This window comes from Notamacropus eugenii, chromosome 3 (genome assembly GCF_028372415.1).
Source record: "Notamacropus eugenii isolate mMacEug1 chromosome 3, mMacEug1.pri_v2, whole genome shotgun sequence".
Classification (NCBI taxonomy): Eukaryota; Metazoa; Chordata; class Mammalia; order Diprotodontia; family Macropodidae; genus Notamacropus; species Notamacropus eugenii.
In genome coordinates, this window is record NC_092874.1 from 21,084,623 (window position 1) to 21,207,598 (window position 122,976).

Genomic DNA, 122,976 nt, shown 5'->3' on the forward strand with positions numbered 1-122,976 from the left:
CAGGACTGGGGTGTGTTCAGCTGTGCATCTCCCAAAGCACCCGGGAGAGTGACTAAGATAGAGAAGTTTTTAAAAAACAGCTGAATATTGAAGGAAATTGCATGCACATTCACAATGCCAGTTTTAACATGGAAATCAATGGAAAGGCTCAAAATCAGGGTGATTGATAGGTAGGGAACCTGAAGTCTTGATGACTTATTTCATAATGGTTTGTTTTTCTCCTTTAGTGTTTTACTGGTGAGCGTTATTTTCTCATCACAGTCGTTTCTGGAAACAACCTCCCTTCTCTTGCCAGCCTCCAGAGGGAGCCCTATCTTGTAGTAAAAAAAAAAAAAAAAAAAGCCATGGGATAGTGAACCCATCTAACAATGTAGATGGCATTCTGCCCCAGCAGTCCCCCACCTCTCTTCAGGAGGAGGGAGGTATGTTTCTTTGTCTTTTATTTGGGGCTATTCTGGTTTTTTGTTTATTTGCTTTTGTTTTTTGACAAATAGTGACTCAGGATAAAATAGGACCATGTATGAAGAAGAAAGCAGTCTTTGGGAGTAGGGGAGGAAGGATGGGTCTGGAAGGTTTCAAGAAGGAGAAAGGACCTAAACTGAACCTTGGAGCAAGATGGGGAAGTACAGAGTCAGAGATGCTAAGTGGGGGTTATGGAGGATTGTCACAGGAAGATTGGCCCTGGAATTCTATGTAAAAGTCACCAAAATCTAAGCAGATGCCAAGAAAAGCTGGCAGACACAGTCCCAGTATACAGTGTGCTTTTATTTCTTTCCTCCTCGTAAAAAATGAAGCATTAAAGTGGACTAACTAGGAAGCCCTCTGGGATCCCTTTCTTCATGGCCAGTTCTGTCTGGTCTGGTTCTTTCTGGACAAGCTTGCCATTCTTTGCCTGAGTTTCTGAACCTCTGAGACATCCCAAGAGCTGCTATTTCCAGCTGCCTCCATTTGCTTGAGCCAAATAGAAGGGTGAAGCCAAAGAGACTATGCATGTATTTATTTTCCAGGTCAGAAAGGATAAGGCTAAGAAAGGAAAAGATAGGAGAGGAAACATGAAGTCCTTTGGCTGTGTTATGGGGATACTTGTGCAGTCACAGAGAAAGTACATTTCTGAGCCAAGTTTTGATTGTTTTTTAGCTAGGTAAATCTATGATTGGTTGTTGTCCTGTGTTCTCCAAGAGGACCAAAATGACATCACTAAGTTGGAGTCAAGGTACGGTGAGTTTGCTGTGACTGATGAGACCAATGCTAGCCCAGAAGACTCTACCACAGCTTGGGAGCAAATAGTCTACATGAACATCTAGAGTGAAGATGTCTGTACATTTGTGCATCTCCTGGTTCTTTGAGCTACCACAATTCTGGAGTCTTCAAGAGGCTCAAGTCTTATTTTCTAGTGCTAGCTCTCTCTCTGATCTATAGCCAGCTCTCTTTTTAGCTTCTAGTCCTCTGGATGCTTAGAAGGTGCTTCTAGCCCAGAATGACCACCTTTCTGCATCCTTGGCTACCTACCCTGTGTGACTCTGCACCCTCAGCTGTATCTTGAACTTTCTCAAACTGACTTTCCAGCTGCTGGATAAGCTATCTCCCTCTGGGTGAATGGATCAGTGCCATGGCCAATGGCAGGAGGTGTGGGAGGGGAGAGGGAGAGGAAGGAAAGAGAAATTCCCCTCTTTATCCTCAGAGTGGTACCTTCACAGGGTCCAGACTGCTAGTTCCCATCCTCAAGTCCCTTCAGCTACTGAACTTCCTCAAACTAAGTGGACTATTTTTTAAGTGCATGCCTGTCTTCAGCCAGTGAATGGAGATCTACCCTTCTAACTTCACCAAGGCTTTCATACTTCACAACCTGTTACCTCATCAATACCTTATTATCTTACGATTTTATCTCGGGCTGCAATCCTAGGATTTGCCAAAAAATGAAACACCATAGACAGCTGTGGTCCATGGGGTCACAAAGATTAGATTAGGTATTAGAGAAAGGAGCCAAGTTATTCCAGACAAGGAACGAATTCTCCCATTCTCTGGTCAGACACATCTGAAGTTTTGTGTTTAGTTCCAGGTAAAACATTGTTTGGCAGAACATATGGACATCTAATCCTTTGTTGGGAACTGATAGAGGAAAAAGATATTGAACTGGAGTAATCCCACAGAATGTTATGTGATAGAAAGACTACGCCTTTGAAGAAGATCCATCGTGACAGCCAGCATGTCTACAGAACTTTGGGTCTTGCAGAGAACTTTACCTGTGTTCTCTCATTTGGGCCTCACAATTGCCCCATGAGGTGGGTGCTGTTATCATCCCCATTTTACAGGAGAGGAAACTGAGGTGGTTATAGTTGAAGTGACTTGCCTAGTGTCACTCAGCTAAGTGTCTAAGGCTGGATTTGAATTCAGGTCTTCCTCATGTCAAATCTAGCATACTCACCACTGCTCTGCATAGCTGCCTCTAGCACACACACTTTGGACACAGGATCATTAAAACCAAATATGTAGTAAAACATGATTTTTGGCCCTGGTCAATTGGATAGGTTCTTTTTTTTTTTTTTTGCCATTGAAGTATAATCAGATTGATTAAAATTCTATTACTTGGAGAAGGGAGACTGCAAGCAAAGGAGTTCTTGAATGGACAGTAACACTTTCAGGGTAGGTCGATGTCAGCTGTAAAACATACACCCCTCACCCCCACCACACATACACCCCATTCACCCATCCAATCCATCCACCCACCCATCTGTCCATCCATCTGTCCATGTCTATCCACCTATTGCTAAGAGCAACCATTTAAATGAAAGGATGAGCTTTTAGTAGCATCCTGATCTCTTCACTGTGTGTCTCAGAGCCCTGAATGGGGAGCATTTTCTCTGATAGCCTGCAGCAGAGAGTATAATTGAGTTTCCAAAGGAAGCTAGTACCTTACTGGGAGCCCAGAAATATTTTCCAGTAATAACATTTCAGTTGTCACTCTGGATATGCCCAAATGAGGAGCAGTAACCACAGGTTCAAGGATCCATTACAGTGTAAATGAATCAACTAGGCATCAAAATCAAATAAGGCTAAACTAATGAAGGCATTGTCTTCTGTTTGGGGCTTTCTTAAAGCTGAATTCAGTCGTTGTAGTCATGTCCGACTCTTTGTGGCCTGATTTGGGGTTTTCTCAGCAAAGATACTAGGGTGGTTTGCCATTTCCTTCTCCAGCTCCTTTGACAGATGAGGAAACTGAGGCAAAGAGGGTTAAATGACTTGCCCAGGGTCACACCGCTAGGAAGTATCTGAGGTTGGATTTAAACTCGGGAAGAGGAGTCTTCCTGACTTCAGGCCTGGTGCTGTGTGTACCCTGTGTAGTCTGTGCACCCCCAGCTGCCCCAATAAACCATTACTAATGGCCTATTTTGTGCCAGGCACTATGCTGGGTGCAGACAATACAAAGACAAAAATGCAGCAGGCCCTACCTTCAAGGAACTTAGATTCTACCAGGACATGGGTATACACACATTGGTATATACAAAGTAATGTTAGGGAAGTGTCTAGGGGGCTCTGGAGGGATGAGGGAAGGTTTCAGGTGGGAGAGGTTACTTGAACTGATCTTGGAGGGAGGAAAGAGGGCATGCCAGGCATGGGAGATAGCCTGTGCAAAGTCTCGGAAGTGGGAGATAGAATATTGTGTGAGGAACCCCAGGGTGGCTAGTCTTTTGCAAAAAGACAAACCTTTTTGATACAGGAAAAAACAAAGATTTTGAAACCCCTAATGCAACAGCCATGAGAGAGAAGGTTTCTAGGTTAGAGTGAAGGATGTGAGAAAGTCTGCCTCTCGCATCTAAATATGGTCTGATTCTGAGGGGTCATCAGACAAAGCTGTGCTCTAGGCGCCACAGATAAGATGGAGTAAAAATAGGCAAGGCACTGTAGCCTGTCACTACCCCATGATGTCACCCCATTTCTCTGGGATTCCAACATCCCCAGGGTCCTGAAGGAAAATAAATATCCCCCGGAGTCCTCCCAGGCTAAGGCTGGGAAAGGCCGAAATAGCCAAAGTAGGGAGGGCCCTTCTCCTGCATGGAGGCAGATCGAGTAGAAGAGTGCACTTTCTGATCCAGCCCCACTGTCTTCCGGGTTACCCAGAGCTATGCTGTCACAGGGGTTTGCCTGTTATCTGGAAGGTCCCCAAGGTAGGTGTTCATTGTAGAAAGCTGTTCCAGCCTCCTCCACCACAGGCCTGTAAACCCTTAAAGGCGGCTGCTAAGCCATTCTTGGGATGTAACCTCATCCCTAGTCTAGGGTGTGAAGGGACCTCAAAGTCTACCTTGTCAAGCTTCATTTTACAGATGAGGAAACTGAGGCCCAGAAAACTGACTTGTCCGCAGCCGCATCCTAAATCAGTCAGAGGCAGGATTCAAACCCAGTTCCCTTGACTCCAAATCTCTTTTCAAGGCTCCGTGTTGTCAAATGCTTTTCTTTATCTTATTTTTTCCTTTTTTGACCTTCCTGGGAGCAGTTAAATGATAATGGTTTGAGGAGCACTTCTCTGCGTAGATGCGAGATCTCCCACAGCAGAGTTGTTGTGTTCGGCCTTCATTGCCAAAGTAGACCACGCCATCAGAGAAATGGTGACATGACTTGCACTTGACTTTGTTTGGAGTGAGGGAGGGCTGTGCAGGTCACCAGCCTCACTTCTCCTCCAGAGCATCTGAATCCAGTGACCAGATATTCATCAGGATGACTGGAGATGACCCAGGATGAGGCAATTGGGATTAAGTGACTTGCCCAAGGTCACACAGCTAGTGAGTGTCAAGTGTCTGAGGTGAGATTGGAACTCAGGCCCTCCTGACTGCTACACTGGTACTTTATCCACTGCACCACCTAGCTGCCCCCACAGCAGAGTAGAGGCCCCTTGAAGGCAAGGCTGGATCTCTGAGGCCTGGGAGACAGTGCAGGGGACAGTGGGCTGTGTGACTCTGGCTCACGTCACCTTGGGTAATTTCTGACACTCAGCATTGCAGGAAAGATGGTGAAGCCCTTCAGAGGAGGGAGATGGAAACATCAAAAACTACAGTAAAAAATAAAACAAAACCCTAACAGCAACAACAACAAAAACCAAATAAGAACAAGTGAACAGAAACAAGCGAACAGAAAGGCTCAGCACCTTGACACCTCGCCCTGGGACAATAGATGTACAGCTCAAAGGGACCTTATGTGTCATTGAGTCCCACCCCTTCATTTTACAGATAGGGAAACTGAGAGCGAGGTGACTTGCCCAAGGCCAAGAGAGGAGGTAGGAGAGAAGCCCAGATCCCTTGACTCCCGGTCCGGTGATTATCTTATCGTAAGATTCTCAGGCCCAGTGGTAACCCTACTTCATGGGGCCAAGGCCTTCGTAACTCCATAACAAGGCCAAGGCCCTCCACCTCTGAGCTTTGCATTTTTCAATGAAGGCCCTTCAACTATCACTGCCCAGGGGACCCCGGATTATACACCAGCCATTACTTAGAGAGACTTAAAAAGAGAGATTGCGTAAAATCTCATTAAAAACCCAGAGGAAGCTGCCCTGTATCTTCCCCCCTCATCCAGGAGACCTCTCCATGCAGGGTGAATGTCTTTGTTCTCTGCTGTTTTTGCTCTGGATGGAGGGTGGGCCAAGAGTTGGGTTCGGGGCACAGCAAATGTACCCAGCATGCCTCAGAAACCAAGCTGATAATCACAGGCGCATTCCAGGGCAGTGATCAGACAGCACAGAATGAATGCTTTTACAGAGGCTCTTTCTCAACTTCTCGCTCCACTAATTATCCACAAGAGAATATGTGTGTCTAAACACTCCCTTGCAGGAGTTTCACCTTTAATGAATCTGTCACCTGCACATCCCTCTACACCAGGGCCTCCTTCTGCTCTCCCTTTGATCCAAAACAGCCCATGGAAAAACAATTCCTTGAAGCTTTTTCTGCAGAAATCAGTGCTGGGTAAGTATGGTCTGATTGGAATTAAATTTGCATAATGATTTGGGGCTTGAAGAGCTGTACATGGCAGTTAACTCCCACGCCAATGTTCTCCAGTAGTGAGGCTCGTTAAGCCCATGTGCCCCCACTAGATGTGTCTTTTGCAAGTCAACCAGGGGAGCTGTTAGTTCAAAGCAAATTATGACTAATTAAATATCAGCAAAATAAGTGAGGAGGACTGCATCCCCCCAGAACTATGAAGAAACATCTCTCAGTTTACCACACCATCGGTGACACAGGAAAGCACAGCAGGAGCATGCATGGTCAGGGCACACTCATGGCTGGTGAACATAGATGAAGGGTAGGCATGGATCAACGGACCCCATTTCTATCTGGGTTTGGCGTGGGGCAGAGGGGGAGCTCACACTCCTAAGGGAGTGTTCTTGCTGGACCCTTCCTCTACCTCTGATACTGCTGGTTGCTCACTTCCCCATCGAGCTGTCCACAAATGCTTGTAAGGGCTCTCTCTACCCATTAGATCATGTAGCTGGTTAGTCTAACTATTGTCTTTTACTCAAGAATAATCCTGGAGTCAGCAGGATCTGAATTCAAATCTGTCCTCAGACATTGTAACCTTGGGCAAATCACTTCACCTGTCTATACCTCAGTTTCCTCTTCTGTAAAGCAGAGAAAATAATGGACCCTATCTCACAGGATTGTTCTTTTTTTCTCTATTAAATGCATTTTCACCTTAGTCATGTTGCATAGAAGAATTAAAATGAATGGGAGAAACCATAAAACAAAAAAAAACATAACACAAGAGAAAATGGTCTGCTTCATTCTTCAGTCCAGTTCCATAGTTCTTTTTCTGGATGTGGAAGGTGTTTTGCCTCAAGAGTCCATTGGGAATGATTTAGGTCCTTGCATTGCTGTGAAGAACTACCAGAATAATTCCTTGCACACTGTGTGGTTGTTGCTGTGTACAAAGTTTTCCTGGTTCTGCTTCTTTCACTCAGCATCAGTTCATATAAGTCCTTCCAGGCCACTCTGAAGTCTTCCTGTTCATCATTTCCTACAGCACAATAGTATTCCATTACATTCACATACCACAACTTGTTCAGTCATTCCCCAGTGGATGGGCATTTCCTCAATTTCCAGTTCTTGGACACCACAAAGAGAGCTGCTATAAATATTTTTGTACATGTGGGATCCTTTCCCATTTTTATAATCTCTTTGGGATACAGTCCTAGAAGCGACATTTCTGGGTCAAAGGGTACACACATTTTTGTAGCTCTTTGGGCATAGTTCCAAATTGCTCTCCAGAATGGTTGGATCAGCTCACAGCTCCACCAACAGTGAATTAGTGTTCCAACTCTCCCACATCTTCTCCAACATTTATCATTATTCTATTTTGTCATGTTAGCCAATCTGGTAGGTATGATGTGGTACCTCAGAGCTGTTTTTATTTCCATCTCTCTAATCAATAATGATTTAGAGCATTTTTTCATATACCTATCAATAGCTTTAAGTTCTTCCTCTGAAAACTCCTTTGACCATTTATCAATTGGGGAACGACTTGTATTCCTATCAATTTGACTCAGTTCTCTGTATATTTTAGAAATGAGCCTTATCACAAACACTAGTTGCAAAAATTCTTTCCCAGTTTTCTGCTTCTCTCCTAATCTTGGTTGCATTGGGTTTGTTTGTGCAAAACCTTTCCAATTTAATGTAATCAGAAGTATCCATTTTATACTTCATAATGTTCTCTATCTCTTGTTTGGTCATAAATTTCTCCATTCTTCATAAATCTAACAAATGCACTATTCCTTGTTCCCCTGATTTGTTTATACTATTAGTCTTTATACCTAAATCATGAACCCATTTGGACTTTATTCTTGTGTACAGTGTCAGGCATTGGTCTACTCCCAGTTTCCACCACACTGTTATCCAGTTTTCCCTGCAATTTTTATCAGACTGCGAGTTCTTATCCCAGAAGCTGGGGTCCTTGGGTTTATCACCTCAAAGCCCAATATAATTATATTCATTATTGCTAGTTATAATTATTATATACAGCACTTCATAACCAAAAAGGACTGTATAAATGCTAGTTATTCTTGTTATTAAGTATTTCTATTATCGTTGTTGCTAACTTTGATTTTAGAAGTCTGCCCCAACCATGTGTTAAACAACACAGAACACAGTGGCTTTTGGGTCTCTTGACTTAGAATGGGTGCATTCAAGGCAAAACCTTTGGAGAGCTTTGGAGAGCAGATAGGAATGAAGTCATCACCGAAAAAGGGACGTGGAATTCCTCAGCTCCCCATGGAACTTGTCCACTAAAGGTAAATGGGCCTGCAGGCCCCCGTGAAAAGAGTTCTGACTGCCAGGAATGGGGCTATTAGCCCTCTGGGCTCTTGCCAGCTGAGTCCCCGGAGAAAACATGGAGACGTTAAGGAGTAAAAATAACACTTTGCTCTCTCTGAGAATATAATCTTCCACTCCATGAGCTCAAGCACGGACTCCCAAATGAAGTTTTAGCAGCCTATAGGTGCCTAATTGTTTCAGGCACCTGTAGCCTGATGGGAACAGGGGTAACTGGCTCTCTCTTTAGGGACTGGCTGGGAGTAGGGGAGGGGCAGGGAGGGCAACCCTCTAACTCTGAAATGTAACCCTTTCCCAGCTGTGTTACTGGTCTATATGAATCAGTGAGGGCCTATGTATTGTCATCTGCTTGGATAAATCTTCAGGAATCATCAAAGAAGTCAGCTATGCACAATGGCTCCTGTCGCTATACCATGCCACCATCTACGAGCCCTTTCTGAGTTACAACCTGGTGAGGTTGGTAGCACAAGCACCATTATCTCACTTTTAGCAATGGGGAGACTGAGTCCCATGGAGAGGAAGAGACTTGACCAGAGTCGCAGAGCGAAGAGGACTGGGAAGCAGAATTGGGACCCAATTCTTCCTGACACAGGCTCCAGGGCTTTTTCTGTGAGTTTCGCTCAAAAGGCAGACTTGATGCCTGGTATACCACACTGCCTCTCACAGAAGAAACACCAGCTGTAGGCCAACCCCACCAAGGATACCAGACTTGGGTTGTTTGGACAGACTTGTGGAGTGATTGTGATGGAGGGTGACCATACTCCCTGGCCAGAGCTACAAGGCAAATGAGAGAGCCTGGAGGAGACAAAGAAGCAAAGAGAGCATGTCCTGGTGCAGCTGACACTGTCCATGTTGGAGGTGATACTGTCGTCCAGCAGCCCAAGGATGTTAGCTTGGGGGACATATGGGTGCTGCCAGATTTCAGCTGTGGTGTTAGAGGGACAGAAAAGGGCATCAGCAGTTGGGAGAGGAGTCCTTGTCTGCAGCAGGGGAGATTTCCTAAGACTTTGGAGGAGTAATTGTGTGTTTCTGTTTACCCAGGCAACTGTGACCATGAACCACTGAAGTATCTACACTGCTCTCTAAACCATTAGCCAGTTGACTGTTTTTATTCCGATCCTGTTTCTAGTATAAGACATAGAGCTTCTAGTTAGCTTTCTTTCCCACTCCCATGCTGTGACTTCTAGACCAAAGAGGGGAAATGGACTCCAGCCCAAGAAGGTTTGCTGTTTTCTTCCTCTTTTGCCTTCTCTGTCTCCCTAGTACTTGGCCCAGTGCCTGGAATATGGTAAGTACATAATAAATGCTTGTTGACTGACCTGCTGGGAGGGGTGGATCTTCAGAGAACGTGAAATGTCCAGTTTATGGCACCTAAACCTATGATTTTATGAGCATAGGGAACTCCCAGGGAAGAAAACATCCTCCACCAAGGCAGATTGCAACTGTGCTGCAGCTTATTGTCTCAGAGAGCTCCCTAGGGCACTAAGGGGTTAGATGACTTGGCCAAGAGAACCCAGCCAGTATGGATAACACAGTCAGTAGGCAGCTCTTCCCAACTTGATGGTCAACTCTTTACCCACTCTTCCATGCTACTTCTCAAATATGAAATTATGCAAAATAAAGACAAAAGAATTTGGGGAAAGTGGGAGGGTATTAGCAACTGGAGGGGAAGGGTCCCATGGAAGCAAAGCTTGTGTGGCAGGTGGTCCCTAAGCCCTCCTTTGGAAGAATTTCAGAGTCCTAAATGAAGTGGATGCAGCCTCAGATTCATCGTGTTGATATGAACAAGAAAAAAGGAAAATAACAAATGTTGGAGAGGATGTGGGAAAGCAGGCCCATTAACAGAGTTGCTGGAGCTGTGAGTTGGTACAACCGTTTGGGAAAACAATGGGAATCCATTCCTTAAAAGTCCCTAAACTATGACGTAGTAATAACTCCACAAGCCTTGCAGAGCCCCAAAAGAGAACAAAAAAAGGGAAAAGGTCCAATAGGTACAAAAATATTTATAGTAACCCTTTTTATAATGGGATAGAAGCAGGAACTAAGAGGGTGCCTATAAATCAGAGATTGACTGAACAAGGCAAAAGAATACTGTTATACTGTAAGAAATGATAAAAAGAAAAGGTTCAAAGAAAACTGGGAAAATTGGAATGAATTAATGCAGAGTGAGTTGAACCAGGGGAATAATTTATATATCTTTCCATTTATACATTATTAATCTTTTAAAGACAAACAACTTTAAAAGACTTTAGAGTTCTAATCAACCATTATTCTGGAGGATTAATGAAGATAGCTACCTACTTTCTGAAAGGACAGAGATGAATGAATTCAAGATGCAATTTTTTTAAAACACAGCTCTTAATGGGAATTTATTTTGCATTTTTGTTACGAGTTTTTTTTTTGAATTTGGAAATGGGTTGGTGGGTGGGAGACAGAGAAAAAAAATAAATGCTTGTTAATTGAAGAATAAAATAGGGAGAGAGAAAGAGAGATGCTAGACTAAGAAATACGCCTGTGCGAAGGGATGCCAGTACATCTTCCTCTGAATTCACTCCAAGGGAGGGTTGGACATTTTTAATCAACACCCTGTAAACATTTCCTAAGTGTTTTCCAAACACTCCCTAATTACTGTCTTGTGTTCCATTCCAATGAATCACTGCGATGAAGGACAAGCCTCCGCCTCGCCTCTTTTGCATGGGGTCAATAATAGGTATGGGAACTATCTGCCATGACAGAGAATCAAAATTATGAGAGACCTCCCTCTCCCTCCCCTGCTCTGCTACTAAGTCAGCAATAGGCTGAGAAAGATCTTCCTTCTCTTTTTTCTTCCAGCTTTGAATTCAGGACGTACATAGTTCTGGGAGCTGACCCCAGCCAGAAAATATCTTTGCTTCCTTTGTGGAGTGGTCCTGTGGTCCTGGCGTTTCGAGTCGATCATTAAATAATTGTCCACTAGAGGTCTACACTTGGGTGACACTGGCCTCCTGGCTGTTCCCTGAACCAAATACTGCATTTTCACGAGCTGCCCATCCTCATATGCCTGGAATTCTTTCCTTGCTTATCCCCACCTCGTGGCTTCCTGGCTTCCTTCCAGTCTCAGGTAAAAGCCTGTCTACAAAAGCCTTTTTTGGTTTTCTTTAATGCTAGCACTTTGAATCTTGATCAGCTCCAATTTAGCCTATCTGCACCTTGTTCGCATATAGCTGTTTGCATGTTGTCCCCCAATAATAGACTGTGAGTTCTTTGAAGGCAGGGACTGTTTTCATTTTATTTTTTTCATATCCCCAGCATCTGGCACATAGTAGGCACTTAATAAACATTTATTGGTTTAACTACTAGGGTCACCTCATGCTTATAGAGCATTGAACCCCTCTTCAAACCTGACTTAGAAAGTACTATGGATTTTTCCTTTGAAAATAAAATCAAAAATCCATCTACAACAATGAATGAACAGGGTGAAAACGTAGAAACAACTTCTTTTCCATCACTGAACACCGCTGATGTCTGCTATTGCAGCTGACAAATGGGGTGAGTAGTGAGCCAACACTGAGCAGTAAATAAGGTAATAGGGAGAGGAGTGTTGGACTTGATCTAGGAAGATGGAGGCTCAAATGCCCTTTCTTTCATTAACGAGCTGCGGGGCCCTGGGTAAGTCATGCAATCTCTACGTGTCTCAAGCAGTCTCCGAGGACTTGAGAAGACTTGGCAGGAAGGTTAGGAAGAGCTGACCTTGAATCATTTAACTTCTATCAGCCTCTGTTTCTTTACCTGTAGAATGGGGATAATAATAGCACCAGCCTCACACGGTTGTTATGACAATTAAATCAAACGAGATGATTCATGTAAAGAATTTTGCAAACCCTAATGACTATTATCTGCATAGTCGTGAGTAGGTTGCTATCTGCACTGATGGAGAGAAGTTCCCATGCTTATAAAATCACATCCTTTGAGTATTTAAATTAGTAATCGCCATCCTCCTCCTCCCTCTCTTCATCAGTAAGAACATTATTATTATTTTCTGCACCACATAACAAATTACCTCAGTCACGCTGCTCACCTATTCTTTCACATCTTTGCCCTACCGGAGTCTGTCAGCACAATGAAATCGCAGGCTATGAACTGTGTGAGGCGGAGGGAGAGTCAGCATATCTGCCAGGAAAGCCAATCAGCTTTGCTTTTCTGAAACTGAAAAAGCTCTCTGGCGGTCTGGAAAATTAGCTTTCAAATTAGCTTTTTAAAAAGCTTTTAATCATATGTAACTGAATAAAATCAAAGGTGAAAGCGTCCCATATAATTAGCAAGTCAGTGACAAAAAGGGGACCAAGGGGACGAGGATTAGTGCTTGATGACAGGCTGTCGAGTCTTTTTTATCCCTTTCATTTTCTTGTATTCTATTTGAAGATTTTCGTTCATCATGAACGGCTTCTTCATCTATCACAATCAGCTCTAAGCTCATTAGGGGTGTGGAGAGCCATCAGCTGGGCAGTCAGAAGGGATCCTGGTTCTTGGATGTGGCTTCCAGAAAGTTACGGGATTCCATTTCCCTTTCCTCTCTTGTCCTCTCTCCCTCCCTCCCTCCTTCTCCTCCTCTTCCTTCTCTTTTTACTCAATTCTCTTCTTTCTCTTTTTTCCCCTTCCTCTTCTTTCTCTCTCCCACTTGCAAACCACCCCTCTCTCTTTGGGTTTGACATAGGAGAAAGTAAGGCAAGATGGAGCATTTGGCTTGACAAGAGCTTTAATTCCCTTGCTTGTCTTGGAAGCGCCCAACTGAACTGTTAGCTCCTTGAGGGCAGGGTATTGTGTCCCAGTCTTCCTTGTACCCTTCTCCTCTCCACAATGGCCAGCGTATTTCCTCATACATATTGTTGTTCAGTCCTTTCAGTTGTGTCTGACTCTGCGTGATTCCATTTTGGGGTTTTCTTGGCAAAGATATTGAAGTGATTTGCCATTGCCTTCTCCAGCTCATTTTACAGATAAGGAAACTGAGGCAGAGTAAAGTGACTTGCTTAGGGTCACACAGGCAGTGGCTGAGGCCATATTTAAATTCAGGAAGATGAATGTAAAACTTATGGAAGTGATTGTTGAAAACTAAAAACAAATAAATTAATTATGAAAAATAAATAAATTCAGGAAGATAAATGTTTCTGACTCCAGGCCTGGCAATCCATCCACTGTACCACCTAGCTGCCCTTTCCTACACATAGTTACATGCAGTAAATCTTTACTGGTCTGAGTTCCTCCTCCATCTCACTCTCTTCTAGCTATTTTTTTCATTCATTTCCCAACCCCTCCATCCCATCCCATCCTTTCTTTTCCTAATGTGTCTCAGTGTGCAATTCTTTGCCTCTTCCTCTCTCTTCCTTTGTCTCTGTCTCCGTATCCCCTAACAAGTGGTCATCAGGTGACTCTGACTTAAAAACTCCTAGTGAGGACAATTCATGCCCTCTCTCCCAAGGCACCCCTTCCTACTTCTGGACTGCTCCGGTCATTAGGGAGTTTGTCCTGACATCAAAGTTAAGTTTGTTTCTTTGCTGGTGCTACCCATTGCTCCTGGTTCTCTATTCAAGAGACCCAGCAGAACAGAGTTAATTCCTTTTCCATATGGAGGCTCTTCAGATATGTGAACATAGTCTACTCATCTCTTCTCCAAGATAAACATCCCTACTTTCTTCACTAGATCCTCCATTGGTGTGATATCAAAACTTTCCCCATGCTAGTCACCTGTCTCTGGACTTGTCAATGTCCTTTGTGAAATACAGTGCCCCAAACTGAACCCAATCCTCTCGATGAGGTCAGACCTTGGAAGAGGACAGCTCCCTTGCTTGGTACTAGATAGTCTTCTTTTCATGTGGTCCTAAGATTACTTGGGACAGCCAAAATGTGACAAGTCCTAGATCCACATCCGGTGTTTAACACGAACTAGTTCTGTGCCCCATGGCAAATCACTTGATCTCTCAGTTTCTTAATTTGTAGAAAAGAGGGTTTATAATCCTACCTCATAAGGTTGTTGAGAAGGTCAGATGATGATTATGTATGACAAGGGGCTTGGACACCTTAAAGTACCATACAAGTGAGAGACCTGGGAAATTTCCAAGGGTAGGGGAAAAGGGGGTGGGGAAGAGTGTCCATGGCATGCTATTGCTGCTAAAAATTCTTAAAGATATTACATGTTTTATCACATTGATTAAGTAATATTTGTATTATCTATTCTTGATTTTAAAAGTGGATGAGTCTTTCCATTCTCTTAAAAAAAACCCACCTCCCTCCCAGAAATCAACACACACACACACACACACACACACATACACACACACTCCCCACAGCCCATCTGGATTACACTTTTAGTCATGTGACCTTACAGCATTAGTTTTTTGTGGGTCTGTGACCCCCAATAAGAAAAAAAAAAGGTTTCTCCTTGCTTTTGAAGTGATTGAATTTTTCATTTCTCACTTGATGGGGGAAATGTGTTTCTCGGAATAGGTGCAGCTTGCTAAGCAAGTGGTTGCCATTCTGTCAGAACTATGAAGTTACCATGGAAACACTGCCAGAAAGAGCCTGACTGGCTGATCTTGAGTGGCCTGAAGTGCATCCTAATCCTCCCTGCCATCTCCACCTGATTTTGTTTTCATCTGGCACCTGCCTTTCCTCCTGTCCTCCCTCCCTCCCTTTCTTCCTTCCTTCCTTCCTTCCTTTCTTCCTTCCTTCCTTCCTTCCTTCCTTCCTTCCTTCCTTCCTTCCTTCCTTCCTCTAGTCCTCCAATAAGCATTTAGTAAGCACCTATTAAGTACCAGACCTTGTCCTTGTTTTTTCATGAGTCTTTCTCAACTACACAGAGCAAGGAAACCTGCCAGTATCTATCAGGCCAGAAGAGTGTTGGTCTACCTGATCCTCCTTGGTCAGTTTCTTAAGTCTCAGCCTTTCCTTCCTTCATCGAAGACTGTCATGTCCATAGCCTCTCATAACCCTATCCTTGCCAGAATCCCATCCTGCCATATGTGCTTAACAGGCAATCCTGGATGCAGATACTTAGACTGTGGAGGTAGATTTTAGAATACATTGAATCCAGCCTCTACCCCCACCCCATCCCCACACTGCCCATTTTACAGGTGAGGATACCAGACCCAGAGGGAGAAGGATCTTGACTGAGGTCCTAGAGCTCATCAGTTGCAGATCCTGGATTAGAACCCATGACTCCTGGTACTCTGGTTCTCTTTTCATAATTCTAGGTCTTTGTGAGAGGAAAAGTCATCTATTTACTTGGGAATTAACAATTGGAAAGGGGCCCTTGTGCCTGGGGACCTGCACTTCTTAGTTCCCCAGGGATTCTATCTGATGTGTGTGTGTGTGTGTGTGTGTGTGTGTGTGTGTGTGTGTTTGTCCTTCATTGCCGAAGAAGACTATGCCATCAGAGAAATGATGACATGACTTGCACTTGACTTCGTTTTGAATGAGAGAGGGCTGTGCAGGTTACCAGCCTCATTTCTCCTCCAGAGCCATCTGAATCCAGTGACCAGATATTCATCAGGATGACTGGAGATGACCCAGTATGAGGCAATTGGGGTTAAGTGACTTGCCCAAGGTCACACAGCTAGTGAGTTCCAAGTGTCTGAGGTGAGATTTGAACTCATGTCCTCCTGACTCCTGAGCTGGTGCTCTATCCACTGTACCACCTAGCTGCCCTACCTATCTGACCTAGAAGAGTGTTCAGCTACCAGGCTGATTTGGCCAGTGTTACAGGGCTGAGCCTCCCCACTCTTCCCCAGAGAACCTACCACAAGGTCCCAGCATAACTGTCTTGCCTAAGTGCTCAGCTTGAAAAGGTCAAGGTCTCCCACTGCATCCTGGGCTACCTCCAGTCTTCCTGATCTCTACCTGTCCACTGGACCTGGATGATTCTGAAGGAGAGAGTGAGGCTGGTGACTTTGAACAACCTTGCCTCACTTAAATCCAATTCACCTGCATGTCACAGCATTTCCTCCTTGGTGTCATGGTCCTCTGAGAACAAAGGACAAGTCCTAATAACAACCTGCCTATGTAATCATCCACATCCTCACACACCCCTGTATCAGTAGCTACTCTGGAGAGAGCATTAGACTTTGAGTCAAGAGCCATAGATTCAAATCCTGCTTCTAATGCTTGCTAGCTGTGCAACCATGTTTCCTTCTCTGAACCTCAGTTTCATTACCCTAAAATGGGGATAGTAATGCCTGCACCTACTTCACTAGTTCTGCAGGTTAAATTAGCCAATATATGAAGGGTGTTTTGCAAATCTTAGCCACATAAATGACAGTTATCATTCTGTGTGACCATAGACAGCATTGTTCCACTAGGAGTAATGGGTAACAGTTCCACAGACGCAAATCCAGACAGCATTTTATAATCTTTGAAGGACTGCAAGACTCAAATTGACTTCATTGAGCATGGTGTAGAAGGAATTCCAGCGTTGGTCTCTGGATTCCCTTCCAGTCCTGGGCTTCTGTGATTCTACAGCTCTGAGATTCCAGGAATTCAATGAAAGTGCTTGGAGAACCATCACTGAAGAGTTCTGCATCATCTCAAAGGGCTATAATTAATATTCTGCTTCAGCTGCCAAATGCAAATCCTTTCCTGTTACTTTTGCAAATTGGTATTTGAAATTCAGCTTTAATGATGCTGTGGGCACACTGACCATTAACTCTAGCTCAGTGGTGTGGAGATTGAAAGGTAACAGGAACTGAGGAGAATGCACTAGAGTAGAAAGTCCAAAGGCCTGGGTTCAAGTCTTGGTTCTGCTGTCTGACAATGATAAGTTATAGGACACTGAACAAAACATTCAATTTCTTGGGCCCTCAGTTTCCTCATTGGTCAAGTAGGAGCCACAATATATATATAAAATCTCCACATGACTGGGTTGTTGTGAGAATCCAGTGAGATAATGTCTATTAGAATACCCAGGGTTCCAGATCACCATGCCCTGCTTATGGACAAGAACCTAGAAGCAAATCTATGAAGCAGAGTTGAGAGGAGCAAGACTGGCCTGGGTGCAGCCAAAGTTACTCTAACACGCTTCCCCATTCTTATGAATTTGAGTGTATGCAAATATCAAAGCCCTAGAAGTCAGGAACCAATATAAACACCTTGTGAATACCTCCTCCCCACATTCGAACGACAGTGATGAGAAAGGAAACATGTCCCAGAGCAAATATCATTGGCACAGGCTTATAAAATGCTGTAAAAGTATTTGCCATCTCGTTACCAAGGCCAGGCTCCATCTATCAGCCATAATACAATTTCCCAGCATCTTTCCTATGATGTGGCAATTCCTAAATACTCAGGGGAAAACAGCTGCGAGGGAAATGATGGAAGGAGCTCTCGCATCCTGCCGTGACCAATACGGTATCCAGGCCTTCTCACATCAGCTCCCCAAAGTCTGAAGGATATTTTGGATTTTTGTTCAGTTGTTTCAGTCACGTCAGACTCTTCATGACCCCATCTGGGGTTTTCTTGGCAGAGATACTGGAGTGGCTTGCCATTTCCTTCTCCAACTTATTTTACAGTTGAGAAAACTGAGGCAAACAGGGTGAAGTGACTTGCCCAAGGTCACACAGCTAGTAAGTGTCTGAGGCCAGATTTTGAACTCAGGAAGATGACTCTTCTAGGCCTGACACTATCTACTGTGTCACCCAGCTACAGCCAGCTATTTTAGGTTAGCAGCCACTCAAAGCCATAGCCCATTTACCCCCACCATCAATGCATTTCTTTTAATAGACTAACTGGAAGATATATCATTTTAATTTAGTTCATTTATTCTCAGTCCTTATATAACACGGTGGCCCTGGCCCTACTCTCTCAAAACCAGACCTGTCAGATTTTACCTCTCCATGTTTTTCCATAGGGAGGGGGGATTGGGAATCTTTTCTCTGCCATTGGCTTGAGCGCCTGTCAATGAGGTTTCCCCCATTTTTAGGGGCCTAGTGATTAGTACACCATTTTCATTTAGCTACTTAAGACCAGGCAGCTAGGGCAGCTCGGTGGTACAGCGCCAAACCTGGAGTCAGGAAGACTCGTCTTCCTGAGTTCAAAATCTGGCCTCATTCACTTATTAGCTGTGTGACCCTGGGCAAGTCATTTCACTCTGTTTGCCTCAGTTTCCTCATCATGAATATTTATTGTTGCTTTGTTTGTTGGCACAACTGGAGGTCCTTTGGATTCACCTGATGTACAGTCAATTTTGTCCTAGCTTCTTGTTTTGATTCAATATGTGTTTTAGCTTTTTAGATGTGTTACTGGTAGACAACAGATTGTGGGGGTTCTTTTCTTATCAATGCCACCCCTCTCTTTGGTTTTATGAGGTTGTTAAGGATCCGTAACAAGAGGGGATCCCAGTCTGGGCCCCAACAAGCCTGTGCATCATCTTCTATGTCCATGACGGGGAGAGTAAAGGATGACAAAGGAGGAGCACCGTATGAATGCTTCAGGTATAAATCCAGAAGGAGTGTACCTTGTCAGGATTCCCTCTCTTATTGCACTGTGGACTTAGCTGTAAAGGTACCACAACTGTATCCTCATTCTTCTTCAGGGAAATTTTTGAGCATTGATGTGGCCCAGAGAAAGCATCTAGTCTGCCATCTTTTTGATCTCATCAATTCAATTGTTTTGAAGTCGTTGGCAGGTATCAGATACTATGTGAAGTACTAAGGATGCATTATTCCTGTTTAATCTTTAGTTAAAAGTCATTTAAAATATTTAAAACAACAATACAGCAAATAAGCAACCAAAAAAATCAATAAGCACTTTGTTGTTTGGTCATTTCAATCTTGTCCAACTCTTCATGGAGTTTTCTTGGCAAAGATACTGGAGTGGTTTGTCATTTCCATTTCCAGCTTATTTTTTACAAATGAGAAAATGGAGGCAAACAGGGCAAAGTCACTTGCCCAGGAACTCCCAGCTGAGATTGGATTCAAACTGACGGCAAGCCTGGTGCTCTATACATTGCCTCACAGACACAGCCTACAACAGGTTGCTATGCTACCTCTGGGGGACACATGCACAGAACATGCATGATTGGGGCACATGTGTGGGGAACATGTTAAGGTTACAGACATGACTGGGGCCACTGGCAGCCCTTCTGCTCTCTGGTGATGGGGATCTGGCAGATGTGCCCTGCACGGTGCTCTCACCCCAAAGAGCTGCTCTCGGCAGGTCTGGGCTGGGATGCTGCCCAGGTGGCTGCTCACCTGAGCTCTGCTGCCGCCTGCCAGATCTCAGGCGCCATGGCACTGTTCCCTCTCAGGGAGAGGGCTCACCTCTTGTCCACTCTTTCACGTCCTTTTCTCTGTGGCTGCTTAGAGTCTCTCAGTCCAGATTCACTTGAATTATGGTCTGGAATTCCTTTGAACTCTTCTCATGTGACTGGGTCACTAACCACTTCGTTACTGAAAACTGAAAAGGAGCTAGGTGGGAATGGGGTGGGGAGATCTTAACTCCCATAATGCCCCCTGGTTGGTTAATATGCAAATCAATTTGGGAGCAAGACTGAAAGGGACCAGGTGGGGCAGAGGACACTGCAAAGCTTTGCCCTGCTTCCTATCAGCAAACAGAATCGTTGCAGACCTCGCACATGCAAAGCGTTCTATAATGTTAAAGCATTACATGTGATTCACTTTTATCAGGAGAACTCTGGATCTAAGACATCTACTTTCTCTGGAAACATCAGTGAATATTTTTTTAAATCCCACAATATAAAGATAAACAGGGCTTCTTCGGGTATGAGAGGCAGTGTAATAAAGTGGATTTATTTTTTTCATTTTCTTTTCTTTTTTTTACTGAACAGAAATCTATTTTCTCTCCAATCTTATTTTCCCTACCCATTAAAAAGAAAAAAAGAGAAGCAAAACCCTTGTAACAAACATACAGAGTCAAATAAAACAAATTCTCCCATTGGCTGTAGAAAAAGTTTCAACCTGCAGCCTGAGTCCATCCCCTTTTTGTAAGGAGGTTGATGGGTAGCATGTTTGATCATTAGTCCCTTGGAATTGTGGTTGGTCACTGCACTGGTCAGCATTCTTAAGTCTTTCAAAGTTATTTGCTTCTACAATGTTATTGCTGTTGTCTAAATCATCCTCCTGGCTCTGTTTCCTTCTGTCTGCCATCTGTCCATATAACCTTCCCAGCCATCCCCATTCCTTATAGCACAATTGTATTCCATTATATTCATATAACAGAATTTGTTTAGCTCTTTCCCAGTTGACAGGTACCTCCTTGGTTTCCAAATCTTTGCCATCACAAAAAGCGCTGATATATATGTATATGCACATATATATGCATGCATATATACATGTCTATGTATATACACATACGTATATGTGTGATGTGTATATGCATGTATCCTAATACAGTTCAAATTCAGTTTCCTGGCATGGTGCTGATAGACTGTCCATGCTTCACAGGCATACAACAAGGTCAGCACAACAGCTCTGTAGACCTTCAGTTAGGTAGTCAGTCTAATACCTCTTCTTTCCCAAACATTTCTTCAGAGCCTCCCAAACACCTGAGCTAGCACTGGCAATGAATGCATCAACCTCATTGTCAATGTTTACCTCCCTGGAAAGTACACTACCAAGGTAACTGAACTTATCCACAGCATTCAAAACTTCTCCATTTGTTGTAATCGATGGTTCCACAAATGGATAGTGTGGTGGTACCTGATGGAGCACCTGTGTTTTCTTGGTGTTAATTATTAGGCCAAAATTAGCGAATTAGAAAATTGATCCATAAATTGTAGCATCCCAGCTTCAGAGGCTGTATTGACTGCACAATCATCTGCAAACAGAAAATCATGCACCAACACTCCCTCCACTTTGGTCTTAGCTTGTAGCTTTTACAAATTGAAGAACTTACCATCTGTATGGCAGTTGACCTTGAAGCCATGTTCATCCTCTTTCAAAGCATTTGACAACATGGCTGAAAATATCATGTTAAAAAGCATGGGAGCAAGCACACACCCTGTTTTACTCTACTGGTGACTGGGAAGGCATGAGAGCATTGTCCACTCTCCAAAACCTGGGCAAACATGCCATCATGAAATTGACATACAAGACTGATGAACTTCTCCAGGCAGCCAAAGATTCTGAGGATCACCTGGCAGGATAAGGTACCAGATACTGAAGTCCTTGGTCAAGCTGAACTGCCAAACATTCAAACTATGCTTCAGAGCGTGCAGTTTCAATGGGCTGGTCACATTTTTCAAATGCAAAATATATGCTTGCCAAAAAGACTATTTTATGGAGAACTCACATGGGGCAGGTAATCATATGGTGGTCAGAAGAAATGATCTAAGGACACTCTCAAAGTCTCTCTCAAGAACTTTGGATTTGACTGTGCAACATGGGAGACGCTAGCACAGGACCGCCCAGCATGGTGTGCCCACATCAGAAAGGGTGCTGTACTCAATGAGCAAAGCAGAATTGAGACAGCACAAAGTAAACATAGGATGCACAAATTTGGAGTATCTACCCCAAATATTCATACAGACTATCTGTGCCCAGCCTGTGGTAGAGCATTCCGAGCTCATATTGGTCTGATCAGCCACAGTTGGACACATTGAAACTTCACTTTATTATGGTGATATCACTTTGGTCCTCTTTGAAGATGAAGGACAACAACCAACCAACCATATGCATGTATATACGCATATGTACATGCATACATATACATAACACACATGCACACACATACTTATATAGATGTACACACATGTTTTATATATGCACAATTTAGAAAGGTTAGGGGCAGAGTTCCAAACTGCTTTCCAGAATGGCTGGACCAATTCACAACTCTACCTACAATCCCATTAAGGTGCTTATTCTCCTATAGCCCCTCCAACACCCATCATTTTCCTTTTTGGTCATTTTTTCCAAATTGATGGATGTGAGACAGAACTTCAGTGTTATTTTAACTAGCATTTTTCTAATTGGTAATGGTTGAGAGAAGTTTTTCATATGGCCATAGATAGCTTGGATTTCTTCCTTAGAAAACTGCCTGTTCTTATCCTTTCACTGCTTGCCAATTGTGGAATGGAAAGAGCATTGAATTTAGAATTAGAAGACCTGAGTTCAAATTCGCCCTCTGCTGTTCATTTTCCACACAACCTTGTTACATCACCTTTCTGGGCCTCAGTTATCTCATCTGTAAAATGGGAGGGGGTGGAATCAGGAGAAGATAACTTCTGAAGCACCTCCTAATTCTAAATGGCTAAGAGGATGACCCTAGGGGGTTACCTTTGCAAAATGTCCCATCTCTGGGGTCACCTCTCCTCCAATCTTCCTTTTCAGCCATGCACCCATCTGTGTGCCTCACTTTCTTGCAGAGTAATAAACCAAGCTATTGCTATACTAAACAGATACTGCCTTCCCAATCTGCAATAGTTCCCTCATCTCTCAAAGGGCAGGGGGAAGAATGCTGTATTCTTCCTCCCTCTGGAACTCTGATCATTTCCCCAATGACTTCCTAGAATGTCCTCCTTTCCTGCTGAATCATAAAATCCCTAGCTTCTTTCAAGGCTTAGGTGCCTACTCTTACAGGATGCCTTTCCTGATTCTTCATTTGTTAGGGTGTGCCCCACCCCCAAGTTATTGTATTTTTTAAAAATTTATTTGTGTCCATTCATCTGCCACCCCCAGTAAAATGTAAGCTCTGTGGGAGCAGAGATTATTTCCTGTCTGTCTTTGTATCCCTAGCACATAGTAGATGCTTAATAAATGCTTGCTGAGGGACTGAATGCCCTGGAAAAACAGTAGATATATAAGAAAACAAAAACCTACTAAGACTCTGCTTGCAACAAAGGAAGACATTGAAGCAATACCAGGTGAATTTTAAGACTCAGAAATCCAATCCCTAATCTAGACAGCTCCGAAGGCTTGGGAGAGGTAATACCCTATAGTTAAAGGTAAATCCTTATAGATTTCAGCTGTGACTCAGATCCAAGTACGGGCAAATCTCAGGATCACTGAATCATAGAATTTCAAACTCAGAAGGGACCTTGCAGTCATCTGGTCCAACCCCACATGGAAAAGAGATCCCCTTCACATTATTTCTGTTGGATGGTCATCTAGCCTTTGTAGAAAGACCTCAAAAGGAGAACCCACTTCTACAGAAGCCCTAATGCAATTGCTTATTGCCAAGATGTTCCTCCTGATTTTGAGCCTCATTCCACCTTTTCCCAGCTTCTCCTCCTTGATCTCTCCTCTGTGGCTCAACATCTTTCTTTCATAGGATGGCCATTCAACCACGATCATGTCTCCTTTGAATTTCTTCTTCCCAAGTCTCCTCAACCCTAACTCCTTCAACTCATCTTCCTGTGGTGTAAATTCCAGGCCTTCCACCATCTTAGTCACCCTCTCCAGCTTGTTCCTTTCCATCCTAAAATGTTTTGCCCAGAAAACATAAGGGTCTACAAAAGCAAACCTGTCAAACAGGCCAATTATCCTTAAATTTCTTAGCACACACAACTGGTTTTTCTACAAATGCCACATCTGCTCATTTTGGTTTTGTTTGCCTAGAGGTAACCTGTGAAATGTATCCCCTACTCTCCACAGAAAGGAATTATTCACAAACCACATTTTAATAAGAAAACTTGTTCAGGCTTGCCATTAACAAAGAGGAAGGTGTTTAAGACATGGGGAAAGTGCAAGGAACAATTGGGGTGAATAGAAGGAAAAGAAGTACAGAGATACACCTCCTAGTGATTTAGCCACATATAACTCGATACTTGGACAGGCTCAGGCTAATTCCCCAATGAGTGGAGGAAATAGTTTTTAGAACTCTTGTTGGGGAAATGATCAGAGTTCCAGAGGGAGGAAGAACACAGCACTCTTTCCCCTGCCCTTTGAAAGATGAGGGAGCTATTGCAGATTTAGAAGGCAGTATCTGTTTATAGCAATAACTTGGTTTTATTGCTCTGCAAGAAAGTGAGGCACATAAATGGGTACATGGCCAAAAAGGAAGATTGGAGGAAATGGTGTTAGGTGACCCCAGGTGCCACCGGGACATCTGACAAAATCTTGTCCGTTGGGGAAGACAGGGCAGCTGTGACCAGAGCATGGGACATGCCTATTTGTTAGTGAACTTTCTCTTGGTCAAGAATTCAGACATCTGCTAAAGTGCCATCCTAGGGTAAAGCTCCATTTTCCTCTCTCCCATTGCAATTTTGCCCTTAGAACTGAATTTTTAATGTTTTTACAGGGGAAGTGAGGGAAACTAGAGAAGGAGAGTGTTGCAGTGCAATCATGTTCCACATTGGTAAAATGGGGTAATAATATTTGCAGGACTGTCCAGGGAAGACACCTCATAGGCTTTACTATGCTCAAAGGTTTATGGGTTGTGGTAGGTGAGGCATGAGAAAGCAATATTATTTGTATTTGCAATGCCAGTTCTTGCAGAATTTTGAAGGTTTACAGGAAGTTTAATTACTAATATTCCAATTTTATCAGCTGCAAATTCAGTATATTGCCTAATAATAAAACCTGTGTCAGAGCTGTTATATTACCTCCATGCTAACTATGTGTTGTTTTTCATGTTGTTTTCCAGACAGGCAAAATATTTGGTAAACAATGTTTTTAGTCTCTGTATTTTTACAAATGCCGTCTCTCTTAGCCTTCATTAATAAATTCATTCACTTATTCATTCATTCATTCATTCATTCGATAAGCATTAACTATGTGCCAGGCACTATTCAAGGCATTGGAAATGCAGACAAAAAATGAACCAGTCCCTGCTCTCAAGGAGTTTACTACGTTAGGGGTGAGGGGGGTACCACATGGGTAGAAAATGAAATATAAAATAATTCCTAGGAGAGAGGTCATTTTTGTTCAGGATAATTGTGAGACTCAAGTGCAGTAACAAATCTAAAGTACTTGGCAAACCCTAGAGACCCATATAAATACTAGCTATCACTAGCTTCTCTGTTATTTCCAGCGAATTTTGTTTTTGTAACCCCAGAACCTGAAACACAGTAGATATTTGACAAATACTTGTTGAATTTAATTGAATTCAAGAATGTCTTCAAGATCTAGGTTCCATGATTTTAGCCAAAGACTCCTAAGACTCACTTTTAGCATACACAACCTGGGAGACATCAAGAGGGAAAAGAAGAGATGGAAAAGAGAGTCCCCATCCTACCAAGATGAGGACTCAGATGCTGGGTTGTCTTCCACTGGGCTAAATGGATGGAGGAGACACAAAAGGTTGTGTCCTTAGGAGGCTTGGACAAGAGCTACTCCTTCCTGTCTTCTAGATCAAAGATAAGACTCAGATTCATATTTTAAAAGTGTTCAATAAATACTTGTTAAGGATTTCAATGATCTTTTAGGCTGCTGTCTTCCTACCCCCCAAAAAATTTGACCAGATAAAAACATTCTCAAGGGAACATTTGCCATGACTAAAGGACCCAACTTATTATGGCATCTGGAAATGTTCACCTCAGCTCTGATTGATGACTTGGTTGTGCCAGAGACCAATGCAAAAGCAGACAGTCTAGGAAGCATCCTTCAAATCCCAGACACTGGAACACTGGAGATGCTTAAGTAGGATAAGAGCTGGGGTGATTAACCTGAGTGCTCAGACTTGTTCTTAAAAAATACAGATAACTATAATTTAATGAAACTGATTTCCTTTGTATTCCTCAGTATTTTATTTTGTGCATTTAAAAACGGTATTCTGAGAAGTGGTCCATGGGTTTTGCCAGACTTCCCAAGTTATCCAAAGCTGGGAATAAACGGTGGAGAATCCCTGAAATAGAGTGATTTGTCACAAGTAGTAGGTGTTGGAATGTGCACTGACCATTATCACAAGAAAGAAACCAATCCAATGAAAATGATGATTGAAAACTTGTCACAGGGTCACTGGAAAGAAGGATGACAAGGAAGTGACAGCTATGGTGATGGCTTGTGGTCTTAGGGAAAAGTCAGCTCTCCTTTTGGAGGGGAGCTTAGAATATAGGATGTTACCATTATGGGGGAGATCAATCACATGTTGTAGGAGATGGTCCAACCAGAGTCTAGTTTTAAAGAAAGTCTCTGGCTGTCTATTCATCTGGACTCTCATGTGTTTGGCACCAGATGATATTACAGAGATGCCCACAAAGGAGAATGGGAAACAAGTTAGAGTATTGACTCCCCAAATACTTCATGGAAAACAGAAAAACTCTGGGAAGACATTTTGTGGGGGAGATAGTATCAAGGGATTTTCACTACAGTCTGAACTTGACATTCTTTCCAGATAGAGCATAGGATCTAAAGGAGTCTATGTGATTTGCCCAAGGTCACACAGCTATTAAGTGTCTAAGGTGAAATTTGAACTCATCTCCCTGATTTTAGGGGTGGTGAGCTATCAATTACCGCACACTGTAACTAAGTAGTGAGTCATTAAAACAGGAAGCCAAAAGAAGACATTTCCTCCCCCCCCCCCTCACTCTAGTTACTCCCTAGCTCAGCACCACCCTGCTTCCAATCAAGCAAGCTGAAAGCATTTACTAAGCATCAGTCATATCTCAAGGACTATTCTAGGCACTAAGACTACACAGAGAAAAGCGAAATACCCTTGCTTCAGTAAGTTTCCTTAGGTGGCTGCCTCTACAGCAGCTGGTTCACCATAACCCTGGGTTCTCTCCCCCAACCTTCTGCCCTCTACTCAACTGAATTTATCGTTAAAGCCCGATTTTGAGATTACATCTTGTGTTGCTCTTGTCTTGGACTAAAACTGGTAGTTACAGCTTTGCAGATAAGTCATGGAGTCACACGGCTTCCATAGCTGGGCTAGTCACTTTTCATCTCTGGCCAGTTAGGTGGCTCGTTGGTTAGAGCACTAGACAGGGCATCTGGAAGATGAGTTCAAATCAGATCTCAAACACCTCCTGCCTGAGTGAGCCTGGTAAAGTCACCTAACCTCTGCCTGCCTCAGTTTCCTTATCTGTGAAATGGGAATTAATAATACATCCTAGGGTTGTTTGGGGGATAAAATGAATAAAGATTTGTAAAGTGCTATTATTATAGTTATTCCTCTATAAAATAGGAGTGTTGGAAACTATAGCCAAATCTGACTGGCTGCCTGCTTTTTTTATGACCCGAGTTAAGAATGGTTTTTACCTTCAAATACAATAAAATTGCCCTTGGAGAAAAAAAGTCCTCTCAAATCTGGGCCAGGGACAAAATTTGGCAAACTTTGGACTATGTTGTATTGTATTTTTATTTTTCTTGTCAAACATTTCTAATTACATTTTCCCCAAATTTGTTAATTTATTTGTTTTCAGTTTTCAACATTCACTTACATTGAATTTTACATTTTCTCCCCCTCCCTCTCCTCTCCCTTCTCAAGACAGCAAGCCATCTGATATGGGCTCTACACATACATTCCTATTAAACACATTTTCACATTCAGCATGTTGTACAGAAGATTTATAACAAATGGGAGAAACCATGAAAAAACAAAACATAACAAAAGAGAAAATAGTCTGCTTCATTCTATGTTCTGACTCCACACATAACTCTTTTTCGGGATATAGAGGGCATTTTGCATCATGAGTCCTTTGGAAAAGTTTTAAGGTCCTTGCATTACTGAAAAGGACTAAGTATCAAAATCAATCATTGAACCCTGTGGCTGTTACTGTGTATAATGTTCTCCTGGTTCTGCTCACTTCACTCAGCATCAGTTGATATAAGTCTTTCCAGGATTTTCTGAAGTCCGCCTGCTCATCATTTCTTATAGCACAGTAGTCTTCCATTACATTCCTATACCACAATTTGTTCAACCATTCCCTAATAGATAGGCATCCCCTCAATTTCCAGCTCTTTGCCACCACAAAGAGCTCCTTTAAATATTTTTGTACATGTGGGTCCCTTTCCTATTTTTATGATCTCTTTGGGAGACAGCCCTAGAAGTGATATTGCTGGGTCAAGTGGTATGCACATTTTTTAGCCCTTTGGGCATAAAAACTAGATGATTCTTAAGATTCCATCTACTCTAATTCCTATGATGCTGGGCCTTCCCATGTGCCCTCTTGCCTCCAGTGGCCCAAGATCCTTCCAATCACTGGAGATGTGGACAATATCTCCAAGCCAGGTGCCTGGGGGATGGGACAAGGACATGGGATTGGAACAAAATAAGGGATATGGGCCTGAGATCAGAAGCAACTAGGCCCTACCTGAAAACAGTGATCAATCAATACATCTATCAAAAGTAAATCTTTATATAAGTTCTGCTTGTAAATGCTAACAGAATATTCAGAAATATTTAGTATAGAAGGGAGTTGGTTATTTGTAGCTCTGGGTATTAGGGAGGACCAAGGAGAACCACATCTCAGGTTGGCCCAGAAGTCTTAATACCATCTTAGCATCTGAGTTCAGAGGATTAGCTCTCTAGGAGGAGAAGCGGACACAGATGTGTGGGCAAATGAAGGTAATGTAAAAATGAAATATATCAATAAAATGTACTTTTTAAAAGTGTTTATAGAGAAAAACGTTTGCCTTGTGCCTGACAAGAACTCTTTAATGTTTACTTATTTTTACATTTTCTGCCCATTTGTTTCTAAGAGGTTAATGGCTTTTCCCAGTCTAATGTCATCCAAAAACTTCATGGAATGTTCTGCTTCATGATCAAAAACAGTGATAAAAATAAAGTCTTAGATTCTTTCATAACTTGTGCTAAACCCTAGAATGGAGAACTTAGTTTATCCAACTAAAGAGACGCTCCATGATTCAACATGTTGCTTTTCCTCTCAAAATACATAGCAGTACATTTTGTGGTCACAAAGACCTAGAGGTAAAGTGGATGCCTATTGATTGCAAAAGTCTGAAGACATTGCAGTCTATGAATGCAATGTATTATTGTCTTGGCATAAGGGGAGATAACGCTGAGAAATTCAAAGAAACATGGTGAAACTTGGATGAATTGATACGCAAATCTGATCATGTCATTCTCCTGCCCAATGAATTGCAGTGGCTCCCTCCTACCTTAGGGTCCAATCCCTGTTAAAATGCCTTTACAGGAAGCCCCTCCTGGTCCTTGTTAATTCTAATGCTTTCCCTCTGCCAATTATCTCCAGTTTAACCTGGATCCATCTTCTTTGTACTTAGCTCTTTGCATGTTGTCTCCTCCCCGCTAGACTGTGAGTCCTTCAGAGCAGGGGTTGTCTTCAGTCTTTCTTTGGATTCCTAGTACACAGTGTCTGGGGCATAGTTAGTGCTTAAGAAATGTGTGTTGATGGATGGAAAGACTATTTGGCATTTAAAGCCCTTCATGATAAGACTCCAAACTATCCTTCTAGCTATTGTACATTACTCCCTTTCCCAACTCTTCCTTCATTCACATTGGCCATCTTGATATTCCTCACAAAGGACATTCCATCTCTTACTTCCATGCATTTGTAGAAGCTGTATCCCCATGCCTAGAATGCACTCAGTCCCCAGCTCTGCATCTTGGTTACGTTTACAACTCAAGTGAAATCCGACCCTCTACATTTCCTGATTTCCTGTAGCTTTGAGAAACTTTTCCCCAAAATTGGCTTATATTTCTTGGTCACGTATTTTGTAAATACTTATACGTGAACATGTTGCCTCCAAGAATATAAACTCCCTGAGGGCAGGAACAGCTTTATTCATGTCTTTGAATTCTTAGCACCTAGCATACTTAATACATGTGTGCTGGGTGGTTGGTTAAAGTAAGCATGACCAGGAGAATGATCTATGTGATGACTGCAGTGATATAAAGGAAAGTCCCACACAAAGGCAGTGGAATTTGGAATACATTCAGTGACTGTTCCTGAATCCTGAGGACGGGTGATTGTGGATGATTAACATGGTAGATGGGAATGACTACAATGGCTGTAGCCATAGATTGTGTTTGATTGTTTTTCTTTGTTACAAAGGAGGATTGGGGGCAGTTGTACAAAGGCTGTAGGAAGGAAGGAAGGAAGGAAGGAAGGAAGGAAGGAAGGAAGGAAGGAAGGAAGGAAGGAAGGAAGGAAGGAAGGAAGAATTTATTAAGTGCCTGCTATGTGCCAGGAACTGTACAAACATTTTACAAATGTTATCTCATTTGATCTTCCCAACAACCCTGGGAAGCAGATGCTTTTATTATTCCCATTTTACAGATGAGGAAACTGAGACAGAGACAAATGACTTGTCCAGGGTCTCACAGCTCGGGAGCATCTGAGGCCAGATTTGAATCACCTCTTCTAGGTCCAGTGCTCTATTCACTATACCCAGCTGCCTGAAAAAAATCACTCCAAAGACTTCAATCTAACAATCTACAAAGAAGACACTAAGTGTGTGAAAATGTCTACTGTCAAAACAATGATATGTTGGATGAGCAACCCACAGAGTCATCCTCTCAGCACATCTGTCTTGGACAATCATCAGTCAACAAAGCAGATGAGTAATGAGCTGGACCCAGAACAAAAGGAGGGAAATAGGTTGGATTACCTTAGGGAAATCGCACAGCGCTGTTAATGACCCCACGTTTCTTCTCAACAGGAAGGCCCTTCTTTGAAGGGATAGCATTCTTCTCATGATTTGTGACTGAGTCACAGAATGCCATGAATGCCAAAGATTTAAAGTTGAGGGTCAACTGTAAGGGAATGAAAATGTACAAGGTGAACATGAGCAAGTTGTGACAAGGAAGGAAGGAAGGAAGGAAGGAAGGAAGGAAGGAAGGAAGGAAGGAAGGAAGGAAGGAAGGAAGGAAGGGAGGGAGGGAGGGAGGGAGGAAGGGAGGAAGGGAGGGAGGGAGGAAGGAAGGAAGGAAGGAAGGGAGGAAGGGAGGAAGGGAGGAAGGGAGGAAGGGAGGAAGGAAGGGAGGGAGGAAGGGAGGGAGGAAGGAAGGAAGGGAGGGAGGGAGGAAGGGAGGGAGGAAGGGAGGGAGGGAGGAAGGAAGGGAGGGAGGGAGGGAGGGAGGGAGGAAGGGAGGGAGGAAGGAAGGAAGGGAGGGAGGAAGGGAGGGAGCAAGGAAGGAAGAAGGAAAGGGAAAAGAAAGAAAGAAGGAAGGAAGGAAAGAAGGAAGGGAGGGAGGGAGAGAGGGAGGAAGTAAGGTAGAAGGGAGGAAGTTGGGAAAGAAGAATGGAAGGTAGGAAGGAAAGCAGAAAGGTGGGAAAAAGGAAAGAGGGAAGGAAGGAAGGAAAGTAGAAAAGAGAGAAGAAAAGAAAGAAATGAGGGAGGGAAGAAAGGAAGGAGGGAGAGGGAGGGAACATTTATTAAGCATTTACAATGGACTAGACTATGCTAAGTGTTTTACAGCAATTATCTCATTTGCAATCATAAAGAACTGAGCAGAAGAAGCCACATAAAAATTGTCATTCAAGAGCGGTCTGCCTAAAAGAGAAGCAGGGTTAGTGGGAGGGAGGCGGTGAAGAGCCCACGTGCTACTGGTTATCCGAAGAACTCCCAGGGATCAGAGGAAGGTTCCAGCCAGTTGGTCAGCTCCCTTTGTGGATGGCTTATGGGAAAAACAAACAAAGCAAGCCATAAAACCAGAGATTTCAAGTTAAAAGAAACATTAGAAGTGATCGGGACCAACCCTTTCATTTTACAAATGGAATGACAAAGACCCAGGGAGGTCAAGGAAGAGTGTCTAAGGCACCTGCATTAGGGAGAACGGGGAAATGCTTCCTTTCAAAGGCCTAATTTGAAGTGGGAGTGGAGGAGAGTCCCAGCCTTTATCAGGTAAGTGCATTCCTTCCCACACCCCTCCAGGAGTCTTACAGACTTGATCCAGTGGCCTCTTTAGAAGAGGGATATTGTGATCGTCATTTCACCCAAAGAGCGTTTGAAACTGAGTCCCAGAGGAGCAAACAAATTTGCCTAAAATGATCCTATCAGGGTAAGAGCCAGGACTAACACCCAAGTCTGAGCTCTCAGGTTTAGGGTGGGCTTAAGAGGGCTCAGCAGTGGGTTCTCATTTATTTCCATAGGTCTCCTACCCTCACACTAGGTTTATACCCAGCTACTCCAGAGAAGGGCAGATAGAACTGTCTCCAAAGTGCACAAATTAGAGGAGGGCAGCAGAGGGGGCCATACTTACTTGCCTGGATTTGGAATCAAAGGATTTGAGTTGTTCAAAGCCTGACTGCTACTTCCTACCTGTGTGGTCTTGGGTAAATTCCTTCATCTTTTTGAGCACTGGTTGTCTCATCTGTAAAATGAGAGTAGTGGACCCCCACTCCCATCCTTTGGAGCTCAAATTTCCATAGTCCTGTGTCCAAGGACTCCTGAAGAGTAGGAGTGTGTAATGTAGAGGTCAGGGAGAGAGACCACAAGACCGACCCCTTCTTACCACTCCACCTGAGAAATTAGCCTGGTAGAATGACTTAGGGAGCTGGTCCTGCCTGAGAGGAGGATGAGAGTGGCAGGCTTCCAGCCCCTTCTCCCCTCCTCCAAGCCCCTCTTGTGGTTTCACCTTGTCAGTTTATATCATCTCCTCCTTTCTTCGCTTTCAAGCTCTAACTTGACATTCACTCTCTAACATGATTTCACTTACATAAAAGCATTGGGGGAAGGGTGCGCTATGAGAAGTGAGAGTTTGACAAGGTAGCCTCGGGGGGAGTGGATTTTGGAGGCTGGGAACTTGGATGTGAAGCCCAGCCCTGCTATTTGCTATTCTGTGACTTTGGCAGACGGCTTTTCCCAGAGATCCCCAGTCTCCTTTTGTAAAACGAAGGAAATTGTATTAGCCAGCTTCTCAGAGTCCTCCCAGCTCGGGAGCTATGCTTCTTCTACCTCCAGGCTGGCACCGATGCCCTTTGCGTCATTCAGTGCCTTCGAGCCGCCCTGGTCCCCTGCGGGCTGGGTGCCATATTCTTTCCCACCCAGCACCCACAGGGCGCCTTCCCAGGGCAGGCTGGGGAGAGGGGGGCGGGGTCCAGGGAGCATCCTTCGCTGCTCTGCTTGAGAAGGTCGGGAGCGAGGGCAGTGGGCTAGATGCTGCAAACATCCTCCTGGGCCACTCGCTAGATGACAAAGGTCAGCCTGCTTGGAAGGGGCGGGGGATGAGGACGGGCCACTGCCTCGTCCTGCCACCCGGAGCCGGGGCAGCTTGCCCTGGGTTTGCCTCGGGTCCTGACAATCTGTAGGAAACCCCAGGGGAGTCCCCGAATAGGAAAGGTGGTGCGGAAGCTGCTCCCCCTTCTCGGAGACTACCATGCTCTCCCCACCTCCCAACTGACGAAAGAGTGACTCTCCTACCCACTTACAGTCACTACAGCCCGAGGCAGGCACCCCAGCCGCCTCCCGTCGCCCCCCACCCGTCAGAGCTCGCCTTCCCCCTCTTCCGCCTCCACTCCGCCTTATCTCAATGCTGAGGACCAGAGGCTGACATCAGCTCGGCTCCTGACTCATTTTCGCCTCCTTTCCCTCTATCTCCCGGGCTGGTAAGGAAGGACAGAGGGCCCCTGGGGCACGGGGAGAGAGCGCAACCTCTGCGCTCCGCAGGATAGCCTCCAGAGTTGGGGTTGGGGTTCGAACTGCAGATCTAGAAAGCAGGTGAAAGCGAACGTGATTCCTAAGGGTTCAGGGGAGGGGGAGGTCATAGGACAGACCCGAAACCCTGGGGGGAAAGTCGGGACGATTGTGGACACTCGGGAAGGAATGAATGAGTGCATGTAAAGGATGGATAGATGTGTTAGAGGAGGGGAACAAGACTCAAGCCTAGGGGACTCCGGTACCCCCTCCTCCCCCCAAGAAAAATGGGAAGAAAAAAAAGCTCATGCATCTTCGGCTGGGCGGAGCTGGCTGAGACTTTAGCCTGTCATTAAGCGTTCCAAGAGTTGCTGACCAGCACAGCTTCCAGAGCCTCTTCCATGGAGGTGGTGAGCCAGAGAACAGAGGTAAAAGGCTGCTCAGTCGGGCTCCCCGCTCTGAGAAGAAAGAAGTCTTTCCTCAACCTGTAGGTAGGACCCTTGAACCTTGTCTGAGAAAGGCTTTCATCTTCGCCCTGTAGGTGCTAGAAGGCTTTTGGACCCTTGGGTAAAATTACAGCCTCCCAGACTATGAAAGGGACCTTAGAGATCATCTCCGGGAGAACCCAGAGGGGCAGAAGACACGAGGTCATTGGAATTAAAAGTTCTGGGTTCAAAGCCCAGTTTCGCTGCTTAACTGCCTCTCTGTAACTCCCTTTCTGACCTGGGATTTTCTCATTCATAAAATGATGGCGTGGGGCTTGCTTATTTCCAGTATAACTTCTAACTCTAAATCAATGATTTAGGTTTTGTGGTCGATTTTCCAGTATGGAAGTCTTAGCAAGAACTGTGAATTAACATGATCGCTCCAACACTCCTGACTCTGTCCTTCCCCTCCCCCCCTTCTCAATTTCAGAAGGGGCAAAGCATAAGCTGCATAAATAATTATAATGGCTAGTGTTTATGTACATTGCTTAAAGTTTATGAAGTGATTTACAAATATGATTTCATTTTATGCCCCCAACAGTCATTTGTGGTGGGTACTATTATTATCCCAGTTTTACAGATGAGGAAACTGCCACAGACCTTGGTCTCAAGAGTAAGTAAGGTGAGAATGAATTCATATAGTCTTGACTTCAGGTTCAGATGCCACCTAGCTGCCCTAGTTTCCCCAAATGTGGTCAGTTAAAAAAAAAAAGATTCAGTGTCTACTACGTCCTAGGCACTTTGGGAACAAAGACAAAATATAAAAATTCCTGCCCCAATGTAGCTTACATTCTAATAGGTGAGGGTTTGACGTGGTACAAACCCTAAATAAGTAAATGGAATTAATGAGTGAATATTCTTCATGTTATAGTCTCTTTATAGTAATATGCAATTGCTTGAGGCACACAGAGATTTAAGTGACTTGCTCGTGATCACACAGCTAACGAGGACCATTTGAACTCAGCTTCTCCTGAGTTTTAAATCACAGGTCCTTGATCTATTGAGATATAAAACAATTTCGTTAAGGAATTTAGACAAAATATCCATCTACATAAATAACCGTAAGGTAAACAAAAGCTTCATAAAATGAAGTTTTCAAAGTGGTTTTGAACTCTCCTATCTGATAGGACTTTGCCCTAAAGTGCATGATGATAACAGCATGAAGTGGTAGAAAAATACTGGACTGTGATCCTGAGAAGACCCAGACTCCTTGTCTTAGTTGTGTGACTCTAGGCAAGCTCTATAGGTCAGTTTCTTCTGTAAAATAAAAGGGGTTGACTCAATGATCTCCTGAGGACTTTGTACTCTGAAACTGAATCTTGGTTTATTTCACTTGGTCTGAATAACTCTAGCCACCAAACATGGTCTTCATGCTTTGATCTGAGGTTTTTCAATGTGTGCAAGTTACTTTGACTTTCACTGAGTTGATGTATAAATAAATAAAGTTTGTCTTAACATGGTTTTTTATCTCACTTACAGTTTAAAAAAGGAAGATGTTCACTGTTCTTTCCCGTCAGCCCTGTGAACAACCAGGTTAGTATCTGGGAAAGAGAAGAAATGGCTTTGAGGCTTAGGGAAACTGACCTTAGCTGAAGGCGTAAACCTGGGTGAAGACAGGGAGCAAATTCTTAACTTTTTTGTGTCGTGGACCCCTTTGGCAACCTATGGACCCCCTTTCGGAATCATGGTTTTTAGTTTAGTTTTGTTTTTTTTGAATTTATTTATTTAACTTTTAACATTCATTTTCACAAAATTTTGGGTTCTGGAATCATGTTTTTAAATAAGGGAAGGAAATGCTCAATTTCAGTTAGAGGTGAGAGAAAATCAAGATGCAATTTTGATGAATTCCTTGACTATCTGTGGACCCCAGATTAAGAAGCTATGCTCTAGAATAAGTTAACCAGTAAACCTGGGACATAGAAGCATTATTATGACATATTGGAGAGAGTACAGGACTTGCAATAAGGAAGTTCTGGTTTTGAATCCAGGCCCCTGGCACTTAAAAGCTGTGTGACAATGGGCAAGCCACTCAACTTCTCTTGTTTTGCTTTTCAGTAAAATGCCAATGATACCAGTAGGATTTACCTCATTTTTGGTGTTATGAGCATCACAGGATTGCAGTTTGAAAAGTGAAAGGGTTCTTAGAGATCATCTAGTCAAATTATCATTCCATTTTTCAGATGAGCTAAACTGAGACCCAGAGAAGAGCCAGAGCTGGGACCCAAACCCAGGTCTTCTAGTGCCAAACCTTCCTCTCTTCCCACTGATGTCTCTGTTTAGCATCAAAAGAGATCATGTCTATAAGGTGCCTTAAATCATATCTGAATGTCTGTTATTACCATTTGTAAGATGGGGCTAACAGAACATAGTTCCCAGGGTTTTTGTGAGACTCAGATGAGATCATTACATACTCACATTTATGTAAGGTGCTTTACAAACTTTTGAGCACTTGAAACATCCCAGTTTTTCTTAATAGGTTATTTGCATACTCCATGGGAAATAAATGTATGCCTACATCCTTCACACGAAACAGTTGTCCAGAGGTGCCAAGCTGGGCATGAGCAGAACTTCTGCCCAGCATTACTAGGTGGTTTTGTATTTTTATTTTTTGCAGTTGGTGGTCCAGTATCATGGAAATCTCAAGGTCTGCCACAGCCAGGTATGACATATGTAATCAAAATGTTTGACTAAACCTCTGCATTATCTGCATAATCTATAAGGCACCTTCCCCATGGATGTTGTTTTGGTAATATTTTCTGACCTAGAGCAGAAGAAAAAATCACTCTTCCTGCTGGGGAAACTGCTGAAAAGAGGAGTTTCAGAGATTTGTATAAAACTCAGTTTTGGGAACAGACCTAGTGGCCATCCAGCCCAGTCCATGCCTATATAAGACTCCCCTCTGCAATGTACCTGACAAGTGGCTTTGCTTGAGGACTTCCAGGAAGGACTAACTCCCAAAGCAGCCTATTTAGCTTTTGGACAACCACGATGGTTAGGAAGCTTTTTCTGATATCTAGACTTAATCTGTCTCTCCTCAACTTCCTCCCATTGTTCCTAGTTGTTCCCTCTAGGGAGGGCTCAGCAAAATCTGCCTCCCTTAAATCCGATTCACTTGCATGTCGAGACATCACCCTCCGGATGCCATTGGCCCTCTTTGAGAATGAACACAACAAAACAAAACAAACCAACCTATTCCCTCTTCCAAAAGACAGCTCTTCAGATACTTGACCCTACCTGTCACGTCTCTCCTGAATCTTCTTTAGGCTAAAAATCCCCCAGTTCCTTCACTGTATCCCCTCATGTTGCCTTTTGTTGCACTCATAGCTCTCCTCAAGAGGCACACCAGGAGAGTCAGCTGGTGGAATCAGGGGTCTGGAGGTTAATAAGATCAGAGGTTCATAATTGGAAGCTACCTTAGAAGCCACTGAGCCCAACTTCCATTTTACCCATAAGTAAACTGAGGCCCAAGGACTTGGGACTTGAACCCAGGTCATCTGACTCCCAAACTAGTATTTTTTCCACTCTGCTATGATAGTTCCTTCCACATTAGGCATCCCTTATAATCAGATTTTCTCTGGAACTTTTGTTCTTTGGTTATGGTTTTCATATCTAAGGAAATGTTGTTTTTCTTGTAATAACTGAGTCTTCCAATTTGGAAAGATTTAGAGGCAAGGATGGATGCCCCCAGGGCTAGTTCATCCCAAGGATTGAACTGTTTTCTGTTATCCTGAAAGATACTTGGAAATTAAATATGGTATCTTCTCTTGAATTAATTTGATTGAATTAAGAGGCTATGGGAGTTGGATGAGCTCATACATGCATCAGAATATGGGAATCTAAGAGTCAGTGAAGTGTCTTGGAAAGAATCCTGGCTCAGGTGTCAGAGGCCTGGGTTCAAATCCTGTCTCTGTCACCAACCATGTGATCTTGGGCAAGTCCATTAACATCCTGGGGCTCATTCCTCATCTTCAAAATGGACCAGTTGGTCTAGATGGCCTCCAAGGTCCCATCATCTTCTCAATCTATGATAAATAAAGAAAAATCATCCAACCTCATGATCACAACATAGGTTATCCATTCCTGGCTCATTGTTTAACTTCATCTTTCATTCCCTTTTTTATTAATTTAAATTAAATGAATTAAGAATTTTTATTGCTAAGGGGCCATGATATGAAGATTATCCGTATTAAGTCAGCAGAGATAAAGCAAAGTTCAGTTCTTGACTGATTGCTAGAGGAGATATCATCTATGATGCTCTGACTAGATTATAGGCATCATTTTTTCAGTTGGTGTCATTATTGCTACTTACTCATGTCATAGATCTAAAGCTTCCAGGTGTCTTAGAGGTCACCTTGTCCAGCTTTTTGACTTTACAAGTAAAGAAACTGATGCTCAGAGAGGGAAGCAATTTGCTCAAGGTCACTGATTTGGTATCAACCAATCCACAAGCATTTATTAAGCACCTACCATGTGCCAAGAATTTTTTACTCTATTTACATCTCTTCCATACTCCATCCCCAGACCACTGCTCTATCTGTTGGAAGGGAAATGAAAGATAAAATTAAGCAAAACTTATGTTATGACTTGGCTTAACTTGGCCTTGTTAGAAAGCCAGACTCCTTTCCTTCTCCCCATCCTCATTCCCACACATCTATCCAGTCATTCTTTATCTCAGCAGGCCAACAAACAAGTGCTAAGAAAACGTTGGATGATCATTCAGGTGAAAGGTGATAAGGGCTGATTGGATGACCTCTCCCTAAATGGAAGACTTTAATCAAGCTATAATTCATAGATGACTTTATAGAAATACCTTTAAGGTGGCAATGACAATGTCAAGCTAGAATCCTTCAGTTCCACGGAGAGCTTCAATGATGCCCATGATGTGCCTAGCCTGGAGTTAGGAACCCTCTGTGGGATCTTTCTTCTGAAAAACTGAAGATTTGTCTTGGCACTTACTGCCTATGTGACCTTGGGCAAGAAATTCCACCTCTTCTGGGCCTCAGTTTCCTCATTTGTAAAATGGAAGGGTTGGGCTAGATTCCTACTCATAGTCTACCACAGTCAAATACACTATGCCAGGCATATAGCTCCAAGCAAAATTCTATCTTCTTCCTGTGTGGGACAGCTTCTAAGGCATGAACTTCATGTATTAATCTAATGATGCCATCTGAAATACATGTACCCTTTAAGGTTTGCAGTGTTTTACGAGCATCCCGTTTGAGGCTCACAACAGTAATAAACCTATAAAGTTGTTGTTCCAAGTCACCATCATCATCTCGGGTGAATGCAAGCTCCATGGAGCCAGGAGATTTGGGGGTTTTGGGTCTTTGCATCCCCAGCACTTAAGACGGTACCTGGCACATGGGAAGAGCCTGATAGATGGTTGTTGAGTCTTACACTTTACAGAGAAGGAAACTGAGGGTCCAAGAGGAAGACTGATTTGCCTGTGCTCACAATAGAGCCAGTGAATGTCAGAGGGGGCATTTGAACTCAGTTCTATCCTGTTTCCAATTATTATCATGACACTTCATCTCTTGCTAGAGCTTAAAAGTACCTTAGCTCTTTCAACCTGTTTTCTTATTTATTGGAGACAATTCAGGTTAATGACTTGCCCAGGGTCACACAGCTAGTAAATGTCTAAAGCTGGATTTGAACTCAAGATCTCCTGATGCCAGTGCTCCATCCACTGAGCCACCTTGCTACTTTTTCAGCCTGTTTTCTTTGAAGACTCCAAGGAGGGAGCCTGGAGAGGCAGCATGCATTAATGCAGGGAGTTGGGAAAATATGAGTTCAAATCTTGCCACAGACACTCAGAGCAACTGTGTGGCCCTGGGCAAGTCATTTATTTGGCCTTGATTTCTCATCAGTAATGAGGAGGTTGGATGAGATGACCTCTGCTATCCTGTCCAGCTCCAGATCTATGACCTTGTGAGCCTCTGTACCTCCATGCCCTGAATCCCTTCCTCCTCAGACCCATTTCCCAAACTTTCCACTATCTCTGGTCCTTCTTCCCTCTGTACACCTTCAAGGTTCATCGCAATCCAGCAGCAGCAAACAGAGCCTAGCCTAATTCTGAGTAGAGGCAGGAGAGCAGATTGCCCATGATTCAAGCTTCCTAAGGTTCCAAGGGCCAGGGTGCACCTTCAGCAGGGCAGGAGACAACTTGCCAAAGACGTAGGTCCTTCCTTTTACATGAAGTTACCACCTGGAAAATTCCTCTTGGCTGAGTTTTGGATTTTGTTTTTTGCTACTCAGTTACATCTCCCTGGGAAAGAGCTTCTGCTGGCTCTGGGGTGGAAGCCTGCCAGCTCTGGGGTGGAAGCCTGCCCTGCTGTGCCTTTGAGGGTGAAGCCAGGCAAAGTCCTTATGGAACCAGAGGGATAGAACTAGAAAGAAGCTTAGGAAACATCTTATCCAACCCCCTTAGATTCCAAACGAAGAAACTAAGGCTGAGAGAGATGTCCAAGATCACAAGGATGATCACAGCAGAATTCGAATTGGCACCCAGGTCTTCTGGGGCCAGATCTGGGGCTCTTTCCACTAAGATTTTCTGGCTGTGGCTCTTCCAATCACCGATATCCCTCGAGGGAAAAGCGTCAATGACAACTTGCCTTACAAAGGAGTGTCATGCTTGTGACATGCTGGAGTGAGTTTTGCACTTAGTCTGCAGATGCAGGGGTTCCTGGCACTGGTGCTTTGGTTGTTACCTGGTAATGGGGGACTTGGTGGGTGCGGTGAGAAGCCTGCTAGATTGGGAATCAAGGGATCTTGGTGCAAAGCTTAGTTCTGACACTTCACCTTGCCTCAGTTTCTCTAGCTCTATGTAAGCCAGGTTTCCAGCTGAAATTGTATCTAAAATGACAGGAGTGGTGGGTTGGATTGCCTTTCTTGTATTCTAGCCCTTAGCACATGGGTGCTCCTTGTCCTATGGCCTCTGAGTCCCTTCTAGTTCTGGGATCTGGGGACCTCATTTGATCCTCATGACAACTCTCTGAGCTAGGTCCTACAGTTATTATTAGCCTTGTCTTACAGAGAAAGAAACTGAGGCAGACAGAGGTTAAGTGATTTACTCAGGGTCACACAGCTAGTGAGTATCTGTGATGGCATACAGACTTTGAGATTTATGAGTTAATGATCAGTGATACAAATGAAGGAAAATCGGGATAATCCCAAAGAGATATGTTCAAGACCCTTTTATCTGAGGAGAGAGATGCTGGAGAGGTATATGTAACAGGGAGAAAGAGATTCTGCTACATAAATCCTGCCATTCCACACTGGGACAACACCAAGTGGAGAGAGCACTAAACCAGGGGCCAGGAAGGCCTGAGTTCAAATCCAGCCTCAGACATTTGCTAGCTATGTGACCTTCAGCATGTCACTTAACCTGTCTGCCTCAGTTTCCTTAACTGTAAAATGGGATAAAAACAGTATATCTTGAAGGGCTGTGAGAAGCAAAGGAGAAAATATTTGTAAAGCACTTTGCAAACTCTAAAGTGCTACATAAATGTTAGGAGTTATTGTTCTTATTAATTATGTAGGAAAAGTACCATGTACGTGTAGAAGGTGAGGGAGAGCTTATCACGGTAACGTGGTGTTCCTGAGAAGGTGAGGTCCAAAGAGGAGGGCTGGACAAACTGGGCTGCCAGGTTACAAGACTAACTCCTTCCCCATCTCTCAGTGACTCCTTCTCCCGGGATGGGAGATGGGGAAAGTGTTACAAAAGGGTCAAAATGAAGATTGCGAAAAAATGGACAGTCTGGAAGCATTGGCTGGGCTTGTAACTTCAGGGTTGTATGTAATGCCTTCCAACAACTGAATAACCTAGATCTTACAGTCCCTAAGGACGAGATGTCACTAATGGGAACATTTTTAAATATTCCATCACCCCTGGGAACATACAGTGAGTTTGGTTCAACTGGAGATATGAAACATGCTACGTTTTTAGATCTCTGTCCTTTTCAAAGGATCTGGCAGGATCAGACTCTGGTGTCCTGGGTTCTATTTACAAAGTCTCTAGCTAGTGATCATTAGATTTCCCTGGGCCTCAATGTTCTCATCTGTAGAATGACCAGTCCTTAGCTAGAGGGATGGTGTGTACTTGCCACAAAAGCAGCAGAGTCCTGTAGTGAGAGAGAGAAGGAAAAGAGATGAATTGGAAAGCAGAGGATTTGGATTCAGATTCTCCCTCCCTCCCCTTCCCCATTCTAGGCTCAGTTTCCTCCCTTGTACATTGAAGGGAATGAGTGTTGTTCTAGCTCTTAATCTTAAGGTCAGTTCCCCAGCTCAAGAGGACAGTGACCTTGTCCTGCCTATGTCCTTATATGTATTGAAGAATCTTTCCATTTCAGGCTTAAAGGCCCTGTCCCGGACCCCTGCTGTGGTTGCCTTGGTGGTTCTGCTTGTAAGCCTGGCTGTGTTGATGGCCATAACGCTCATTCAGGTTAACCAGAAAGAAGTCCTGGCCCCAGGCCTGAAGGTAAGGAAAGCCCTGATTGAGGGGATGCAGAAGTGGGGAGGCCTTCAGAGACAGTTCGATATTGATCTGGCCACACCATGTTGTTTGAAAGCTCTGAGAGTAAAAAAGAGAAAATCTCCTGTGTCAAGTCTGCATAGTGGGAGTGGAGAGAGATGGCCAAAGGTGAAGGAGGAAGATGCCATTTACTGTCTGAATAGGTTCCGTTGTGATGACTGAATCCATCTGCCCCCTCCATGGTCCAAACATGGCTCACTGTGTCTCTGCTTCAGAACCTGAATTAGGGACTCAGCAACCACTCAGGACACAGTGCAGGTCCTGCATGTGATGGAGATGGGGGTGGATTGTGAAGAAAATGTTTTTGTTTTGTTACAAATGCCCATTTTAAATCTCTTTTCTTTATTACTTTTTATTGATGTCTTCTGTTTCCCATCAGTCATTTCTGAACATACCCCTTTCTTTCCACCTTTGCTTTCCCTTATAACAAAGGAAAATGAAATCCTGACACATCTGATAAGGCATGCACCATTCCATACCCCCACCTCTGCAGAAAAAGGAAGAAGGCCTAATGCACACAATTTAAATTCTGCTCCGTAGTGCACATGAGTATTTAAGTCAAACATGTGCCCATGTAGGTTCCATGCCTCTAGTGAAGAGCCTTCAACCACAGGGAGGCCTGAGAGAGCCACAGACTTCAAAGCTTATTGCAGGGGAGTAAATCCCTTGTGCAGGGGTGAAGGGAAACTTTTCTGATATTTGCCAGCTGTGCGAGCCTGGAATTACATCTGAACTTCCCAAGCTTGGTTTTCTCATCCACTAAAAGGGAATAATAATCAACTTTGAGGAGGGCCTCCCTCAGAGTCAGTCAATGAACATTCCTTCAGCACTCTCCAAATTCTCTCCCTCCTTGAGAAGGCAAGCAATTTGACACAGGTTATACAGGAGCAGTCCTATGTGCCAAGCACTGTGTTAAGGGCTGGGAGTACAAGGAAAGGCAAAAGATAGTTCCTGCTATCGGGGAGTTTATAGTCTAATGGGGGTGGGTGAGATAGAGAAGGCAACATGCTTTGAAGAAATAATAATCCAATAGAATGAAAACTGCTGCTGGGCAAGGACAATTTTGTCTCTATATTCTCCAGAGCCTTGCTTGTTGAGTCGAATTTAGTTGAATACAGTGACCCTGAATTCCCCTTAGAGCTCTCAGACCTCAGTTAGGACTAATCAATTCAAGCCCACTCTGTTATTTGTGGTCTGGAGAGCCTGTGGTTAGGTTGGAAGTAGCTGAGAAATCCACACCCTCTCTTTGATCAAGCCTTTTCTACATCAAACTTTTGTTGTGGGAGTTGAGAACTGAGCTATGGGTAAAAGGTCCCATGTGCTGGCCATGGGGTCTGTGGGAGAGGTGACTATGAGATGGACAGGAGGAGACACCCTCCAGACCCTCTGCACCTGCACTTCAGTGAGTATCTGTTGTCAAAATCAGATCACAGGTTTTGATCTGGAAAGGACCTCCATGGTCTTCCAACCCAACCCTCCCATTTTACAGATGAAGAAACTGTCCTGGAGTGGTGAAGTAGCTTATTCAAGACCACACAGATTCAGGAAGTATGAGGGTTCAAACCCAGGTCCTCTCATTTTTCCACTCTCATTTCTCCATGGAGTTTCTAGGTTCTACAGAGCATGTCTAGTTCTCCTGCTGAAAGTCAGAACCCAGACTGTTGTTTTGTTTTCTTTGGGGCAGTGGGATGGTAGGACTGTTCTTTGAAATCAGCGCTTGAGTGTGGAAGTTGTCATACTTAGGTGCTATAATCAGTGTATAGGATTGTAGTGGGCTTCCCTTACTTCATGAGTGTGATGTGGTGGGAAGAGCCCCACGATGGGAGGAGGGAATTCCTGGGCTCTCGGTCCAGGTTTCCTGCCAACTTTCTGTCTGATCCTTGGAAAATCACTTACTCTTTCTAAGTCTATTACCTTCATGGTGAGATGAAGGAATCAGATTAGGTGATCGCTAAGGTCCCTTCCTTCTTAAGAAAACAAATTCCATTAACAAGTTCCTGCTTAGATTAGGTGCATTTATAGTGTGGCATCAATAGCTTCATGTAGGTCTGCCACGCCTCTTACTGTTGTCTGTTGGCTTACTGTGTAGGGTGCTAGCTTCCTTTCCCATGACTGGTGAGACAAATGCTGTGTGTCTTCTCCAGGCAATGTCAGTGCTGAAACTGGAGGAAGCCACTGCAAAGAGATAAGGCCAGGTGTAGGGGATGGGAAATGCCCTGACCTTGGACTGGGGATCCTGAAGTCCCCTTTCCTTTAATAGGCAGGTTAGAAGTGAATGCAGTAATTCAGAAAACCTTGTTGCCAAATACTTTCCCCCATGTTGGCCAGACTCATCCTTCTATCTCTTTGTTTTGTAATTTGGCCTGAACTGGATTTTATGTGTATGGGGAAATTTAAAACAGGATTGCTTCTTTTGTTTTTAATATTTCATTTTTTCCAATACATATAAAAAACAACTTTAACATTTTTTTAGTTCTAAATTCTCCCCTCCCCTCCCTTCTCTCTTTCCTCTTTGAGAAGGCAAGCAATTTGATATAGATGGGTTTGGTTCTTATATAGTACTTCCTCAACCAGTAATATCTCTTCAGTGTCTTTGGGATACATAGAGAACAGTGTCCGCAGAAGAGAAAGAGAGGCAGCTAGATGACCAAACGGACAGAGCCCTGGGCCTAGAGTCAAGAAGTCAGACTCAGATACTTCCTAGCTGCGTGACTCTGGGAAAGTCACTTAACTACTACCTGCCTCAGTTTCCTATAGTATAAAATGGGGATAATAGTAACATCTACCTTCCAGGGTTACTATGGGAACCAAATGCGATGATATTCCTATGTCTCCCTGATGGAATGAAAGCTGTTTGAAGTCCAGGATGATTTTGATTCACTCACTGTACCCAGGTGGCAGTCATAAAATAGGGTCCTCATAAATGCTTGTTAAACTGAGCTGAGGGATAGCTCTCAGAAGCCTTGGGCCAGGGGAGTCCTCTCTGGGGCCCAATCAGGCTCTGATATTCCCTCGTTCTTTTGTTTAGTATGGGATAGTGCTTGATGCCGGATCCTCGAGGACCACCTTCTACGTGTACCAGTGGCCTGCAGAGAAGGAAAACAACACGGGGGTGGTGAACCAGACCTACAGGTGTAGTGTGAAAGGTAAGACCCTGCTCCTGCTGGGGGTGGGACGCAATAACAGAGCAGAGGTTGGGATGGGGATGGTCTTTCTTTTAGTGACAAACGTGACAACAGACAGGCAGGGTGGTGGCCTGGGGAGGGCTCTCCTGATAATTGAGTGACTTTGAGTAAATCACTTTACCTCTGTCTGTAATGAAGGGGGAGGCCAAGAGAGGTTAAGTTATTTGTCCAGGATCACATAGCTAATGAAGATAGGAGATAGGATTTGAACCCAGTTTCTCCTGACTCTTAGTCCAGTGTGCAAACCATTACACCACACTGCCTTTCAAGTCCCTCCTGGCTCTGCTACTCCATCCTCCAAGGCCCCTTCTAAATCTGAAGTGCAGTGATTCTATCATTCTAGAGATTCTGTGTCCCTACCTGGCAGGCCTCCTCTTTTCTTGGGCTCCAGTTAATGGGAGTAAGATAATAGTTGATTTTTGTGGTGTAGACATGTGAAGTCAAAGCTCTTTGAACTTCTTGGAGAGGGGCAGTGTAAAAATACAGGGGACGGGAGGGCGAGGTTCTCCCTCAGCAATTTTCAGGAACCCTAGGAAAGAGTGGCCTCTGCAATTACTTGTGCTTTTAGAAGCCTTTGAAAAGGAGATGTGCACTTTCTGGGTGGGAAAATGATATGTGTGTGGTTAAGCAGCGCTCTGAATAAAGTCCCACGTGGGAGGGAACATTCCTACCTGTCTTTCCTTTTAGGAGACCTGGATTTCAACGCTGGTGGTTTACCTTTGCTTGTCTGAAATTAGTCCAAGGCAATTACAAGTTTCAGGGGACTTTGAATGTAGAGCAGGCAGGCAGGTATCCCTCTATAGGAATAAGCAAGTGACTTAGCTGATAAGAGTAAAGATGGACCTATATCTAGGGTGCTAAGGCTTGCAAAATTCTTTACATACACTTTGCCATTGGATTTTCACAATAATTCTGTCAGACAAATGCTACAAGAATTATTGTACCCATTTCACAGATGAGGAAGCAGAAGCTGAGATGGTTTAACTGACTTGCCCAGAGCCAAAGAGCTAGTAGATAAGATGGAATTTGAATTCAAGCACTTTCTACAACTAAATAAAATAGCAAGAAAAAATTTTGGCAGGAACAAAAGGTCTAGAATCCTAAGGGAAATAATAGGAGGAAAGTAGTAGTGAAAGGGGACTAGAACCTCAAATTATACTATAAAGCAGGCATCATTAAAACTATTTGAAACTAATGAAAAAGTAGAAAAGTAAATCTGGGGAACAGACTATATAAGGATAGGATAAAAAACAACGGAACTCAATAATCCAGTGTCCGATTAACCCAAGGACATAAAGTGCTCGAGGAATGAGTCCCTATTTGACAAGACGTGCTGGGAAAACAAGGCAGTTTGGTAGAAATGAGGTTTAGATGAGCATCTTACACCCTATGCCAAGCTCCATTCCTTTGTACTCCAAGTCCAGTGTTCTACCCTCTAGTCCACAATGCCTCCACTCTTTAGCGAGTCTTTGGGTTTGCTTTGTTTTTCTGAAGCGGTAGCAGTCATATTCTAACACTGATTTGATTCTTGGTCCCAGACGATCCCCTAACTTTGGACCACCTCTCAACTTTCCAACCCAACCTTAGAACAAAGAAAACATGATGGTGCTCTGGACAAGACAGTCCACCTTTCCTCCCCTTCTTGTTCATGGGATACCACACCTAGAAGCTCCCACACAGCCCTGATATCTACTGAGCCACCCACAACCACACCAGTCAGGAGCTTCTGACCTACACGTTAGTGAGAAATTAGTCTGCCGAGGGGACTTCTTACCTGTTTCCCTCCCAGTGCCCTTGTGTAAGGCTCCCTATTCTTATCATTAGATGGAAGGGGTATAGTTCGGAAGAGAAGAAGTAGATCATCACATAATCACAGAATTTTAAAGGTTCTCAATGGCCATTTAATCAATCAACAAATATTTATTAAACCCCTACTCTATACCAAGCATACTGTAATAGGTGATGAGAATTCAAATACAATGAATGAAATGATTCCTACTCACAGGAACTTTCATTCTAATGGGGGTAACACCAGGGACTGTCTGTCTGTCTGTCTATCTATCTATCTACAGACATACACATATACATATGTTTGTGTGTATATATATTTATATATGTATATACACACACCCATATATAAAATATACATATATGTACATACATGCATCTATGTATATATGTATACATCTTGTATATATTTATGTTAATATCATATATATTCTGTATATATTTATATTAATTTTGTGTATATACATATACAGAACAAAAATAAAATGAACAAATACAAATAAATATCAAATGAGAGGGAAGGAAGGCCCTAGCCACTGAGGGGACCAGGACAGGCCTCATATGACCAGTGGTTCTTGAAAGAAGACGACTCTGGGAGGCAGAAGTAAGGAGATATGTTCCAGGTGTGAGAGACAGCAGGTACAAAGGCCAGGAGGCTGGAGTGTCAGAGAACAGGCAAGTTTGGTGGATTGTTGAGTGTGGGATGATGACTGGTGTCCATTGAAGCTAGAAAGTTGGTTAGGGCAGGAATCCCCACTATGTCATATTGCCAAGTGGCCATCCAGCCCCCAAGGAGAATGAACACCCCCCCCTCCAGAAGGAGCCCTGTCCCCTTTGGAAGGGCAGGATCCCAGCTCACTCAACTTCCCTGAGGTGTCTGTTTTCCCAGGTGCCATTTGCTCTCCCTTTCTTCTCCAAAGGATCATACATCTAGAAGTGAAAGGGACCTCAGGCTTCGTCTAATCCCACCCCCTCATGTTACAACTGAGGAATCTGAGGCTTTGAGGGGTCTCAAGGATGCTCAAGTTTATAGCTACCATATGACAGGGGTGGGATTTGAACCCATGTCCTTCTCCAAGCATAGCCCTCTTTCCACTAGACCTCATTGCTCTTATGTCACTGAGGCAGGCAGATAGAATTTCATTGCAAAAGGCAGAGGTCTGCCTGCAGATAGAGTTGTTGTATGCCATCTTTCCAATAGAGTGTGTTCTCCTTGCAGGCAGGGCCTGTTTTATTTTTGCCTTTGCATCTTCAGTACCTGGTATGGTGCCTAGCACATAGTAAGCACTTCAGAAATGCTTGCTAGTGAACTGATTAGAGAAGGCTTTCAAGGAGAAACAAGTTACTTCTCTGCCTCATCCTTTCTCTTGGTCCTGTCCCTAAGGGCTAAACCACTCTCAGGGTCTTTCCATCTTTCCCTTCCCCATTGAGGGTCAGAGATCTACACTGGACTTATGTCATAGTAGGTCCTTTTCCAAGCCTAGATCAAGAACATGGCAGTTCTCTCAGAAAGAGAAGGAAATGAAAATCACTAGGTCTCAAGAATATTGTTTAGCCAGCTTCCCTCTACAAACACCTCTGGGAACATTCTCAACCAATAACTGTTTCTTAAGAAAAATTGTGGAGGAAAAGGAGGAGAAGGAAGAAGAGAGGACTTGGGTTTCTTTGGGTGGATGTCTGTAATTAGAGGGGCAAGGGGGACAGGAGTTAGCACCTCTTGCTATAAATGGATCGTCCCTCTTTCCTCTGGGCAGCCCCAAGGCTCCAAGGAAAAGCTTGCTAACCAGAAGCCCTGACATTACTGTAAACTGAGACTTAGCTAGCTTGACTTTCACATCTGAAGTGTCTCCTCACTAATACAACCTCAGAAACTGAGTTTTCTCAGCTTCTTGGGGTTGTGAAGCCATCTCCCCTCCACACACTCAGCAGCCGTTGGGAAGTCCATCCATTCACTTCCATGAGCTCTCTGTCTTTGGTCTTTGCCTGATAGCCTCCCTGCACCCAGGAGTCTGGAAGAGAGAATGGTGGGACATCATGTTAAATAAAGGCAGAGAGTCCTACACAGGAGAAAGTGCTAGAATGAGTAAGGGACACAGCTGGCTCATTTTTTTCTCCACTCCAATACAAGCCATCGGTGCCTCCTAGGCATCCAGCCTTTGGAAAAAGGGAAGTTCTCTGATGAAAAAATGAATGACAAAGGATTAAGTGCCTACTGTATGTCAGAGCTGGTCCTAAGCGCTGGGGACACAAAGTCGAACATTAAGCAGTCCCTGCCTCACGGGGCTTTCCATTCTATTGGGAATACAACCTATCTATATCGAAATCTAAGCACACAGCTTTGGGGTAACACCACCATGCTGCTGGGAGATCTTGGGGAAGAGGTTTCCATCTGGACATTTTATCAAATCTCTCAAGCCAGAATTCCTAAAATCATGGGGCACTGCTGGCATTAACGTGGGGAATCCAGTGGCCGCCATTCCATGGCTTCCGCAGGGCCCATGGTTCATGGCAGGACCCTTCCCTTGGCTGGGGAGATTCTTCAAGCCAGTAATTGCTTTTCCAAAACAGGGGAATGGCATTGCATACTTGAGCATCACAAGCCACACCCAGTGAAGTATGTAATTATGGGCATGATTGTCTTTAAAGGAAAATGGTTGGGGGGAGGGTGTCAGAGCAGAGGGGATGGTAGATGGTGCCAATGGTGCTTCTAGCCTCAAAGAGCAGAGAAAGCTCCTGGCAGTGGGTTTTTCATGTTTCCCATCTCAGTCCTGTTTCCCTCAAACAGTTCATAGCTTCCTGTCCTAACAGAAAGTCAGGCTTATAGTTGTTCAGTCATTTCAATCGTGTCCAACTCTTCATGATCCCATTCAAGGTTTTCTTGGCAAAGATATTGGAGTGGTTTGCTATTTCCTTCTCATTTTACAGATGAGGAAACTGAGGTAAGTAGGGTTAAGTGACTTGCCCAGGGTCACAAAATTAGTAAGTGTTTGGGGCCATATTTGAACTCAGGAAATCTATCTGACTCGAAGCCTGGTGCTCAATCCACTGCATCTCCATGCTGCTCCAATCCTGTGTCACTCACAGGGTGTCCCAAAAGTCTCTTGGGACACCTTGTAGAGGTCTTGGCTCAGCCTCACTATCCTCATCTGTAAAATGAAGAAAGTGGACTAGAACAGATAGAAGTGGAAGTCCCTTTCAGCTGTAATGCTATTATACCATATTCAGAGATAGTATGGTGTAGTGGTAAGTGTGTTGGACTTGGAATCCAGACAGACCTGAGCTCAAATCCTACTTCTGATTCTGCTGGCGTATTCCTTCTCCTTTACAGATGCTTGTCTATAAAATGTGGATAATATTGCCATTAGCATCTAACTTACAGCGTTGTGGTGAAAAACGCAGTTTGCAAACCTTAAAGCATTACCAGTGATTGTTACTTTAAAATCAGTCCTTATACTAATTTCAGCCTAGACTTTGTTCCCATGTTATTCCCTCTCGGGCGCTTGGGAGTTGCCTGATGGGGACAGATCAGCCCCTCATGGGACGTGTCCATAAGAGCTTTTTTCATATGATACCTCATTGTATTCCTTATTTCTCCCTCTGAATCCAATTCTTTTTTTTTGGCCAGGAAAATTATTTTAGCCAATTATTCTATGTTCCCAATGAATGGGTCTCTCCCTAATGGAGAAGGTCCTTGCTCTGAATCCTATTCTTAAAATGGTTTTTAAAATACATAATGAGGCAATCTGTTGTTGCTAACTGATAAAGCTGAGAACTGAATGAATTTATTAAACACTCACTAGGTGCCAAGCACTTCCTATGCTTCTCTTTCTAGGCTCTGGGATCTCCAGTTATGGAAATAACCCCCAAGCTGTCCCCAGAGCTTTTGAGGACTGCATGCAGAGAGTTAAGGAGAAGATTCCAACTGACCTACACAAAAGCACACCGGTTCACTTGGGAGCCACAGCAGGAATGCGGCTGCTAAGGTTGGGTCTTGGAAATACTACCTGATTTACAGAAATACTCATGTGCCCTGTGGTGAAATTCACCAAGATCATAGTTCAGTCTCTAGAGACCAGTCAGAAGAAAGGAAGTCCATTATTTGAAAGAAAACTAATTTTTTAAAGAACTGGGAGTTTGGGGGTGTCTTTCTGCCTGGCCCAGGTGGCAGAATGAGGATCAGAGAGTGGATGGAATGTGCAAAGGAACAGATTTCAGTGTGATGTAAAGAAGAGTTTTCTGACAAGGAGCACCATCTCAAAGTGGGAGGGCTCATTTAAGAGGTCTGAAGAGGCTTCTCATCATCAGAGGTTGAATGACCTCTTATCAATGATAATATAGGAGGAATTCCTACTTAGTTCTTCTAACTCTGGAATTCTGTGAACTAGAATGATTCCTTTTCTTTGATGATTCAATGGAAAGCAAATGGCCATTGCATTGAGAAAAAGAAAAAGATAACAACAGATCTTGCTTATGGCATCTCCTTGTGGTTCCACAGAAGAATTTGGGCTTTAGAGCTTTCTCTCTAATTAGTTGTTCTTTGAACAATAAGGCTTGACTCATCTCAGTTACCCACTTCTATAACTATTTCTCATCTATCAAGTGTAATGAAAAAATGTCAACTTACAGGATCTATTTCCATGTTCTGAAACCTTTTATTGGCTGCCATTTTCTCAAGATGGTAGACTGAGTCTCAAATTGAACTGAAGCTAATACCTGGATACTTTTTGGTTTATACCACATTCCATCCAAGTCAGTCTATTGTAAAGGCAGCGTGGTGGAGTGGATAGAGAGATGGCCTCAGAGAGTGAAAGGTATGGGTTTAAGTCACTGATAGACTAAGGTTAGGAAAGGACCCACGAGGCCATCAAGTACAAGTCCTCTGCCCCAGGCTGGTTGTGTGATCCTGGGCACACACCTCATTTCTTAATGAAGTATAATCTCAAACACACCTGGCACATAGTGTTTTTTAATTGTTGACTATTATTATTATCAAGTGTTCTAGGCAATTCTCTCAGAAGAACTGGTGTTAGTTTGTTGGGAAAAGTTGCCTTCTCTTTGGTTGTTCCCTACCCAAAGGAACTCACAGGTCCAATCCAAAGCAAACAAAAAACCAAGTAAATCTACCAGCTCCTTTGGAAGTTAGCATGGACCAGACGGACAGATTTAAAACATCCAGTGGTTCAATTAAAGCAGAGACTTCATTTCTTTAGGGTCAACTATATTTGGACTCATGACTTGTGGCCCAATCCCACTGTCTTTGAATGTCCTTTGTAATATTTCTCTACTGTATAATTCCCTTGAAATTTAAGACTGGAGATGTGGGTGGTAACCATGTCACTTAAAGTCCTACCAAGCTGAGGCTGCCCTTGGTTTCAGAAACAAAAACTACTCCTGCCTTCAGTGGGGTGGGAAGGTGGGAAGAGGGTTGGACCTGGAATGTCAAGGCTTTGGTTCACATCCAAAGTCACCACAAGAATCTGTTCCATGGACAAGTCATGAACTTCTCTGGGCCAACATTTCTTCATCTGTAAAATGGGGGAATTGAACTAGGTGGTCTCCAAAGTCTCTTCTGGCTCCAAGTCTATGAATTTATGAGCTTTCCAGCTCTAGCCTATGGGTCTGTGATGCTAAGATAAAGAGGTTCATTTAATCATCTGATGCCATCTCATGTTCTAGATTCCCCTGAAAATCTAGGCTCTCCTGGGAAGGAGTCATTTACCTAGCTAAAGCAGGCATCCCTCCCTGTATTTCACCTTTGTTTCTCTGTAGCTGCCTTAGTTGAGCAACTGGAGTAGGGAGAAAATCTGAAATTTCAGCTCTTCGCTTGAGAAACCCTAAAAGTAATTCAATATCAGACTGGATTTGCTTCAGTCCAAATGATGTGGAAATTTTTTTACCCCATAATTTCCTCCAGTATGATTGCTATAAAGAGATGGTATGATGTAATGGATAGTGAGCTGACCTTGGAGCCAAGAAGACCTGGGTTCAGATCCCATCTCTGGTACTCCCTGGCTGTGTGACCCTAGCCAAGTCATTTATCCCCTCACTGTTCTAGGCAGAGGTATCAAAACAAATTAATATATATTTGGGAAATGTTTGTAACAAACTAATTTTTTAAAATGCAATACAACAGATAATGTTCCTATGTGGTTTTCTAAGTCAATATGAGGCCCTCATTTCTACTTGAGTTTGCCACCATTAGTCTAGACAAATCTCTAAGCCTGTGAGTTACAGAGAGGACACTGATATACTCAGGGCATAACACATTTCCCAGTCCCACAGCTCCCTCCATTAATGATGTCACGTGTCCACTCCCTAGCCCTACCCTACAATTGCTTCAAAAACATCCCCTTAGCTTCCCCCCTTTGTCCTTCAGTGAGAAAGCTATTGATGTTACATAAGCAAACCCATAAGAGGTCTTACTATTTGGAAAATTTTTTCACTGGAGAAAATTAAACATGAGTTATTTCATAAGAAGTATTTTTCTCCTATGAGGCATGAGAATTTAATTTATTTCTAAGTGAATAATTATAAAATGCCCTAATGAAGGGTCCCAGCAAAATCAAAGGCAGAAAATAAGATGAAACTGGATGTTTGGTTATGACAGGAACTGGAAAGCACAGTGATCTATGTGTTTTTAAAATTGGAGGTAGCAGAACATTCTGAAAGGAATGCCAGCATCCCCTGGTAGAATGGCCCCTCTTCTTGCTTCTCTTCTCCCTCCCCCAGTCAGTCAGTAAGTATTTACCCAGGGTAGGAAGCAGGACCAAAGCAAAGGGGATTTTAAGGAAGGGTGATCAGACACTTTGGGAGAATCACTTCAGTAGCTGAATGGAGGATGGGCTGAAGTGGGGAGAGACTGGAAGCATCAGCAGCCTGTGCAATACTCCAGACCTACAGGGGTTAGTGGAAGGGGGTGGGGGGATTGTCAGCGTCAGAGAGAGATGTGATAAAGGCAGAAACAGTAGGATTTGACAAGGTCAGAACAATGGCACAGCTTTTGGCCTGGTGGGAAGGGTAATGAGCACCTTTGAGTCAGAGGACCTGGATTTAGGTCCTGACAAGGCACTAAAACTCTGTGGACCTCCTCTTCTTTAAAACGAGGGGGTTAGACTACATGACCTCTGATCTCCTTGCTGCTGCTGAGGAAATCAATCTATGAATACACCTCTCTGGGGTTCAGTTTCCTCATCTGTAAGACTAAGGGCTTGGACTAGGTCCCTTCCAGAACTGCCTGTGACCCCTATGCTAAAGGCGCTTCCTTGTGACCAAGGAGGACACTGCCCCACCCCCAGAAGATGCGACAGTTAGAACAAAGGAAAGACCTCCCCCCTTACGTTCCTGCCCCAACACAGGCAGGCAAAGGGCCTTTAACCATCGGCCTTGAGGCTGCACCTGGAGTCTGGGCCTCCCCAGGTCCTTATTGGTTGCAAGGCTGCCTCGGAGCTAGAGTCCTGGACTGGAGTCAGGAGAGTCTTAGACACTCTGCCCCTCTCAACCTCAGTTTCCTCTTCTGTAAAATGGGAATAATCATAGCACCTGCCTCACAGGGATATTGTGGGAATCACATGGGGTTACATACATGTACATACATACACACATATCTATACCTACATAGTCCCATGCATATCTAGATAATATACATATCTGATACATGCACACGTTTCTATGTGTACATATATCTATATACATACATCTTTATACACACATATCTATATCCATAGATGCACGTACATACATAAATACACATATCTCTAGATATACATCCACACATTTACATATACGCGTGCCTCTATATACATAGATATACACATCTATACATCTATATGCATACATATCTCAATATATATCTATAGACATCACCATATGATGCTAAGGTGCTATATACAGTTATAGCTGGCACTATTTCCCTGCCTAAGCCTTCCCACCTGACTGGCTGATTTGCTGTGCAGTGGGAGGGTGCTGGGGGATGCAGTAATAAAAGGAGGTATTTCCACGGGTCTCTGACGCATCTTTCTGTGACCCTGACCGCGCACCTCAGTGTCCCACAAAGCTCCCTAAGACTCTAAGTTACAGATCTGCATTGGTAGAGGGAGTTTCCACCCTGAGAAGCCTCCAGACATATGAAGTCCCAGGTCTAGAACAAAGACCCCCCCATTTCCTTGGAGGAGCCCTTTCCCCAACCACATAGTGGCAGCCTCCCCCATCCTGGCGCTTTGGGGGCTGCCTAGGGTGGCTTCAGTTTCGGTGGGCACTCCTGTGCCAGCCACAGCAGCTCCTCCAGCAGTCTCTCCCTGAGGTGGAGGCGATGAGGGGCAACAGAAGCATTCTCTGGGGTGAAGCCGTGTTCCGAGAAGATGATCTGTCTTTCCCCTCGCTCAGCAACTTGTGTTCTGTGCATTGCGTAGGTTGCAAAACGAATCCGCAGCTCGAGAAGTCCTTGCAAGCATTCAAAGCTACTTCGAGTCTCAGCCCTTTGATTTTAGGGGTGCTCAAATCATTTCTGGGCAAGAGGAAGGGGTGTATGGATGGATTACAGCCAACTATTTAATGGGCAATTTCTTGGAGGTGTGTGCCAACAACCGCATGGTTTCTTCGTCTTGTTATTTACTGTCCCCTGGGGTGGCAAGCTTGAGCCAAGACCCATGCATGCTGACCCAGCATAGCCATTGTGTAGAACTCTCACTGCATATGGAGCCAGGAAAATGCCCCTCAGGCGACTGCTCAGGAAAGACCCCCTGGAGGATAGGCTTCATTTTTCTCTTTGCATGCAGTAGATGTTTAATAAATGCTTGCTGGATTGCATTGAAAAAATAAGCACATATACTCATAGCTGGGGAGATAGTTTGGTGCTAACATAAAACCAAACTGGGGCTGGGAGTGGGATGCAGAGACACTTCTTTGCCAGTTTATGGAAACGGATTCCAGTATCAAGTGCTGGAGATGTGGAAAAGCAACTCCCAGCTCCCCTACCCTTTTCCTAAAGAGGATTAAGAACAAAACTGTGCTTGGTTTTGTACTGAGTCCTTATTGGACACATACATTTTGAACTTACAAGGGGCCTCCATTTGTCTAGAGGCAGCAATGTGTTGTGGAAAGATCCCTAGGATCTGGGAGAACTGAGGTCAAATCCTGCCTTTGACACTTACTATGTGCCCTTGGGCAAGATGTTGCACCTCCCTGGGTCTCAGTTTTCTCCTCTGAAATACAGGGTTGTATTAGATGATCTCTCAGGTATTTGACACCACTAAATCCATAGTTCCATCACTAGGTGACCCCTAAGATCCCTTTGAACCCTAAATCTGTGATCTTAGGATCCACTGCATTTGATTGGAGCCTTCTAAAATTGGGCTTCCCCACTCCCTTATTCCCTTAAGCATCTGTAATGGTTACATAGCTGCCTTGTGCCAAGAAAAATCCTCCCCTAAAGACACCTTTCCTTATGTAGAGCCTGGCACCTGGCTGCTTCCCTAGGGCAGAGTTCTAGGTACAGGAGGTCAGTCTGAGAGGCCCAGACAAACGAGCATTGAAGTTTCCTTTTCTCTTCTTCTGATGTAGAAGGATGTGTGGAATACGTGGAGTCATCCCCACGGGGTGGAGACAACAGGGGCATTGGACCTCGGTGGGGCCTCTACCCAGATATCATTTGCCCCCCAACAGAAGGCTGGGCACAGTGCCAATAGCACCGTGCAGGTGTCTCTCTACGGCTATCCCTACACTCTCTACACCCACAGCTTCCAGTGCTATGGCCGAGACGAAGCTGAGAAGAGATTTCTTGCAAGGCTCTTCCAGGTAAATTGGGCTGTGGTTGGGCCAGGTGGTGCCTTGGGGGTGGGGGGGTGGCATGACTGTATTTAATCTTTCTTCATGTATTTGGGATTGGTCACAAATGAAGCCTTGATAGGCAAGACCATAGTCACAAACTCCACTATTTGTGCTATATATCTTGGATTTAAAGAATGATCAAGTGAGAAGGGGCTTTGGTTAAGTGAACAGAGGGCCAACTCAAGTCAGGGAGGTCTGGGTTCTAATCTTGACTCAGACACTTATTAGCTGTGTGACTCTAGGGGAGTCATACAGTCTGACCAGTATTGGCTAAGAACCTGACTTCCATGGAGAGGTTTTCTACCCAGGACAGCAGGGCTTGATAAATATCATTTGAATGACTGGTAGTGGATATGTATGGAATCGCTGAATCTCACAGTTGGGCAGGACCATAGCATCCCTCTAGATGCACCAGAACCTGTACAGAACTCCCTTCTATACCATCCCCTGAAGGGGTCATCCATCTAGCCTTTGCTTGAGAGCCCTCAGTAAGGTGGTGGGGTGTCCCATTGCTCCCTCCAGTTTGGAACAGATCGAACAGTGAAGGAGCTTTGTTGTTGAGTTGGGTCCCACTCTTCATGACCTGATACACCAGAGCATGCCACATAAAGCTGAAATTTGCTTATCTTCCACTTGTATCCATTACTGCTAGTTCTGGCCTTGGGTAATCTAACTCCCTTCCACGTGACAGCCCTTCATCTCTAAGGCATTTCTTCCTCAAACTAAACAGCCTGGTTCCTTCATCCAATTCTTGGACAGCAGCCTGGAAGCCTTTTATCCTCTCGGTTGTGCCCTTCTAGCTGGTCTGCAGCCTATCACTATCCTCCCCAGAATGTGGGGCCTAGAACCCAGCACAATATTCCATATGTGGCTCAGCCAGGGCAGAGCCCTGGGGGCCTCTTGACTCTCTAAGATACTTCCGATCAGTGCAGCCAATATCACATGAGCCTTTGGGGCTGTCTTTGTGCACTGCTGATGAATACTGATCTTGACATCTACTCAAATTCCCAAGTTTTTTTCCAGATAAAAACTTAGCCAAGTCTTCCCCATTCTTGTACTTGTGAAGTCAATGATCTGAATCAAGCATAGACAGTCAGACAGATAATAGAGCATTTATTAAGTGTGTATTATATGCCAGTCACTGTGCTAAGTGCTGGAGATCCCATTACAAGCAAACAAGATAGTGCCTGTATTCAGGAAGCTTACAATCTAATAGTGAAAATCACACATAGAGCATAGAATGAGTCAAGTTGGGAGCGACATTAATGTGGCTGGGGCGCCTCTAGAAATCAAGGTTCTGATAAGAGGCTCACCAATCAGGAGACTGCGATCTCAGAACGAAGGTTTCTCCAAGATGAGGTAGCTGATGAGGAGAAAGGGAAGGATGGAGGGAAGAAGAGAGGGGAGAGAGAGAAAAACAGAAAAAGAAACATAGAAAGAAACAGAAAGAAAGAAACAAAAAGAAACAGAAAGAGAAACAGAAAAAGAAAATAATGAAAAGAAAGTGAAAGAAACAGAAAGAGAAAGAAAAACAGAGAAACAAAGAAATAGAAAATGGAGAGTAACAGAGAATGATAAACAAAGAAGAAACAGAAAAAGGGAAAAGAGAAAGAAACAGAAAAAAGAAATAGAAACACTGAGATAGAAAGAGAGAGACAGAGAGACACAGAGAGAGAGAAGCTAGAAGTGAAGTAAACATGATGTAGGATTTTATATGTATTCCTACTAAATTACTGAGTTCCATATGCTAGTGCAGAGATCTTTTTGGATCCCAACTGTCCTCTCTGTTAGCTATCTTCACAGTTTTATATCATTTCTGATTCGATAAGTCAGTCATCTACACTTTGAGTGAATTTATCTAAAAAATGTGAAAGCACATAGGGTCAAACACAGGCCCTTATGCATTCCATTTGAGGCTTCCTTTCAAGTTGTCATTGAGTCCTCAATGATGACTCTTTTTGTCCAGGTAATCAATCAGATCTTCATCTGGTTGTCTCTAGCCCCTAGCTCTGTCTTGTCTGGAAGGATTGAGTGAGAGCTTTTGTCAGATGCTTTGCTAAGATCTAGGTCTGTAGCTACCACATTCCTCATCCAATTAGTCTGGCCACCTTGTCAAAAAAAGGAAATGGGGTTAGTCTGGCATGACTTACTCTTGGGGAAGCCAGACGGACTTTGTGATCATCACCTCCATTTCTAGATTTCTACAAAGCATCCCTTTAATGATCTGTTCTACAATTCTGCTAGGAACCAAAATCAACCTCACAGGCTTATCATTTAAAGACTACACTCTGTTTCTCTCTTTGAAAATCAGGATTTTTGCCCTTTTCCAGTCCCATTCTCCATGATCTTTGGAAGCTCACTAAGAGTGACTCACTCATCTTCGATGTCAGGTCAGTCAGTGAAGTGTGGTGCCTGGACACCTAGGACAGTGATGTGCCCTCATTATCTCTACACTTATGCTGTTGGGGGTTCTGACTCCTATTATCCATTTTCAGTCTATCCTTTCCTGTCCAACAATCAAACTTCTTGAGAAAGAAAACAGGAACAAAGTTGAGGCTTCCACCTTCTCTGTCATGTTATATTTGGCCCATCCAACTTGAGCAGAACCCCTACTTTTTTTGATCTTCCTGTTTTAAGCCATATAGGTTTTAAAACGACTGTTCTTAACTTTCCTTGCCAGGCTCGGTTTATTCTGGGCCTTAATACTTCTGATACCGCTCTTTAGAAAAATAAAATTATGCCTTTTATTGTTATACCACATTCATTTCCAAATACAACACGTCCCCAAGGTGTTAGTACAGTTTGAAGCTTTAATATCTTTTAAAATACTCTGCATATCCCTCCCTTCTCCCTGCCCCTGGCAAGCCTTGTAACAATGGGAAAGGAAGGAAGGAAGGAAGAAGGAAGGAAGGAAGGAAGGAAGGAAGGAAGGAAGGAAGGAAGGAAGGAAGGAAGGAAGGAAGGAAGGAAAGAAGGAAGGAAAGAAGGAAGAAAAAAGGAAAGAAAGAGAAGTATTTAAGCAACACCTACCAAGTATCAACCATGTCTAATAGTATATGCACTATTCCAAACCCATAGTCCTCCACTTCTACAACGAAAGGAGAGAGGTTCATTTTCTCAATTCCTCTCTGGGACAAAGCTTGGTCATTGTCATTACACTGTGTTCAGGTTTGTTATCATCATCATCATCATTAGCGAACATTTGTATTTATTTTTCAGTTGTATCCAACTCTTCATGACCCCATTAGGGCTTTTCTTGGCAAAGATACTGCAGTGGTTTTGCCACTTCCTTCTCCAGCTCATTTTACAGATGAGGAACCAGAGGCAAAAAGCGACTTGACCTGGGTCACACAGTTAGGAAGTGTCTGAGGCTAGGTTTGAACTCAGGAAGGTGGGTTTTCCTGGCTCGGGTCCAGCCCTCTTCTTAATATAAAATAATCTTTGCCCTCTTTGGTGAATCACAAGCAGCTGCTTTCTCTTCTCAGGATCCAGTACCCCATCTATGGAAAACATCATGTTTAGAGCTTAGCTGCAACTGTCCACTAGCTCTTTCCCTTCCTCTCCTATGCCCCATTTTTCTACTCTCCAAACACCTGACAGATGTCAACATTTCTTCCAGCCTCTTTTTTCCTTGTTTTTACTCTTTGCCCTCCTCCATTTTCTCTCAAGAAATGCTTTTTTCCTCCTTGGAGGGTAAAGAGGGAGTCCCTGAGCCACTTTGCTTTCTCCTCTAAAAGGGAAACCAGCCTGCACTCTGAGCCTAGAAAATTGTCATCGGGGCAGACAGACAAACGCTGCACTTGTTCAGATCATTTCAAAGTTTTCTCCTTCCATCATACTTTTTGGAAATCCTTGTTTCCCAGTCTTCAGTCACTCTCGTGGTCTGCTCCTGTGCAGACTTCTGCGACAAACTGCCTATTGGATATGGAGATCTATTTCACTGGGGACTCTGGAGTGAGGCTTCACCGTCATATAGCAGTCTTTCTGCCTCTCCTCCTGAGACATGATCCCTAGCTCGCTCACAGAGGTATAACTGATGTTTCTAGCTTCCTACCAGAAGCCCAGAGCAAGGAGGCCTGGTGTCCAGACAAATGTTCAGAGTTCATCTCCATCTAGAGCCTCACATTCATCTCAATGTGTCCAACACTGAATTCATCTCCTTTTCCCTAAACCTGTCTCCTCACCAGACTTCCTGTTGCTATTAATATGTCACCATCATCCCAGTTAACGTTAACTCAATGGTTAAGTACAAACTATAACATAAATACTACATGTTGCCATCAGTTATTCACAAATATTTATTAAGCACCTACTGCATGCAAGGCCCTGCACTAGGCAGTCTATAGCCTCAAGGAACTTAAGTTCCATTGGGCTAAAGGGTGACTCACTGGAAAATGTTGGATTTTACATCACATGTTGGAAAATACCAATGAGGACTGGCCCCAACAGGCTGCATTGTACAATCGTGTCATTTAATTTATATTTTTTTGGTTCAGACTTGTGATTTTATTAATGCAGGGATAGAAAGAAAGCCCTGTGGGGCAGCTGTGGTACAGTGGATAGAGAGAGCACTGGGCATGGCTTCAAGAAGACCCGAGTTCAAATCTGGCCTCAGATACTTAAGTAACTTGGGCAAGTTACTTAACCCTGTTTACCTCAGTTTCCTCATTTGTAAAATGAGCTGGAGAAAGAAATGGTAAACCACTCCAATTTCTTTGCCAAGAAAACCTCAAATGGAGTCATGAAGAGTCAGACACAAGTGAACAACAAAAGGCCCTTCACTTCTACAGATTAGCAACTCATAACTTATTCTTACAGAGTTGCCTAAAACTTAGAGGTTAAGTGATGTGATAGGTCATTTAACTAGTATATATGAGTCAGGATATAAATTCAGGTCTTTATCATTCTAAAACCAGCCCTCTATTTGCTACATTATGGTTTTTTTTTTTGTAAATTTATTAAAAAATAAAATCCCCTTGATGGATACTTATGTTTAGAGGTAGCCTCAGCTACCTTCTATCTACCTCAGTGCACGGCAGATAGAACCCTGGATTTGATAGAACTCTTTTTAAATCGTGACTCAAGATAATTTACTAGTTGTATGACTCTCAGCCTGTTTTCTCATCTGTAAAATGAGGGTAATATAGCACTTACCTCACTGTACCATTGTGAGGTTCAGGTCAGATAATATTTATAAATTGCTTCGCAAACATTAAAGCACCTGCTAGTTGCTGAGGATTGCCTTGGGGGTCAATATTTAGGAGAATTTTATGCCATTTCCAGAATATAATTTTTAATCAGAGAATTATGACTCTTATGCCTTATTATTCAATCTATAGAATTCAACAGACAAAGGCAAGTTGGTCAATCCCTGCTATCCTCAGAATTATGTGACCACTTTAACAATGGAGCACATATTTGGAAGTCTATGTACAGAAGAGTTAAGGCCATCCAACTATGACCCAGGATACAAAATTGCCCTGGAAGGAACTGGAGACCCCACTTTGTGCAGAGAAATGGTGTATTCCCTGTTCGACTTTCAAGTTTGTCATGACCAGGAAGACTGCTCATTTGATGGGGTCTATCAGCCAAAGGTTAAAGGGATGTTTGTGGTAAGAGTACAACTTACAGAAGATTTAATTAAAAAAAAAAATGTATTTGTCAACCCCTCAACCTGCTCCCACAAATGTCCCATTTACTCCCTCTCCCTCCTCTTATGGTCAGTAACATTGCTCTTGTATGGTTGGATTTTCAGGCTTTTTCAGGATTCTACTATACCACCAATGCTTTGAACCTCACAGGGAGCTTTTCTTTAGATGCCTTTAACTCAAGCATGTGGGACTTCTGTTTGCAGAGCTGGAGTCAGGTCAGTGGGGCTCCTGCTGAGGTATTTAAAGCCTTGCAAGAGTCTTGTTTGCTCATCGTTGTTTGCACGCTGTCTCCTCCAATAGACTCTGGGCTCCTTGAGAGCTGGGACTAGTTTTTGGTTTTGGTCATTTTGTCTTTCTTTGTATCTTCAGTGGTTGGCACAGTGCCTGCAGATAGTGGATGCTTAATCGATACGTGTTGACAGATTCACCTTGAGTTTGAAAGGCAGCGATCTGCTTGTATGTACATAATGATTATTTCTTTAGTGATCGCCTGAATCGCTAAAGCATCAAATATCAGAAAGCCCAATTAAATTTGCTTTATGATTATTTACATTTAGATAAATGAATTTCAATGCATAGACTGTCCTAAGAACTTTTCAGTCAGTCCCTCTGTGTGTCTGTCAGATTTCTTCCATTCACTCTCACGTACTTTCTTTTATATGGTCATAGAGAGCGACTGCTGTGCTTTCTGTTGTAACTCGATGGAGCCATATATTTTAAGGTTCCCTTTGTATACCAAGAGATTAATATGATATTATTTTTCTATGTTGGTGGCTTAGCCCCTCCTAGTGTCTACTGTTCTCTCAATGTTACCCTTTTTTTGTTTGTTTTGTAATATTTCATAAATGTTCTTCCATGTGTTTTTTCTTATACTCATCCATTTTAATTGCATTAAACATTACATGAATGTAGAATAATTTATTTATTCTCCTATTATAGGACGTTTAGGTTGCTTCTAATTTTTTACTCACAGAGTGCAGAATCTCAAAGTTGAAAGAGATGTTAGAGGCCTTCTTATTCAACCCATAACTAAGCGAGAATCCATCCCCCAATCCACCCAACCAAGTAGTCATCTAGCCTATGCTTGAAGACCTCCAGTGAGGAAGTCAGAAAAACGCTGAACTTTCAGGTTTTTGCTGGTGGTGGTGAATACTTTCAAAGTATTTTCCCAACAACAGACTTATTGGATCTGAGAATCTAATTCTTTTTAGAGCTTTTACTGTGTATTGCAAAATTGCTTTCCCCAAAAGTTCCTACATATTGCAATTCCAACAATAGTGAATGAGTTTATTTGTTTCTCCACAGCCTTTCCAGAACTGAGTTTCTTGGCTTTATCTTTGCTGAGTTTTGATGACTAAGTGAAACCTAAAAGTTGTTTCTCTTTGATTGCATCTCTTTGATTATTAGTGTGTTTGTGTATATTTTTTTCAAGTGATTACTAACATTCTTATATTCTCTTTGGAAAATGACCTGTTATGTAGTTTAAATCTCTATGCTTTCTCACCTTTATCCAGTGGATAAATCTAGGTTCTTTTTATTATATCTACCCTTAGTCATCCATGTGTTCTGAAAGGCACGTATCCATAAAATGTGTGTGGCATGTTTCGGCCATATTTTTATTTTTTTAAATCTCTTTTCCAGCTTCCTCTGATGCTTCCCAAATTTGATGAGGTATATGCCCGGTCCTATTGCTTCTCTGCTCACTATATCTATCATCTGCTAATATATGGCTACAAATTTACAAGAGAGACTTGGCCTAAAATACATTTTAAAAAAGAAGTAAGTGAAAAAAAAGACTACTGATTCTTTTCTCTCATTATTCCTCCCTCTCCAAGTAAATACACTGACATGAAAGAAATTTAGAAATTGTGATGTTGGTGAATTTCACTCTCGTTAAATTCAGCATTTGTCAGACACTTAGACTATGACATGGTGCTCCTGTGGACTAGAATCAAGTATTCTTCTGACACCACTTTCAAATGGATAAGGGGTTATTGCCTAAGACTGGTAAGGAGGAGTTAAGGAACTAAGTCTGAGCAATTCAGTGATGTTAGTCTTGAACAGGAAGGTATTAGATTTAAAGCTGGAAGAGATTTTGGAAGTACAACCTCCTTTTATTTTACAGATAAGGAGACTGAGGCCCCAAGAGAAGTGACCTTGGGGTCACAGGGCTAGTACATACCTAGTTAAGCTGGAATATGAAGCCAGGTCCTTTGATTCTCGATGCAGTGCACTCTACACTTTCCCCCTTCCTTTAAAGAGGGTGGTGACCAGCTCTTCTGCCTTCTTCACCACAGGTTAAACTGATAGTATGAGGGATTTACGTTAGCTCTAAATAAGAATTTCCTGGCAGTTACCAAGAGGCCAAGAAGTCTCCTTTTAGAAGACTTGCCACACAGAATCAATGCTTGTGTTCTGGGATGCTCTGGCCTGATTCGGAAGAGTGGATGAGATAGCCATTCAAGGCTCTTCCAGCCTAGGAGGCTTTAATCTTGACTAATTTCACCCTGACAGTGTCTTCAGTTAGCACCACATTTCCTATGAGAAGAGATTGATGTTTTAGGAATACGAGAAGCCCAAAGATGACTTGGGGGGATGCGAGGGCTCCTTCCTGGCTGCCTTCTTTTCCTAAAGAATCTAATAAAATTATGTAGATGTGACTTATCTGGCATCCATGGGTGATCTCATTCTGGATGATAGAAATAGATTTGGAATTGACCTAATAAGAACAATGACCTGCATAATTGGCATCTTATCCCCTGTAAACAACATTAAGAGTTTAAGGCAACAAGACCATTTTCATCCTCCACAGGCTCATGCTAGTGACTACTGGAGCACGTTCCAAGATTTTGTTAGGAAATTGTAGAAATGGATTCCATCTGAGGCGACTAGACAGGGCATCATTAATGTTCTATTGTACATAAAGCTGGTGAATTTCCATCCTCCTTCTATACTTTCCTTCCTTCTTTTTCTTTCTTTCTCTCTCCTTCTTTATCCCTTTTTTCTCTCCGTCTCTTCTTTTCATTCATTTTCTTCTCTCTCCCTTCCTCTTTCCTTCTTTCATCTTTTTTCTTTCTTCCTTTTTTCTCTTTTTTCTTCCCCCTCTTTATTTTTTTTCTCATTCTTTTTCTTTCACTCCTTTTCATTCATTTTCTTCTCCCTCCTTCCTTCCTTTTCTTCCTCCTTTCCTTTTTTCTTTCTCACTTTCTCTTTACTTCTTTCTCTCTTTTTATTTATTCTCTTTTCTCTTCCTCCCTTTCTTTCTTTCTTTCCCTTTCCCCACTTTTCTGTCTTTCAAAGAAAAAGGCAGAGAGAGTCATTCCTATCTCAAAAAGTCCCACAAACTGTTATGTTTGTTGAATTATGCCAGACAGTAGGAGAGTAAGAGAAGTAAGAAGGGAAAGAAAGGGGAAGGAGTAGAAAGGAAGAGAGCCCAAGATTGGCCATTACAATGACAATGATCAAAAGTTCTAGTTCAACTTCTCGCCCCCATTTGCCAGAAGAGGAAACTGAGTCAAAGAGAGGTGAAGGCACCAGAGCCAGGATCCAGTCCTCTGATGCCAGATCTTTTCTCTGTTCTACAACCCATGTGTTATCCTGACTTTCTTCCTCCATCTTTTCCATTCTCCAACCCTGTAGAAATCACAGTTGTTTCCTGTAGTTTTCTCTATAAGTCATATGCATACCCAAACCTAAGTTGATGGTGTCTCCCCTTGTGGGCACTAACTCCTCCATAAGCTGCAGTGCTCGAATGACTGGCATGACACATATATGTATGTCCCAGGATCCCAAAGAAGCACTGGGAAGGCAGCTCATAGATGAAATAGTTCAACCCTATCACTTTACAGATGGGGATACTGAGGTGCAGGGAAGTTGTGTAATGAAACAATGTGTGCACAGTCCTTTGCAAACCTTAAAGTGTTACGTAAATGCTGGCTGTTCGTAATAACTGACATTCATGGAATTTTTTAAAGCTTAGACAGAACTTCCTTAATTTAGTTCAATAAGCATGTATTAAGCACCTACTATGTGCACAGAGCTGAGTGCTGAGATACAAAGAAAAAAGCGAGTTATCATCCTAATGGAGCTTGCATTGTGTCAGGGAGAAACCACCATTACTCAGAGAAGAATATACAAAGTCTTTATATAGAACAATGGTTAGAGAGCACTGTGTCTGGAGTTAGGAAGTCCTGGGTTCAAATCTGACCTCAGACATTTATTAGCTATGGACCTTGGGCGAGTAATTTAAGCTCTCTGCCTCTGTTTCCTTATCTGTAAAATGAGGGCTTGGATTCAGCCTCTAAAGTCCCCTCCAGCTCTAAACCTATGAAAGAAAGCAATGGGATGAGGGAAAAGGCTTGTGGTAGTTTTATCCTGGGAGGGAGGTATAGCAGATACTATTATTTTATTAATTATCAATTTAAAAATAAGAAACAGGAATGACTTGTCAGTAACTTGTTAGTAAGCATTAAGGTGGGGAAGGGGAGAGAATGAGTATTTATTAAGTGCCTGCTCTGTGCTAAGCACTTTACAAATATTATCAAATTTGAGATGATATTTGAGATTTCCAAAGTAGGATTTGAACTCAGATCTCTCCTGACCATCTCTGTGCCTCTACACAGTCACCTGCCCCAGTCATGTTATTTGAGCTTCTGGTTTCTCCATCTCTCCACCCCCGGTATCTGAACCATCCCCTTTGCCCCTCCACAGGTGGAGAATAGCAGTATTGCGTGGTCTCTGGGCTACATGCTGAACCTCACCAACATGATTCCAGCTGAGAGCCCCCTGATCCAGCTGCCCATGAAGCCCCAGGTGTTCACAGGGACAATATTTTTCTTTGCTGGAGTGGCCTTGCTCTGCCTAGTTTTCCTCTTTTACCTGTTTTTGGTGTCCAAGCTGCAGAGGAGCTCCCAGCATGTCATCGACCACAGCTTTGATGCTGAGTGAGCCAAGGAGAAGTGCATTCAAGACCAGGCAAGGCAAAGCTCAGCGTGGAGAAATGAAGCGGATGGCAGGACCCATTAGAGAATCTCAGAGCCAAGGCAGGCTTGCTCCCCTGAGCTTCGACCTTCTCTGCCTGACTGGAGTTGGAGTGATGGTCACACCCCACTCCTCCAATGAGCCGCTGATTCATCCGAGGGCAGATTAGAGAAGACAAGGGGGCAAGCAATGTTGGACAGGAGTCAGAAAACATGGATGTGAATGAATCTTGGTTCCACCACTTAGAAACTGTCTGACCTTGGGAAAGTCCTCTTCCTCTCTCTGGGTCTCAGTCAGCTCACCTTGAAAATAAGAGGATTAGCCTAGATGACCCTGAAGACCTTTTCTAGATCCAAACTTAGGATTCAGTGGCCATTCAAGGCCAGAAGTCTCCTAGGAGGAAGGGCCTCTGGCTTTAAAACAAGACACCCCAGGTTCATCTTCCATCTTGCCCCCCCAAGAAACACACTCTATGACCAGTGAATTTAAAAGAAATCCTTGCTGTCAGAACTGAAATATGGAAGAGTATGCCAGAAGTAGAATGGTATTCTCAGTAAACATAGTATACCTGGCACATAGTAGGCACTTAATACTTGTTAAACTGGATCGTTCTTTGTTGAAAACATAGCACTTTGCAATGTTCATTAGGACCACTGACACCTCTGATCAGTCAGAAAGCTGCTCACTTTCATGTCCTAATTATTAGCTCTTAAATGCCACCTTCCATCAGAGACTCGCTAGAAAGAGTGCCCCATGGCAAGGGCTTCCTGGTAAACCTTTGGGCATTACATCTACTCTGTTGGTCCCCAGGATGTGATGCAGTTATCACTGCTTCAGTGGTACTCTGAAGGGAAAACCTGCCCATCATCCCTGCCCTCGCCTTGTAAAACAGAGGAATGCCCAATGTTTCTAGGCTTATGACTTCACAATAAATTGTACAGTAATGATGTTGCAGAAATGGTATCACCCTGTGCAGTGTTCTGTTCTGCCCACTTAGAATACCCCATGCCCCAATTCCAGTCTCCTTACTAGCATCTGAATACACACCCTCCCCCATTCCATCTCTCCTTCCAGTAGTTCTTATGCCTGGCATGTTAATTTGGCATGGAATCTTTGTATACCAAATCATCCTTGAGTTGGCATTCTGCCTTGGACTATTACCCAGCTAATAGATGGAAATGTAGATACAATATAGATTTAGAATCAGAAGGGATCTCAGAGTCATCCATTATGTCCTGTCCTGGTAGAATATGTGCACCTTGAGGGCTAGGATGAGTTTTTTAAAAAATCTCATTTATATCCCCTGGGCCTTCCACATATTAGATGCTTACTAAACGCTTTTTGGATTTGATTAAATTTGATTTTTCACCACTCCCATAGGCAGGCATGATACCTTTAAAAAAAGAAGCTGAATGAAAACCTTATCCCATAGCTTAATCATCAGTTTCTTTCCCAAGTCTATGGGTCATGGCCCCAAGAATTTGGAATGTGTAGACCTCTCAGTCCAGAGGTCTTGGATTTATCAGGAGGTGTGGGAAACTGCATAACTTTTGAATTCAGGGCAAAGTACAGAGATTCCAAAACAGAACCTCTTCTTACTAATATTATACTATTAATGTTGTATCAACAATTAAGTTATTTAAAACTGTTTCATGTGGCATTCAATGTATGAAATAAAGGATAATTTTTGCTTCACTGGAAATGTATGTATTTGTTAACTTGTATAATTTTTTCTCTGATGTTTCCAAGATGTTATTTTAGAAATTTTAAAAGTAATTTTTATAAAACTTAAAGAATTTATAGATGAAAAATACAGGTCTGCTAAATAAGCAATTTCTTCTCCCCCCAAATCCCCCCATCATATCTAGACCATCTGATTTGTAGCCCACACCATCTGAATGGTATATCCACAGTGAGAGCACAGTGCCTTGCACACAGTAGGTGTTTAATAAATACTTACTGATTGGTAATGGATTGCAAAATCCAGTCACGTATACCCCTATATTGTGACTATAGTCCCTTGATACTCTCTGGGACAGGGGCACCATTCCCTTCTCTCACCAGAGAGGCACTGCTTTGGAAATCTCAATGAAATATAAACACCCTGAAGATGAGGACTGATTCTCTCAGTCTTCCCCACTGTGTGCTTTGCACTGGGCACCTTGAGGTCCAGGATGGTTCAATCAATCCAACGGAAGCTCTTAGTCTCATACTGAAGACCTTTCGTGTTCTAGCTACTGCCTACCTTCAAGGTTTGCTAAGCCCCTGGCAGGGCTAGCTTATGCTCCTCAGCAGCCTACTGAGGTAGGTGCTATGGCTATTTTCTTCATTTTGCAGATGAAGGAGCTGAGGCTCCGATAGTAAATGAATGGGGAGAATTTCCAGATAAAGGCCAACAGGATGTTGGGGTGCCTGGAGTCCACATGAAGAAAGGATATTTGTGTGTGCGCGCGTGCGTGCACGCACAGTCAGGCTGGGTAACATTTAAAACAATCAAAGCTATTCAGAAATGGAATGGGCTCCCTCTGGAAACGGCTGGTTCTAGAACTTGGCATAGGACCTCAAATACACTAAGCACTTAACGAACCCTTGCTGCCTTGACTTCCTCAGATGACCTCACATAGAGGCCAGATGTTTACTTATTGGGAATGTAGCAGAGGACAGGACTATCTATATTAAATGATTGGGGAGGTCCCACCTAACTAAAATTCTGAGTCACAAAACTAACAAATGTCAGAGTCAAGACTGAGACCCAGATCTATCTGACTTTCTTCCCACGGCCCTAGAGGAGCAGGACGTCCTCTGAAAAAGCTGTTTCATAAACAGTGGCCTCACTCCACAGTGAACTCCAGAGAGGACCTTGGCGGCTGGGATCAAAAGGAGGTATCCATGAATAAGAATAACTGCTGGCATTTGGGCAGCACTCTGAGGTTTGAAAAATGTCTTACAGATTTTGTCTCACTTTAATTACATTTCTATAGATTTAGGAATCATCTGCCAGTAATCGCATACTTGTTGCTCAGTCTTTTCGGTTGTGTTCAACTCTTTGTGAGCCCATTTGGGTTTTCTTGGTAAAGATAGTCGGGCAGTTTACCATTTCCTTCTCATTTTACAGATGAAGAAACTGAGGTAAACAGGGTTAAGTGACTTGCCCAAGGTCACACAGCCAGTGAAAATCTGAGGCCACTTTAGAACTCAGGAAGATGAGTCTGCGCACTCTGCACTATGGCGCCACCTAGCCGTCTAATCTCCTAATGACTAGTATTTAGAGGACGCTTTTAGGTTGGCAAAGTATTTTTCACGTATTATCTATTGTAACCCTCACAAGAACCCTGGGAGGTAGGGACTAAATATGATCTCCAATTTACAGATGAGGAAACTAAGGCCCTGGGAAACTGGGTGACTTGACCACGGTCTCACAGTCAAATGAGTGCTTGAGGGAGGATTTGAACTCGGAGCATCCTGACTCCACGTCCATCACAGCTCCAATAAGGTTAGAACCAACCAGGTCCCACTTTTACGACAGACTTAGCGGAGAACCCTTTATGATGGAGCGAGGAGGGCCCACGAATGGGGAGGTTCCCGTGTGGCCTTCCCACGAGTCCCGTCATTCGTTCCAGCTCAGTGGGGGGGGAGGGGGTTCAAGAACTAGGAGTGATTACCTGGGCAAGTCTCCGGGCCCTGGAAGGAGCCAGCGAGGGCTCGATCGGGGCCTGGGATGGACAGTGAGCTGGACCAGGTGCGGGTCCTCCTCTGCCCCCTCCGAGCTGGGTGCCTCGGGGCAGGCCTCAGTTTCCCCATCTGTAAAATGAGGGCGCTGACGCAGAGGCCCCCTGGCGTGTCTGCCCACGCCTTCTCCTGTGTAGAAGCACAGGTCCACGGGAAATATTCAGAAATAAATACTTCTGTAGGCCGAAGTCCTGTCTGGACTGGCCTGGACTTTGCCAGCACTCGACCAAACTCCTCAGGACAAGGCCCTCCGCTCTCCTCTAAACCCTGACCTAACCTTTCTTAAGGAAAGTGTATAAAAGATTAAGACTGAAAGCCAAGGCCGGGAAAGTGGATTCGGGGTGTGGCCAGACTTCAGAGGACAGCCACCCCACACCGGGAAAGCTCGGAAGTCCCGGGGCCCCCCGAGGCGCCCTCGGGAGCAGAGCCCGGCAGGACTCGGGGAGCCGCCGGGCGGGGCCGGGACCAGACGGTCCGACGGGACTCTCCGGGACGGGCCGGCCCTGGCGGGACAATCCGGGACCGGCCGGTCCTAACGGGACTCTCCGGGACGGGCCGGCCGCGGCGGGACACTCCGGGACCGGCCTCTCCAGGACCGGCCGGTCCTAACGGGACACTCCGGGACGGGCCGGCCCCGGCGGGACACTCCGGGACCGGCCGGTCCTAACGGGACACTCCGGGACGGGCCGGCCCCGGCGGGACACTGCAGGACCGGCCGGTCCTAACGGGACACTCCGGGACGGGCCGGCCCCGGCGGGACACTGCAGGACCGGCCGGTCCTAACGGGACACTCCGGGACGGGCCGGCCCCGGCGGGACACTGCAGGACCGGCCGGTCCTAACGGGACACTCCGGGACCGGCCGGCCCCGAAGATGAAGAGACCCGGACTGGTGAAGCAGAGATTCCAGTTCGGGTCCGGATCCCCTGGATCGGAATTCTGAGCCGCTCGCGGCGTGGCCGCGCACGCCGCCCTCTCTCCCCCTCAGCTTTCTCACCTCTAGAGCAGATTCAGTGATTTCCGAGGTCTCTTTTAGCTGTAAATCTACAATCCTACACAAATTCCCCCAAACCGTGGAGGCTCCGACAAAACAACACTGACGGTTTCTAGGCGGCTTTGGGGGCGCCGCTCCCCACGCCCCAGGGGGCAGCTCCCCCCCGCCGCGGGGCTTCCGGGCCGGGACGTCACACCTGCGCATGTCCAGAGACGGCCGAGTCGCTCAGGTGTGCTGGGGACTACTCTCAGCGGGAGCGGCTCAGCGCACAGCGCAGGCGCGCACTTCCAGTGCCGCGGAGGCGGGCACTCCTAGGCCACGCCCCAGAATCCTTACGTCATGACGCTACTGCGGCGCCATGTTTGTTGTGGGTAACGTCGCTTCCCATTCAATAACCGAAAGGGGGCGTGGGGACGTACTTTACGTCAAGGGGCGTGGCCTGTAAGGCGAGGCCTCGTGGTCCGGGGGAAAGAACGCTGAACCCAAAGTAGGAGACGGCCTTTGAGTTCGAATTCCACGTCCTTGCTTTGTGACCTTGGGCGAGGCTGTGTGCTTCCTAATTCTGGCTGCAGCACGCGTGCTTAGAGACCACTGAGCCCCGCACCTTAACTCCCCCCTTTAAGTAGAGGGAAACTGAGGCACAGGGGAGTGTCTGATCGCGGGTGGAACACCGCTAGTGGGTCTGAACCAGACCCAAGTCCGGCGCCCCCCCCATTCACCCAGGCTCGGTCCAGTTCAATCCAACAAACGCTAAGTAAGGCCCGGGAACACCCAGTGAGCTCTGCCAGTCCCACTGCAGGTGGGGGCCCAGACGGCTACGGAATCCCACTGCAATCGCGCAGACAGGTCACCTCGCAGGCTGGAAAATGACCAGGACGCCGTCTGGGCCACACCCTGAAACTGGCAGGATGAGGTTTGTAAGGTGCCGGGCTGAGCGAGTCCTTGTTACAGCCTGGTGGAAACAATGTATTCTAATTACACACAAATTCCTAAGAATGGTGGCGAGGCTGGCCGCCATCTGCTGGAGCTGGCCCCTCCCTATGTTTCCTAGGCCGCCTCTTTTGGATACCCCACCGTCTAGCCCAGCTGGCTATGCCCCAAGGCCCCCGGACTGCGGTGCCATCCCTCACCTCCTGGACCCAGGTTGTCCTCACCTGTGCTTCTTCCAAGCCAGGCTGACGATGCCCGTATCCACAACTGCAGAAAGCCTTTCTAACCCCAGCAGGTCTGAGGCTCTTCGGTCTCTACTTAGGTTTGCTTTTTTCTTTTTATAGCCAATGTTTCTTCCGGGAGAAATTTTAAGCATCTTAAGAGCAGAGACTGATTCAGTCAGTCGGTCAATAATTGTTTACTAAGTGAGGTAATGAGGGCCTGCACCAGGATGGGGGCAGAGAAGAGGGAGCGTGAGAGACACGTTGAGGTATGGGCACCTGAGATGTAAGGGCTGCTCATCCACCCAGTAACACTGTCTTGGCAGATGTACTAAGCCAGCTTGAAGGGAACCAATCATTCCTCAAGGACAACTAGGCCTACTCTACAGCCATACCTAGAAATATTGTCCTCTGTGGCAAAGAGTTGTGGTGATGGGGCAGGTGACAGTAGAGACCCCAAAGACTGAGGACAGTCCAGCTATAATAGTGATGACCCCAACACCTGAGATAATTGGTCTGGAGCTGCCAGTCAGTGGCTGAAAGGGTCAAGCATGCTCTCCACCATGTGGATGACCTGGAACAAACCCCCAATTATTTCCTGTTAGTTATGATTTTGCTGCCTAGTCCCCATCCACAAATAACTGAGATACACTGGGGCTTGGGCTGCTGGATTTCACTTCAGGAGCAGAGGAGAAAACAAAACTGAGGAGGCCTCTAGTGAGGCTCTTTACAGCAGAGTCAGGGCTCTCTGTCCCTCAGGGACTGAACCAGGCTTTGGTCTCTGCCTCTCCCTGACTCCTTGAGGAGTCCACAGAACCTTTGGAGTGATATAACAAGTAATGTTTATGTAGCACTTCCAGGTTTGAAAAGCACTTTGTAAATATTATCGCATTTGGTCTTTGCAGAAACCCTGGGAGGGTAGGTCCTTTTGATCCTGATTTTACACTTAAGAAAACTGAGGCAGCAGAGGTCATGTGACTTGCCCAGGGTCACACAGCCAGTAAAATGTTGAGGCTGGATTTGAACTCTGCTCTTCTGCAGCTAGTTGGTAAAGTGGACAGAGCACTGGAGTCATGAAGACTCCTCTTCTTGAATTCAAATCCTGACTCAGGCACTCAGTAGCTCTGTGACCCTGGCCAAGTCATTTAACCCTGTTTGCCTCCATTTTTTCATCTAGAAAATGAGCTGGAGAAGGAAATGACAAACCCCTCCAGTATCTCTGCCATAAAAACCCCAAATGGGGTCACGGAGAGTCAGATTCATAGAAATAAGGAAACAGAAACTTCCTGATTGAAGGTGAGTGGAATAGGTTTAGTGAAGACTTCTCAGATTGTAATTCTTCTCCCAGGGGTGAGGTAAGACCTAGAGGCTCAAGGTTACAATATTTTTAGAGTGGAATAATTCCATATAAGGATATAAAACTATGTAGTACATTAGGGTCTCAATGATTGGATGAAACATCATTCTTCAATGTCTTCATTTCAAAAGGGATTGGCTAGATTTCGCATCTAGAGTGTAAGATCATATTCTCAGCTAATGAGGATAATGGTCAGTGGGGAGGGAGGGTCTTGCGTCAGAGTCTATATATCATTGCTTCTCCTTTGTCTTCAGCTTTCCTGCTCCAGGTGAACTGGTACAGGGATTGTCCCGCTTCTCGAGAATCGAATAAATAAACTTTCTGCCATCACTTTGAGAGGCCTCTGAGTAATTAATTAGGGATCCGAGCCATCCCACACAAAGGTTTAGTGCTCTATCCACTGTGCCCCCTCCCTGTTTCTACATTTGGGGAAGATTCCAATGGGAGTGTGTGAGTGTGAGAGAGAGAGAGAGAGAGACAGAAAAAGACAGAGAAAGCAAGAGAAGGAAGAGACAGAGAGGAACAGGGAGACAGACACACAGACAGAGAGGGAGAGAGAAAGAGATGGAGGAGAGAAGTAGCAGGCTCGCTCTTGCTGCCGACATCAAGCAGAGGCTGCACCGCTTCTCAGGGGTGTCACAGTCGGATACAGACCAGACTAAGTCAATCACCTGGCCGTATTCAGCGCCCACTGTCTGCTGATAAACAGTGAGCTGAGCCCTGGCCTTGGGAGCTTCCCCTCTACTTCTCCCAGGCCCCTGCGTTTTGCTTCTTTCCCTTTCCTGTGGCAGGCCCAAAGGGGGCCATCTCTAAGCGCAGAAAGCCAAGGGCAGGGGCCTGGATGAGCTTGATAAGCTTTGTGCGGGTACTGAGGCATGCGTGTGTGCAGCAGGCCTGCAGAAGCCCGGACACTCCTGCTCGGAATCATGGTTTTAAATGCACAGAATAAAACGCAGGGGATACAAAGGGGCCAGCTATGTTAAAATGAAGTTAACCATTTTTTCTAACCATCCAGGGCCCTTTGGATTGCAAGCTCCTGCAGGGCAGGGGCTGTTCCACTTTGGTGTTTGCTGACTTAAGCCCAGATTCAGAGGCCCCCCCCCCCCCCCAAGATTGGATGGTCTCTTCCAGGGCTCGATTTCCCCCAGCAGGAGCCTAAGAATCAACTTGGGACGCTCCAAACCGCTCTAGACTCACGTGTCCTGGCCCACGTTGAGGCAGAGAGGCTCGGGCTCGTTGCGCGCACGCGTAGACGCAGACCCCCCCCCCCCCCCGCCCCCCGCCCCGCCCAGTCATCGCCCTCACCGGCGTCGTAAGGGCTATTTCAGGCTTCCTCGCTCCTCGCTCCTCCCAGTGCGCGTGCGTCGGAACTAGTCGCCTAGCCAATCAGAGTCTACTACGACTCCTCTACGCGCCTGCCGGCGTGGGGCGGGAGCTGCGCTCTGCACATGCGCAGTCCTCCGCAGGCCCTTCCTTCTCGTTGGGCGCCGCCAACATGGTGAGTAGGGTCAGGCGGGAGCTCCGGGCCTCGGGGCCCGGGAGGATCTGCTACCGGGTCGCTCGTGGAGGCGCCGGGTTCCGGGAATCCAGCAGGGGGGCGCGGGAAGGGCGCTGGTGGTGGGAGAGAGCCCGGAGCCGCGGCAGGGCCCGCGGGGTCGGAGCGGATTCTCGGCTCCCAGCGCGTGAGGGGAGGCCGGGGCCGCGGACGGGGCGTAGGGCGCCTGCGCCGGGACGAGCTGCGCCTGCGCCGGGGTGGCCGAGCCTCGGTCTGCCTCCGCTCTCGGGCCACGCGGGCCCGGGGCCGGGAGAGACCGCCGGGCTCTGGCCGAGGGCCAAAGCGGGACCCGCGGTGTGGGCGCTCCTTCCGCCCCTGCTCAGTGTCAGTCACGATGCCAGAAAGGTTCCCGATAGTCGTGACCTCGAGCCCGGCGTCCTGGGGTCATCTCCAACCCCGACAGGCCCGGGCTGGATCGGAGGGGCCTCGGAGGACTCCCCCTTCCACCCTCGGCTCCCCACGGAGAGAACTCGGAGCCCCTGAGCTTCGGGAACTTGGCCGAGGGCCCTGGGGTGGGGGGGGTCCTCCTGTCGGGCCCCAGCCCAGGCCTCCTTCCGCTGCCCCTGCAGTGCTCTCTGGGAGCTTTCCCGGGGGCCGGAAGGCCCCGAGACTGAGGCGCACGGGAGGCTTGCCGAGGGAAAGCTGGCGAGTTCCAGGTGGGGGCCCTTTGGCCACGCAGGCCCGGCCCCCCGCCCTGGCTGCCCTAACGCTTGCTGAGCCTGGCTCTTGGTGGCGGCCGCTGCCTCGCTTTAAGTCGGTTTGGTTGTTCACTTGGCAGCAGTGCTGATGGCGTTTCCCCCTTGCAGGTGTTCAAGCGCTACGTGGAAATCGGCCGCGTGGCCTACATCTCCTTCGGGCCCCACGCCGGCAAGCTGGTGGCCATCGTGGACGTTATTGATCAGAACAGGGTAGGTTTGAGTGTGTTCAGCACGGCCCGGTGTCAGCCGCTGATGACCCTGTGCCCTTTAAGGCGTGCTCACTCACGTTGGGGTGTCACCCCGACAGCACTCACAGTCTAGGTTGCCTTATAACGCCTTTTGTTCCCCAAAAGTGCCAAAGTTCCCTTCATGAAAGTCGGGTCATCGTTAGGTATAGCCTACTCTGGGCCAGGTACCGTGCTAAGCATTGGGGTAGGAGAAACGCAAGAAGTCTGCCTTCCAGGAGCTCGTGCTCTAGTCAGGGAGACAGCATGCAAACACACCTGTGTACAAACTATGGAACCTCACACAAACTGGAGATAATAGTCAACAAAAGGTGCTCGTTTTAATAGACACCTGGATCATACACATCTGGGAGAAGGGATGTTTTTTGGGACTTTTAAAGCAAGTTGGGGAAGGCAGGAGGCAGAGATGAGTGAGAATTCCAGGCATGAGAGGGTAACCAGTGAAAATATCCAGTCAGGAGATAAGCAAAGAGGCCAGTGTCAATGGATCAGAACATGTAGGGGGCTTTACAGTGTAAAAGGACTGAGGAGGGGGGTGGGTTAGGAAGGATTTTATATTTGTTCCTACAGGTAATGGGGGGAACTGGAGTTTATCAGGAGGAAGGCAATGACCTGGTCAGAACTACTTGTGAAGATGAGTTTAACAGCCAAGTGGAGGATGGATTGGAGTGGGAAGAGACTTGAGGCGGGCAAGACCCCCACCCCAAGAGCTGTTTGAATAGTCCAGGAGTGAGCTGATTTGAGAGGTGTTTCAAAGGTAGAATCAGCAGGACTTGGTAACTCATTGGATCTGAGAGAGGAAGGAGTTGATGACGCCTGGATGACCGAGAGGTTGATGGTACCCTGCACAGTAATATGAAGGGGGGCGGGGTTTGGGAAGTGATAACGGGAGTTAAATTGTAGACATGCTGAGATTAAGATGCCTGCAGGACATCCAGGTTGAAGTAGCTTATGAGTAGTTAGAGCTTGGAGGTTGAAAGAGATGTCAGAACTCAGATAAGTAGATGTGAGAATTCCCAGAATAGGGAGAATTGAATCCATGGGAGCTGATGAAATCAGTAGGTGAAATAGTGTAGAGGGAGAAGAAGACCCAGGACAGACTATTGAAGGACACTTAGGGTTAGTCAGCTTGACCTAGATGAAGATAGAGCAAATGAGCCTGAGAAGGAATGGTCAGTTGGGGGGGGGGAGGGAGCGATTTCAGAAGGGTAATTGACATGGTTGAAAGCTGTAGAGAGGTGAAGAATTCAGAGGGTTGAGAAAAAGTAATTAGATTGGGCCAGTTGGGTGATTTTAGGAGTTGGAAGCCAAATTTGAGCCTTCAGAAGAGGGAAAACGGAGACACTATAGGTGACCTCAGGTTTAGTCACCAAAGGAAAGAGACATGGGAGGTAGCTACTGAGGGGGGTATCTGGGAATGTAGGCAGTAGGGAAGCTGCCAGGAGATGGGGAAAGATGGAAGATAAGGGGAAATAGGAGTGATGGAGGGAGCAGTCAGCTGGAGGATCTGGGATGGGATCCTGTGTGTGCAGGTAGGTTCAGGAGTGATGGAACACTGATTTGTGGCTTCATCTTAGCATTGCCAGAGCACTGTTTTTTATCCATAGTTGTACAATACATAGAACTTTAACTGGGCATCTTTGATTCTTGTGCCTCTGGAAAGAAGCAGGCTCAGAGAGGGTAAAAGGGAGGTACCCAAAGTCAGACACACAGCTTGTGAACCTGATTTAGGACTAGAATTGAGGTCTATACCATACTGTGCACTTTTCTTAGGATTTCTCAACAGCATTCATAACCACCCAGTGTTACTTTGGAGAGATGGTAATCAGCAAATACGACTTTATTGTGTTGGATACTATAGGAAATACACAGAAGGTTATACGTTTTTAACACTTTATCATGTGTCATAATTTATCTCATTTAATCCTCACAACTAATCCTCTGAGGCAGGCACTATTATTATCTTCATTTTTTCAGGGAACTGAGGCTGATGGAGGATAAATGACTTGCCCGGGGTAGTACACATTGTCTGAGGCAAGATTTGAATATCATGACCCCAAATCTGACACCATCTCCTATACTGTACAACAGAGCTGAGGACAACTTCAGGTGCCACAGAGTTTGAATTATAAGGCCCACAATTTAGTCCATTCTTAATCATTCAGTATTTGTATGTCTCCCTGGCACAAGGCAGGGAGGATGCAAAGGTAAATGAGACTTTGCATCTAGTGAAGAAATCATACACAAAACCATACTTTGAAGTAGAATACAAGTCCATAAAAGAGGTGGCAAATCACATCCATCCATCCTCATCTGACTGACTTACCATGTTATTACCTTTATCTCCTCTCACCTCTGTTTTTTATAAAAACAGGTCTTACCAGGTCACTTCAATACTCACAAATCTTCCTGTTTCATTTAGGACAGAAACAGTCTGGAAATTAATGCCTCTACAATGCCACCTTTCTAGCTTTATTTCATATTACTTTCATCACTTCTCAACTTAGCCCTCTGTCTCCCACCACATTTCCATGCCTTTAGGCATCTCATTTCTGTGAAAATCTCCAAGAACATCAACTCCCAGGGTACATATCATCTCCTTAAGCCTCCTTGGTTCCCCCAACCAAGTGTTTTCTCCTTTGGATTCTCCTGGAACACTCTGAAAGGATACTTTGCTGTCATCACCCCAATTTTGTATCATGGATCTGTCTAGCAGATTAGAAGATCTTTGACAGTGGAGGCTGTCATTTAAAACATTTCTGTTCCAGCACTTAGGAATGATTTTTGTGTAATAAGTATTCATCTGTGACATGGAGATAATAGCATCTGCATCAAAGGGTTATTGTGAGGACCAAATAAAGTAAGTGTAAAATGCCTGGCACATAGTGCTATATAAATATTAGCTGGGTTTCTAATTTTTGGCTTGTGAAATAATAGAAAGTAAGTAGTATTTTTCCCAATCTAGAAAAGGAAATTTTAAGAATAGGATTTCTTTTTCACTTTACCATGCGTTGTGATTTTGTAGGGGTGGTATTAACATTGTAATTATGTCAGACTTTGGCCAATGCTGCAGTTAGTGAGCATTCCTTGACTACACTTGAGCTGCCAGTTGGGGGATTTGAAGTGTGAATTGTCCAGCATAATCTGACTTGACTGTGCTTGGAAGCTCATCGTGGTACCCGCTGGCCTTTTAAATGCTCTCAGTGAATTTAAAGTCTTGATGTTTCTGACTCAGTGAATGTTGAGTGCCCGCTGTGGAAAATACAGAAGAAATGGAAGTTATGGTTCTGTGCTTGTGGTTATAAGTTGGGATGTATTTCCTGTTCTTTGTGGAGCGCTATATGGAAAATGAGCACTTTTCATTAGACCCATAGTTTGAGAGCTTGGACCTCTGGTTTTCCCCTGACATTCCTCTGCCTGTTGGTGCTGGTACTGAAGGAGGACTGGACATGTCCTTGTCTGTTTTAGGCTTTAGTTGATGGCCCGTGCAGTGGTGTGAGGAGGCAAGCCATGCCATTTAAGTGCATGCAGCTTACAGACTTCGTGCTCAAGTTCCCACACAGGTAACTTTTTCTTTTGGTTGTTTAAACAGTATTTGTCCATTCCTTCAGTGGAACATGGAAAAATTTGTTTTTCTCTTCCGCACTAATTCTTTTAAACTGTACGTATGTAACTTAGTCGTAACGTCTTAGGATTTAATAATACAAATGGTAATGTTTGTTTTTAGATTTTTCTTTTGCCACTGTAACTCTAGTGTGTTGGGTTCCTTTTCTTAGCTATGTGCTGGTATTTACTCAGACTTTCTGAACGCTACCCCAAAACATTAAGGAAGTACATGTGGTGATTATTTGGGCTCCAGGAGATTGCTGTCTTGACTGGATGCCCTGGCCAGACTCCAGTGCCTCTTTATCAATTATATTTCTCCATGTGACAGCTTTACCCAAAGCAGCTGGCCTGGTGCAGCAGGTACAGTGCTGCACACCCTTGGGAAGGGTCTTCAGACCTTCAGTAACAAAACCCGAATGAATTCCTGTCCGCTGGGCAGTCCACTGCTTTAGGAGTTTCACTGTTCCTGGCCAGGATTCTTCATAGGATTATAGGTGCTTTAGTGAGGTCATTGTAGGATGGTCTTTCAATTTATAGTTGAGGAAACTGGGGCTGGAAGAGGGAGAATGACTTGCCTAGGGACACACAGCTGACGAACAGCCATGACTGAGTTCAGACTCACGTGTCCAGACCCAGGTCTCCTTTTTCCTAGGCTTGGCTCGTGTCTTTGAATGGTCATTTTTCTTGAGTTTTGCCTGAACAACAGCTCACCTTTTTCCTTTTGCTTGTGTGTCTAGGTCAGAAGACAGCATTTCATTTCCTTTTCAGCATTTCACTGATGAGAGTTGGCTATGCTACCCAAATGTGTAATGCTCATCTGGGTGCTTCACTGAGAAGACCCTTAAGATATAGCCATAGCCCTGATTTTAGCTTGGTCAGAAGTCCCAGGCCATGTTGCCATTTGTCAGCTGGCTCATCAAACCCTTTTAGCCAGTGTGACACTGTGCTAGGCATAGGGGATACAAAGCTAGTGAAGGTGCTTATTGAACAATTAGAGGATGTGGGTGAGAACTTTGTCATCACCTTCTAGGTTTGGCCCTGAGGAACCTGCTCATGGGCATTGCTAGAAGTCACATCTCCTCTGAGCAGGCAGGGCTTCCTCAAGGACCAGAAGAGTATTCTGGGGTTTGTTTTTAAGTTCACTCTCATGATTCCTAGCTTTGCTGTATAAAATGATACTTAATCAATTGTGGAGTGACTAAGCTAGCATGAAGAACATATTAGCTAGCCTGAAGTCAGTTTTTAAGAACACCTCTTGCAAAGAGCTGTGCAGCATCAAGGCTGGTAATAGTTTAATGTCAGTTTCACAAATCTGGAATGTTGGCTAATTTTGTTTTGTCTCTAGTGCTCGTCAGAAGTATGTCCGGGCTGCTTGGGAGAAAGAGAAGATCAACACGAAGTGGAAAGCCACAAGATGGGCCAAGAAGATCGAAGCCAGAGCAAGGGTATTGATGGGACATCAGGTGGGATGCTGAAAGTGCTCTTGTAATGGTTAGAAGTGCAGAAAAATTAATTTTTGTTTTCTCAACAGAAAGCTAAGATGACAGATTTTGACCGTTACAAAGTCATGAAGGCCAAGAAAATGGTAAGCAACAAGTTTTTATGTTCTTAAAGTGTAGCTTTGTCAGGGATGTCAGTGCCTTGTTCAAGGGTGGTATAGTTCAGAGGGAGGGGCTCTAGAAATGGCCAGTCTTGTGGTTGCTTCATCTGAAAAGGATGAGGGAACAGAGGTTAGTGGTTGGCCATTTGATGTTCAGTATTTTAATGTGCTCTGAGGGTCTTCCCCCTTATCCTAAGTAAAGCTTGTCTAAGGAGCCAGGCTACCTGATCTTCACAGATTGGGGTACCATGTTGTTGAATTGCACATTTATTAGTCCCTGTTGGGTCAGTGACCATGTATCATTCTGTAAAAAGACTATATGTACATGATAACAGATTTATTCCAAGAATTTCTTTTCTCAAATACCTATTATTCACATTTCTTATAATTCAGTAACATTCTTTCTTGTAATGACCTTGGAGAGCTCAACTGCTGCTTGAAGTAAGTGCACCCTTAGTTGGGATTTAAACTTTTTCCCCCTTGATTGTGTTCACATCCTGACTCCAGAATTGATTACCTGGTATAGTCTGCTGGAATCAACAGTCAGGACTTACAGGATTGTTCCTATTCACTTAGGGTTGATGAGCCAAGGATATTTGGGTGTGTCAGTGGGGGCTCAGCAAATATTGATTAAGCAGGTAATTTCCATCATGTTGTTAAACTATTTCAGAGAAACAGAATTATCAAGCATGAAGTGAAGAAGCTCCAGAAGGCATCTACCCAGAAGGGGTCCCCTAAGAAGGGAGCTGCCCAGAAGGCACTGGCTGCAAAGGTCTCCGCCAAGAAGGTCCCCTCAAAGAAGGCTGAGGGTCAGAAGGCAGCCCCTGGCCAGAAGGGGCAGAAAGCCTCGGGGCAGAAAGCCTCCGGCCAGAAAGCCCCAGCCAAGAAGGGACCTGCTCAGAAAGCACCTGCCCAGAAAGGAGCTGCCCAGAAAGCAGCTGCTCCAAAGGCCAAAAAATAAGAGGCTGCCAGAAATCAAATAAAGTTTTGGTACACACCTAGTGTCTGGATGGTTCTTTGTTGAGTGTACAGAGCCAGTGTTTGTTAGACTCGTTCAGATCACAGCTTTGCCATTCAACACCTGTGTGACCCTGGGCAGGTAACTACTCTGGCCTAGTTGCCTCATCCCTAAATCAGGATGCTTCTAGCTCTGAAGTTAAGATCTTCGCTCGTCTGACAGAGCACAGACTAGAATTCATGCAGGTGTGCTTTCATCCTGAGTAGGGCTGATTGGAGGTGGCTGGACAGATGGCTTAGGTTCTTGGCATTGCTGAGGTTTTACTAGAGCAACGCAAAGAAAAGCAAGATGTGCTGTTTGGTGATGCAGGTGTGTTAGTGCCTTGTTTTCACGTTTGAGATAGTTAAAGTGGGAGATTTGGATAAGTTAAGTTTAAAGAATAACCTGTTCAGAGTGTCCAGTTATGATGGACTGTCTCTTAAAGTCCCCTTCAGACAGTCAGATCTTTTAATATTAATTACCTAGTATATACTCCTCTGGTGCAGTGGATAGAGCGCCTGGTCTGGAGTCAGGAAGACAGATGAGTCCAAATCTGGAGTCAGGCTCTAGCTGGGTGACTCCGGGCAAGCCACCCTATTTGCCTCAGTTTCCTCATCTATAAAATGAGCTGGAGAAGGAAATGGCAAACCACTCTAGTATCTGCCAAGAAAATCGAGAGAAGGGCCTTGGAGAGTGTCATGTTACTGAACATTGCTCGTCATAGGACAGAAGCCCCCATTGGGTACACAGACAAAAATCCCTGCTATTCTGACGTGTGCAAATACATACAGATGAGTGGGTCCGGTGTTCGACAAAAACATTTTGAAAGCAGTAACATTGAGATCTACAGAGGTCTGCACTTGGAGTTGGCATTTGAGCTGTTGTGGAGAAGGCAAGGGATTTTAGGAGAGTGGACTAGTAGTGGCAGTTAGGAACGTGTTCCAGGTAGTGGAGACCAATAAAGAGACTATTAGAATCTAAGACTAGGTATTGATGGTTGGAGAGCAGAGGTGTCGGAACTTTCTGTAAACCAGATGTGACCAGAGTCAGATTGAAATTAAGTAGAAAATGCTTAACAATTAATATGTGACATGTTGAGTTGGCTCTGACCCCATTTGAGGTTTTCTTGGCAGATACCGGAGTGGTTTGCCATTTCCTTCTCCAGCTGATTTTACAGATGAGTAACCTGAGGCAAACAGTGAAGTGACTTGCCCAGGTTACAGCTAGGAAGTGTCTGAGGTCAGATTTGAACTCCAGATGAGTCTCCTGCCCTCAGGCCTGGTGTTGTGCACTATGGCGCCACCTAGCTGACTCAGGCACTGTTGGATGCCTGCAGGAGCTCATGAGATGAAACTGGGTTCATACTCTAATTAGGGAGAGGTAAGAAGGTGCACAGAATATACATTAAGAGAATGAATCCAAAGTAGTAGTTCAAGGAGGCCTCCAGCAGTAGAAGCAATGAGATAAAGCTTCTGGTAGGAGGTGTTGTTAACATGTAGGAAGGTGGGGACAAGGAGGAAGTACCTTCTAGTTAAAGTAGGTGGTTCTTGAAAAGGCCTGAAGACCAAGTAGGAAGGAAGGCTGATTGGGGACAATCCCAGAGTGTGGGAAGGAAAATGACAAAGAGCTGGAAAGACCTGGGTAAGGTTGTAATGGAAATGTGAATTTTATTCTGGGAGCAATAGAAAGCCCCGGGTGTTGATGGTACGGGAAATGACATGGTCAGATCTGTACTCATTTTCTTAGCACTGTGGCATTTCATTACATGCATGGCCCCCAGTTTGTTTAGTTACTGCCCAATCACTGGACATCAAGTACAATTTGTTTACAGCTCTTCACGACTACCAGAAGTGCTGTGTGAATATTTTGGTTTGGGTGAAAGCTTTCTTTTTGCCAATGACTTGTTTATCATAACCTTGTCGTCTCTTGGGTTTCTGTCCTGGGCTCTCTTCTATACTACCTGGTGATTTCACTTCAACTGTCATGGATTTAATGACCATCTCTATGCTGACCGTTCTCAAAGATACTTTTCCATCCCAGCCTCTAAACTGACCTCCCGTTTCCCATTTCCTTGCCACCTTTTGGACTTTTTAAATTGAATACCCAGTAGACATCTTAAACTCAGTATGTCCAAAACAATTCATTCTCTTTCCACCTAAACCCTCCCCTTCTACCATCCCTGTAACTGTAAAGGGCACCACCATCCCCCCAGGCCCTCAGGCTCACAACCTAGCAATCATCCTGGACTTCTCAATTTCTCTCATATTGCCATATCCGGTATGGTACCAATACCTGCCCATGTCACCTGTGCAGCATCTCTAGGTTACACCCCCTTCTCTGATATGGCCCCCACTCCAGTGTAGGCCTTCATCCCCTAGATTATTACAACAGCGCTAGTGAGGGGGTCTGCCTAAACAAAGTATCCCCACTCCAACCCATCCTCCATTCAGCCACTAGTGATTTTCCTAAAGCACAAGTGATCACGTCACTCACTGCACGCAATAAACTCCAGTTACTCCCAACTTCCCATCTACCTCCTAATTTCCCTGGCTTCCGTTAAGGTCCAACTAAAATCCCACATCCCACAGAAAGCCTTTCTCAATGCCTTTTAATTCTAGTATCTACGCTCTCTTATTTACTATCTTTTCTGCATGTAGCTTTTCAATACGTTTGTTTGCTTGTTGTCTCCCCCGGTAGATTGCGAACCCCTTGAAGGCAGGCTGTCTTTTGTCTTTTTTTGTATTCCTAGACAGTACGATGTGTCTGGCACATAGGTGCTTAATCCATATTTATTGATTCTCATCTTGTGGCTGTGAAGTGAAGCCGCAGATTCATCTTTTTTTTTTTTTTTTAAATTTTTTTATTTTTTTAATGTTTAACAATCACTGCCATACAATTGCGATTTTATCCCTCCCCACCCACCCCCCACTACCTCCCTCCCTCCCCACGACTGCATACAATTCTGTATAGATTCTACATATACTTTCCTATTGAGTATATTTTCACTATAGTCATGCTATGTAGTCAGACTAAGATAAATGAAAGAATCCGTATAACAAATCAGAACATGATACACAAACAGATACACATACACAAACATGATCTGCTACATTATGTGAGTGACTTCCATATTTCTCTCTCTGAGTGTGGAAGGCATTTTGCCTTGAGGTCCACCATTGGGATTTTTTTTTTTTTCAGAAGTTCTTGTGTTATTACAAAAATCTAAGTCTACCAGAAAAAGCTCTCACACACTGTGGTTGTTGCTGTGCATAAAGTTCTCCTGGTTCTGCTCCTTTCACTCAGCATCAGGTCATATAAGTCCTTCCAGGCCTCTCTGAAGTCTTCTTGTTCATCATTTCTTATGGCACAATAGTACTCCATTACATTCATATACCATAATTTATTCAGCCATTCCCCAATTGATGGACATCCCCTTGACTTCCAGTTTTTGGCAACTACATAGAGTGCTGCTATAAATATTTTTGTACATGTGGGACCCTTTCCCATTTTTATGATCTCTTGGGGATATAGTCCTAGTAGCGATATTGCTGGGTCAAAGGGTATGCACATTTTTGTAGCCCTTTGGGCATAGTTCCAAATTGCTCTCCAGAATGGTTGGATGCGCTCACAGCTCCACCAACAATGAATTAGTGTTCCAACTCTCCCACATCCTCTCCAGCATTTATCATTTTCTTGTTCTGTCATGTTTGCCAATCTTATAGGTGTGATGTGGTACCTCAGAGTTGTTTTGATTTGCATCTCTCTAACCAATAGTGATTTAGAGCATTTTTTCATATGATTATAGATAGCTTTAATTTCTTCCTCTGAAAATTGCCTGTTCATATCCTTTGACCATTTATCAATTGGGGAATGACTTGTATGATTATACATTTGGGTCAGTTCTCTATATATATTCTAGAAATGAGGCCTTTATCCCCGAGCTTAGCTGTGAAAATTTTTTCCCAATTTACTACATCCCTCCGGATTTTGGTTGCATTGGGTTTGGTTGTGCAAAAACTTCTCAGTTTAATGTACTCAAAGTTATCCATTTTGCATTTCATAATGCATTCTATCTCTCCTTTAGTAAAGAATTCTTCCCTTCTCCATAGATCTGATAAATACACTATTCCTTGCTTCTCCAGTTTATTCATGGTATCAATCTTTATACCTAAATCATGTACCCATTTGGACTTTATTCTTGTGTACGGTGTCAGGTATGGGTCTATGCCTAATTTCCGCCACACTGTTATCCAGTTTTCCCAGCAATTTTTGTCAAACAATGAGTTCTTATCCCAGAAGCTGGGGTCCTTGGGTTTATCAAACAGAAGGTTGCTATATTCCTTGCCTACTGCATCTTGAGTGCCAAGTCTATTCCACTTGTCTACCTCTCTGTTTCTTAGCCAATACCAAGTGGTTTTGATAATTGCTGCTTTATAGTACAGTTTAAGGTCTGGTAGCGCTAGGCCACCTTCCCAAGCATTTCTTTTCATTAGTCCCTTTGATATTCTGGACCTTTTGTTTTTCCAAATGAATTTTGATATTATTTTATCCAGCTCTAGAAAGTAATTGTCTGATAGTTTAATTGGTATGGCACTAAATAAGTATATTAATTTGGGTAGAATTGTCATTTTTATTATATTAGCACGGCCTACCCATGAGCAACTAATGTTTTTCCACTTACTTAAATCTGAGTTTATTTGTGCAAAAAGTGTCTTGTAATTATGTTCATATAGTCCCTGGGTTTGTTTTGGCAGGTAGACTCCTAAGTATTTTATACTGTCTACCCTAACTTTAAATGGGATTTCTCTTTCTATCTCTTGCTGTTGAACTTTGTTGCTAATATATAGGAATGCAGAGGATTTGTGTGGGTTTATTTTGTACCCTGCAACTTTGCCAAAGTTGTTTATTAATTCAAGTAATTTTTTACTTGAATCTCTGGGATTCTCTAGGTAAATCATCATATCATCTGCAAAGAGTGATAACTTAGTTTCTTCTTTGGCTATTCTAATTCCTTGAATATCTTTATCTTGTCTAATTGCTACAGCTAACATTTCTAGTACCATATTGAATAATAGTGGTGATAATGGACAACCTTGTTTCACCCCTGATCTTATTGGGAATGCATCTAGCTTATCCCCATTGCATATAATGCTTGCTGAAGGTTTTAGATAGATACTGCTTATTATTTTATGGAAAGTTCCCTTTATTCCTACGTTCTCCAATGTTTTTAGTAGGAATGGATGTTGTATTTTGTCAAAAGCTTTTTCTGCATCTATTGAGATAATCATGTGGTTTTTGTTAGCTTTGTTGTTGATGTGATCGATAATGCTAATAGTTTTCCTAATATTGAACCAGCCCTGTAGTCCTGGTATGAATCCTACCTGATCATAATGTATTAATCTCGTGATAAGATGCTGTATTCGTTTTGCTAAAATCTTATTTAAAATTTTTGCATCTATATTCATTAGGGAAATTGGTCTATAATTTTCTTTCTCTGTTTTGTCTCTTCCTGGTTTGGGTATCAAAACCATATTTGTATCATAGAAAGAATTTGGGAGGACTCCTTCTTCCCCAATTTTCAAGAATAGTGTATGTAGTATTGGAATTAACTGTTCTTTAAATGTTTGATAGAATTCACTTGTGAATCCATCTGGCCCTGGAGATTTTTTCCTAGGGAGTTCATTGATGGCTTGTTCAATTTCTTTTTCTGAGATGGGGTTGTTTAAGTATTCAACTTCCTCTTCTGTTAATCTGGGCAATTTGTATTTTTTAAAATATTCATCCATCTCGTTTAGATTGTCGAATTGGTGGGCATAAACACAGATTCATCTTGATTCACATTTCTCTTAGAGGTGATTTGAATAATTTATGTTGCTGTTAATATTTGCAATTCTTTGGAGCATTATTCATTTCCTTTATCTACTAAATAATGGCTTTTGGTCTGGTATATTTCTCTTGTTTGTTTATAAATCTTCCATATCAGATCCTTATCAGAGAGATTTAATGCAAAATTTTTTCCCCAGTTAATGGCATCCCTTCTTACCCTAGTTGCATTAATTTTGTTTAAGCAAGAGTTACTCAATTTTATGTCATCACAATGATCTATTTTATCTTTTGTCATTATGTCTGTCCCTCGTTTGGTTTAGAATCTAGCCTGTGAAAGGTCCTCGATCTGTCTCTCTAACTTTCTGAATGGTATAGCCTATCATTTTTAAGTCATATATTTACTTTGAGTATATTGTTGTAAGATGTTGGTCTAACCCTCATTTCTGACAGTTTCCCCAGAAATTATTAGCAATGTAGAGTTCTTTCTTAAGTTATTTATGATTTCAGGTTTTTTGTACCCTGGATTATCATGTTGAGTTATTTCTGATTCGTTGCTGTCTATTCCAGTGATCTGTTAACAGTTTTTTTTTTAACTAGTACCAAAGATTTTTGATGGCTTATTGCTTAAAAATATAGTCTGGGATCTAGAAGTGCTACTCCCCCTTCAATCCTACTTTTGAAAAATTATTTCTCTCGATATTCTAGATCTTCTGGCCTTTTAAATATATTCTGTTTTTATTTTATCTAACTGTAGAATGTTTCCTCTGTAGCTTATTATAGCACTTAAACTACATCAGCTTAGATGGTAGTGCCATTTTTATAACATTGCCAGATTTCAGCTGTGAACACTAAATATCCCTTCAGTTAAGTTTTTATTCATTTCTTTAATTAGGTAACATTTTATAGTTACCTCTATGCTGGTGCTGAGCGATTTGGTGTGTTGGTTCCCTGATATTTTACGCATTTCGTATTTATTTTGAATGTGATCTCCCTTTCTCTTATTTATACATATATTTATACATATAAATATATATATTTCTCCACAGAAATGTTGATTATAAGGGGTTTATTTCTGTCTCTTGCTACTTTGCTGCAGTGGTTATTTCAATTAGTTTCTCTGCTAATTCCCTAGAATTTCTCGAGTGCTTCAGTAGTTTTGCACTATTATGTCATCAACAAATAGGGATGTTGTCTATTTGTCGTTTTGTCGTATTTTTAATTTTTCTCTTGTGTTATTGTTATCACTAGTATTTCTAGAACTGTCAAATAATAGTGGAGAAAAGGACATCCTTATTTTACTCTTGTATATAAGGAAAGCTTATCTTTCACTGCTGCATATAAATGTTAGTTTTTGTCTTTTTTATAGAAATTTTTAATCATATTATGAAATGATTCTTTACGGCTATGCTTTGTAGGGTTTTAGCATAAATGCATGTTGTACTTTGTCAAAGACTTCTTTTCTACACTTATTGATATTTTTTAATGTTTTTGCTTTTTAGTATGTTTGGTAATTGATTTTCAAGTGTCAAACCATCCTTATATCCTAAACGTTATTCATTGGCAATATTATCCTATAGCTCTTTTAATTTGCTTTCTTCCTGGGTTTGGATATTAAAGCTGTATTTGTTTCTTCAAAGAAGTTTGGTAGACAGCCAACATGCTGCAGTGGCTATGGGGCCTGCTCTGGAGCCAGGATGATCTGTATTTAAGTCTTGAGGCACACATGGAATATGTGACCCTGGACAAGTCACTTAACCTCTCAGTGCTCAGGGCAGCCAGCTAAGACTAAATTACAGAGGCGCCAATGTGCGCTGGTAGAGGGAGTTTCTTTGTCATGGCGTTCCCTCTAACAATTACATTACAGGTCCAGGCCCTGTCCTATTTTTCCAGAAGGAGTGTGGTACAACCTGTGTGCTTTGTAATAAATGCTTACCATTAACTTCTCCATGAGGATTTATCCAGCTTGATGGAAGCATTTGCCTTGCAGGTTGAGTGTCTCAAGGGTACCAGCGTGTCACTTGAGTTTTTCCTCTGTTGTATCTCAGTATCATAGGATCTACAGCTTCAAAAAATATAAGATATCATCCACGTCAACTGTCTAAGGCCCAGAGAGGAGGAAATGACTCACCTAAAGTCACACAGGTAGTCACTGCCCTTCCATTCATCATGCCCAGGAAGAGCTAAACTATTCCACCCTGAACCCCCTCTCTTCTTTAACTTAGCCACTCGAGGACAATCTCCAGCCTGGAAACTCATAAAACCAAACCACCATTTCTTTTGGAAAGGATATGTCAATTGTTTCAGTCTAAGCCAGTGGGTTCCACCTTTTTTGTTTCCATGAATCCCTTTCAACAGGGAAAAAAAGTCATATACAAAAATAGCTACAGCAGCTCTTCTTGTGGCCAAGAACTGGAAATTCCCATCAGTAGCAGAATGACTGAACAAGTTGTGATATATGAATGTAATGGAATGTTATTGTTCCATAAGAAATTACGAGCAGGCGGACATCTGAAAAACCTGGAAAGACGTACATGAACAGATGCAAAGTGAAATGAGCAGAACCAGGAGAACGTTGCATTGTAACAGCCACAGTGCTCAATGACCAACTTTGGTAGACTTAGCTCTTCTCTGCAGTGCCAGGATCTAAGACAATTCCAAAAGACTCATGATGGAAAGTGCTGTCCAGATCCAGAGAAAGAACCGTGGAGTTGGAGTGCAGATCCAAGCAGACTGTCTGCTTTCTTTTTGTTGTTACTGTTTCTTCTTTCTTGGGGTTTCTCCCATTAGTTCTAGTTCTTCTTTACAACATGACTAATGTGAATATATGTTTAATATGAATGTATATGTGGAACCCATATCAGATTGCATGTTGTCTTGGGATGGGGGTAAAGGAGGGAGGGGGACAAAATTTGGAACTCAAAATCTTATGGCAGTGAATGTTGAAAACTAAAAGTAAATAAAAAAACAAGAAAAAAAGTATTGTGAACTCTCATGGTAATTTAATATACTACTCATAATATTCCTTTATATTAAATTCATTAAGTGATTATAATAATTAAAGTGATAACTTTTGCCCCCAAATCTCCTAACTAAAAATCATATTACATAATTATAATAATAAAACATAACATTTCATTCCCATTTTAATTTTGAAGGCAAAATATAAAATTAAAAACTATTTAGAAAGCAATTATGAGTATTTTAGATGGAACATTCTCTGAGAATTAAAAGAAGTAATCTAGTAAGATTGAATATGCTTATTATCTTCAAGACTTCATATTTTTTTATTTTACAAATCTTATTGACTATAACTTTTAAAATGAAATAAGTATAACTTGGAAGGCATTTGACGTAATGTAATTATCATACATAAACTTAATTTTGATGCTTGACTGTTTTATTTGAACAGAGTTTGGCTCAACACTGGCCAAACATAGTCTCAAAATTGGTTCTTCATTAAATTTATTTATTTATTTTTATTTAATACAAGAACAAAATGAAAGTACTCATACAAATGTGTGTTGGAAAATGGTAGAAGAATTTTACAAGCTTACTGAGAGATAGAAATTTATTTGAAAAAAATTGGCAACCTGACCAAAATGTCAAAAAATGAAAAGTTAGTTATAAAATAATTACTTTTCCACTAGCTAATGACAAGTGCCACATTAAGTGATAAAAGTGCTTCACATTCAATTGTGTATATTGTTTCATTTTTAACAACATATCGATTAAGCTTTAAGGGAAAGACTTTGTTCAGATGTGATTTTCTTCTATCACTGGCATACTGGCTATACTCTTGCAGACACGCTGCTGAATAACTGACAATTGTTACCAATTATTTCATTTGAAAAGTTGCCAGGTAGAAGAATATTAACGTAAGTGGAGGACAAGTTTAAATTGGGAAAAACGGACAATACTTCAATGAGAGCCAAGATTCCAGTGCTTAGCACAGTGGCTGACACTTAGTAGGTGCTTAACAAATGTTCTTGATTGATTAAAGATAAGGTTTGTTTCTGCAGAATTTTTATGATGGTCCATGATTGTTTCAAGATGACTTGTAATGTGCATGCCCAACAATCATAGTCTTCAAACAGCTTGACATTTGCATTGTAAGAACAAAAGCGTTCATAGCGTCTTGATCACATGATTACACAGCTGACGAAATATGATTACCGAATAACCGAGGACAAAGGAGCTAATCTGCAATGTACAGAACACAAGTGAGGATGTTCTGACTTCATCTGACCATTGGGAATCAGTTTGCACTCAGAGGTTGAACCCTTGCGGTGGTTTGTTAACAACTTGGCGACATATTGAGGAATTGGAAGAAGATGCTATGCTTAAGTCAGAAGAGGTCAGTTTGATGTAATTACTGTACAAATCCAAAATCATTGTGGACATGGTCATGAAGGTTTTTAATCTCTGCAGGAACAAATCTATGTTTCAAATATATGCACGTGTTGTTACAGAGGAAAAACGTATCAGGAACATAATTGGCAATAATTTACTGTTTAAGGCACCATTAAGTAATTTTTAGTGGAAACCCCTTGAACCATTGTCATGAACCCACCACTAACTGGGAACCACTCACATTGGCTTTATTTGACTATCTCTGTGACTTCTCAGAACCACAACCCCTCCTTTGATCACCCCTTTCCCCATATATGTCTTCTCCTATGAGATCGTAAGCCCCTGGAGGACAGCCATTGACCTGCTTTTGTATTTGTAGCCCTAGGACTAGAACTTAGCACAGAGACTAGAACACAGTAAACGCGACATAAATACTTTTTCATTCATTCAAGACTCAAGGCCAAGTGCTCTTTCCACTATGCTGGCTGCCTTTTGTCTCATTACAGGAGTTACCTAACTACTGTTTAGGTCATGCGTGACTTTAATAATGTCTTTTACCCTGCATCTTCCATGAAAGTAGTTAAGATACAAGTTTATTTTTTAAAAAGTTAATAGTTTTATCCCAGTTCGTTCTCAGCTTTAAACCTCTGATTCTGTGCTTTGTAAGCAGCAGGGGAAGGAGTAAGGTTTCAGGACTATCCTTTACCTTCCTCAGGAGAACAAATACTTCAGCTCCTCCTGGTGGCTTTGCCATCCTATAACATGCAGAATTTTATGTGGAAAAGAATTTCATATTATTTTCCTTTCCATTTCTAACTACACAGCATCTCGTGTGTTAGGTCCTTTTCTCTCCACTCACACACCCACCACCCTCATTCATCCCCTTATCACCTCTTGTATTAACTGTCATAGTTGTCTTCTAATATGACTTTTTAAATTTTATTATATTTTTAGATAATTGAGGTTAAGTGTCTTACCCAGGGTAATACAGCAAGTAAGTGTCTGAGGCCAAATTTGAACTTGACTCCAGAGCTGGTACTCTATCCTCTAATATGGCTTCTTGCATCCTCTCCCCACTCCATCCAATCCATCCACTGCTCAGCTGCCAAGGTCATTTTTCTTTTTTTTCCCCATCTAATAATATTTTATTTTTCCAATTACATGTAAAGATAGTTTTCAACATTCACTTTTATAAGATTTTGAATTCCAAATTTTTTTCTCCCTCCCTCCCTTTCCCCTTCCTCAAGATGGCAAACAATCTTACAATCATATCAAACCTATTTCCCTACTACTCATGTTATGAAAGAAGAATCAGAACAAAAGGGAAAAACCACAAGACAGGAAAAAAAGAGAAAATGGTATGTTCAGTCTGTGTTTAGATCACAGTTCTCTCCCTGAATGTGGATAGCATTTTCCATCATGAGTCTTAGATCACTGTATTGCTGAGAAGAGCAAAGTCTATCAAAGTTGGTCATCAGACAATGTTGCTTTTACTGTGTATAATGTTCTCCTGGTTCTGCTTACTTCACTCGGCATCAGTTCAGATTTTTCTGAAGTCTTCTTGCTCATCATTTCTCATAGCACAATAGTATTCCATGACATTCATATACCACAACTTGTTCAGCCATTCCCCAATGAATGGGCAATCCCTAGATTTCCAGCTCTTAGCCATCACAAAAAGAGCTGCTATAAATAGTTTTGCACACATGGGTCCTTTTCCCATTTTTATGATGTCTGTGGGATACAGACCTAGAAGCGGTATTGCTGGCACAAAGGGTATGCACAGTTTTGGAGCCCTTTGAACATAGTTCCAAATTGCTCTCCAGAATGGTTGGATCAGTTCGCAAATCCACCAACAATGAGTTAGTGTTCCAATTTTCCCACATCTTCTCTGACATTTGTCATTTTCCTTTTTTGTCATATTAGCCACTTATAGGCGTGATGTGGTACCTCAGAGTTGTTTTGACTTGCATTTCTCTAATCAATAGTGATGTACTACTGTAGGTAGTTTTAATTTCTTCCTCTAAAAACTGCCTGTGCATATCCTTTGACCATTTATCAATTGGGGAATGACTTGTATTCTTGTAAATTTGACTCAGTTCTCCATTTTATTTCAGAAATGAGGCCTTTATCAGAGATACTGGCCATAAAAATTGTTTCCCAGCTTTCTGCTTTCAAGGTGATTTTTCCAAGGCGTGGGTCTGACCCTGTCACCGTGCTTTCCCCACCTTGCTCGTTGAGCTCCAATGGCTCTCTCCTACCTCCAAGATCACATCGAAGGTCCTATGTTAGTCATTTAAAGTCTTTCATCATCTGGCCCCTCCCTAGAGTTCTGGTGGTACACTGTGGTGCCCTTCACACACTCCATGTCCACTTGCACTGATCTTCCTGTCTCAGTGTCTTTGCATAGATTGTCCTCCCACACCTGGAATTCTCTTCCTCCTCATCTCAGTCTTTTGTCTTCCTTAGCTTCCTTCAAACTTTAGCTCAGATCTCACCTATGAGGAGGGGAAGGTATCTTTCTCAGTGCCCTCAGTTGCTAGCGTCTTTCCCTTTCTGGTTATTTTCCATCTTATATCTTGTATGTACTCAGCTATTTGCTTACTGTTTTCTCCATTAGAATGTAAGCTCTTTGAGGTCAGGGAATTGTTTGTGGCCTTTCTTTGTCACCCCTCCCCACTTAGCACAGTGCCTGGCATCAAGTAGGCACTTAGTGAATGCTTATTGTCTGACCAGTGACAGTTAAATAGCAGAAATGTCTGAGGAAACGTGCAAACCTTTGCACGATCTTCATAATCATTACTCACATTTCTGTCTTGTAGGGGAAAGGACACCAGATTCGAAGTCAGGAGACCAGGGTGCAAATTTGATTCTGCTCTTATCTTTCTAGCTATGTAGGTTCCCAGCCTCTGTGGCAGACCTAACTCTTGGCTCTCCCTTCCCAGGCCCAATCAGTCACTAGTTCTCATTTCTAGATGCACGATATCTTTCTCATGCATCCCCTTCTCAGCATTAGATAGTGACTACTACCACTCTCATTCAGGTCTTTATCCCATTTTCCTGGACTATCACAATGATCTTCTAAATGGTCTCTTCCTATTCCAGTCTGTCCTCCAAAGTGATTTTTCCTAAAACTTATGTCTGGCTATGTAACTCTTCTAGTCAACAAACTCCTCTTGGTTTCCATTTACCTCTAGGAATATAAACTCCTTTGTTTGGTATTTATAGACCTAAAACTCACCTTTTCTTCTCATCCACACAATGACATGTCCAACCATTCTGCGTGTCTTCATGGATGGCATTCATCTCCCATCTCCATGTTTTTGTACTGGTTGCCCCAATGTCTAGAATGCACTTACTTATCACCTCCCCCGCCTTGGAATTCTTGGTTTCCTTCAAAATAGCTCAAGCCTCATCTTCTGTACAAGATCTTTGTTGGTTCCCACAGCTAGTACTGGTTTTTCCCAACAGGTTGCCTTGTATCTTCTTTCTATACATAAACATGCAGTAGTGTGAAGGGGATGCTACGGTCAGCAGGGTTGTTCATCCACTCCTAGTTCTCTCCACCCCCTGATACCGACTCTGCCCAGTAGCCTGGGCATAAAAGACCCTTCTCCACTCTAGGAATCAATTATCAAAGGATGCAGAATTCTCTTTATCTCTTTGTTATTTTTGAGTCACAGGCGGCACTTCTGGCAAAACACCTCAGTGTTAGATCTATCTTTGTCTCGTCTCTGGAGATGATTCCTTCTTACTTGCCTCCTCCAACTGTATTCTCAATAACTCTATCCCAACTAGAAAATACTAGTGGATAGCATTGTTTACAGATATCTTTCTGCTCTACTTCTCTCTGAGCCTTTCAAGTGAAACCTGTAGAAAAGTGGTACCCAAACTCTTTTTGCCTCTGGAATAGGATTTTTTTTTTTTGCTGTGAGGAATCACAGGACCATAAAATCATAGATTTAGAACTAGGAGGGATGTCAGAGATCCTTGGCTATAATGCTTACATTTTACTGTTGAGCAGACTAAGGCACAGAGAACTTAAGTGACTTGGTTAAGGACACACAGCCTGTAAATTTCTAAGGTGGGATCTGAACCTAGGCATTCTTGACTTTAAGTCGAATGCCCTATTCACTATATTATGTTGCATTTTTCTGAGTCATAGCACACTGATCTGTATGTACAATTCCCCTTCAATAAAAACAGTCATTTTTGCTGAATCTTTGCAAATTCAAGGTCCAATGTGTTTGGAACTTAGTTCATATGCATACTACATAAGCTAACTTAGTAAAATTGCATTAAACAAAATTATTTAGAAATTTTCTTTTACCTGCAGTAATGAAACATTGAAAAATTTATGGCAAAACTCATGGTATGCTGGTGGACTGGGGCATACCTTTTGAGCATCAGATCCTATGCGACACTAATCTGAGTTTCAAGTTGATAATTGTCTAACAATAATGTTACTTTTGTGGAGTTGTTTTGTTTTCTTTCCTTAAAACCTGAAAAATTCTCCCACTTCCTAAATTACGGACTATCTCTTGAATCAAAGCAAATATGTTTAGCCATTTATCCTTAGACAGACATTGAAGTGGTGTTTATGAAAGGTATACTGTAAAGAATCCTTAACCGGCACCCAGAAGACATTGTACCATATCCCTGATCTAACATTTATAATCTATGAGACCTTGGGCAACTCAAGCCCCAGCATTCTCATCTGTAAAATAAGGGAATAGCACGGATTGGAGCTGGGTAGCCAGGTGGTGCAGTGGATGGAGCTCTGGGCATAGATTCAGGAAGACTCAACTTCCTGATTTCAAATCTGGCCTCAGACAATTACTAGCTGTGTGACCCCAGGCAAGTCATTTAATCCTGTTTGCCTCAGTTTCCTTATCTATGAGCTGGAAAAGGAAATGGCAAGCCACTCCAGTATCTTTGCTAAAACAGTTAAAGGGGTCATGAAGAATCAGATCCAACGTAACAACCCTATGTCTGGCCGTGGATTAGGTCAAGGGTGCTTAACCTGGAGTCTGTGAACTTGTTTTTAAAAACATTTTGATAACTCTATTTCAACGTAAATAGTTTCATTTGTAACTCTGTATTTTATTTTATATGCTTAAAAAACATCAGTCTGATGGGTTTTAGCAGACTGCCAAAGAGGGGACAGGTAACAAAAAGGTTAAGAAAGTTCAGAGCTATGGGAGACTTTAGAGATCAACGAATCCAAGGATTCTTAATCTTTATTGGGCCATGGAGCCCCCTGATGATCTAGGGAAGCCTGTAGGCCCTTCTTAGAATTATTTTTAAGTGCATAAAATAAAATGCAGAAGATTACAAAGAAAATAAATTCTATTGAAATATAGCTACCAAAATATTTTCTTTTAAAAAAATTTTTTTTTCCTAAGTAGTATTTTATTTTTTCCCGTTACAGGTAAAGTTGTAAAGCTAATTTTCAGCATTCACTTTTATAAGGTTTTGAGTTCCAAATTATTTTCTCCTTCCCTCCTCTCCCCATCTCCAAGACAGCATGCAATCTGATATAGGCTATACACAGTCATATTAAACGTATTTCCACATTAGTCATGTTGTGAAAGAAGAATCCGAACAAAAGGGGAAAACCAAGAGAAAGAAAAAAAAGAAAATGGTCTACTTCGATCTTCATTCAGACTTCATAGCTTTTTCTCTGGATGTGGCGAGCATTTTTCATCATGAGTCTTTTGGAATTGTCTTAGATCATTGTACTGCTGAAAAGAGCTAAGTCTATCAAAGCTGGTCATTGCACAATGTTGCTTTTACACTGTATACAGTGTTCTCCTGGTTCTGCTCACTTGAATCAGCATCAGTTCATGTAAGTCCTTCCAGGCCTCTCTGAAGTCTTCCTGTTCATCATTTCTTATATCACAGTAATATTCCATTACCATATATCACGACTTGTTCAGTCATTCCTCAATTGATAGGCATCCCCTCGATTTCTAATTCTTGGCCATCACAAAAAGAGCTGCCATAAAATAATCCAAAATATTAAAAAAAATTAGCATTCTCCTGAGTAAGAACTTTTGTAAGTCTAAATCTAGTATCCTGGATATTCAAAAAAAAATCTGTCTGCAAAGGCCCAAAGAACAAGGACTGCAGAGCTGACGTAAGGGTTAGAAGAAAATCTGTTTGGGAAGTCCACCACCAGATGGGGCTCCAAGCTGCTGCAGTCCAGTGACTTTAAAAATGGCCTACCTGGTTCATGGAAGCCAGCACTGATGCTGCCTAGGGGCATTCACCTTCCACTCCTCTGGCTCTCCACAGTAACCCGATCCCTTGGCCAGCTGGGGAATGTGCAAAAATTCTTCTCGGTTAATGAGTTGAATGAGAATGTGAACCTTTAGTTCTCAAAATGTTTCACAGACATGAGCTCATTCACTCCTCTTGAGGGCCCAGGTGAAGTAGGTACTATAGGTATTACAGCCTTCTGATGAGGAAAGTGAGGGTCCAAGAAATAGAGATTTGCCCAAGGTCACACAGCTGGCCAACTTTAGAAGTGGGATTTACAGAATCACCAGACAGCAGAATTTGTGACTGGGAGGAACTTCAATAGCCGTCTAATCCAAGTCAAATTCGAAGGTCTTCTTGACTTTAAGACTAGCTTGCTATGACCCCCATCTCACTGCCTACTCCTCAGGGCAGTTCTCTTCATTTTTCTTTCGGAAAGAGGATAGACTCTCTTGGCTCATGTGGATAACTTTGGAGCCTTATTACTGTGTTCTGTCATATTTAACTTTCAGGCCTTAAAGCAATTGATTAGCCATGAAGAGTATCCCTGTGAGACAGAGCAGTATAATATCTGAGCTAGAGACAGAAAAGGATTGGCCTGAAGCCACAGAGCAGCTGGATCATTGGGCTATGCTCAGTCTCCATGTTGCAACATAGACAAGAAATGAAAATGATGAGTATCAATCAATAGTCACTGCTGACAGGCTGAATGACTGCTCTCTAGACTCAAAGCAGAGATCTCATGAGGAATTCTGGCAGAGGGTCACGTTCAGTTAAGTAACAGCAGGGCAGTGTTGAGGGAATCCTTTCCCATACATGGATGGGGTAGACTGGTGATAGGGACTATGGGACTTGGAGATATTGAGGAACTGGGGGAGCAGTGTTAGGAGGGAGAAGGGGGAGGGTTGGAGAAGACTGTGAGTTAAGGATAGGATTTACTGGGGAGGAGGGAGGTGAACCTGCAGGACCAAAGATGACCAGGGTCTCGGCAACATGGAGTGGATTTTGCCGGGCAGGTTGTTTCTACTTTTCATGGAGTGGATTTTAAAGGAGGAGAGGTGACTTCTAAATGATAGTGGCAGAGAAAGTATCTGAAAGTGGTAGTTGGGAGCAAGTGAGGAGGATGCCAACTCCTCCTTTTGGCTATATACGGCAGGGCACAGGTGGATGGGAGCATGATAAGGACCAGCAGAGAGAAAGCACACCTCTCTCCTTTTGCTTCCATTTTCTGTTCCAAGGATGAGAATGACTATTGCATTGGAAGGAACAGAGCAAAATGACACCCTGGGAGGTGGAAGCCTAGAGAAGCACTGTGATAATATGAGAGGACCTAGCTGCCCTGGATGAGTTCAATCAAAGACTCGGAGGGGACTGAAAGAATTGGCCAATGTGGTTATGTTACATTGTCAGTGATATCTGAAAGATCCCAGGGAATGGGAAAGACTCGGATACAGAAAAGGGTAAATGTGCTTCTGATTTTCAGTGGAGGGAGGCCTATAATCTATAATCTAATCTATAGGCCTATTGAGATTAGCATCAATTCCTTGCAAAATTTTAGAGTATCTGTAGTGGAAAGTTGATCAGGGAATTGTTGATGAACATAAAAACACCTTCTTCCCTTCCTTCCACCTGTCATGTTATTTAAAGAGATAACATCTGGAAAAGGAGACATGGAGTCATCATCAAGAATAGATCATGCCATTTTCTTTTTCTTTTTTTTTTTTTCTTTTTACAGGATTACTAAACTGTAAGGCAGGTGATTTCTGTGGATAGAGTTTACCTATGTAACTTGCTTTGTCATGTCCATAACAGTTGCCATGGAAACTCAGGATGTGGTAAATTGTTTCCTAGAATTTCATGGATTTGAGGGGCTTCCCACTTGATCAAGGACTACCTACCCAGAATCCCAGGTGCTTTTGGAAGGGCCAGAGTTGACATGAAAGAGACATGTTGGGAATTTCATAATCCCAACCTACTTATCATGGGAAAAATATTGGGAGAGCCATCTACATGGATAACAGAAAATAGACTCAATGGCTAATTAACAATTTGGATCCCAAGGCATTCCAAATAGGTAATCTAGAGGCCCAAAACTCATTGGGATAGTTCAGTGGTGTGGTTATTTGGAAAAAGTGAAAATGGTGAATGTGAGGTTGTTGATTCTGGTGTTCACTGCATCTGTATTCACAACAGATTTTCAAAGGATGAAAGAAACAAGATATAATTCTAACCCTTCAGGAACCATAATTTGTCACCAAGGTGTCCTCTGCTGGGCACTTCAGAATTTGTTCCATGGTGTTTCTGCCAGAGTCTAAGGTCCAGGCCAAGACATCTCCTTATGTCCCTGTCACAAGTCCTGTTGGTTATTCAAAACCAAACCATTGGACAACTCCAAAGACAAGGGCAGCCCATAGGGCAATAGCCATTGAGGGCCACTTTTTCCTGGACTAACCCCTGGCATAGAAATAGAATGTCCCAGGAAACTCCACCCAGCTGCCTCCTTTCATAAGGGCTTTTCTCAGACCTTTGGGAAAAAGTGATTTGACCTTGACCTGGGAAGGAGTTCAAAGTGGCCAGGATGATCCAAATGTTAATAAAGGAAGCTCACAGGGCTATCCCTGAGCACAGGACTGTGAGGCTTGAGAGAGATGTTGAGAATTTTAACCCAAGCACTGCCACTGATATACTGTATGTTTTCAGTCAAGTTCCTTTCCCAGTCTAGGTCTCAATTTCTCCATCTGCCAGATGGCTGCTCTGGGGATTCATTTTGGGGTAAAGTATTAATGAGGATTTCTGGGCTTTGTTGATTTCTCTCCCTTTGAAACAAACCTAGTCTGAGAACACAAATCCCTTCAAAATGCCTTTAAACTGAGATTGGCTTCTGTTGGGGTGAACAAGATTTATTGACCCCATGAAATCGATGCATTTAGCAAAAGGGACAATAAATCTTGAGGTTCACATGGACAAGTAGTCAATTTCTGTCTTGTTGCAGGTGCTCAGAGAATTTTTCTATTAATATATGAGGTTACGGTTAGATATCTGTTGACATATAAGGTGACTGGACTTCCCAGCTATACCCTGTCATTCTACTAATCTCCTCATCTGGTTCCACTTAACCCTGAATTTCAGACCTACCTCACTAGCTATATGAGTCTCTGAATCACTCAGAGCCTTAGTTTCTTCATCTGTGAAATGTGAATAGTAGTATTTATGTCTTCCTACCTGTTGATGGGAGAAAAGTATTTTGTAAGACTTCAAAGCCCTAGGAAAATGGCAGCTGTTATTTTCACCAGCCCTGTCCCAGTTCTTGGACCAGTCTGACAAACCAGAGATAGGGCAGTCCCTCACCGTTCAGTCTTCCTTACCCTTTCCTGGCACGTACTCTTCTCTTGCTCCCTTCAGTCCTAAATGCACACACATTATCTAGAAGTTCTCTCCTCCAAGCAAAAAGAAACGAGATCATGTTAGAGACAGAAGGGACCTTAGATATCAACCAGTCCAACTCCCTTATTTTACAAGTGAGGAAACTGAGGACTGGAGAGGAAATGTGAGTTGTTCAAAGGTACAGGGGTAGTTGTAGAATAAGAGGGCATGACCAAGGAGAAAGCAGTGCAAGACTTGGACCAGTCACTTATCCTCTATGAATCTCAGTTTCCTCATCTGTAAAATGGGAGGGTTGGATTTGATGACCTCCAAAGTCTCTTGTAGTGCTTGTAGTGCTAAATCTATGAGTCTCTGACTTCAGTGTGTGTGTGTGTGTGTGTGTGTGTGTGTGTGTGTGTGCGTGTATGCATGCACACGCAATGTTTAAAGCTGAAAAACTGCCACTGGGAAGCAGAGTCCAGAGAATTTTCCCCAGGGAACAATGTTCTAATTCCCCAAACATTTTTGAGGAAAGAGATCCTAAAACCTTTTTCTTTTTAAGCTTGGCCATCTCTTTCTGAGTCTCACTCTGGTTTACAGATGAGATGCTCAAGATTCAGACAATTCCATTGACTTGCCAGGGCTGCATAATTAGGACATTTGGGAGCTGGGATTAGAACTCAGGTCTTGCCTTACTCTAAATCCTATACAACATGCTAGCTCCATAGGGTTCCTTTAAATAGCTTCCAGAGCTATAAGAATAGATGTTGGAGTGGGGTGGAGGCAGGGGAGGTTAAGTGAGGTTCGGCTACCACGCAGAGGAAGCATGTTCCAAAACATCATTTTGGGCACCTTCTAAATTTTGGAACCCTGGGACAAAGCCCCAGCAGTGTTACCTTCATTATGGCTTTGTCCTCAGGTAGTTTACCTATAAAGGAGTGACCAGATGTACGCAGCACACCAGGATGGTATGATAAAAACACAAGCCTCGTAGGCACATGAACAGAAAAGTATTTGTATCATAATGAAGTTCAGGGTGGAATGAATAGAGCCCTGGAAATCAGAGAGGAGGCAAGAATATTGCAAAGGCCCAGTTAGCAGGACAGTCCAGAGAGGGCCAAATGGTCGGTGGGAAGCTTGACTCCTCTCCCTCTCTGGGGAGTGAGATAGCGGGAGGTTCTGACCCAGGAGCAAGCTGGATTTCTAGGGCTGGATGTTTCTCAGTGTGAGTCCAGAAAGATGGAGTGCCTGTTCTCTTAGTCAGTATCAGGGTCTGAGTTTGGAGACCTTCTGGAACAGACAGACTTAAAAAAGGATGGGGGGGAAAGAGTGGCCTGGCCAAGCTTTAGCTCGTCAGCAAATGTGGAGTTTTGTGGACGGCTCTTTTCCAAACCACAAGCCTGGAAGACAAATGTTTTACTTAGTCATTTAGCTTCCTTAGCTGATGTAAATGCTCAGGCAGTGACTGTAGGCTGTGCTCCTCCCTAGCCCAGTGCAGACATATTCCCCCAATTGTATTTGGGGATTTATCGCAATGATTGGCTCCATAAAAGGGAGAAGAGAAGTTATAAACTCGCTTCCACTTGCCTGGTGGTTAAAACCTCCTTTGCTTTCTCTCCCCTTTCCTCATCCCCCGCCCCCAAAACCATCTCAAACATACCACACACACATAATATTAAAGTATCTAGAGCTGAAGGGATCTGAGGGAACTGAGGCATGAAGGGGCTTGCCAAGGCTCAATCAAGACTAGAAGTTATGGCAAGATCTTCACAGTCATGCTTAGGAAACAGTACAGAATCCAGTGGAAAAAGGGCTGGATTTAGATTCAGAAGATTTGGGTTCAAATCCTAGCTTTCATACACACTAGCTGCTTTATCTTGGGCACGTCCCATAATTTATTTGAATCAGTTTGCTCAGTTGTGAAATGAAGGGATTGATCGAGATGGCCTGGGAAGGGGATCTCTTCCAGCTCCAAATCTATAACCCCATGATCCTCCTTCCTCTGAGACTGCAGACAGTATAGTCAGTCCAGAGCACCCCAGACACATGCCCAGGTGCTCTTTAGGGCTCTGCCTTCTGATTCTTATGGAGAGATGATAGAGGGGATTGAGAAGAGATCCTCTGGAGCCTAACTAAGCAAGCATTCAGGTCAGAGTCTAAGCACAGTCAGAGATACAACTAGGGGTGGACAATTGGGGCTTCACCCTAGGGTGCCAGAGTTAGAAGTATGAGAGACAGCAAAAGTTAAATTTCCACAATAAGTTATTGTTAATTGATAAAGCCATTGAGAATAAGCTAGATAATAAGAAGGCCAGCAGACTGCAGCTGGACTCAACCAATTGAAAGACAGACAGTGGACTTCAGAAAGTTACAGTTTTTCATAAAGGAACCAAACCTACAGCTAGCTGGAACTAGCCAAGAAAAATGACTTAGAGTTACCAGGAGAAGGGCTTTTCTTCACTGCACTTGCTTTAATGAACTTCATGCATATAAACAGACACACCGCCCATAAAATTATCCCTCTGTTTTCTGATCTTGGGCCCTATGTTAGAGCATGTTTGGGAGGGGGGGAATCATATTAAGGGGGGTTACGTAATAGGTATGTAGAGAAGATGGTGACCTAATGGAGAATGGACCAATTCATCTCCTGGTGGGAGGATCTGTCATGAACTAACGATATGTAGCTTATCTCACTTCTGTACTGAGTGCTCCCACCTCCTGAAAAGAGGGTGGGGGCCCACTTTGGCCAATTCCTCTGAACTCTGCTGTAATAAATTTTCCTTGATACCTTATTAATGTCAAGTGTGTCTCTAACAGAAGGTTCGACCAGAATTTATAGTCCTTCAATAGCAAAGAAATGACAGATCTTAGGATCTAGTTAATGAGAATATTTAGCTGAAATATAGAGCTACTAGATGCTGGGTAAGTACCCCCATCTAACCGTCCCCACACATGGCCCTGCTCTCTGTGGTCTTCCCAGCTGGGTCCTCTCCATAGGACAGAATTCTGCTGACCACAGCCTGACCTGAGGGAGCGACTTGTGCTGTTTGCCTCAGGTGTGGAATGTGGTATTGACCTGGACACAATACATCACTAGTTACAGCTCTGCTCCCAACCCAGCACAATGTCAGAACAGCAACCCAGGGGCCCTTCCATTCTTCTAGGTGATCTTTTTCCCCCCAGTCCTTTCCCTGTTTTCTCCAATGAACTTCCTTCCAGAGGTCTCTAATAGACTGATATCCAATGTCCCTCAGATTAAGTCTCTCTTTAAATTTGTCAGCCCAGTTTTCCTCCAGACTGAAAAACAGCTGAAAATAAAAGCCAGATGTATACATACTTCCTAGGAGCCAGCTGAGCACAGTCCCGAGGTATGCGGGATGAGGCCTTGGGAAGGAATGAGCGGATGAATTCCAAATGTTATTTGAATCCAAAGCACATGTAGGAGAATGTGAAAACTGCTCGCTCCACAGTCTGAGCTGAGCACTGTGGGGCTCAAAAGGAAGTCATTTGCCCAGGGCTGGAATTACCCTGGGGCAACTAGGTCTGTGCCCCATATGTTGGCATCCTGGGAGGAGCTCAGATGATGAGTTCTCTCCCTTCCAGCCTCCTCCCTTTCTCAGTAACAGACACCAGACTGGCTGCTTCCTTAGCCAGGTACTGGTTGCCATCCCTCATAGGACATTCCTTCCATTTTCCAAAATTCACCTTTCTCCTGAAGAAACAACTCTCTCCAAGACTGGCTACTCCTCCCATACCCCTCGCCATACAGGCATCATAGGATCATATATTTAGTTCTGGAAGGGATCTTAGAAATCATTTAGTTCAATCCCCTCCTTTTGCAGGTAAAGAAACTGAGGACCAGAGAGAGGCAATGACTTCCCAAAGTGATGCTGATAAGGAACAGAAGAGCTGAGATTTGAATGCAGGTCCTCTGTTCCAAATCCAGTGCTCTCCCCCTCTGAATGGTTTTGTCTTTTAATCCGATCCTACCCTTGTCAAGGAGAGGCTTCTAGTCACCACAGTCTAAGACTGGAACTGAATAGACCGACTGAGGAGGTGACACTCAGGATTTGGTAGCAGGGAATCTGGCTTAGTGGAGACCAAGACAGCCATGGGATGATGTGTCCAATAGAGAAGCCCGTGATAGAACAACTAGCTTGGGGGACAGCAGGGGCATAATGCCTGGGTACAATCCCAGGAGAAAGCAGCACTTTGAAGGTCCGGATGAGTTAACATGATGTCATCACTAGAAGACATCAGCGATCCTGCAATGTTTTCGATCTCTATGCATTATTCCAACGCATGTCTCCTCTTCCCATTAGTGGTGTGTGTATTTGTGGGAGAGACAGAGTCCTAGGTCTTTGGAAGAAATGTTCTACTGCTACTTTTCTCATTTTGCTATTTTTATTAGATGCCTCAGCTTGGAACTAATTGGGTCCTCTGGCCCACTAGGAAAAAAAAAAGCAAACACATTGGTGGGGGTTCATGAGTAAAATTATCAATTGGACAAAACCCTCAGGATATCTTGAGCCTGGGGCAGCTATTTGGGGGTCCCAGGTGTGAGAGGGAGGTGTCCTGGGTAATACAAGTAAAAAAGATGTTAGAAGCTTTGAAAGAACCATATTATCCCTAGGAAAATTAGGCAAAGTGAGTCTGGGCTATTTCCCCAAAGTGTGCCCCTCATCCTAGTCAGGATACTATTCTGTACCACTCCTGGGGGACCAGTGTTCTCATGCCTTCTGCCGCTACTCATAAAAGGGATTTGAAAGAAAGTATTTGATAAAACTAGGACCTTAAGGTATTCAGGACATTTTTTTCCTGATTCATTACTAATATCTGTAACCAGTACAATTTAATGCTAAAATCTGGATAAAGGAAACTTGGGGCAATATTTTTATAACTAAAAAAATTCTACATAATAAAATGAGAAAAATCTAACCCCAAAAGGCAGTCTTAAAATCCTTGGAGCAGGGGGAAAATAGTAAAATAATAAGATGTTAGAGCCAAAGTGCTAGTCCTCTCCAACAGTTCACAGCGGACTAGACAGAGGCCTGGGGTCTATACTGAAATAATCCTCCAAACACCAATAAGAAGTAATAGACCAATGAAATCTTAATAAATCTCAACACTAACACACTAGGAGCAGAGAGAATGAAAACAGCCATGGGGCAGAGTGGAGAGGACCAGATTTGGAAGTGGAAGGCTTGGGTTTGCTTATTTCTGTGTCCCTAGGCAAGACATGTGCCTCTGTGTCCCTTTTCTGCAAAATAAAGAGGATGGATTAGATAACCTTTCGAGCTATCCAACTGTTCCTACAATTGTGATTTAGTGTGTTGTGCTTCTGAGAGTATTTACATTATAAAACAGAGTATGGGATGAGAAAAGGAAGAAGCAATAGCTTTGAGGACTTACTCCATTTGACTCTCTTACATTTACCATTCTAGCCAATCAATCAATCAAGCTGCTCTTGTCCTTATTCTTCCTGAAATTCCTTAGAGCTCTGGGGAGTTGGGGGCTGATTCTTCAGGTTTTTCTCCCTCCCCAGTCCTCTTCTCCCTCTGAAGGACCTCCATCCCTGGGGCTCCCTCTTTCCATTGGTGAGCTCCAGATTGGAAACTCCATTTGAGGGAGTGCCTAGGCCTGCCATGTTCATTTCTCTCCCAGCTCTGCTCCTTACGCGTTGGATTTTTTCACCTCCTTCCCAGCAGCCTTCTCACTTGGAATTGAATGAAATTCTCCAGGTGGAATTTTTATTAGTAGAATTCTATCTCTCTGTTTCACTCTAATCACACTAATTATACAATTGTTATCTATAGGTAGTAAGTCTGACCTTGTCTTTCTACCTTGTCTTCTCCCTGAATCTTTCCCTACTTTCCATTCGTGGTCTCTGGTCTCCCCCCTCCCCTTTCCTCAAGCCCAACACACAATGTAATCACTAGGTCTCACTACAGTGTATGAGACAAAGAGAAAGCCAGTTGGGCAGATAGAGGATTTAGGAAGGTCTCTTCTAACTCCTTATTGGTGATATCCAAAGTCACAGCCCTGGGGAGACATTTTACAGATGAGGAAACTGAGGATGAGTTTAAATTACTTATCCAAGTAAGTGACAATCCTGCAATTAGAACTCAGGTCTCATTACTCCAATTTCAGCGTGCTCTCCACTATGGCATGCCACCTTTTTTCAGGTACATCAGCCCAGAAAAATAAATGTGCGTCAAGATGTGATGGTTCTCTGTCCATGTTACCGGTTCATCCTGAGCTATCTGAAATCAGCTTTCTGCACGTGCTCTGAATGACAGCTTTCAGCCTTCCCAAATGCCACCCCAGAACAAAGACAGATTTCAGAGGAGACAGACGCAATTGGGCTCCAACCAGAACAGGTTTAAGGTGGTCTTGCCACCTCAAATGTCACTCCTCGACAGGAAGGATTTTGTCGTTGGCCTCTGAGGTCCCATCAGGTATAACTGCTGGGAGTTTCCAGCTGTTAAATGGCCTCAGCTTGAATGTGTTCTTTTGTGCCGCAGGGCTTCAGAATTTCTGCTCAGCAGAAGCCAGAGGCTGCGGCTGATCTCCTTGAGAACAGAAAACCTACCGTTCAGCCTTAATAATTGCAATCCTCTCATGTCTGCCTTGGAATCCTAAGCAGGGACAAAGGCAAGCCGTGGATGCTGGAAATCAGCATATTCCGGGGATTTATGGGTCTTTGGCCATGTTTGATTTTATCCTCTACAGTGTTAGCTTTTATTTTAAAAGGAAAAAAAATAAAAAGGGAAAGAAAATCAGTGTCCTGATTGGGAAGGTTTTACAAGAATATAAACATGGCAAATGCCTTTAAAAGTGTACATTTCATCCATCTAGAGCCTAACTGCTTGAAAATGCACCATCTATGAGAAGGGAGGTGTCCTCATTTATATCCATGAAGGGTTAACTCTGCCTTCTAGCTCATTTAAATAACCTCACCTATTTAATTTCTGGGAGCCTTATCAGAATGGGCTGGAAAGGTCTTTGTAACTTGTGTGGTTTTGCCCAGTATGAGACATCTTTCACCAGTTGGGTGGGTGTGGTCCCAAATATCACTCCTACAGCCCCAGGAGAGTATAAAACCTACACAGGGCATTAGAGGCTGTGCCAGGGTCCCAGAAATTTAGAGGATGGGGCTGCAAAGCTCTAACTGGCCTTTCCTGTGTCTGGGGCAGCACAAACATCCAGAGATATTCCTTAAAGCTGGGACACCAGACAGGGAGATAGAAGTCATGGGACATCCACATGACAGTTATGACGTGTTATATGACAGTTAGCCTATCAACAAGTATTTGTTAAGGTTCTTCCATACATCAGGTGCTAGTCATACAAAGACAAGAATGAAAGAACCCCTGCCTTCAAGGACTTTACATTCTCCATACATTTTCTATTTATTTCATAGATGAGAAAACCAAGGCTCATAGGGGTTAAACCACTTGCTTATGGTCACATAGCAGCTAAAGGGCAAAGACTAGATTTCCACACAAGGCTGGCATGTGTGTTCCATTCCACCTTGCTAACCACCGATGAATATGGCAATTAAACAGCAATCGCAGCTACCATTTATGTAGCCCTCTATGCTAGACACTCTACAATTATTGTTTCACTTGCTTTGCTACCAAGGGAGGTAAGTGCTATGATTATCCCCTTTTTACAGATGAGGAAATTGAGGCAGACAGAGGTTAGAGTAACTTGGCCAGGGTCGCACAGTCAGTAAACGTTTGATAGCGGATTTGAATTCAGGTCTTCCTGCTTCCAGGCTCAGTGCTCTACGGACCATGACGCTTGGCTGCCTCCTGGAACGGCAGTGTACTTTCTTGTTCAGATTTTCTGCTACCTTTGAAGAAATCTCTTCTTGATGCAGTTTGTAATCAGTTAAGTAGAAAAAGCATTGAATGAACATCAGTCTACACTCAGCAATGTTTAAAGAAGTGGAATGAGGACGGGGAGGGGATGAGAGAGGGAAGTCTACATGGGGCTGTTTGAGAAATAGCTGACAGAGTCGATAGGATGCTAAACTCATGTCAGGAAGCCTTGGATTCCAATCCTACCTCTGATGCCATTACCGTGAAGCTGGCTCTAAAACCAAGATACCAGCTCTTCTCATGTCTTCTAGAACAAAATGAGCAAACACGGAGGCCAAGGACTGAGGCCTGTTTTTCATGGGCTAGGTATTAGCCTTGGTGGGGAGGGCCCAAGACCTCTCCCTTCATATCACTATCTCTCATCTGACGCCATTGCTGAAAGAGTCCAATCACAAACAAAACAACCAAGAAAACGGCCAAGTCTAACAAAGTCTTTTCCAAAGACACCTCTAGTTCTGGCTACGAAGGTTCCTCCTAACCATGTGATTAGTAGACCAGAACCACTTTGACAATGACTGCACATGCTCCATAGTCTCTCCAAGGAAACATGTTTCAAAATCTTCCCAGGTATTTCCATTACAAGTCATCATGACTCTCCCAAAAGCAGGTTCCCGACCTAATCTCTCCACATGGGGATAAGCTATCAGGGACTCTTTGTGGATGTGCCAGATCCCCATTACACATCTATAGAAATTCATGTTGCTTTCAGAACATAAACTAAACTTTGTGCAAAATAAAAGGCATCTGTATACTAGAGAAACATTTTTTTAAAAACCTTTATTTCAAATTCCAGGTTTGTTCAGCCTAGTTAGGTGATAAAGAATGAATTATATATAAGAAACAAGTGAAAAAAGCTGAAATGTCCAAACAACTTAAATAGGAATTGAACTTTTCAGATTTGTTAACCTAACAACAAAAAAGTAGACAGACCCATGATATGCAGAGTGGTAGCACCTAATTTGTTCAAGTTTTAACTTCCACAAGCTGATATTAAATTCCTTTTGAACCAATCTTAGAAGTCTCATTAAAATCCTCAGTGATGTCTGGAACTTCATCTTCCTCCTGAAAGAGTCCCATCCCAAGGAAAGCAGCTGAACAAAATGGCCACTTGTTAATGGTGTTTTGGGCAAAGCCTCTGCTTGCCTCCTTAAGTGAGCCAGGCTGGAATAAGATACTGGTTAGTAATTTCTACTAGCTTCTTTGTCTCATCATGCTCTCCTAGGTTTCTCAGCAATAAGAATATATTAAACCCTTTCCTTTAGTAGTAAGAATTTGAATCGACAGATGTATAATCTTTTGGGATAGTGACATGAGTAATTTTGGTAAATTATTCAAGTTTCCAAATTAACAATTTAACAGTTTTTTTTTTCAAATTAAAGCAAGTGGTTTCTCAACATAGATCCAAGACTGATAAACTCTGGCCATTAATCTGGGATTTTGGAACATTATTTTTATTTGGTTTCTGTTCCAACCATTTCGGTCAAAAAGTACAAGAATGGAGAGAAATAACTGTCTAAAACCCAGACTACCTATCCTTCGCACCTAAATACCTTTTCATACAATCTATACTTGTCTCTCTCAAATTACCTGGGATAAAAAATAAAATACATATGTATACATACATACGTACATTTTAGGTACATATGTGTACAAATACACAAGGCACTGAGTACACACACATATGTGTATAAAGAAACGAATCGCAATAGTAAACAGAAGGTTTGGGCCATATTAGACTCTAGGAATCAAGACCTGAAGCAACTAGGTCAGTCACCGTATTTCTGGCACAGACTAAGGGGCAGGATCCTGACTGGCTGAAATGAATAACTGTTTCTATCTGCTCCTTCCTCCTGATGGGGGCAGGGGACCCTGGCTGGCTGTTTTTGGCTTACATGAATATTCAGTCCCATTGGCACTTATGTTTCTCATTCCAATGAACACATTGACTTTCAATTTACATCAGTGTTTTGTGAGTTTGGGTAGCATGAAACAGACTAAATTCTGGACCCAGAGAAGGCAACAACTTCCTGGGCTTTGGGCTCAAAGTTTTAATGTTGGTCCCGACATTTACTAGCTTTGGGTCCAGGGGAAAGCCAACCATTTAATCCCTCTGAGCCTCAGTTTCCTCATGTGTAAAATGAGGAACACACTTTGTGTTTGAGCTAAGACTTCTGGATTTGGACTTCAAATCTTGTGTCTCTCTCTGGGTGCTTGGTTCAAGGGGGCACTGGGTTAAGGGGAAAGGAAAAGGGCAACCCTGAGTACAGGGAGCAAAGAGGGAACACAGGGATTGCTGGTCTGGGACCTGACTCTTCGTGACCCCACTGGGGGTTTTCTTGGCAAAGATACTGCAGTGGTTGCCGTTTCCTTCTCTAGCTTAATTTACAGATGAGGAAACTGAGGCAAACAGGATTAAATGACTTGCCCAGGGTCATATAGCTAGTAAATGTCTGAGTCTGGATTGGATTTCAGCTCTTACTGACTCCAGGCCCAGCACTCTGTCCACTGTGCCACCTTGCTGTCCCACACATTAATATGGGGCTTGGATGTTTCAATGGCTTCACTGAGGTCAGTCACAAGCCGCTGTGTGGGCACTCCTCCTCCACCGCTGGGCACATCTTTGCTCACCCACCCCTTCTGATTGTGAGTGATTTTTGTCTCTGTGGGTAGCAGCTTGTCATGCAGTCGGGCTCGCTGGCTGTCATCCCTCATTCTCCCTACATAACCCACCTCCTTCCCCAAGCACACGCTTCCTTTGTGATGTCTGTTACACCCTGCCTCGCACACAGATCATTGCTGGCAATGTGCCGTAGCCTGCTCCCACCCACCCTGCATCTCTCTGTTTTCCTTTGAGTCTCCTGCAATTGTGATTCTTTCGAGATCTTGGTGATCCATAATTCATAGCCCTGTAGCATCACCCAGAGAGTACGAGTGTTAAAGAAAATGAAGGCGCTGAGTAATTTCGGAAATGCAGTCCGGCCCACTCTCCTCTCCTGTTCAGTTCTGGGCCCAGCTCATTTCAGGCTGCAGCTACTGCACAAGATAAATGTGGCAGGGGACGAGCTCCATGGCTGGCCCATGGCCCTGCATGCCATCAGCTGGGCAATAAACATTCTTTAGCATCTGGTCGTTTCCTGGGCTGATCTCCTTTGAGTGACTGTCACTGGGAGGCCCTACAGGTCCCTGAATGCTTAAGGAAGTCAACTCAGTGTCATATACACAAACAGGAACAGCTGGGGGCTGCTTGTCAGACTAGGTGTTGTAGTGGAATGGGGATGGTTTTGAGGGACAAAGGGCCTGGGTTCAAATCCTGACTTGAGAGCCTGATTCAGTAGAACTGGGCCTGATTACACACTGATTACAACCATCCCTAAGAAAAGAAAGAACTGATTCACCGGAGGTGGATTTGGAAGGAATGAAAGAAGGTTACAAAGAGACACATTTGTGCTTGAAATGAGGAAAAGCTTTCCAAAGAACAGTCCCCAAGTGGAAAGGACATCTTGCCAGGTGTGTTGTAGAAGGGAATCTGGTCCAGGCATAGGTTGGGCTGGATGGCCTGAGGTTGTTTCCTACTCTGCAGTTCATTGCTTGATGTGATTCTATAGACTCAAGTAAAGACCCAGTGCTTTGCAAGCGCTGTACCCAGAGCCGAAGGATTGGTTGTTTTTCAGTTGTTTTCAGTTGTGTCCAATTCTCCATGACCCCACTGGGGTTTTCTTGGCAAAGATACTGGAATGGTTTGTCATTTCTTTCTCCAGCTCATTTTACAGAAGAGGAAACAGAGGCAAACAGGGTTAAGTGACTTGCCCAGGGTCCCATAGCTAGTAAGTATCCAAGATCAGATTTGAACTCAGGAAGATGAATCTTCCTGACTCCAAGTCTAGTGCTCTATCTACTATGTTGCCTTGTTGTCCAAGAAAGACTGGGACCTCAGGCAAAAGGCAGCCCAGACCAGGCCTCAGATACCAGGCCTGATACAGAACTGGGTGTGTTTTCCAGTTGTAGGATGTCTACTCAGTATGCCTCATCCCCTGCCATCTTGGACTATATAAGTGCTGAGCTGGTACTACATATGAGTTTGGTGTAGTTCTGTGGGACCCAAGAACTCTTGCAGGCCAACAGACACATATTGAATGTAAGAATCTGAATTAAAAAATTGAGGGGGCTAGCAATGCCTTGAAATGGCTCCACTCCTAAGATTTGGGTCCTGTGCATTGCTGCCCCCAACCCCTTCATCTGTATTGGTGGGCAAAAGAATCTTGAGGTTAAGAAAACTGGGTGGGGCTGAGAAGGCTCAGACTTAGATAGCCCTTGAAAGTTTGTTTGAAGACTAGCCCTTAAAATTAAACTGAATGGAACAGTTAATAATTATATACTAAACAGGGAGTTATAAGTACTTTCTAACCTTAGATCAGATAATGGTTTAGAACCTAGATACTGTCATTGATAAAAAGGAAGTTGAAGTAAAAAGAAACTTAATGCCCAAGTTCAGTTACTTAACCATTACCTGTTTGGTATTTCAAAGAACTTGGCTCATTGGGTTGATTCTTTTCTGGGAGAAGAAAAATCTGTCACAATCAGGGCTTACTAGGTGCCAAACACTGTGTTAAGTATTGAGTATGCAAAAAAAAGCAAACATACAATAACATTCCCTGTCCTCAAGGAATTTATATACTAATGAGGGAGAAATACACATAAGTATGAACATACAGGATACATACAGAGTAGATGGAAGGGGGAAATGTGATGGGTTGGGGGCTTAGGAGCTATGTCTTTTTCTATTTTAATAATTTTTTTTTAGTGGATTGGACCCAGAGTACTTTGAACCTGGAGTAGTTTGTCTTAGAGGACCCACTGCATAATTAGAGAACGATCTCAGGTACTACAGATAAAATAGCACCACCCTCATCCCCACAAGATTCTGGAAAATCGTGTCTCTAAACAACCGTTACCTCTCTATTCCTAACAAATCTTCACGTCTTGCTGCATTGGTTCCAGTGACTCAGAATCACTATTTGCCCTTTCTCAAAAAGCCAAGTATCTGACTTCTTGTATTTTTCTCTGTCTTTGTACACCCTGCCTTCCCAGTTTATCAGCTCCTTCAACTTCTATGATCTAGAACTCCAACAGGCCCTTGTTTGAATGACACTTCTTGACCTTCTATCTCTCCCTCTGACTCACTTATCCTATACCTGTTTATCCTCATGACAACCTTAAGACCCCCCAGGTGTGCCTGTTCTCCTAGAAAGAAATGTAAAGTCCTGCTTGAAATGTAAAGCCTTCTCCAACTGAGTTCCCACCTACCTTTCATACTGGACTCTGTTTTAGTCAAACTGTCTAGGTAACTGTTTCCCATGCATGACATATCAGCACTTTTTCACAGACTCTTCCCCTATGTCTAGGATGTGCTCCTCCTCCTTCTCCTCCTTAGAGAATATCTAGCTTCCTTCAAAGCTCAATTTGGGTACTGCTTCCTATAGGACAGTCTTCCTGATCGCTTCTGTTATCAACATTCTCTCCCTTTGAAATTCCATTGCATTTGCTTATTTGTACACTTGTACTCTACCTCCACCCAGCAGAAGTAAACTCCTCGAGAGCAGGGACTGTTTTAGTTTGGTATTTCCAGTTTTGTTTTTGTATCTCTGTTATCTAATGAAGTATCGAACACCTAGTAGGGGGCTTCATAAATGTGTTAACTAATTTAATAAATAATCAGATTCTTCAGATGGGCCTGTTGAGCAGCTGTGGTCTACCACAGAGGCACTGTAGGATAGTAAATAAAGCACTGAACCCAGAATTAAGAAGACCTGGTTTCAAATCCCTCCTCGAAATTTTTCTAGCTGTGTGACCCTGGGCATATCACTTCTCTAGTCCTCTGTAAATGAGGAAACTGGGCTCCGTCAGCTCCAAGGACTCTTTCCACTCAAAACATGGGATCAGGTGGGAGGTCAGGAAAGGCTTCCTGTAGGAGGTGGCCACCAAGCTGGGCTTTGAAGAGAGCTGGGGGTTCCACTAAGCAGAAATGTGGCAGGCAGACATTCCAGGCCTGGGCGTGGTCACCGGGTCTAGGATTTTATTCGTTCTTCTCTCCTCCTCCAACAAGAAGAAAAGCTGTTGCAACATCTCCCTCCAAAAGTGGACAATTTCCAGGCCCCAAGCTCCTCCCCTCCCTCATGAGCACGGGGAAATCAAAACTCTGAAAAATACAAGTCCTGAGACCATGTGGGGAAATGCTAACACCATTTAGGCACATGGTCCAGGGGAAAATGCTCATCGAGCTTGGCATCCTAGGCTTTAGTGTTGGAAGGAACCTTAAAGGGATCTCCCAGTCCAGTCCTCTCATTTTACAGCTGGGGAAACTGAGGCACACAGAGGGGGAGTGGATTATCTAAGGTCATCCAGGTAATAAAGCACCGAGTCGGGATTTGAACCAGGTGTTCTGACTCCAAATCCAATGTTCTTTCCACTCCATCACTGTGCAGGAGTAGGGGTGAAGGACCAGGGACATACAGTGACTCCTTCATCACTTAGCTGATGGCCTTTGGAAGTGGCTGTAGCTTCAGAGTTCATCTAGTGACCCATGTGGTGATGAGCAGCTCTCAGCTTGAGTTGGTCTTGAGTCAAGATTTGTGCGATCTGTCACCTGATCTTTTTACAAAATCTTAGATTACTGAATTAGGAGGAGAATCCAGCTGCTTTCCTGATCTGCTCTCCATTCCCTTGTAGACCTTTCTCCACCTCCAGATTCTTATAGCTAACCTCCCATGGTATTGCTCATTTGCAAATAATCCATGTAACTTTTAATGTTGAATATTAAGTTCCTCTGTGCTTATATATTGGCTTTCTTTAAGAGCAAGTAATGTGCCAGGCTAAACTGGGCTCACTGGAGGGAGTCCTTGGGGAATGCATTAAGAAGGCTTGCTCTTGGAAGAAACTTTCATCTTCCAAGGTAGGGTCTGAGGACCATTGGCAGCCCCGAAGACCGATGGATGCCAACAACAATGCGAATGAACAAGTGTACGTTAATTGCTTACTCTGTGCTTACACTGGTTATTGGGCTTGTTTATTTATAACAGCTTCCAAAATACAGGGGATATTTCAAAGACATTTCAATGGGAGTAAAGATGAGTAGGATCCTACATATAGACACTCCTGGGACTCACCTGAGGCCACCTTATAAATGTGCTATCTCACATGGTCTCCGAAGCTAAACTGAATCAGTGTGATTAATGTGTGGATGGGAGATGTCTTGGAAAAACTGTAGCCTGTCTTGTCAAACTGAAATAGAAATGGATCTCTGCCAGCTACAGCAACTTGAAAACTACAAATGAACATTATCTGTGTTGTATTGCATCTTTCCCCATATTATACTGTTTGTTCCAGCCCAACCTCACTTTAGGTTCGAGGCCTAGAGTGAAGGAGAGGGTGGTCCAAGGTCACTGAGCATGATTTAAATGGCAGATCGAGGACTGGAGCTGATCTCTTGACTCAGGGCAGTGCTTTGTACACTACATGGAGCAGCCCCTTACTTAGAACATAAGCTCCTCGAGGGCAGTGAGAGTTCCCCAGCTCCCCAGCTATAGAGCCTGCTTAATGAGTTCTTGTGAATGAATCAGTTTTACTTCTTAAATATCAGCTAGTTGGTTTAGTAGACAGTGTTGGACTTGAAGTCAGGAAGATCTAAGTTCAAATCTGGCCTCAGACACTTACCAGCTGTGTGACTCTGGGCAAGTCACTTAACTCTGTTTACCTCCGTTTCCTCCTCTGTAAAATGAGCTGGAGAAGGAAATGACAAGCCACTCCAGTGTCTGTGCCAAGAAAACCCCAAATGGGGTCACAAAGAGTTGGTCATGACCGAAACGACTTGAACAAAACTCCTTAAAAACTGACGATATTTTGATGGATCCCATAATGTCTGAAACAAAACTGGCAGTTAATAAGTGCTTATTGAATGAATGAATACCCTCAAATAGTGCCCAGCACATAAACTGGAGCTTAATAAGTGCTTTTGGAATGAGTGAATGAACCCCAGATCTCCTCATTGTCACCTGTCCCTCCACTGATGATCATGTCCTAGTCATGTTTTATTATCCTGAGTGATCCTTGCCCATCTCTTTTTTTCCTCAAATATTCCATGAAATATTCACCTGATTTGCCGATACTTTCACCACTGCATTTCTCCCGTGTAGTCCAAGACCCGTCCCTCAGCTCTCTTCTTTCCCTGGCTCCTGCTCTATGCTCCCCTTTCCCCCTTTCCTGAGCATATGCTTCCCAGAAGATGTCTTCATAGGATATTTCAGACACCAGTCCTTCTTGGTAATGGCTGCTATTCACAACACTCACAACCATCCAACCCTCTCCTCTCTGACCATTGGACTCACTCACAACTTTTCCTATTAAGCAGCTACATAAATCTAAAAACTCTGAAAGTTGAATATAGGTTCTAGGGTCCCAGAGAGCAGGCGCTCAAAGCTACGGCCTGATATTTAGGTCCTACCTAAATCACGCTGTTTGCCATAGCCATGTACAACATGGCATCCCTTGAGGATTTAAATTTGGAGGAGGGGGAGGGGAAAACATTGGGAAAACCAATGACTAACTAATTAATGCTTCTTGTTCAGGTAGAAGTTGGTCTGGATGGCCTCTGAGGTCCTTGCCATGCTGAGAATGACGAGCAACCTAATGGTTCCATTTCTCTGGGATGGTTTCATTCTTTGGTCTTTGCAGTCCAATAAAAACATATTGCTTCAATTGCGCCACATCATTATAATGACTAATAAATCATTTATAGTGTCTTACAGTTTGTAAAACGTTTCAACTCACTCCACAAACCATTTATTATGTGCCTACTGTGTGCTGGGCCTGGGATGGAAAGGCAAAAACAAGTTCATGGCTTCTAGAAGTTAATACTCCATGGGGAGTGGGGCATGTAGAATTGTCAGTACAAGGTGACTGCAGAAGGTGGGAAAACTCTAGTAAAGGGACCAGTGGATGGTAAGAGAGTCAGGACAGGCTCCCTGCAGGTGGTACACCTGAGCCCAGTCTTGAAGGAAGCCAAAGCTGTCTAAGACCTGGAGGTGAGAAGGGTTACATTCCAGGCACTGGGCAAAGGAGCACAGATGGGAGATAGGCTGCGAATCTAGGGGAGCAACCAGCTGGTCTGTACTAAAGAGTTTATGGAGAAGAATATGAAAGTCAGTCAGATTGTGGAAGGCTTTAAATGCCAGGCTGATGTGTGTGTGTGTGTGTGTGTGTGTGTGTGTGTGTGTGTGTGTGTGTGTGTGTGTGTGTAGGGCAAAGGAGACTGAGGCAGAAATGGTCAAATAGGTAGTAGAAGCAAAAAGGAGCAGGATGTCACCCCCATTTTATAGATGAGGAAACAGAGTCAGAGAGATGAGTGATAAATTGTTGTTGAGTTATTTGAGTCCTGTCCAACTCTCCATGACTCCATTTGGGGTTTTTTTTAGCAAAGGTGTTAGAGTGATTTGCCATTTCTTTCTCCAGTTCATTTTACAGAGGAGGAAACTGAGGCAAACAGGGTTAAGTGACTTGCCCAGGATCACACAGCTGGTAAATGTCTGAGGTCAGATTTGAACTCAGGTCCTCCTGATGCCACTGCACACCCCAGCTGCCTGGGTGACATATTACCAACTGATATAATTTTTCATGTAGTAGGTGAACCAGAGGCAATGGACATCAGGGAGGCAGATAAAGGCCAGTGAATCTGGGGCCTGCCAATGAGAGTCAAGGTTTGTTCCCACCCCTAGCCTTCTGCTCCTGACACAGCTAAATTTGGTCTACCAGGATCTTATTCTCCGGTATCCCCATTTGCCTTTCTGCTCCTCCCCAGGACTGGCTGGAAATTCCTGGACAAGTATCTGTTCATTTTGGACATTACTTTGTTGTCTAACCCTAACCAAATTACGGCACTTCTTGGGTCTTGCACAGGCTGGCCCTTCTAATGGAACTGAGCCAAGAATAAAGTTTAATCCAAACAGTTGCTTTGTTTCTTAAAATCAATGTACTTTCCAAACTTCCATTAAGGTCCACTTTCAGTCCTCGCTGTGCTGAGGTGACCCTAGGTTCTTGAAGGCCATTCCAATGGAACACAAACTCTGTTGGCTTCATCGGGTTGGAGAGCCTTCAACTATGAGCCTAGCGAAAGGATGTCTATCTCTCACCTCCAGATCAGCTTAGCTAAGTTCAGAGCAGTCCATGACCAAATTGGCTTCAAGCTAATGAATTTTCAATCACACTCTGGAAACCCATCTACTTTAAATTGAAGAAGGATTATAAACTGCAGAACTGTAACTTGGCTGAACCCATCAGAGCCTAGTCCCTGGGTGGAAAATTTAGAAGGTGCTGACAGCATCAACAGTGATACCCGTCTCCTCCCTGGTGTGGCCTCATCCCAGCGTGAGTCTCTTCTATTGTCCAGGCTTATCCTTTGCAGTGGGCAACAACCACACCCAACATTCTGTGAGCCAAGTAGAAATATCCTGCATCCCAGGCCATGTTTCCTCCCCTCAAAGCAGCCTGGAAGTGTAAAGTGATGATGCTCAAAGCTTGTTTGGCTACCTTTATTTCTTCCTTTTCACTGAGTTGGTTGGCATTTGGTAGATTCAGTCTGAGGTCTGTGAACTCTAAAATGAAAAATGGCAGAAGGTTGGCCTTGCCAGAGCAATTGTAGACTGTGGAGCCCCATTGTAGACTGGAAATGATGGGAATGAGTAGGGGAGGGGATAATGAAAGTTCCAGTGGATCTGGAGGGAGAGGACAGAGGCTGGAACCCAATCTTTGACACCAACTACCTATGACTGCCAAGCTCATAAAATGGAAGAGCTTCCAAGGTCCCCTCTGGTCTTAAATCTATGATTCTGTGACCCCTTGAGCTGGCCCTTCAGACAAGGAGAGGCAAAGCTTGTGTTTGACCACAGAGTCAAAAATCAGGACCATAAACTTAGGACTGCCAGGGACCCATGAGTCCACAAATTACAGTTCTTTCACTTTACAGATGGGGATACTGAAGCCTATAAGGATTAAGTGACTAGTCCAAGGTCATGCATTCAGCACTTAAAACAGAACCAGGACAAGCAGCCTAAAAATCTGACTCCTAGTCCAGAACCCTTCCTACTGGGCTCCCCTGGGGGGGCTGTGTATTTGTATTTCCCATTGCTGGGTTGAAC

The 122,976-nt window shown here is 43.6% G+C and overlaps 2 protein-coding genes and 1 long non-coding RNA gene across 14 annotated transcripts; 2 read left to right on the top strand and 1 right to left on the bottom strand.

Moving 5' to 3' along the window:
• Positions 1 to 8,609: 8,609 nt before the first annotated feature.
• On the top strand, positions 8,610 to 69,869 carry ENTPD3 (ectonucleoside triphosphate diphosphohydrolase 3). 12 transcript variants are annotated; one of them, XM_072651055.1, is made up of 14 exons: positions 33,305 to 34,158; positions 34,272 to 34,377; positions 34,757 to 34,837; positions 35,695 to 35,748; positions 36,830 to 36,874; positions 42,564 to 42,691; positions 45,774 to 45,891; positions 51,551 to 51,701; positions 56,127 to 56,286; positions 57,277 to 57,510; positions 62,883 to 63,155; positions 63,299 to 63,409; positions 64,836 to 64,973; positions 67,905 to 69,869. In XM_072651055.1, the coding sequence occupies exons 4-14, from the start codon at positions 35,709 to 35,711 to the stop codon at positions 68,139 to 68,141; spliced, it is 1,635 nt and encodes a 544-aa protein (XP_072507156.1). In that variant the 5' UTR covers positions 33,305 to 34,158; positions 34,272 to 34,377; positions 34,757 to 34,837; positions 35,695 to 35,708; the 3' UTR covers positions 68,142 to 69,869. The 12 variants fall into 12 exon arrangements, with proteins under 12 accessions (XP_072507157.1, XP_072507164.1, XP_072507160.1 ...); XM_072651056.1 differs by lacking the exons at positions 33,305 to 34,158; positions 34,272 to 34,377; positions 34,757 to 34,837 and adding exons at positions 8,610 to 9,597; positions 11,142 to 11,409; XM_072651054.1 differs by having other exon boundaries at positions 33,305 to 34,377.
• Positions 58,640 to 76,655, bottom strand: LOC140532518 (uncharacterized). The gene is made up of 2 exons (XR_011976557.1): positions 72,899 to 76,655; positions 58,640 to 68,476 (listed from the first exon to the last, which is right to left on the bottom strand). It is a non-coding gene; the product is annotated as an uncharacterized lncRNA (long non-coding RNA).
• A 44-nt stretch (positions 76,656 to 76,699) lies between these two features.
• Positions 76,700 to 84,104, top strand: RPL14 (ribosomal protein L14). The gene is made up of 6 exons (XM_072651075.1): positions 76,700 to 76,901; positions 77,765 to 77,866; positions 81,370 to 81,464; positions 82,853 to 82,952; positions 83,039 to 83,092; positions 83,778 to 84,104. The coding sequence occupies exons 1-6, from the start codon at positions 76,899 to 76,901 to the stop codon at positions 84,066 to 84,068; spliced, it is 645 nt and encodes a 214-aa protein (XP_072507176.1). The 5' UTR covers positions 76,700 to 76,898; the 3' UTR covers positions 84,069 to 84,104.
• Positions 84,105 to 122,976: the final 38,872 nt, after the last annotated feature.

Bases quoted from the DNA above. Each gene is read 5' to 3' on its own strand.
- ENTPD3 (XM_072651056.1), top strand. From the start codon at position 35,709: ATGTTCACTGTTCTTTCCCGTCAGCCCTGTGAACAACCAG. The intron at 45,892-51,550 runs GTAAGACCCTGC...TTCTCTTTCTAG, and splicing joins CTACAGGTGTAGTGTGAAAG to GCTCTGGGATCTCCAGTTAT. The intron at 57,511-62,882 runs GTAAATTGGGCT...TTCAATCTATAG, and splicing joins TTCTTGCAAGGCTCTTCCAG to AATTCAACAGACAAAGGCAA.
- RPL14 (XM_072651075.1), top strand. The intron at 81,465-82,852 runs GTAACTTTTTCT...TTTTGTCTCTAG, and splicing joins GTGCTCAAGTTCCCACACAG to TGCTCGTCAGAAGTATGTCC. The intron at 82,953-83,038 runs GTATTGATGGGA...TTTTCTCAACAG, and splicing joins AGATCGAAGCCAGAGCAAGG to AAAGCTAAGATGACAGATTT.